Below are 144,179 nucleotides of genomic sequence, written 5' to 3'. Positions count from 1 at the left end.
TACTGTCCACCGCTGGTATTCATGCAGGATTTTGAACATCACTAAATGAGAGGTTCAAATTAAATTATCATCTACCTTACTGTCATATTCACAGGAACTACAACACCCACGCGTGGAACTACAACTACGACATGGACAACTCCCACATCCTGCCGTGTTTGTAAATGGTCAAATTGGATAAATAACCAATACCCTTCGACCGGCGACGACACTGAAAGCATAGAAGGTTGTACCGAACCTTTAGAAATCGAGTGTCAAGCTGAAAGTTTTCCAGGTGTTTCTTTGGACGAGTTAGGACAAAACGTTACGTGTGACCCAAGAGTTGGGCTGATTTGTAAAGGCCAGGACCAAGGCATACCGCCCAGATGCTTTGACTATAAAATACGAGTCAAATGTTGCTTTGATTGCGAGCGAGAAATACGAGTCAACACAACCACCACAGAAAGGACTACAAATCCTAGCACCACAGTGCAGACGACATCCACGACTCCAACTCCAAATACTCAAACTACTACAACTCCACCCCCAACCAGCACCCCAACAACAGCTGGTAAGCAACTTCAAATTGAGGTCTAATATATCAATATTAATAATTGTATTTATCAATGTTACTTTTCCAAAAATACATTGATGATTTATTCCCTTCATCTCAGCCTGTGTCGATCATTCATAATCTGATTGTTAAATCAAGGAATATGGATGCTGTGACAACCAGTATGGTGTAAAGTACCTCAAATGCTGTACTTAAGTAAAACGTTGAGGTATTTTTACTTAACTTGAGTATTTACAAATTTCAATACTTACTTCTACTCCACTACATCTCCGAGGCAAATATTGTACTTTCTACTCCACTATAATTATTTGTAAACTTTAGTTACTTAGTATACGTTTTATTATTATTACAAACATACATTAACCACTTCAGCCCTATATATAGGCTAGTTCGGCTATTTGAAAATAGCCGATCTATAAGCTCACAACACGTCGCAGACCTGCTATTTTCAAAAGATTTTAATACATTTTAGACAACTTGTGAAACGGGACATTCTGCATAATGAGTACTTTTGCACTTTACTTTTGCACTTTTACTCAAGTAAATTTTGATTACCGGACTTTTACTTGTACCACAGTGTTTCTACATTGCAGTATTGATACTTTTACGGCAAGCGTTGTGAGCTTGTAGATCTGCTATTTTCAAACATTTCAGTACTTTTACTTTTGGTACTTATTAGTGTTATTTTGATGCCAATACAGTTGTACTTTTACTCAAGTAACATTTTGAACACAGGCCTTTGTAACAGAGTACTTCTACATTGTGGTATTGATACTTTTACTTAAGTAAAAAATTCTGTACTTTTTCCACCACTGTTAAAACGTCTTTACTCTTTTTAATCTGCTCTGAGGAAGGCTGAGGCCGAAACGATAAAGTGATAAATTGTATCTGAGCCAGTCTTGCATTGTTTATTTTGGAGTGCCGCTTTTTCCTCTTCGGTGGTATTTGATTTAAGGCGGATCTCCAAGGTTTTAGATCTGCCATTTTCACTATAGTTGAAATAGTGGTTAATTCACAAATACTCAAGTAAAGTACAGAAAAAATGTACTCAAGTACAGTATTCAAGTAAACACATTGTACTTAGTTACTGTCCACCGCTGGTATTCATGCAGGATTTTGAACATCACCAAATGAGAGGTTCAAATTAAATTATCATCTACCTTACTGTCATATTCACAGGAACTACAACACCCACGCGTGGAACTACAACTACGACATGGACAACTCCCACATCCTGCCGTGTTTGTAAATGGTCAGATTGGATAAATAACCATTACCCTTCGACCGGCGACGACACTGAAAGCATAGAAGGTTGTACCGAACCTTTAGAAATCGAGTGTCAAGCTGAAAGTTTTCCAGGTGTTTCTTTGGACGAGTTAGGACAAAACGTTATGTGTGACCCAAGAGTTGGGCTGATTTGTAAAGGCCAGGACCAAGGCATACCGCCCAGATGCTTTGACTATAAAATACGAGTCAAATGTTGCTTTGATTGCGAGCCAATACCAGAAATACGAGACAACACAACCACCACAGAAAGGACTACAAATCCTAGCACCACAGTGCAAACGACATCCACGACTCCAACTCCAAATACTCAAACTACCACAACTCCCACAACTACTCAAACTACCACAACTACTCAAACTACCACAACTACCACAACTCCTCAAACTACCACGACTCCAACTACAACTCCACAAACTACCACGACTCCAACTCCAACTATTCAAACTACCACGACACCAACAACTACTCAAACTACCACAACTCCTAAATCTACCACAACTCTAACTCATCAAACTACCACAACTCCAATTACAACTACTCAAACTACCACAACTCCCACAACTCTTCAAACTACCACAACTCCCCAAACTCCAACAACTCCAACAACTACTCAAACTACCACAACTCCAATGACTACAACTATTCAAACTACCAAAACTCCCACAACTCCTCAAACTACCACGACTCCAATGACTACAACTACTCAAACTACCAAAACTCCCACAACTCCTCAAACTACCACGACTCCAATGACTACAACTACTCAAACTACAACTACTCCAACCACCAAGAGTACTATTACCCCTACTACTATGACAGTACCGACAACCACACCCTGCCGTGATTGTGAATGGTCAGACTGGACCAACAGCCATTACCCTGTAAATGGCGACGACATTGAAAGCATAGGAAACATAAAGCACATTGATCATTGTACCGTACAAGAAATCCAGTGTCAAGCTGAAAGTTTTCCAGGTGTTTCTTTGGACGAGTTAGGACAAAACGTTATGTGTGACCCAAGAGTTGGGCTGATTTGTAAAGGCCAGGACCAAGGCATACCGCCCAGATGCTTTGACTATAAAATACGAGTCAAATGTTGCTTTGATTGCGAGCCAATACCAGAAATACGAGACAACTCAACCACCACAGAAAGGACTACAAATCCTAGCACCACAGTGCAAACGACATCCACGACTCCAACTCCAAATACTCAAACTACCACAACTCCCACAACTACTCAAACTACCACAACTCCTCAAACTACCACAACTACCACAACTCCTCAAACTACCACAACTCCTAAATCTACCACAACTCTAACTCATCAAACTACCACAACTCCAATTACAACTACTCAAACTACCACAACTCCCACAACTACTCAAACTACCACAACTCCTCAAACTACCACGACTCCAACTACAACTCCACAAACTACCACGACTCCAACTCCAACTATTCAAACTACCACGACACCAACAACTACTCAAACTACCACAACTCCTCAAACTACCACAACTCTAACTACAACTCCTCAAACTACCACAACTCCCCAAACTCCAACAACTCCAACAACTACTCAAACTACCACAACTCCAATGACTACAACTATTCAAACTACCAAAACTCCCACAACTCCTCAAACTACCACGACTCCAATGACTACAACTACTCAAACTACCAAAACTCCCACAACTCCTCAAACTACCACGACTCCAATGACTACAACTACTCAAACTACAACTACTCCAACCACCAAGAGTACTATTACCCCTACTACTATGACAGTACCGACAACCACACCCTGCCGTGATTGTGAATGGTCAGACTGGACCAACAGCCATTACCCTGTAAATGGCGACGACACTGAAAGCATAGGAAACATAAAGCACATTGATCATTGTACCGTACAAGAAATCCAGTGTCGAGCTGCAGACCGCCCGCATACGCCTTTGGCTGATTTAGGACAAATAGTCACATGTGACCAGAGCGTTGGACTGGTTTGTAAAAGCCAGGACCAACTTAGTTCTTTTTGGACATTCAGACGCGTTTTGTGCTTCGATTATGAAATACGAGTCAAATGTTGCGTTGACCGTTGCGACCCCACAACTACTACTGGACGAAAAACCACAATAATGCCTACCACAACTCCAACTCCAACTCCACAAACTACCACGACTCCAACTACAACTCCTCAAACTACCACGACTCCAACTCCAACTACTCAAACTACCACAACTCCAACTACTCAAACCACCACAACTACAACTACAACTCCTCAAACTACCACGACTCCAACTCCAACTACTCAAACTACCACAACTCCAACTACCACAACTCCAACTACTCAAACCACCACAACTCCAACTACAACTCCTCAAACTACCATGACTCCAACTACAACTGCTCAAACAACCACAACTCCAACTACAACTCCTCAAACTACCACGACTCCAACCTCTACAACAACCATGGCTCCCACAACTACTCAAACTACCACAACTCCCCAAACTACAACAACTCCCACAACTACTCAAACTACCACGACTCCAACTACAACTGCTCAAACTACCACGACTCCAACTACAACTCCTCAAACTACCCCTCAAACTACCATGACTCCAACTTCAACTGCTCAAACAACCACAACTTCAACTACAACTCCTCAAACTACCACGACTCCAACCTCTACAACAACCATGGCTCCCACAACTACTCAAACTACCACGACTCCAATAACTACAACTACTCAAACTACCACAACTCCCCAAACTACAACAACTCCCACAACTACTCAAACTACCACGACTCCAATGACTACAACTACTCAAACTACCACAACTACCCAAACTACCACAGCTCCAATGACTACAACTATTCAAACTACAACTACTCCAACCACCAAGACTACTATTACCCCTACTACTATGACAGTACTGACAACCACACCCTGCCGTGATTGTGAATGGTCAGACTGGACCAACAGCCATTACCCTGTAAATGGCGACGACACTGAAAGCATAGGAAACATAAAGCACATTGACCATTGTACAGTACAAGAAATCGAGTGTCGAGCTGCAGACTACCCACACACGCCTGTGGCTGATTTAGGACAAATAGTCACATGTGACCAGAGCGTTGGACTGGTTTGTAAAAGCCAGGACCAACCTAGTTCTTTTTGGACATTCAGACGCGTTTTGTGCTTTGATTATGAAATACGAGTCAAATGTTGCGTCGACCGTTGCCCTACAACTACTACTGGACCACCGTCAACAACATCAGTAACAACAACAACACCGCCTTCAACAACATTATGTTACTGCAAGTACAAGGGTCTAACCTACCCTCCTGGTAAGTTGATCACAAATTGTTATTTTTCACTGAATGTTAACTCTATAACTGCCACGACGACATTTCTCGTCGAATTCTGCCAAGGCGCAGCCTGCCGTTGTCGAGAAAGACAAGATTTTGTTTTTTAAATGTCTTATAAAAGATTGCGCTGTCCTCTATCACCGAGTAATCAGTTTCGCTTTCTACTCACCCGGATCCGGAAACAACGTCATCCGAAGATTTCCGCCTCAGTCCTGTTTAGCTTTTTTCACCCGTCCTTGGTTCTGGTGGCTGATATTGTCCTTCTAATACATGAGGGAGCAGGGTTTTTTCAATTACTTTTTTCATGTATTTTTTTATCACGTTTTTGGATTTAATTTGTTTTTAAAAAAACATTTAAAAAGTAATTGAAAAATTGCGGTCCCATCACGTATAGGACAATATCAGTCACCAGAACCAAGGACGTGTGTTTTCCATGGCTGTAACATGTTTAAAAGTTTGAAGTTACAATGGGTTTGTAAAGGAGGGGGGGGCGTGTCGGATCAAATTAATATAAAAAAATCTAAATGCTGAACCAAGCAACTTAATCCATTTAGACCGGGAACGCAGCTGTGTGTCATTTTAAGATTTTTTGGGGCTATTCAAAAATAGCACATCTACAAGCTCATAGTGCGGCACTCGGTCCCGCACTAAAAATAATTGTGAAAATGTGTGCAAATCTTTGAATATATATATACATTTTTAACTCAAATCTTTGCTTCTGTGGGTCCCTGGGACAAAACATTTTCAGATGGGGGTCCGCGGCCAAATACATATCATTTTGGGGGTCCTTGACGTGAAAAAGTTTTAGAACCACTGATATATAGCAACATGTGTTTTCTCTGAAATTTAGAAGACATTTGTAGAATCCTCAGAAGCAAAGATTTTAGTTACAAATGTTCGCTTAAAAAAATATATATATTCAAAGGTTTGGAAACATTTTCACGATTTTTCTAAAATAGCAGATCTACAATCTCATAGCACTTGGTGCCGCGCTATGAGCTTGTATATATGCTATTTTTGAATAGCCAAATAAATCTAAAGAAATGACACACAGATGCGTTCCCGGTCTTAATGGGTTAAAAACAGTCTGGGGTCATGTTAGATTCTAACATGACTAATCACTTCTCTCAGTTACTGTCATTTTTAATACATCATGTTAGATTCTAACGTGACTAATCACTTCTCTCAGGTAGCCTACTATCATTTTTAGTTAATACATCATGTTAGATTATAACATGACTAATCACTTCTCTCAGGTACTATCATTTTTAATACATCATGTTAGATTCTAACGTGACTAATCACTTCTCTCAGGTACTGTCATTTTTAATACAACTGACGGAAAAGGCTGGTGCGTCACCACATATTGCAGCTCAACCTGTGACGTAGAGAGGGAGTTCAGACGCTGTCATCCGCCTGAGAACTGTTCTCACCTTGAGCCACCAAGACAGGTATTTCAATATAGTCGCATGCAGTGGTGGAAAGTAAGTAAGTACATGTACTTAACTACTGTACTTAAGTACAATGTTGAGTTACTTTTAATTTTACTAGAGTATTTCCAATTTGCAATACTTTTTTTTTTTTTTTTTTACTTTAGTTGTTCTTTCGTTTCTTCTTAAGAAACTTACTTATGGGATATCATCGCCCTCTGGCGATGGCACAGAGCACAACACATGAGCTCCCGGAAACAATCTTCGATTGGACAGGGTTCTGTGACGAAAACCGGAAACCGGTTGGGTTATAAAACCCCCAGCGTCACTAGGTTCGTCCTCTTCCTTCACTCTGCTAGCAGCGAATGCGCACGAGTCCTGAAGACAACACGACTAGCAACCGCGATAAACTTCGACGAATCCCAACAAAACCCATAGCGAGGGCACCCAGTGTCGCTCTACGGGCGTTTTCGTTAGTAACAGTTTATCGTTGTTAGATTAAAAACGCTCCCGCGTTACTTTTCCTGTCCTCTCAGTCTTTTCTACCACAAGCTAAAGTAAGCTAACGCTGTTAGCCAGGCTACAGGCCGCGTAGAGCTAACATGCTAGAAGCTAGGCTAACTTAGCCTAGCTGCGCTTACCTGCCTCGTGTCGACTGGAGGAAAAGAAGATGGAGGCGCCTCGAGTCTGCGGTCTGACGGGCTGCGGCCTACCAGTGGCAGCGGACGACCGCCATCGGCTGTGCATCCTGTGCCTGGGGCCCAACCATGCGTGGCTCGCCCTGAACCACACAGGCGACGAAGACGCATGCAAGCCCTGCGATGACTTCACGGTCTACCAGTTGGAGTGTCGCCTCAAGAGGGCCCAGGGCCTGGCGGCCTCCAGCAGCAGCGGCAGTGCTAACACCGACGCTGGCCTCGCCATGGGCCACACGGTGTTGGTGGGAAGCACAGGCCTCGGGCCAGGCCTACTGCAGGATGCGCCATGTTCCAGCGGAGCCAGGAGGAAAGTCCGGGGAGAGGCTCCTCCGTCGCCTACGCCGGACCACGCAGCTCCAACCGAGGCCAGTGGGCCACCGATAGAGGACTGCGTGCCTCCCTCCTCCCCCTCCTTCTCCGTCCTTGCCTGTGGCGACACTCCGACGCCAGAGGGGTGCTCGGATGGGGAAGACTTCGGGGTAATAGAGGCTTTCCAGGACGAGGTGGAGGCCGGACCCTCCCCCGGTCGGGCACGGGAGGCTTCGAGGTCCAGTCCGGAGCCTCCTGTGCCTACATCAGCGCGGGCGGAGGCCCCCGTGCCTACAGCAACGGCCTGGGTGGAGGCTCCCGCACCAGCAGCACCGTGGGTGATGGCTCCTAGCCTGGTGAGGGAGCCTCTCGAGCCCGTGTCGGCGGTGCTGAGACGGGCTATCTCCAGGTGTGGCCTGGAGCAGCCCATGGAGGCGGCGAGGGCTTCAGCCGGGGCCCCCATCCCAGGATTCCAGGGCCTGACACCCCTCGTTCCACGGCAGGTCGCGTCGAAACTCCTGCCCGAGGCGGTGGGAGTCCGTACAGCCCTGCACCACTCCTGGCGGCGAGGTAGAGGGGAACCGGAGAGGTTGGGTTTTGCGACCAAAATCCTCTCCGGGGCGGACCTGGGGGTCGTAGGCCTTCCCCCCATGGACCCTGCTCTGGCGACCAGGATCGAAAGGGCAAGGAGAGGCTTGGTGACGGTCGGCCCGGGACATCGGCCTATCTTCGCCGAGCACGCCAGGCGAGAGCGCACCGCGGCCCTCAACGCTCTCTACAAGGCCCCGGGCTCGGCTGCAGAGGTGCTCAACGTGCTGTCGTTGTTGCAGGGGTCGGCCGCCGTCAGACTGAAGGAGCTGGTGGCCAAACCCCTGGTGGACAGGATGCCTGCGGCAGCGGTCCACAGAGAGTGGGTGGAGGATGCAACGGAGCTGGGCAGGCTGGTGCAGATAACCATCCTCTGCACCTGCCAGAGCCTGATGTGGACAGGTCGAGCCATGGCCCTCACCGCGGACTTGGAGAGGGCCCAGTGGTTGGACCTGGCCGCAACAGCGGGGGCGGATGTGTCTACAGGACTTCTCGCCCTTCCCCTCCAGGCCCACAAGCTCTTCGACAGCAACACGGACCTGATCGGGAGGACACAGGCGGAGGAGCAGCAAAGGCGAGGGGCGACCGCAGGTCTCCTCGCCGCCCGCCGTCGCTGGACGCAGGCGAGGAGCGTTCAGGTCGTCCTCCGCCAGAACCAAATCCTGGGAACGTGGGGGACGTGAGGAAGCGCAATGACTCCGAAACCCCCCCTCCGATCAAACCCCCCCGAAAGGACCTCGGGGCTGGTCGCAAAGGGAGGAGTAAGTGACGGTTTTTGGCTGATCCCGTCACGGCCACTTGGCCGGTATTATGCGGGGTCAGCTCCCCAATTGGGGACCAGAACTGGCGCTCTTCTTGCCCCGACGGACAGGGCCACGGGCGGCTCCGCGGGAACACAGAGTCCTCGAAGTTATGCTATGAGCCCTCAGTGTTCGGTTTGCACCCTGGACGGCATTCCGAACACTGCAGGGACAACTCCTGTGCGTGCCATGAACATGATGAATCAATCGCAGGTAGTACCTCTTTCTGCTATGAATCAAATGTCTATAGAGTGTTGTTTTCACAATGTGAAACCTGGGCTTTCTGTGAATAAAACATTTCCAACTGCGACATTGCAGTTCCCTCTTCCGTCCGGCAGATGGCTGCAAAGTTCATCTGTAGGACGGTCGAGAGCCAAAATGGCGGCCTCCCTCAACTGCCCTAAGATGGCGGACGAGGAAAGGCGGAAATGCGTTTTCCAGACAGCCCCGGTGTTGCACCGTCAAAACTTCCCTGGTGGGACGAAAGTTTTGTTCCGTGTAGCAACAACGTCTCCGCACAAGAGGCCCGCCCCAGTTGACCTCCCTAAAATGGCAGTCGTCAAAAGGCGGAAGTTGACGGACCAATGGACCCTGGTGTTACCCCTTCAACTCTCCCCGTGAGGGACGGAAGTTTCGGGTAAAAACTCAGCCGAGTGAGGGTTTTGCTGTCTCGTCGAAAGGAGTGTCGACGCCTCCGGTTCCCATGGAAACGGGCTTGTCCTCCGAAGCGGTGAGTTCTTCACGTCCATTGAGACACGGACGGAGGCTGCCGCTGCTGCCCCCCGTGGACGCCCTCCCACTGGTTACACCAGTCGGGTCGGCCGTTTCACCGGTTACCTCGGTAACGAGGCAGCGCTCTTCGGCGCTGATGACGTCATTTACCCCCTCCGACCCCACGAACCCTCTGGCTCGTTGCCTGGCGCAATGGGAAGCTTGCAAACCAAATCCTTGGGTGCTTCGCACCATTACGAAAGGGTATAGGTTGCAATTTTCCTGTAGACCTCCCCTGACGGACGAGGTTATTTTCTCCCGAGCGTCAGGCCAGGCGGCTGTGACGCTACGGGAGGAAGTTGTGTCTCTGCTGAGCAAGGGTGCTATCAGAGAATTATCCCCGGATCAGAGCTGGCTAGGTTTCTATTCGGAATATTTCCTGGTGAAAAAGAAAGGGGGGGGCGTGAGACCTATTCTGAGCCATTGCTCAGCCATTGCGCACCTGACGTCGCTGGGGTTTACGATCAATACTCAGAAGAGTGTTCTGATCCCATCCCAGCAAACCACCTTTGTGGGGATTTCCTGGGACTCATCCACGATGGTGGCACGCCTGTCTCAAGACAGAATAGCCGGTTTCCTGGCATGTGTGCGCTCTTTTCGCGCGGGGCGCGGAGTCGCGTACAGGACGTGCATGAGACCTTTTCAAAGGTGTATGCGGAGTCTTAGGATACCGCACACCATGAAGTTTCGAAAAGTGGTGATATCTCCCTGGTGCGTGACGACGTTGCAACCGTGGTCACAAGCGTCCTTCCTGTCCGGTGGAGTCAGGATGGGCGAGGTGGTGTCACGAAAGGTGATTACCACGGACGCTAGCCTCTCAGGTTGGGGGGCTGTCCACGACGGCTACTCAGCCAGGGGGGTGTGGACTTCTGTTCAGAAGGTATACCACATCAACTATTTGGAGTTGTTGGCGGTCTTCCTCGCCCTCCGGCGGTTCGAGGACCGCATTGTTGGATGTCATGTTCTGGTTAGGACGGATAACACCACAACGATGTGCTATGTCAATAAACAAGGGGGCCTAGGCTGTTGTTTTGGACAATTTAGCACGCGTACTGACACTATGGAGCACGTTGCGCCTAGCCTCGCTACGTGCCTCCCATGTGCCGGGTCTCCTCAACAGCGGAGCGGATCTGCTGTCTAGGGGCGAACTTCGGTACGGGGAGTGGTCTCTCAACCCGCGGGTGGCGAACCTGATCTGGCTCCGGTTCGGTCGGACTCGGATTGACCTGTTTGCGTCCGGGGTAAACGCAAAGTGTCCACGATTATTTTCTTTGAATCACAAGGATTCCTCCTTGGGGGTGGACGCGTTGGCACACGTCTGGCCGGACGTTCTGCTGTATGCTTTCCCACCTTTGGAACTGATCCCGTCCATTTTGGAACGGGTCAGGGTCCAAGGCAGGACGATCCTGCTGGTGGCTCCAGCATGGGGAGTGTGGAGGTCGGAGATCGCTCCTCTCCTCTACGCTGAACCTTGGCCTCTCCCGCTTTTCAGAGATCTTCTGAGGCAAGGCGGGGATGAGGTGTTTCACGAATTCCCCGGGGTTTTAGACCTGTGGGTCTGGCCCGTGAGGGGTCGGTGAAAGACCGGTGGTGGTCGGACCGGTGATAAATGTCCCTTGGGGACACGGTTATGGCCGCTGGCCATCCGGTGTGGAACCTTTGACAGAGGTTTTGGCCTCTGTGGCCCTGGCTCGACCGTGATGGCACCGGGGGGGTCATGCGTGGTCTGGGTTAGGTGGGACTGTGGTCAGGGGGAGTCGGCACTGGCTTTGGCTGGTTTTCCTTCCCCTGACCGGTGGTCTCCTTTCTAGTTTCCTGGGGCCGGCTGGGCCGGGCCCAGGAAACTAGAAACGGTGGGAACAGGAGCCTGGCTCTCTTTCAGGGAGAGGTCAGGATCATCTGATGGGCTCCTGTTTCGTTTCCCTTCCTTTTGAACTTTTTGGGGTCATGCGTCTGGGGGTCGGGGTCTTGCCGGGGGGCATGACCTTTTGACCTTGGGACGTACAGGTTGGATAGGGTTGCTCCTGGGACTCCCCAGGGGGGTCTATGTGTCCCATAAGTAAGTTTCTTAAGAAGAAACGAAAGAACAACTAGGGGTAAGAAACTTTCGTAGTAAGAAACTTACCAGAAACCCCTTCTGTGCGCTTCGACTAGCGTGCAGAGTGAAGGGTATCAGAGGACGAACCTAGTCACGCTGGGGGTTTTATAACCCAACCGGTTTCCGGTTTGCGTCACAGAACCCTGTCCAATCGAAGATTGTTTCCGGGAGCTCATGTGTTGTGCTCTGTGCCATCGCCAGAGGGCGATGATATCCCATAAGTACGTTTCTTACTACGAAACTAAGAAAACTGGGGTTATCTACGTAACCCCTAGTTACTAGTTACTTTGAAGATATAAATTGCTGTAAATTGACATTAACCACTTTAGCCCTATTTTATACATCGGCTAATCGATAATAGCAGATCTACAAGCTCACAACGTGTCGCGATGTGACGCGCTGTGAGCTTGTAGATCTGCTATTTTCAAAAATTAGTACTTTTACTTTTGGTACTTTAAGTATATTTTTATGCCAATACTTTTGTACTTTTACTCAAGTAACATTTTGAACACAGGCCTTTTAGTTGTAGCAGAGTATTTTGGTATTGCTACTTTTACTTAAGTAAAATGTTTGAGTACTTCTTCCACCACTGGTCGCATGTAGGGTTATGGGACGATGTGAACATTACATGTCACGATTATTGTGCGGACAAATTATTGTGATAAACGATATAATCACGATAATCAAAATATGCTTCAAACTTAAAAATGCCACTTTTTGTTAAAACACTTTACCCCCCCAACATCCCTACTCTGGGGGTAGCGTTAGCCAAAAATAGCCGATCTAGAAGCTCACAGCACGTTGCAACGCGTTGTGAGCTTGTAGATCTGCTATTTTTGCCGAATGGATTTGTGTAAAGTGAAATGAGAGCGTACCGTATAGGTCTGTTTAAGTAGAGAGGGTTTAAGTGGTACTGAATTTGCAGCTCGACAAAAGGCAATTCATGCTAGTGTATGACAGAGGACGATTTCACGATAAATAAAAATCTCTGCGATACTATTATTGTTGAGTGTTTTGTTTTACAACGATAAAGAATAATAACGATCATCGTCCCATCCCTATAGTTGCATGTAAACAGAAGTTACATCAAATGTAGATTTAAATACCATTCAGTCACATACTTTAAACCGCAAAGGTTTTAGCCTCTTGAACCATACTGCCCTAAAAAGGCAAAGCACAGTAACTATGCATCTTTGGAGATATTAACTTATTTATTAGTAATAATATGTAATGTACTATTTTTTTCACATTAGTAATATGGTATAATGTTACTGTTTTGGCAGAGTAATACCTTACACTACTCATTACTGGGTAAAATAATAATATTACACTAATATATTAAAAGGAACTTGTTACTGCCTAACACCGGTGGGGGGTCCCTGCTTCACCTCTCTCTCAGCTAAAGGGTCCTTTGCCTGAAAAACGTTGAAGACCCCTGATCTAGACAGTATTCAACAAGCATCTCCGTGTAACGAAACAGGTTATAATCATGATTATACACGGGGATAAATTAATGCAATACTTGATTTAATCGCAGGAGGACGTCTGCAGGCCCCGTTTAGACGACAACGGTCTCCAGAGAAAACGGCGAAATAAAATATCAGATATGCCTTCCGTTTAGACGGCAATGGCATTTTCGGGGGTTTGAAAACGCAAAAGTTTCCGAAGTGGAAGTCTTTGAAAACACTCTGCCGCACCGCGTCTCCATGTAAAACGGGAATTACGGGGGGAAACCGCAAAACGTGCGACGTCATCATGGCTCGCGTCGGCTCACGCCATGTATGCCGTTACATTGATGTAAACAAAGGGTTGTGATGGGAAGTAGAACGGAAGTGGTTCTTTACACATGCGTCGTGACTGGTCTATGTGGCAGCGCCACCTAGACACCTGGCATGCACAATGCAGTGTTTTCAATCATTGTTGCGCCCTTCTCTTTCTTTCTAACAGGAAGGTGAAACCTGGAAGCCAGACGACTGTACCACTCAAACATGTGACGCTGGTGAAGTCATTACAGAGTATCATCCCTGTCCGCCAGTGATCGTACCTGTATGTGAAAATAACCTACAACCGGTTAAGGTTTACGATGAAACGGGATGCTGTTTCCAGTATGAATGCAAATGTAAGACTGAGTCTTACATTAAATTCAGACCTTCACACTTGTCATAATTTGTCAAAACGTAAGTTATCCCTGTGACAGTCTATTTTCGTTCCCCAACGTGTTTATTGACTCCATTACTTCATTGATTTTTCAGGCATCTGCTATGGCTGGGGTGATCCTCATTACGTCACATTTGACGGTCAATATTACAGTTTCCAGGGAAATTGCACTTATATCTTGGTTAAAGAGATTATTCCACAATACAATTTCACCATTCTTATTGATAACGAGAACTGTGGTAACGGTAGCGGTGTGCCGGTATCTTGTGTACACGCCTTGACGGTGCGTTACAAAACACATGAGGTTACCCTTCAGCAAGAGAGGACCCCGAAGACTGTGAACGTGGTAAGTATTCATGTCATTTAAATTTCATTATATATTATACATTATTAAAAATGTTAAATGATTGATTACAAACTAGAGGTCTCCGCCAGGTCAGGTATGTTATTGTGGCCTCCTGGTGGCGCTATAATAGGCCAATGTGAAAAGGGTGCCATTTCTTCTTAGGCCTCGTTGGACACTGCATTCATGGTTTGAGGCATTTTGTTCCAAAAATGTGTTTCGCTAAATTAGACCTGCTGGTGGCGCTATAAGAGGCAACAATGTGAAAATGCATTTCTTCCTCGGCATAGTGGGAAGGTGCACACAAAATTTCACGGAAATCGCATGCTGTTCAAAATGAACCAATCCTGCAAACTTTAGAAGCCAATCTTAGCCAATCAGGTAAGAATATGGAAAATAGGACAGATCCGTGTTGATCACATGACTATAGACATACTGTGTACTGATTTGCATGAGGTTTGGACAAAATCTGTAGGAGTGATATCAAAAAATGTGTTTTGCACAAATCGGCCTCCTGGCGGCGCTATAACAGGCCAATCTGAAACATTCAGGGCAGAGGTTCGGCTTTGGCATCGAGGGAGTGTGTGCGCACAGTTTCGCAGCAGCCGGGTTAACGGTGCCGGAGATTAGCTGTTCACAGACAGACACACGGACGGACGGACAGGGTGCAAAACATACTCTCGCAATGCCTTTCGGCCTGGCGGAGACAATAATGTATTGCATATGTAATGCGTCACCATTCCCACTGTAATGAGGCTTTAATAATGTTCTATAAATCATATTTTAAACGAAATTTTTAATTAATGTCATTCTTCTTGAGACAAAATTACGCTTTTAGTGAAAATATCTCATAGTTAAGCAGAGTTAGAGCGATGACTGCATGAACTCTAACTTACTTTGCAAATTCCAGGTGCTCGTCAATGGCAAGCGTGAAACCCCAACGTTTTCTAACGATGACTTTACAATAACAAGCAGTGGGATTGAGATGCTGTTGAAAATCCCGGCAATCAAGGCCACTGTGATATTCAAAGGGTTTCTCTTCAGTGTTGACCTGCCTTATAACCTCTTCCACAACAACACAGAGGGACAATGTGGTGAGATGATCATTTTAAGACCCTTGTGGCAATAACATTGATCAGGCGGAATGAACAGAAATTTGTACATAGATATTTATCATTTCATTTGGTGTGAAATGTAACATTATTAATAGATTGTGTTAATATTTTCCCCTCAAAAGGAGTATGCGACAACAACCAGTCGAATGAGTGCAGGCTGCCAAACGGGACGATCCATTCCGCTTGTTCTGAGATGGCACATGAGTGGCACGTAGAGGACCACAACAAGCCGTATTGTCAAGAGCCCCCGCCTTCACCACCACCCCCCCCAAACTGTACGGCTGAGATCTGTCAAATCATAATGAGCAGGTATGAAATAACAGTGACAAACAAATCATGATGAGCAGGTATGAAATAACAGAGTGACAAACAAATCATGATGAGCAGGTATGAAATAACAGAGTGACAAACAAATCATAATGAGCAGGTATGAAATAACAGAGTGACAAACAAATCATAATGAGCAAGTATGAAATAACAGAGTGACAAACAAATCATAATGAGCAGGTATGAAATAACAGAGTGACAAACGAATCATAATGAGCAGGTATGAAATAACAGAGTGACAAACAAATCATAATGAGCAGGTATGAAATAACAGAGTGACAAACGAATCATAATGAGCAGGTATGAAATAACAGTGTGACAAACAAACGAGGCAAAGTAATGCCAACGTCGACACATTCTCACTCCCAACTAACCCTAGTCTCATATGACTAGGGTTGCCAACTTTCAGAAATGGAAATACCGGACACATGCTTTTTTGGGCGGATTTTGCTACTTTTTTCCAGTTTTTTTGGTACTTTATTTCGGTGTTAGGGTTAGGTTAGGATTATGATATTTAATTATTTTGGGGGAGCCAGCCCCCCAAACTCCTGAAATGCATATCAATCTATGAAATCGAAATAAAATAATCTATGACATTTATATAAAAAAAGCCAGCCCCCCAAACCCCTAAAATACATAGAAATCTATGCATTTTGGAACAGTTACTATATATAGCTAATCTGCTGCTGTAGCCGCGGGGGGAGGAGGAGGAGGAGAGGAGACCGCTCATTCTTTCAGAATATCCACACAGTTTTGGGGCCAGGCACGTTAGCTGTTATGCTGTTGTAGCTCAGTCCGTGTCTAACTAACTATAAGCTAGTAGGATTATACCGTAACCTCACATGCAGCAACTTATTTTCGGTAGAGCAATGCCAATGTTAGATTCACATGTACCTTTATTTTGTTTCGCCCGCTTCAACCTGCGCACATTATTCCACAAACACAATGAGGAAAGTCTCACACAGGCACACGAGAGCACGAACACTGAGCCTGCCCTGTCAACAGAGCGGCACCCCTAGGGTCCTAGCGCCCTTCGGATACAGCACACAAACACAGAGGAAGGCAGACGCAACGTTTTTTTTAAAATTATATGCATCTTCCCTTTACCGGGACAAGTTAAGTCCCGTAAGGGACGCGCCGCTTTTGGTCAAAATACGGGGCGTCCCGGCTAATACGGGACTGTTGGCAACCCTACATATGACTCATATGATCGTCAGTTTATGTTAACGTGAGAGGGAGAATGCCAACATTACGTTGCATTTGGACATGACACTTGACACTTGACACCGTGCCTTTCTTCTCTCACGTCCAGTGTTTTTGACACCGTGCCTCTCTTCTCTCACGTCCAGTGTTTTTGAGGAGTGCCACGCTGCAGCGCCACCAGGACCGTTCTACCAGGCCTGTACATTTGACGAGTGTCACACTCACATGGGCTGCACCAGTCTGGAGACGTACGCAGAGGTCTGCGCCCAAGCGTTTGTATGTGTAGACTGGAGGACGGCCACCAACGGAACATGTGGTAATTTTAAACTTTCATTATTTTTATACTTACTTAAAACCCTATTTTATCATCACTTTAAATTGTATAAATAATTAAGTTTTCTATCTTTATGTCCCCTCTTATTGCAGAATATGAATGTCCAGAGGAGAAAGTTTACAAGCCTTGTGGTCCATCTGTTCCACCTACATGTAATGCAAGGTATCCGTCTGTCTGTCTGTCTGTCTGTCTGTCTGTCTATACATACATGTCATACACACTAGGGGTGCAGCGGTTTTCGGTTTAAAACGTATCCGTACGGTTCGCCCTGCACCGTTCAATACAACTTAACGAACCAAAGGTTTTTAGGTTAAAACATAAAAAAAATAAACATCACTCCCGGGATTCCCCTCGACCTGCGAGTGAATCCAGCTGGTGTTGCTCGCCAAAAACGGCCGATCCAGGAGCATCACGACACATTGGGAGTCTGTAGATCGTCTATATTCGGCAGGCGACATCATCGCCTCCCCCTATTCCCTAAACAGCACACTTGTGAGGCATGTGTACATAAATACACACACACAAACACACACACATACATATACATACATACATACTGTAGATTATATATTGATCTAATTTCTATCTTAATTCCTAATCCACGTACACATATGTTGTAGTTACTGTCTGTAATTCTGGACCGTAATGCATCTTCTTAACATTTAGATACGTTGAATCGTGCCAGGGACAACACAGCGAGCTGAACCCCCGATGCCAGTTTAAGGAGGGCTGTTTCTGTGCTGAGGGGACAACGTTGCTCAATTCAACCTCTGACTCCTGTGTTTCTACCTGTGAGAACATGGCATCATTGATCTACGTTCATTTATCGTCTTTCAAGAGAAAACTTGCTGGTGTTACTTACTGGCACCCTCCAGTGAAAACAATCACCCGTTTCTCCTTCTTTCTGTTTAAGGTTGCTTTGGACCTGATGGAGAACCTAAAGAGGTACGGCAGGGGTGATGCAACTTTGATGATGGAGAGGGCCACTATATTTCCACACGCACTCCAGAGGGACACATTACATATACTGTCGGGCAGACACCTCTTATCTCCGTATTTTAACTTTGTGTCGCGATGTGACGCGCTGTGAGCTTGTAGATCTGCTATTTTCAAAAAATAGTACATTTACTTTTGGTACTTTAAGTATATTTTTGTGCCAATACTTTTGTACTTTTACTCAAGTAACATTTTGAACAAAGGCCTTTTAGTTGTAGCAGAGTATTTTGGTATTGCTACTTTTACTTAAGTAAAATGTTTGAGTACTTCTTCCACCACTGGTCGCATGTAGGGTTATGGGACGATGTGAACATTACATGTCACGATTATTGTGCGGACAAATTATTGTGATAAACGATATAATCACGATAATCAAAATATGCTTCAAACTTAAAAATGCCACTTTTTGTTAAAACACTTGAACCCCCCAACATCCCTACTCTGGGGGTAGCGTTAGCCAAAAATAGCCGATCTAGAAGCTCACAGCACGTTGCAACACGTTGTGAGCTTGTAGATCTGCTATTTTTGCCGAATGGATTTGTGTAAAGTGAAATGAGAGCGTACCGTATAGGTCTGTTTAAGTAGAGAGGGTTTAAGTGGTACTGAATTTGCAGCTCGACAAAAGGCAATTCATGCTAGTGTATGACAGAGGACGATTTCACGATAAATAAAAATCTCTGCGACACGATTATTGTTGAGTGTTTTGTTTTACAACGATAAAGAATAATAACGATCATCGTCCCATCCCTATAGTTGCATGTAAACAGAAGTTACATCAAATGTAGATTTAAATACCATTCAGTCACACACTTTAAACCGCAAAGGTTTTAGCCTCTTGAACCATACTGCCCTAAAAAGGCAAAGCACAGTAACTATGCATCTTTGGAGATATTAACTTATTTATTAGTAATAATATGTAATGTACTATTTTTTTCACATTAGTAATATGGTATAATGTTACTGTTTTGGCAGAGTAATACCTTACACTACTCATTACTGGGTAAAATAATAATATTACACTAATATATTAAAAGGAACTTGTTACTGCCTAACACCGGTGGGGGGTCCCTGCTTCACCTCTCTCTCAGCTAAAGGGTCCTTTGCCTGAAAAACGTTGAAGACCCCTGATCTAGACAGTATTCAACAAGCATCTCCGTGTAACGAAACAGGTTATAATCATGATTATACACGGGGATAAATTAATGCAATACTTGATTTAATCGCAGGAGGACGTCTGCAGGCCCCGTTTAGACGACAACGGTCTCCAGAGAAAACGGTGAAATAAAATATCAGATATGCCTTCCGTTTAGACGGCAATGGCATTTTCGGGGGTTTGAAAACGCAAAAGTTTCCGAAGTGGAAGTCTTTGAAAACACTCTGCCGCACCGCGTCTCCATGTAAAACGGGAATTACGGGGGGAAACCGCAAAACGTGCGACGTCATCATGGCTCGTGTCGGCTCACGCCATGTATGCCGTTACATTGATGTAAACAAAGGGTTGTGATGGGAAGTAGAACGGAAGTGGTTCTTTACACATGCGTCGTGACTGGTCTATGTGGCAGCGCCACCTAGACACCTGGCATGCACAATGCAGTGTTTTCAATCATTGTTGCGCCCTTCTCTTTCTTTCTAACAGGAAGGTGAAACCTGGAAGCCAGACGACTGTACCACTCAAACATGTGACGCTGGTGAAGTCATTACAGAGTATCATCCCTGTCCGCCAGTGATCGTACCTGTATGTGAAAATAACCTACAACCGGTTAAGGTTTACGATGAAACGGGATGCTGTTTCCAGTATGAATGCAAATGTAAGACTGAGTCTTACATTAAATTCAGACCTTCACACTTGTCATAATTTGTCAAAACGTAAGTTATCCCTGTGACAGTCTATTTTTGTTCCCCAACGTGTTTATTGACTCCATTACTTCATTGATTTTTCAGGCATCTGCTATGGCTGGGGTGATCCTCATTACGTCACATTTGACGGTCAATATTACAGTTTCCAGGGAAATTGCACTTATATCTTGGTTAAAGAGATTATTCCACAATACAATTTCACCATTCTTATTGATAACGAGAACTGTGGTAACAGCGGTGTGCCGGTATCTTGTGTACACGCCTTGACGGTGCGTTACAAAACACATGAGGTTACCCTTCAGCAAGAGAGGACCCCGAAGACTGTGAACGTGGTAAGTATTCATGTCATTTAAATTTCATTATATATTATACATTATTACAATTTTTAAATGATTGATTACAAACTAGAAAAAGTGCTCCTCGGAGCACAGGTCTCCGCCAGGTCAGGTATGTTATTGTGGCCTCCTGGTGGCGCTATAATAGGCCAATGTGAAAAGGGTGCCATTTCTTCTTAGGCCTCGTTGGACACTGCATTCATGGTTTGAGGCATTTTGTTCCAAAAATGTGTTTCGCTAAATTAGACCTGCTGGTGGCGCTATAAGAGGCAACAATGTGAAAATGCATTTCTTCCTCGGCATAGTGGGAAGGTGCACACAAAATTTCACGGAAATCGCATGATGTTCAAAATGAACCAATCCTGCAAACTTTAGAAGCCAATCTTAGCCAATCAGGATAGAATATGGAAAATAGGACAGATCCGTGTTGATATAAGGATAAGGATAATTCCTTTTAACAGGTCGTTCATGAAAGTCCTTGCGGTCTTGTTTCCAATGAGAACCTGTGAGCAATTGGGGTTAAGAGTCTTGCTCAGGGACAAATTTCATATCATCGGCACATATGCTGGGATAGCCTGGAATCGAACCTGGGGCAACCAGGGCCAGCTGGTTCCCTAGGCGGGCTCACTAACCACTCAGCTATGGCCGCCCATGATCACATGACTATAGACATACTGTGTACTGATTTGCATGAGGTTTGGACAAAATCTGTAGGAGTGATATAAAAAAATGTGTTTTGCACAAATCGGCCTCCTGGCGGCGCTATAACAGGCCAATCTGAAACATTCAGGGCAGAGGTTCGGCTTTGGCATCGAGGGAGTGTGTGCGCACAGTTTCGCAGCAGCCGGGTTAACGGTGCCGGAGATTAGCTGTTCACAGACAGACACACGGACGGACGGACAGGGTGCAAAACATACTCTCGCAATGCCTTTCGGCCTGGCGGAGACAATAATGTATTGCATATGTAATGCGTCACCATTCCCACTGTAATGAGGCTTTAATAATGTTCTATAAATCATATTTTAAACGAAATTTTTAATTAATGTCATTCTTCTTGAGACAAAATTACGCTTTTAGTGAAAATATCTCATAGTTAAGCAGAGTTAGAGCGATGACTCCATGAACTCTAACTTACTTTGCAAATTCCAGGTGCTCGTCAATGGCAAGCGTGAAACCCCAACGTTTTCTAACGATGACTTTACAATAACAAGCAGTGGGATTGAGATGCTGTTGAAAATCCCGGCAATCAAGGCCACTGTGATATTCAAAGGGTTTCTCTTCAGTGTTGACCTGCCTTATAACCTCTTCCACAACAACACAGAGGGACAATGTGGTGAGATGATCATTTTAAGACCCTTGTGGCAATAACATTGATCAGGCGGAATGAACAGAAATTTGTACATAGATATTTATCATTTCATTTGGTGTGAAATGTAACATTATTAATAGATTGTGTTAATATTTTCCCCTCAAAAGGAGTATGCGACAACAACCAGTCGAATGAGTGCAGGCTGCCAAACGGGACGATCCATTCCGCTTGTTCTGAGATGGCACATGAGTGGCACGTAGAGGACCACAACAAGCCGTATTGTCAAGAGCCCCCGCCTTCACCACCACCCCCCCCAAACTGTACGGCTGAGATCTGTCAAATCATAATGAGCAGGTATGAAATAACAGTGACAAACAAATCATGATGAGCAGGTATGAAATAACAGAGTGACAAACAAATCATGATGAGCAGGTATGAAATAACAGAGTGACAAACAAATCATAATGAGCAGGTATGAAGTGACAAACAAATCATAATGAGCAGGTATGAAATAACAGAGTGACAAACAAATCATAATGAGCAGGTATGAAATAACAGAGTGACAAACGAATCATAATGAGCAGGTATGAAATAACAGAGTGACAAACAAATCATAATGAGCAGGTATGAAATAACAGAGTGACAAACGAATCATAATGAGCAGGTATGAAATAACAGTGTGACAAACAAACGAGGCAAAGTAATGCCAACGTCGACACATTCTCACTCCCAACTAACCCTAGTCTCATATGACTAGGGTTGCCAACTTTCAGAAATGGAAATACCGGACACATGCTTTTTTGGGCGGATTTTGCTACTTTTTTCCAGTTTTTTTGGTACTTTATTTCGGTGTTAGGGTTAGGTTAGGATTATGATATTTAATTATTTTGGGGGAGCCAGCCCCCCAAACTCCTGAAATGCATATCAATCTATGAAATCGAAATAAAATAATCTATGACATTTATATAAAAAAAGCCAGCCCCCCAAACCCCTAAAATACATAGAAATCTATGCATTTTGGAACAGTTACTATATATAGCTAATCTGCTGCTGTAGCCGCGGGGGGAGGAGGAGGAGGAGAGGAGACCGCTCATTCTTTCAGAATATCCACACAGTTTTGGGGCCAGGCACGTTAGCTGTTATGCTGTTGTAGCTCAGTCCGTGTCTAACTAACTATAAGCTAGTAGGATTATACCGTAACCTCACATGCAGCAACTTATTTTCGGTAGAGCAATGCCAATGTTAGATTCACATGTACCTTTATTTTGTTTCGCCCGCTTCAACCTGCGCACATTATTCCACAAACACAATGAGGAAAGTCTCACACAGGCACACGAGAGCACGAACACTGAGCCTGCCCTGTCAACAGAGCGGCACCCCTAGGGTCCTAGCGCCCTTCGGATACAGCACACAAACACAGAGGAAGGCAGACGCAACGTTTTTTTTTAAATTATATGCATCTTCCCTTTACCGGGACAAGTTAAGTCCCGTAAGGGACGCGCCGCTTTTGGTCAAAATACGGGGCGTCCCGGCTAATACGGGACTGTTGGCAACCCTACATATGACTCATATGATCGTCAGTTTATGTTAACGTGAGAGGGAGAATGCCAACATTACGTTGCATTTGGACATGACACTTGACACTTGACACCGTGCCTTTCTTCTCTCACGTCCAGTGTTTTTGACACCGTGCCTCTCTTCTCTCACGTCCAGTGTTTTTGAGGAGTGCCACGCTGCAGCGCCACCAGGACCGTTCTACCAGGCCTGTACATTTGACGAGTGTCACACTCACATGGGCTGCACCAGTCTGGAGACGTACGCAGAGGTCTGCGCCCAAGCGTTTGTATGTGTAGACTGGAGGACGGCCACCAACGGAACATGTGGTAATTTTAAACTTTCATTATTTTTATACTTACTTAAAACCCTATTTTATCATCACTTTAAATTGTATAAATAATTAAGTTTTCTATCTTTATGTCCCCTCTTATTGCAGAATATGAATGTCCAGAGGAGAAAGTTTACAAGCCTTGTGGTCCATCTGTTCCACCTACATGTAATGCAAGGTATCCGTCTGTCTGTCTGTCTGTCTGTCTGTCTGTCTGTCTATACATACATGTCATACACACTAGGGGTGCAGCGGTTTTCGGTTTAAAACGTATCCGTACGGTTCGCCCTGCACCGTTCAATACAACTTAACGAACCAAAGGTTTTTAGGTTAAAACATAAAAAAAATAAACATCACTCCCGGGATTCCCCTCGACCTGCGAGTGAATCCAGCTGGTGTTGCTCGCCAAAAACGGCCGATCCAGGAGCATCACGACACATTGGGAGTCTGTAGATCGTCTATATTCGGCAGGCGACATCATCGCCTCCCCCTATTCCCTAAACAGCACACTTGTGAGGCATGTGTACATAAATACACACACACAAACACACACACATACATATACATACATACATACTGTAGATTATATATTGATCTAATTTCTATCTTAATTCCTAATCCACGTACACATATGTTGTAGTTACTGTCTGTAATTCTGGACCGTAATGCATCTTCTTAACATTTAGATACGTTGAATCGTGCCAGGGACAACACAGCGAGCTGAACCCCCGATGCCAGTTTAAGGAGGGCTGTTTCTGTGCTGAGGGGACAACGTTGCTCAATTCAACCTCTGACTCCTGTGTTTCTACCTGTGAGAACATGGCATCATTGATCTACGTTCATTTATCGTCTTTCAAGAGAAAACTTGCTGGTGTTACTTACTGGCACCCTCCAGTGAAAACAATCACCCGTTTCTCCTTCTTTCTGTTTAAGGTTGCTTTGGACCTGATGGAGAACCTAAAGAGGTACGGCAGGGGTGATGCAACTTTGATGATGGAGAGGGCCACTATATTTCCACACGCACTCCAGAGGGACACATTACATATACTGTCGGGCAGACACCTCTTATCTCCGTATTTTAACTTTGTGTCGCGATGTGACGCGCTGTGAGCTTGTAGATCTGCTATTTTCAAAAAATAGTACATTTACTTTTGGTACTTTAAGTATATTTTTGTGCCAATACTTTTGTACTTTTACTCAAGTAACATTTTGAACAAAGGCCTTTTAGTTGTAGCAGAGTATTTTGGTATTGCTACTTTTACTTAAGTAAAATGTTTGAGTACTTCTTCCACCACTGGTCGCATGTAGGGTTATGGGACGATGTGAACATTACATGTCACGATTATTGTGCGGACAAATTATTGTGATAAACGATATAATCACGATAATCAAAATATGCTTCAAACTTAAAAATGCCACTTTTTGTTAAAACACTTGAACCCCCCAACATCCCTACTCTGGGGGTAGCGTTAGCCAAAAATAGCCGATCTAGAAGCTCACAGCACGTTGCAACACGTTGTGAGCTTGTAGATCTGCTATTTTTGCCGAATGGATTTGTGTAAAGTGAAATGAGAGCGTACCGTATAGGTCTGTTTAAGTAGAGAGGGTTTAAGTGGTACTGAATTTGCAGCTCGACAAAAGGCAATTCATGCTAGTGTATGACAGAGGACGATTTCACGATAAATAAAAATCTCTGCGACACGATTATTGTTGAGTGTTTTGTTTTACAACGATAAAGAATAATAACGATCATCGTCCCATCCCTATAGTTGCATGTAAACAGAAGTTACATCAAATGTAGATTTAAATACCATTCAGTCACACACTTTAAACCGCAAAGGTTTTAGCCTCTTGAACCATACTGCCCTAAAAAGGCAAAGCACAGTAACTATGCATCTTTGGAGATATTAACTTATTTATTAGTAATAATATGTAATGTACTATTTTTTTCACATTAGTAATATGGTATAATGTTACTGTTTTGGCAGAGTAATACCTTACACTACTCATTACTGGGTAAAATAATAATATTACACTAATATATTAAAAGGAACTTGTTACTGCCTAACACCGGTGGGGGGTCCCTGCTTCACCTCTCTCTCAGCTAAAGGGTCCTTTGCCTGAAAAACGTTGAAGACCCCTGATCTAGACAGTATTCAACAAGCATCTCCGTGTAACGAAACAGGTTATAATCATGATTATACACGGGGATAAATTAATGCAATACTTGATTTAATCGCAGGAGGACGTCTGCAGGCCCCGTTTAGACGACAACGGTCTCCAGAGAAAACGGCGAAATAAAATATCAGATATGCCTTCCGTTTAGACGGCAATGGCATTTTCGGGGGTTTGAAAACGCAAAAGTTTCCGAAGTGGAAGTCTTTGAAAACACTCTGCCGCACCGCGTCTCCATGTAAAACGGGAATTACGGGGGGAAACCGCAAAACGTGCGACGTCATCATGGCTCGTGTCGGCTCACGCCATGTATGCCGTTACATTGATGTAAACAAAGGGTTGTGATGGGAAGTAGAACGGAAGTGGTTCTTTACACATGCGTCGTGACTGGTCTATGTGGCAGCGCCACCTAGACACCTGGCATGCACAATGCAGTGTTTTCAATCATTGTTGCGCCCTTCTCTTTCTTTCTAACAGGAAGGTGAAACCTGGAAGCCAGACGACTGTACCACTCAAACATGTGACGCTGGTGAAGTCATTACAGAGTATCATCCCTGTCCGCCAGTGATCGTACCTGTATGTGAAAATAACCTACAACCGGTTAAGGTTTACGATGAAACGGGATGCTGTTTCCAGTATGAATGCAAATGTAAGACTGAGTCTTACATTAAATTCAGACCTTCACACTTGTCATAATTTGTCAAAACGTAAGTTATCCCTGTGACAGTCTATTTTTGTTCCCCAACGTGTTTATTGACTCCATTACTTCATTGATTTTTCAGGCATCTGCTATGGCTGGGGTGATCCTCATTACGTCACATTTGACGGTCAATATTACAGTTTCCAGGGAAATTGCACTTATATCTTGGTTAAAGAGATTATTCCACAATACAATTTCACCATTCTTATTGATAACGAGAACTGTGGTAACAGCGGTGTGCCGGTATCTTGTGTACACGCCTTGACGGTGCGTTACAAAACACATGAGGTTACCCTTCAGCAAGAGAGGACCCCGAAGACTGTGAACGTGGTAAGTATTCATGTCATTTAAATTTCATTATATATTATACATTATTACAATTTTTAAATGATTGATTACAAACTAGAAAAAGTGCTCCTCGGAGCACAGGTCTCCGCCAGGTCAGGTATGTTATTGTGGCCTCCTGGTGGCGCTATAATAGGCCAATGTGAAAAGGGTGCCATTTCTTCTTAGGCCTCGTTGGACACTGCATTCATGGTTTGAGGCATTTTGTTCCAAAAATGTGTTTCGCTAAATTAGACCTGCTGGTGGCGCTATAAGAGGCAACAATGTGAAAATGCATTTCTTCCTCGGCATAGTGGGAAGGTGCACACAAAATTTCACGGAAATCGCATGATGTTCAAAATGAACCAATCCTGCAAACTTTAGAAGCCAATCTTAGCCAATCAGGATAGAATATGGAAAATAGGACAGATCCGTGTTGATATAAGGATAAGGATAATTCCTTTTAACAGGTCGTTCATGAAAGTCCTTGCGGTCTTGTTTCCAATGAGAACCTGTGAGCAATTGGGGTTAAGAGTCTTGCTCAGGGACAAATTTCATATCATCGGCACATATGCTGGGATAGCCTGGAATCGAACCTGGGGCAACCAGGGCCAGCTGGTTCCCTAGGCGGGCTCACTAACCACTCAGCTATGGCCGCCCATGATCACATGACTATAGACATACTGTGTACTGATTTGCATGAGGTTTGGACAAAATCTGTAGGAGTGATATAAAAAAATGTGTTTTGCACAAATCGGCCTCCTGGCGGCGCTATAACAGGCCAATCTGAAACATTCAGGGCAGAGGTTCGGCTTTGGCATCGAGGGAGTGTGTGCGCACAGTTTCGCAGCAGCCGGGTTAACGGTGCCGGAGATTAGCTGTTCACAGACAGACACACGGACGGACGGACAGGGTGCAAAACATACTCTCGCAATGCCTTTCGGCCTGGCGGAGACAATAATGTATTGCATATGTAATGCGTCACCATTCCCACTGTAATGAGGCTTTAATAATGTTCTATAAATCATATTTTAAACGAAATTTTTAATTAATGTCATTCTTCTTGAGACAAAATTACGCTTTTAGTGAAAATATCTCATAGTTAAGCAGAGTTAGAGCGATGACTCCATGAACTCTAACTTACTTTGCAAATTCCAGGTGCTCGTCAATGGCAAGCGTGAAACCCCAACGTTTTCTAACGATGACTTTACAATAACAAGCAGTGGGATTGAGATGCTGTTGAAAATCCCGGCAATCAAGGCCACTGTGATATTCAAAGGGTTTCTCTTCAGTGTTGACCTGCCTTATAACCTCTTCCACAACAACACAGAGGGACAATGTGGTGAGATGATCATTTTAAGACCCTTGTGGCAATAACATTGATCAGGCGGAATGAACAGAAATTTGTACATAGATATTTATCATTTCATTTGGTGTGAAATGTAACATTATTAATAGATTGTGTTAATATTTTCCCCTCAAAAGGAGTATGCGACAACAACCAGTCGAATGAGTGCAGGCTGCCAAACGGGACGATCCATTCCGCTTGTTCTGAGATGGCACATGAGTGGCACGTAGAGGACCACAACAAGCCGTATTGTCAAGAGCCCCCGCCTTCACCACCACCCCCCCCAAACTGTACGGCTGAGATCTGTCAAATCATAATGAGCAGGTATGAAATAACAGTGACAAACAAATCATGATGAGCAGGTATGAAATAACAGAGTGACAAACAAATCATGATGAGCAGGTATGAAATAACAGAGTGACAAACAAATCATAATGAGCAGGTATGAAATAACAGAGTGACAAACAAATCATAATGAGCAGGTATGAAATAACAGAGTGACAAACAAATCATAATGAGCAGGTATGAAATAACAGAGTGACAAACGAATCATAATGAGCAGGTATGAAATAACAGAGTGACAAACAAATCATAATGAGCAGGTATGAAATAACAGAGTGACAAACGAATCATAATGAGCAGGTATGAAATAACAGTGTGACAAACAAACGAGGCAAAGTAATGCCAACGTCGACACATTCTCACTCCCAACTAACCCTAGTCTCATATGACTAGGGTTGCCAACTTTCAGAAATGGAAATACCGGACACATGCTTTTTTGGGCGGATTTTGCTACTTTTTTCCAGTTTTTTTGGTACTTTATTTCGGTGTTAGGGTTAGGTTAGGATTATGATATTTAATTATTTTGGGGGAGCCAGCCCCCCAAACTCCTGAAATGCATATCAATCTATGAAATCGAAATAAAATAATCTATGACATTTATATAAAAAAAGCCAGCCCCCCAAACCCCTAAAATACATAGAAATCTATGCATTTTGGAACAGTTACTATATATAGCTAATCTGCTGCTGTAGCCGCGGGGGGAGGAGGAGGAGGAGAGGAGACCGCTCATTCTTTCAGAATATCCACACAGTTTTGGGGCCAGGCACGTTAGCTGTTATGCTGTTGTAGCTCAGTCCGTGTCTAACTAACTATAAGCTAGTAGGATTATACCGTAACCTCACATGCAGCAACTTATTTTCGGTAGAGCAATGCCAATGTTAGATTCACATGTACCTTTATTTTGTTTCGCCCGCTTCAACCTGCGCACATTATTCCACAAACACAATGAGGAAAGTCTCACACAGGCACACGAGAGCACGAACACTGAGCCTGCCCTGTCAACAGAGCGGCACCCCTAGGGTCCTAGCGCCCTTCGGATACAGCACACAAACACAGAGGAAGGCAGACGCAACGTTTTTTTTTAAATTATATGCATCTTCCCTTTACCGGGACAAGTTAAGTCCCGTAAGGGACGCGCCGCTTTTGGTCAAAATACGGGGCGTCCCGGCTAATACGGGACTGTTGGCAACCCTACATATGACTCATATGATCGTCAGTTTATGTTAACGTGAGAGGGAGAATGCCAACATTACGTTGCATTTGGACATGACACTTGACACTTGACACCGTGCCTTTCTTCTCTCACGTCCAGTGTTTTTGACACCGTGCCTCTCTTCTCTCACGTCCAGTGTTTTTGAGGAGTGCCACGCTGCAGCGCCACCAGGACCGTTCTACCAGGCCTGTACATTTGACGAGTGTCACACTCACATGGGCTGCACCAGTCTGGAGACGTACGCAGAGGTCTGCGCCCAAGCGTTTGTATGTGTAGACTGGAGGACGGCCACCAACGGAACATGTGGTAATTTTAAACTTTCATTATTTTTATACTTACTTAAAACCCTATTTTATCATCACTTTAAATTGTATAAATAATTAAGTTTTCTATCTTTATGTCCCCTCTTATTGCAGAATATGAATGTCCAGAGGAGAAAGTTTACAAGCCTTGTGGTCCATCTGTTCCACCTACATGTAATGCAAGGTATCCGTCTGTCTGTCTGTCTGTCTGTCTGTCTGTCTATACATACATGTCATACACACTAGGGGTGCAGCGGTTTTCGGTTTAAAACGTATCCGTACGGTTCGCCCTGCACCGTTCAATACAACTTAACGAACCAAAGGTTTTTAGGTTAAAACATAAAAAAAATAAACATCACTCCCGGGATTCCCCTCGACCTGCGAGTGAATCCAGCTGGTGTTGCTCGCCAAAAACGGCCGATCCAGGAGCATCACGACACATTGGGAGTCTGTAGATCGTCTATATTCGGCAGGCGACATCATCGCCTCCCCCTATTCCCTAAACAGCACACTTGTGAGGCATGTGTACATAAATACACACACACAAACACACACACATACATATACATACATACATACTGTAGATTATATATTGATCTAATTTCTATCTTAATTCCTAATCCACGTACACATATGTTGTAGTTACTGTCTGTAATTCTGGACCGTAATGCATCTTCTTAACATTTAGATACGTTGAATCGTGCCAGGGACAACACAGCGAGCTGAACCCCCGATGCCAGTTTAAGGAGGGCTGTTTCTGTGCTGAGGGGACAACGTTGCTCAATTCAACCTCTGACTCCTGTGTTTCTACCTGTGAGAACATGGCATCATTGATCTACGTTCATTTATCGTCTTTCAAGAGAAAACTTGCTGGTGTTACTTACTGGCACCCTCCAGTGAAAACAATCACCCGTTTCTCCTTCTTTCTGTTTAAGGTTGCTTTGGACCTGATGGAGAACCTAAAGAGGTACGGCAGGGGTGATGCAACTTTGATGATGGAGAGGGCCACTATATTTCCACACGCACTCCAGAGGGACACATTACATATACTGTCGGGCAGACACCTCTTATCTCCGTATTTTAACTTTGTGTCGCGATGTGACGCGCTGTGAGCTTGTAGATCTGCTATTTTCAAAAAATAGTACATTTACTTTTGGTACTTTAAGTATATTTTTGTGCCAATACTTTTGTACTTTTACTCAAGTAACATTTTGAACAAAGGCCTTTTAGTTGTAGCAGAGTATTTTGGTATTGCTACTTTTACTTAAGTAAAATGTTTGAGTACTTCTTCCACCACTGGTCGCATGTAGGGTTATGGGACGATGTGAACATTACATGTCACGATTATTGTGCGGACAAATTATTGTGATAAACGATATAATCACGATAATCAAAATATGCTTCAAACTTAAAAATGCCACTTTTTGTTAAAACACTTGAACCCCCCAACATCCCTACTCTGGGGGTAGCGTTAGCCAAAAATAGCCGATCTAGAAGCTCACAGCACGTTGCAACACGTTGTGAGCTTGTAGATCTGCTATTTTTGCCGAATGGATTTGTGTAAAGTGAAATGAGAGCGTACCGTATAGGTCTGTTTAAGTAGAGAGGGTTTAAGTGGTACTGAATTTGCAGCTCGACAAAAGGCAATTCATGCTAGTGTATGACAGAGGACGATTTCACGATAAATAAAAATCTCTGCGACACGATTATTGTTGAGTGTTTTGTTTTACAACGATAAAGAATAATAACGATCATCGTCCCATCCCTATAGTTGCATGTAAACAGAAGTTACATCAAATGTAGATTTAAATACCATTCAGTCACACACTTTAAACCGCAAAGGTTTTAGCCTCTTGAACCATACTGCCCTAAAAAGGCAAAGCACAGTAACTATGCATCTTTGGAGATATTAACTTATTTATTAGTAATAATATGTAATGTACTATTTTTTTCACATTAGTAATATGGTACAATGTTACTGTTTTGGCAGAGTAATACCTTACACTACTCATTACTGGGTAAAATAATAATATTACACTAATATATTAAAAGGAACTTGTTACTGCCTAACACCGGTGGGGGGTCCCTGCTTCACCTCTCTCTCAGCTAAAGGGTCCTTTGCCTGAAAAACGTTGAAGACCCCTGATCTAGACAGTATTCAACAAGCATCTCCGTGTAACGAAACAGGTTATAATCATGATTATACACGGGGATAAATTAATGCAATACTTGATTTAATCGCAGGAGGACGTCTGCAGGCCCCGTTTAGACGACAACGGTCTCCAGAGAAAACGGTGAAATAAAATATCAGATATGCCTTCCGTTTAGACGGCAATGGCATTTTCGGGGGTTTGAAAACGCAAAAGTTTCCGAAGTGGAAGTCTTTGAAAACACTCTGCCGCACCGCGTCTCCATGTAAAACGGGAATTACGGGGGGAAACCGCAAAACGTGCGACGTCATCATGGCTCGTGTCGGCTCACGCCATGTATGCCGTTACATTGATGTAAACAAAGGGTTGTGATGGGAAGTAGAACGGAAGTGGTTCTTTACACATGCGTCGTGACTGGTCTATGTGGCAGCGCCACCTAGACACCTGGCATGCACAATGCAGTGTTTTCAATCATTGTTGCGCCCTTCTCTTTCTTTCTAACAGGAAGGTGAAACCTGGAAGCCAGACGACTGTACCACTCAAACATGTGACGCTGGTGAAGTCATTACAGAGTATCATCCCTGTCCGCCAGTGATCGTACCTGTATGTGAAAATAACCTACAACCGGTTAAGGTTTACGATGAAACGGGATGCTGTTTCCAGTATGAATGCAAATGTAAGACTGAGTCTTACATTAAATTCAGACCTTCACACTTGTCATAATTTGTCAAAACGTAAGTTATCCCTGTGACAGTCTATTTTTGTTCCCCAACGTGTTTATTGACTCCATTACTTCATTGATTTTTCAGGCATCTGCTATGGCTGGGGTGATCCTCATTACGTCACATTTGACGGTCAATATTACAGTTTCCAGGGAAATTGCACTTATATCTTGGTTAAAGAGATTATTCCACAATACAATTTCACCATTCTTATTGATAACGAGAACTGTGGTAACAGCGGTGTGCCGGTATCTTGTGTACACGCCTTGACGGTGCGTTACAAAACACATGAGGTTACCCTTCAGCAAGAGAGGACCCCGAAGACTGTGAACGTGGTAAGTATTCATGTCATTTAAATTTCATTATATATTATACATTATTAAAATGTTTAAATGATTGATTACAAACTAGAAAAAGTGCTCCTCGGAGCACAGGTCTCCGCCAGGTCAGGTATGTTATTGTGGCCTCCTGGTGGCGCTATAATAGGCCAATGTGAAAAGGGTGCCATTTCTTCTTAGGCCTCGTTGGACACTGCATTCATGGTTTGAGGCATTTTGTTCCAAAAATGTGTTTCGCTAAATTAGACCTGCTGGTGGCGCTATATCAACAATGTGAAAATGCATTTCTTCCTCGGCATAGTGGGAAGGTGCACACAAAATTTCACGGAAATCGCATGCTGTTCAAGATGAACCAATCCTGCAAACTTTAGAAGCCAATCTTAGCCAATCAGGATAGAATATGGAAAATAGGACAGATCCGTGTTGATATAAGGATAAGGATAATTCCTTTTAACAGGTCGTTCATGAAAGTCCTTGCGGTCTTGTTTCCAATGAGAACCTGTGAGCAATTGGGGTTAAGAGTCTTGCTCAGGGACAAATTTCATATCATCGGCACATATGCTGGGATAGCCTGGAATCGAACCTGGGGCAACCAGGGCCAGCTGGTTCCCTAGGCGGGCTCACTAACCACTCAGCTATGGCCGCCCATGATCACATGACTATAGACATACTGTGTACTGATTTGCATGAGGTTTGGACAAAATCTGTAGGAGTGATATCAAAAAATGTGTTTTGCACAAATCGGCCTCCTGGCGGCGCTATAACAGGCCAATCTGAAACATTCAGGGCAGAGGTTCGGCTTTGGCATCGAGGGAGTGTGTGCGCACAGTTTCGCAGCAGCCGGGTTAACGGTGCCGGAGATTAGCTGTTCACAGACAGACACACGGACGGACGGACAGGGTGCAAAACATACTCTCGCAATGCCTTTCGGCCTGGCGGAGACAATAATGTATTGCATATGTAATGCGTCACCATTCCCACTGTAATGAGGCTTTAATAATGTTCTATAAATCATATTTTAAACGAAATTTTTAATTAATGTCATTCTTCTTGAGACAAAATTACGCTTTTAGTGAAAATATCTCATAGTTAAGCAGAGTTAGAGCGATGACTCCATGAACTCTAACTTACTTTGCAAATTCCAGGTGCTCGTCAATGGCAAGCGTGAAACCCCAACGTTTTCTAACGATGACTTTACAATAACAAGCAGTGGGATTGAGATGCTGTTGAAAATCCCGGCAATCAAGGCCACTGTGATATTCAAAGGGTTTCTCTTCAGTGTTGACCTGCCTTATAACCTCTTCCACAACAACACAGAGGGACAATGTGGTGAGATGATCATTTTAAGACCCTTGTGGCAATAACATTGATCAGGCGGAATGAACAGAAATTTGTAAATAGATATTTATCATTTCATTTGGTGTGAAATGTAACATTATTAATAGATTGTGTTAATATTTTCCCCTCAAAAGGAGTATGCGACAACAACCAGTCGAATGAGTGCAGGCTGCCAAACGGGACGATCCATTCCGCTTGTTCTGAGATGGCACATGAGTGGCACGTAGAGGACCACAACAAGCCGTATTGTCAAGAGCCCCCGCCTTCACCACCACCCCCCCCAAACTGTACGGCTGAGATCTGTCAAATCATAATGAGCAGGTATGAAATAACAGTGACAAACAAATCATGATGAGCAGGTATGAAATAACAGAGTGACAAACAAATCATGATGAGCAGGTATGAAATAACAGAGTGACAAACAAATCATAATGAGCAGGTATTAAATAACAGAGTGACAAACAAATCATAATGAGCAGGTATGAAATAACAGAGTGACAAACGAATCATAATGAGCAGGTATGAAATAACAGAGTGACAAACAAATCATAATGAGCAGGTATGAAATAACAGAGTGACAAACGAATCATAATGAGCAGGTATGAAATAACAGTGTGACAAACAAACGAGGCAAAGTAATGCCAACGTCGACACATTCTCACTTCCAACTAACCCTAGTCTCATATGACTAGGGTTGCCAACTTTCAGAAATGGAAATACCGGACACATGCTTTTTTGGGCGGATTTTGCTACTTTTTTCCAGTTTTTTTGGTACTTTATTTCGGTGTTAGGGTTAGGTTAGGATTATGATATTTAATTATTTTGGGGGAGCCAGCCCCCCAAACTCCTGAAATGCATATCAATCTATGAAATCGAAATAAAATAATCTATGACATTTATATAAAAAAAGCCAGCCCCCCAAACCCCTAAAATACATAGAAATCTATGCATTTTGGAACAGTTACTATATATAGCTAATCTGCTGCTGTAGCCGCGGGGGGAGGAGGAGGAGGAGAGGAGACCGCTCATTCTTTCAGAATATCCACACAGTTTTGGGGCCAGGCACGTTAGCTGTAATGCTGTTGTAGCTCAGTCCGTGTCTAACTAACTATAAGCTAGTAGGATTATACCGTAACCTCACATGCAGCAACTTATTTTCGGTAGAGCAATGCCAATGTTAGATTCACATGTACCTTTATTTTGTTTCGCCCGCTTCAACCTGCGCACATTTTTCCACAAACACAATGAGGAAAGTCTCACACAGGCACACGAGAGCACGAACACTGAGCCTGCCCTGTCAACAGAGCGGCACCCCCAGGGTCCTAGCGCCCTTCGGATACAGCACACAAACACAGAGGAAGGCAGACGCAACGTTTTTTTAAAAATTATATGCTTCTTCCCTTTACCGGGACAAGTTAAGTCCCGTAAGGGACGCGCCGCTTTTTGTCAAAATACGGGGCGTCCCGGCTAATACGGGACTGTTGGCAACCCTACATATGACTCATATGATCGTCAGTTTATGTTAACGTGAGAGGGAGAATGCCAACATTACGTTGCATTTGGACTTCACACTTGACACTGTGCCTCTCTTCTCTCACGTCCAGTGTTTTTGACACCGTGCCTCTCTTCTCTCACGTCCAGTGTTTTTGACACCGTGCCTCTCTTCTCTCACGTCCAGTGTTTTTGAGGAGTGCCACACTGCGGCGCCACCAGGATCGTTCTACCAGGCCTGTACATTTGACGAGTGTCACACTCACATGGGCTGCACCAGTCTGGAGACGTACGCAGAGGTCTGCGCCCAAGCGTTTGTATGTGTAGACTGGAGGACGGCCACCAACGGAACATGTGGTAATTTAACCTTTCATTTTATACTTACTTAAAACCCTATTTTAGACTGTTTGCTTACTGGATCATCACTTTAAATTGTATAAATAATTTAGTTTTTTCTTTTTATGTCCCCTCTTATTGCAGAATATAAATGTCCAGAGGACAAAGTTTACAAGCCTTGTGGTCCATCTGATCCACCAACATGTAATGCAAGGTATCCGTCTGTCTGTCTGTCTGTCAGTCAATACATACATGTCATACACACTAGGGGTGCAGCGTTTTTCAGTTTAAAACCTATCCGTACGGTTCGCCCTGCACCGTTCAATACAACTTAACGAACCAAAGGTTTTAGGTAAAAAAAAAAAAAAAAAAACATCACTCCCGGGATTCCCCTCGACCTGCGAGTGAATCCAGCTGGTGTTGCTCGCCAAAAACGGCCGATCCAGGAGCATCACGACACATTGGGAGTCTGTAGATGGTCTATATTCGGCAGGCGACATCATCGCATTGATAAATGAGCATAATGACTAGCCTAACTGAAGTTATTGCTGTCCTCTCCACTCGTAGCAGGAGCTCATTCAAAGTTGTTATGACTGTAGAAAGGAACTCTTCTTGTAAGCATTATAAGCTTTCTAAAAATCCTAAAGCTGGGGCCGATGTCACGTCCGTCTATTGCTTCTCTGAGTGACGAGGGATCATTCCTAAGCTGTGTTAGAGCACCCTCTTGTGGAATAAAAAAAAAACGAATTTTAAAATAGTACGCATATCTGTGTCCTTGGCGGGTAATGTGTTAAAATCCGATTTATTCCGTTTAATTGCCGTAGACTAAACTCTGAAGTGATGTTTTTTTTGGCGACGTACCTCCTATTCCCTACACAGCACACACACACACACACACACACACACACACACACACACACACACACACACTAGATTATATATTGATCTAATTTCTATCTTAATTCCTAATCCACGTACACATATGTTGTAGTTACTGTCTGTAATTCTGGACCGTAATGCATCTTCTTAACATTTAGATACGTTGAATCGTGCCAGGGACAACACAGCGAGCTGAACCCCCGATGCCAGTTTAAGGAGGGCTGTTTCTGTGCTGAGGGGACAACGTTGCTCAATTCAACCTCTGACTCCTGTGTTTCTACCTGTGAGAACATGGCATCATTGATCTACGTTCATTTATCGTCTTTCTAAGAGAAAACTTGCATTAAATGATCCAGTGAAAACAATCACCCGTTTCTCCTTTCTGTTTAAGGTTGCTTTGGACCTGATGGAGAACCTAAAGAGGTACGGCAGGGGTGATGCAACTTTGATGATGGAGAGGGCCACTATATTTCCACACTCACTCCAGAGGGACACATTACATATACTGTCGGGCAGACACCTCTTATCTCCGTATTTTAACTTCTTTCATAAATTAATGCTGTACTTGGCATACAGTATGGTGATGGTTTTATCTATATTTCTGTACAGTTTGGTGATTGGTGGAGCACTAACTGTACAAACTGCACGTGTGACGAGGAAACCAATGACGTCCAGTGTGGTCCGGTACAGTGTCCCACCGTCTGGGAGGATGAACGGTGTGATGATGATTACACAGATGGTTGGGTAAAGGTCCCGTACATAGAGGACTGCTGTGAGAAAGTACGATGTGGTGAGTGATGTGAGGTTACGCGTCCACTAGCGTTGTTCCTGTTGGTATCGGTATCAGCGTTATTATGTATTATGTTTTAGTTTATTTTTTTCGTTTTTTTTGCTAACACCAGAGAAAAAAAAAACGTATTAAATGATGACATGAATCATTTTTAGCAACTATATTCCTCTTTCATTAAGACAGTTCTGACCTCTCCTTTACCAACAGAATGTAATACAAGTCTGTGTTCACCATCACCAATGTGTGATCTGGGATTTGAACCAAAGATGCATCTCTCAGAGGACAGCTGCTGTGAATACACCTGTGGTAAGACCCTCCTCTTCATCAGTGGTGTAAAGTAACTAAGTACATTTACAAAGTACTGTACTCGAGTACAATTTTGAGGTATTTTTACTGGAGTATTTCCAATTTTCTGTACTTTTACTTCTATTCCATTACATCTCAGAGACAAATATTATACTTTTATGCCACTATAATTATTTGAAAACTGTAGTTACTAGTTACTTAGTAGATTTAGATTATTATTAAAAAAACATACATTAACCGCTTCAGCCCTATATACATTTGAAAATAGCAGATCTACAAGATCACAATGTGTTGCGATGCGACGCATTGTGATCTTGTAGATCTGCTATTTTCAAAAGATTTTTACACATTTTATACATTTGAAAACTTTAAAATGGGACAATTCTGCATAATGAGTATTTATTGCAGTATTGATACTTTTACTTAAGTAAAAAATTAGAGTACTTTTTCCACCACTGCTCTTCATCACTCTTACCCCTGTGGTCAGATCTGCCTCACTTAAAGCAGCACTCTGCACCTTTTGTTTAATGAATACAATGATCATTTTGTCCAATCTGTATGGTAGAGTATGTTAATATAATATAACTTATATAATCTGTTTGGTAGAGTATGTTAATATAATATAACTTATATAATCTGTTTGGTAGAGTATGTTAATATAATATAATTTATATAATCTGTATGGTAGAGTATGTTAATATAATATAACTTATATAATCTGTATGGTAGAGTATGTTAATACAATTCTTTACAGGGCTTGGTTGAATGCTCGATTCTGATTGGTCAGTCATTGGTCATTAGTGAGAAATAGACGATGCAATAACCGAAAAGTGATTCTATTTGATCCACTGCACTTCCTTGTTTATCGTGGCACAACAACGGGGGAATACCAAAACGCTCGCCCCAAAACACAGTCGCCCCGGGGCAAATCCGGCGGTATTACAGGCAAATCGGCGGTATATAGAATGGGGGGCGAGTGTGTTTTGGGGCGAGTTTTCCGGTTACCTTGTGGAATACTGCCATTTGTTTTCCGAGGCGAACTTATCCGCCCAGCCCAATACTTATGGAATACTTTCATTGCTGTAAGCAAGGAAATACTTTGTTTTGTTGTTACTTTTGGGTAAATGTATTTATGTATTTATTAAGTAGCCGTGTAATAAGCGGGATAATGCATGGGGAGGTGGTCATTATTGAAATTTAAAGCCCTTCAGGGTGGTTATCACCCGTCGGGCTTCAAATTTCAATAATGACCACCTCCCCATGCATTATCCCTGGCATAACTTATATTGGTTGTATTTAGCAAGACATTGGTGAGACATTTAGATCCGGTGAGACATGACCTTTGACCTGAAGGTCAAGATTCAATGGCAGATTCCCTGAGCAAGCGGACAGGCTCTATTAGCTCAATGATTTAAAAAAAAAGAGAAAAAAATAAACGTCAGCACATGACATGGGTTCAAATCCGGGCTAGAAGAGGAAAGTAGTACATATATTGCATCTGTAATTATGTGACAACCACTAGTAATAATGGATTCTATTTGTTGTATTATAAATTTTTTAGTGTCGAAAGGTGTCTGTGTCTTCAACGATACCGAATACATGGTAAGCAAGCCTGGATATGAGTAAAACATGCACAAGACATTAGAACTGTACATTGCATTTGGCATATTATGTCACTGAACTGTGATGTGTGTAGGTCTGCACTGCACTGCAGGTGGCGCCTTGTAAGACACAAATAGAATGATTATTTTCCAGCCTGGTGTGGAGGTTCCCAACGACCGATGTGAAACCTGCCACTGTGGTTGGATCGCGAACCCCTTCGGCTGGCTGCATGAAATGGACTGTGTCCCCATAACGTGTGACACTAACTGCTCTCTGGTCAGTGAGTTAACTGTAACAAAAAAAAAATTGTTAATTTTGACAGCACATTTTGATTATTTTTCAATCATAGTCTTTTGAATCATATTCCATTTAGGGTTGGTCATATTTTAGTCATCTGAAATGATTTACTGTTTTTAATTTTAGATTTAGTCGACTAAATATACAGTTGATTTAGTCGACTAAAAGTATTTTGGCGGTGCCTTGATGGCGTCGTAATGGCTGATTTTACCAACGTGTCGCGCTGCCACGCGTTGGGAGCTTGTAGATCGGCTATTTTCAGAGCGCAACACCCGAGCGCAAACAAACATAAAATGACTTGTCTTGTAGTTCTACTGGATCTCTTCTCCACTAGTCCCTAACTAACATTTTAGTCATTTTAGTTGTTTTTATTTGTTGACGAAATTGTCAATACATTTAGTCTTAGTTCTAGTCATCATAGCTTAGTTTTTATTTAGTTTTCGTCAGTGAAAAAAGGTAGTCGACGAACATTTTTCGTCATAGTTTTAGTCGACGAAATCAACACTGCTGTAACATGACATGGAGTGTGTCCCCATAACGTGTGACACAAACTGCTGGTGACTAAAACTAGGACTAAATATATTGACAATTTTGTCTACAAATAAAAACTAGATTAAAATGTTAGTGAGGGACTAGTGGAGAAGAGATCCAATAGAACTAAAAGTGTAATTGTGTAATTGTGTTTGAAAATATGACTAGAAAGAATCACCCTACTTTGGAACCACATTACTCTGGCATACTGTTACATAGAAACATGATTTAAAACGTGAAACATCACACAAGAACAGGGACTTTATCGTGGTTCAAACGGTATTCGAAACCGTCACACGGTTCTCACGCAATTACAGTTCAAAGTTTGGGTGGTTAAGCCAACGCTGGAATCTAGAGTGCCTCAGACGAGCAAGCAGAGGGGAGCCAGAGCTGAAATTGGCCAGGAAATCTTCCAAACAAATCGTCCTCACCGTCAAACTGTTCACTTCATACGCATGTTTTTTGGCCAAGATGTAGCCATATTCGTCTTCTTTCACACAATGTGACTACCAAATAACAGAGACATACAGAATGTGAACTACAGCCCTCTGAGTTCACAATGGAGTCACAATGTTCTAATATTGGCAAAAAGATGATTAGAAACACAATTCTTAACTCGCTCTTATAACCACGCTTTGGATCGTACCAACACCAAAATCGCACACGTTGTACATCAATATCTCAGGCCATTCACAGCGAGAATAAGAGAAGAAAATCGCATTTGACTTGTACTTGTTTCGCTATAGTAATTTGTTCGGACATACGGTAGCTTGCACTGCGAGGTGTTGTGAGCTTGTAGATCAGCTATACAGAGAATTTTGCAAGTCATTATGTTAGCTAGCAGGGGTGCTTGCTTGATATATCGATATCATCAATCAATACTGATGACTGTATTTCTTCATAAAGGGCTACATGTATTAAAATGAATGAATACATACTGATGATGGTATTCCTTCATAAAGGGCTACATGTATTAAAATGAATGAATACATACTGATGATTGTATTCCTTCATAAAGGGCTACATGTATTAAAATGAATGAATACATACTGATGATTGTATTCCTTCATAAAGGGCTACATGTATTAAAATGAATGAATACATACTGATGATTGTATTCCTTCATAAAGGGCTACATGTATTCAAATGAATGAATACATACTGATGATTGTATTCCTTCATAAAGGGCTATGAACTCAACGTGACTGGAAGCTGCTGTGGGGAGTGTGTACAGAGTGAGCACAGACCAGGCAATCGCCCTCCTTTTCCAGGTATACTTTTTGTGTAAAAAGCCCATTGAGATTGGGACGTTTTTAGCCCAAGGAGTGGTTTTGGTGCAAAACAAATGCTTGCAATGGATTCTGAATCATAAAAACACCCTAGTTTGACCCCTCACATGCTATTTAAAACAGAATTAAATTTAGATTTTTTTCCCCCCCCGCATAAGGTTATGGTGGGTACCCCAACTTTCAGCAGCTGTCAAAAATTCCCCCAGGGAAACTGCATTTCAGTCTTTGTGAGATGTGTTACTAGACACTTTTACAAACACATTGGTGAAGATCTTTTTTGGTAAGAAATGTATTCCAAGATTGGAAATGTTTCTGCTAATATCCCCTGACTAGTAGGAGACACAAAGAGTCTCCTTTGTATCTCCTACTGGAACCGCTGCCTACCGGTCCGCTGGTAATCAAATAATTGGCTTAGGAATGCGACAAACACAAAAAAATATCCACAAATTCAAGTCTCCATGGGGTGACTAATCCATAGAAAACTAGAAAAAGTGCTCCTCGGAGCACAGGTCTAGGAAACATACTCTCTTGCCATGCCTTTCGGCCTTGCCGGAGACAAAAAGTCATTTTGGGGGTGAACTATCCCTTTAATGTGTTATGTTACAATGTGACTGAAGTGCCTTTCTCGTCCCCCAGGTACTCCAGGTCCTGAGGTTAGCTGTGAACTCCAGAAGAACAGCACCTTCCTCGAGGTGAACGGCTGCAATTCCACGGTGCCGGTGGAGCTCACAGCCTGTCGTGGATCATGTGAAACATCCTCATGGTGAGAACCAGTGGTTCTCAATCTTTTCAGGAGGGGACCCCCCAAAATAATCATATTTGTACTGGGCACCCCCACCCTGACAAGCTCTTGTAATTGTAGGAATGAAGTCATTACATTTAGTTTGACTCGGTTCCACGGATAAATATTGTGAACATTTTGTACAGCTTGTAGATCTGCTAATTTCAAGCGATTTTTTTCATACATTTTGAACTTGTGAAACGGGACATTCTGCATAAATTAGTACTTTCACTTTTGTACTTTTTACTCAAGTGCATTATGAATACAGGACTTCTACTTGTAATAGAGTAGTTCTATATTGCAGTATTGATATTTTCACTTAAGTAAAACATGCAAGTACTTCTTCATCCATCACTGATGGTTCCTTGTCTCTATATGTTAAGGTACTCTGTGGAACACAACGCCATAATGCTGTTGTTCCTTGTCTCTACATGTTAAGGTACTCTGTGGAACACAACGCCATAATGCTGTTGTTCCTTGTCTCTATATGTTAAGGTACTCTGTGGAACACAACGCCATAATGCACTCCTGTTCCTGCTGCCAAGAACTGTCCACCAGTCAGAAGGAAGTGGAGATGATCTGCCCAGGAGACCAGAAGAAGACTCACTCCTACGTTTACATCGACCAGTGTGCCTGCCGTCCCTGTTCCAATTAACCCATTACAACCCCATATGGGTAACCAACGGAGTCCCTCAGGGCTCAATACTGGTGTCTTTTCTGTTTTCCGTTATTGTGGCGAAAGCTTTCGCTGAAAATAGCAGATCTGACAAGCTCACAACCAGTGGTGGAAAGTAATTAAGTACATACATTCAAGTACTGTACTTAAGTACAATTTTGAGTTATTTGTACTTTACTTGAGTATTTCCAATACTTTTGCTTCTACTCCATTACATCTCAGAGGCAAATATTGTACTTTTACTTCACTACAATTATTTGAAAACTTTACTTACTAGTTACTTTGTAGATTTTGATTATTATTACAAAACATACATTAACCACTTCAGCCCTATATACATTTCGGCCATTTGAAAATAGCAGATCTACAAGCTCACAATGAGACGCATTGTGAGCTTGTAGATCGGCTATTTTCAAAAGATTTGTATACAATAGAAAACTTGGAATGGGACATTCTGTATAATGAGTACTTTTACTTTTGCTACTTTGAGTATATTTTGATGCCAATATTTTTGCACTCAAGTAAAATTTGAATTCCGGACTTTTACTTGTAACAGAGTATTTCTACATTGCAGTATTGATACTTTTACTTTAAGTACAAAATGTGAGTACTTTTCCCACCACTGTTCACAACACTTGTGAGCTTGTCGATCTGCTATTTTCAGCGAAAGCTTTCCCCACAATACCGATGCTGGGGTTTGTGGTTAACGTATTCAAACCCTTAGTTTAGAATAGTGGATCTCAAAAAATAGCAGATATAGCTCTCAGCTCTCAGCGCGTCACGCTGTGCCCCGCTGAGAGCTTTTGTACTGCTACTGCTATTTTTTTAACACAAATCCTCCCTTCTGGGGGTCCCCCTTGGCACAAAGAAAATTCAGATGGGGGTCTGCAAATACATATCATTTAGGGGGTCCTTGGCACAAAAAAGATGTGACAACTACTGATTTAGAAGGTATCTGTAGAATCGGCCTCAGGTCTTAATGTGTTAATATTATCAAGGGGTCCTTGATGGGGTTCCAGGGGGTCCCCAGCTAAATTATAGTCAATACAGCATCACAAACATTTCAACCACTTCGACGCGAGATATAGCAGCCATTTGAAAATAGCCGATCTACAAGCTTTCACGAGTGAGCTTGAAAATGTGTTTCAAAATTGGAATATTTTTCTGAAACATTTCAACAACACAAATATCTTATTAGGGGGTCCCTGGGCAAAAACTAATCAGAATGGGGGGGGGGGTCGTGGCCAAATAAACTATTACTTTGGGGGTCTCCAGTTCTAATATGAATATTGTGGGGGGGTCGCGGCCTGAAAAGGTTGAGAACCACTGGATTAGATTACAGACACCTCAGCTGTTATGTAACATTTCCTCGCATATTGTAAATGATTTGTTTTTCATGAATATATGAACATCATTGTAGCTGTTGTTGCACTTATGGGGAGACTCTTATGGGGAGACTCTTATGGGGAGACTCTTATGGGGAGACTTGTTGTAATTGTGTTGATGTCGTCTGCACTCATCATGATCATAGAAGCACTTTGGTTCATTCTGTCTGAATGGGTTTAGATTTAGTGGAAAACCATCTGGGACATTCTTAATAAGTTGTACTTTCTTATTGCTGTGTTTTTGTTCAAGAAGAACAACTAGCTGAACATTTAAATCAACAAAACAGAACATCTGTTAAACTTAACAAAAAATATTTTAATAAAAATTCTCCAGTAGATCTAAGATTATATGTGTTTGTTTTGTATTATTCTTATTCTAGAACTAACTGAAGGTGAATTTACATATTTACAATAATTTACAAGAATATGCACATAATGGCAATTCAAGAAGCATGTGTTAACTAAATGTTATATAGTGTTCCTGTCAGGTGGATAACCAAAAAAAAACACACTTTTCAGGATTCCGTTTTGTTGCAAAAATAGCAGATCTACAAGCTCAGAACACTTCGCACCGCGATGCGTTTGTAGATCTGCTATTTTTGCCACTGTAGTTTGATGTAGGGCATTAATTTACGAATATGTTATTCATATCATATAATATATATAATATTCATTCATTCTAAGACAGTTCCATATGTTTTTTTTTGTGAAAATGAATAACTTTTTGCAAGCTGGCCAGTGGGCCGTGTTCATGTGAGCCAGCGGTGATGCAACATTGATGATGTAGAGGGCCACTATTTCCACACTCACTCCAGAGGGCCACAGTGCATATACTGTAGGGCCATTCTGTGTTAGCCTGGTAAACCCTCCCTCCAGAAATCTCATTTGTATTTTATTTCAGGAGTGAAATCAAATGGAAATGAGAATTCCGGAGGGAGGGGCTTTACCAGGCTAATTCTATGTCACACAAAAGTAGCAAAAATAGCCGATCTACAAGCTCAAAACGCGTCGCACGAACGGCTATTTTTCCTATTTTTTAATTGCAATTTCAAATGCACTTAGTTATACTTATGTTAACTTTATGAACTTAAGTACAAATACATTGGACATAAAAAAAAGACAATAGAATTCTAAGGCCACATCCACACAGAGACGTTTAAAAAAATGTCACAGCGTCGTTTTCAAAAAGTTTACCGTACACACGGAATCGTCTCAAGAAATGTGTGTGTCCACACGAAACCACTGGGGCGCGGCGCATGCGGGTTAAGCGAGAGGTGGAGCTGTAGCGTCATCGGTTCAGGAAAGATGCGTATTTGGTTGTACACACGGAGACGCAAGGGTGGCGTTTTCAGATTTATTCACTCTGGGACTAGGTTTCAAAAATGTGCGTTTTCGGGCACCCAAAACGCCGGCTCCGTGTGGACGAAACGTGTAAACGATTAAAAACGTATGCGGTTTCACCTAAAATCATCTCCGTGTGGATGTGGCCTAATACTAGTCATTAATCTACTAATATAGACTGAAGTAATTAAAGCGGGTCATGTTTGCATGTTTGGAATTGTAACAGCTGAAATCAATAATATATCACTATTCTGATATTAACCTGTGGGCCGCATTAAGTGAACGGGCCGCCAGTTGCCCATGCATGATGTGGGCTGTGCTGTTCAGCTCAATCCCTGTCAGCACATGGAAGATCAATAAGAACGTTGGATGTTTGATCTCTGAAATTAAAATAATTTCAATGAACTCTCATGGCTTCTAGGAAATCAGCCTCTCAGGTTTGACAATGTGCCTCACCAGTTGAACGTAACCCGTTTGTTATTACACGCTTTTCTTTTCAACTGAATTACATTTGCAACCAAATTATTAGTTTCTCTCCATGTGCAACGTGTGGCCTGATAAACGTGTGGCCTGATAAACAACATGTGGCCTGATAAACAACGTGTGGCCTGATAAACAACATGTGGCCTGATAAACAGCGTGTGGCCTGATAAACAACATGTGGCCTGATAAACAACGTGTGGCCTGATAAACAACGTGTGGCCTGATAAACAACGTGTGGCCTGATAAACAACGTGTGGCCTGATAAACAACATGTGGCCTGATAAACAACATGTGGCCTGATAAACAACATGTGGCCTGATAAACAACGTGTGGCCTGATAAACAACGTGTGGCCTGATAAACAACGTGTGGCCTGATAAACAACATGTGGCCTGATAAACAGCGTGTGGCCTGATAAACAACATGTGGCCTGATAAACAACGTGTGGCCTGATAAACAACGTGTGGCCTGATAAACAACGTGTGGCCTGATAAACAACGTGTGGCCTGATAAACAACGTGTGGCCTGATAAACAACGTGTGGCCTGATAAACAACATGTGGCCTGATAAACAACATGTGGCCTGATAAACAACGTGTGGCCTGATAAACAACGTGTGGCCTGATAAACAACGTGTGGCCTGATAAACAACATGTGGCCTGATAAACAACATGTGACAGAGAGAAAGCGCGCCATGAGGTACACTACAGGCCTGTATACAACAAAGAGGTGTTGCCACCAAGCCAGTCGTATGAACCAATATACAGCCCCTACTGACAACCTTCACCAGTAGCCACAACACAACATCCTGTACATCCACATCAGACTTCAATTCCAAAAGAACATTTTAAATTGAAAAGGAAATAACAAACTCACTCATAGGCTGATTGAAGTGACCAAGAGCCCTAGGGCCTATATATACTTATACTGTTCTCTGTCACAACTCACCACCTTCAACAACACGACACGACACGACACGACACGACACGACACGACACACACTGCAGATTCACAACAGCCTTCATTTCCAGAGCCAGAAACAGTCAGTGAAAATGTTTCATTGCCTCCCATTGGGTCCCAATATGACAGCAGTAGAACATGAATCACATTAGTACAAAACATACAAAACAAGCAGCAGCAAATACATATAAAACAAGGTTTCTACCTTGAGCCGTCTTCTTATTGACTTCATGTTGTTGTGTAGGTGATGATCTGGGACACCCTGTGGAGGCCATGGGCCCCTGCCCTGGGCCCCTGGACTGTATGAAAGAAAGACACACTTTAGAGGCCCTGGGCCCCTGGACTGTATGAAAGAAAGACACACTTTAGAGGCCCTGGGCCCCTGGACTGTATGAAAGAAAGACAGAAACAACGAAAGAAAGAAAGAAAGACAGAAGCTGAGTTCTTGCTGCTCTCCAAAATGGTTAATGTGAGATTGGTCAGTTGATCCCCTCCGTTTACACTAGGTGGAAGCAGAGCCTTGTTTATGACTAGTAGTATCAGTCAGCTGATCAGATGATCACTGAGTCACTTTGCTTGTTGAGATGATGCTCTTATTCAGAGGCTTTAATTATTAAAGCCTTAAAGTGTAATATGAGTACAAGCACAGTTTGGTGCTGTGACAAACCAGCACCTCCAGGTGTTGTGAGCTTGTAGATCTGCTATTTTCACAATATGTATCTGTAGAACTGAGTCAAACTTAATGTGATGCCTCAACTCCTACATTGCCAAGTGCTTGTCTGTGTGTGTGTGTGTGTGTGTGCGGGGGGGGGGGGTAATTATTTTGGGGGGTCCCCAGTTCAACTATTATTATTTTGGGGGGTCCCCAGTTCAACTATGATTATTTTGGGGGTCCCCAGTTCAAGTTCAATAACAGCAACATATTCAGGTCATGTCACACCAAAGTGTTTCATCTTTGCTTCATCATATTTCTCAAAGTTCAAATAATAGAATTGAAACCCAATTCAGTTCATGTATGTATTAATGCTAATGCTAAGCAGCTAACTCACCTGTACAGAGAATCCAGTTGATTAGAGAGAAAACCACCAAATGAAAGCAGTTTATCATGATGACCAGAACTATTACATTCTCTTTCAAACACTTTTCACTGACAATACAACTCTCCTCTCCTTCCATCATGTGTGGAAAATCATTACAAGGTGTTTATTTCACTCTTTTACGTCCAATTTACAAAATATAAAGAGCTTGTCTCAAACTGCTGTGTGGGGGGCAGTGTTGCCAGAGTTTGTGAGAGAAATAAGCAACCAGGTCTAGGAAAACAAGCCCAAAAGAAGCGACTATCATAGGCCACGTAAGTACTTTAAACCTATATAGCCTACTGTTATACATAGGCTATTTAAAAATAGCCAATCTACAAGTTCACAACGCGTTGTGAGCTTGTAGATCGGCTATATAATAAAATGTGGAATATTTGTAAGATGTTTTAAACATTCTTCTAACCAACAATACAAATCTGGTACTGGGGGCTCCCCTGGGACAGATACATATTAATATGGGGGGGGGGGGTTTAAATAATAATTTACAGAAAGACAAGCCCAAAGTCGCTTATAATAAGCAGACATGGCAACGCTGGCCTGAAGCCTGCTGTTTCTTACCTGCTGACACTGGTGTCTGCTTCAGGCTGATAGAGTAGAGAGGACCCTCACTGAGGCTAAACCTCCATGATGACCCTCAGTGGGGTTAAACCTCCACCATGATGACCCTCATGGAACTATTAGAACCACACCGACTGTCTGAACTGCTCCTATCCGCCTGTGAGCTCTCATCCTGGGCAGGACAGCCCAGACCACAGTCTGCCTGGATGTCAGCCCAGACTAAAGTCTTAAACTGCACAATGTTGCAGTTAGACCACACAATAAAAACCCTATAAAAACACAGTTTTAGTTTATAAATGATAACAAAATACAAGTCTAACAATCAAACATACTTCTGTTCTCGTACACATTCTATACTTTTCATATGCATGTGCATAATATCCCCAAACATGTTAAAAAGTAATATTTATTTTTAGCATTGTGTGGCACTGTGTCCATCATGGCTTTGTTCCCTGGAAGGACTGTGTCTAAACACATTGAATATAATGTTGCCATGGAGATTAACAAAGGGTACAAAAGTTGCACAATTTGATATAATAATAAGTTACTGTAATAGTTCCCTTCATAGTAGACTATAGTGTCAACTACATACTGCAGGGATATCTGACACATGAATTATTGAATTTGGGGTTTTAATTAATAAATAGAACTGTAATAAACGTATATTATTTCATATTATGTTGAATGTGATGTCTGAAAACAACTCACAATAAGGAATCACTTTTTTGACCTTTAGTCTGCAGTTAACTAGTGTTTACTAAATGTATTCGAATAACACCTGATGTGTAGAAGAATATAAAGGCATTTCTCTCTTTGTAAATACATCATTTGTGGAAAACAAGGTGTACCTTGTCAGGACAGTAGGGGGAGCCACAACATAGACCTGAACAAACTGTGAATCCAGTCAGCCCAAATTTATGTCAAATAAAGTATTCAATCAATCAACATGACAACCAAATAATGCCTTATCATTTAATATCATATTTGTTATTTATTTAGTATAATGCTGTATCATTTATTTGTCGAGGAATTCATGTTCAATTATTGCAGTAGTGGTGCAACAGCTAATTGAGCTCAACATATTCTTGATAAAAAGATGATGAAACACAAATCTTTGTTGTTTTTGTTGAACAAAAACATAAACGATAGAGATCATAGCAGATCTCCAAGCCCATAGTGCCTCATGATGCAGTGTAGATCTCCTATTTCCAGGACGAGGACACCACAATGTTCATGTCACGTTCTGACAACTTTTTTCCCTTTGGGATGTTGACCCCAGCTGTTAAAGCTGCAATAGCTGCAAAGCTGTAATAACTTTACTCTTATAACTCAGATTTTTAACCCGGTTTCCTGTGCAAGTGCAGAATGTTTTACCATTGAGCTAATAGAGCCTGCCTGCTTGCTCAGGGGATAAATGAAGTACTTGAACATCAGGTGAAAAGTCGTGTCAGATCCTGTGTCTAGGTGAGACAAAATACAACCACCACAATTATATAACTTATATTGTATCAACATACTCAACCATACTGATTGGACAACATTGTATTTAATTCATTTAATTTAAAAAAAAGTGAAATAGTGCCGCTTTAAGGACAAAAGGTATTAATTTTCACAAATACGTTGTCTCTGCTAGGCCTTATGAATAACATAATCCTTAATGGCCAAACGTCCTTACTGTAAATATGTAAATTCACCTTCAGTTAGTTCTATAATAAAAGGACGACACTGAAAACTAAAATGCAGATCTGCTTGAGCATTTTAATGAAAACTGACGAATCATAGATAGTTGGGAAAAAAAACATCCGTAGTGAAAGATAGAATGGACACCCTTTATAAGTTGCATCTTATTTTATTTATCTTATAATATTTGTTCAAGAACACCCAGCTCTTAAATCAACAAAACAGAACATGTAGTTTAACCTCTCCCAAACAGAACAAACACACATGTCTCCATGATCATGATGAGTGCGGTCGACAGTCATCACAATTAGAACAATTAGTCTCCCTATAAGTGCAACAGCTATACGATAATGTTCATGTACGCATGAAAAAGCATGACTTCATAATCTCATCACAATATTTTATTTTAATATTAATATGCGCGGACGTTTTGGGCCACGCCCCTTCTTCATAATGCTTGTCAGACAATGTAGATAGAACCTCTGAGCTGAGGTACAGTAGCTGTAATCTAATTCATACACATTAGAGATGATGACACTAACGCAACATGTGCCTGGGTGGCAGTGGTGGAAAAAGTACTCAGAATGTTTCACTTAAGTGACAGTATCAATACTGCAATGTAGAAATACTCTGTTACAAATGAAAGTCCAGAATTAAAAATATACTTGAGTAAAAGTACAAAGGTATCAAAATGTACTTAAAGTACCAAAAGTAAAAGTGCTCTTTATGCAGAACGTCCCATTTCATCAAGTTTTCAAATGCATGAAATGTAAAAAAAAAATCCATTCAGTAGGCTCATCACTGTGAGACCTGTTTTGGGAGTTTATATTATCATTTTATAGTTTAATTGTGGTCTCTGACCACAGCAGATACCTCAAGTATGGAATTATTGTCTCAGGAATGCGACACAAACAAAAAACATTCATTGGGTGAGTAATTAATAGAAAAATATGTCATTTTGGGGTGAACACTTCCTTTAATCCATTCAATCCAGGAACGCATCTGTGTGTACATTTTTTGATTTATTGGGCTATTCAAAAATAGCAGATCTACAAGCTCATAGAGGCTAGCGGCACCGAGTGCCGCTCTATGAGCTTGTAGATCTGCTATTTCCAAAAATAGCCAAATAAATCTTAAAATGACACAGATGTGTTCCCGGTATTAATGGATTAAGTTCTAGGACCTGATGGGGGGTGTTGTTGTAAGTATACTGGGAGCTGATGGTAGGTGTTTCCCAGGGGTATTATTATGATCATAGTACAGTCCAGAACATCACATCAAGTTCACTGTAAACCTGTGTTGATGTTTGGTTCATTCTGCGTTCTTCATTATAATTATTAACCGATGCTGAGTGTCTGGGCAGCTCCCCCTCCTGGGCTGTTTTATCCTCTATTCCACACCTTTTCAAAGTAGGGGCCACCATGGGGGCCAATTGGAAAGGAGAGGAAAATGTAAAAGAAATGTATCATAACAAAAAATATATAAAAAGAATTTGAATTTGAAATTAAATGTATACGATTATTTAGCCAGTTTTACCACTTTCAAAATTCCATCCCTAATATTGTTTCAAAAAATGGCAATTATGTTTTATTTCTTTATTGAAATAGTAAAAATAGCAGATCTACAAAACGCCTATGGATTACCACCGCCTGGACATGGTTCCACATTGTCTGACAAGCAGAAGAAGAAGAAGAAAAAGAAGAAGAAGGGCTTGGCCTGAATCTTCCGTACATAGGCTATTCTAAATATTGTGCAGACCTTTTCATGTATACCGTACTTACTAGCTTAAGGTTCTAGCTCACCAATACTAAAAGATACATGATATGTCTATGAAGCGATTTAACGTTGACATTTCAAACAGGTTCCAGTTAGTCCACACACTTAGTGGGATTACAGCCACACGTGTCAATGTAAACGTAGGAGTGAGTCTTCTTCTGACCGCCTGGGCAGATCATCTCCACGTCCTTCTGACTGGTGGACACTTCTCTGCAGCAGGAACAGGAGTGCATGATGGCGTTGTGTTTAGTAGAGAACCTTAAGATAGAGACAGAGGAACAGGAGTGCATTATGGCGTTGTGTTTAGTAGAGAACCTTAAGATAGAGACAGAGGAACAGGAGTGCATTATGGCGTTGTGTTTAGTAGAGAACCTTAAGATAGAGACAGAGGAACAGGAGTGCATTATGGCGTTGTGTTTAGTAGAGAACCTTAAGATAGAGACAGAGGAACAGGAGTGCATTATGGTGTTGTGTTTGGTAGAGAACCTTAAGATAGAGACAGGGAATGATGTTCAATAAACAAACAACCAACACCTTCCGTTCACTGATAACAACCTCAGCTATGGATACTGACAGATCATGACTAACCGTCTTCTGTCAACATTATATGATATTGTTGTTGTTGGGCAGAAAAAAATATATTGTTGTTGTTGGGCAGAAAAAAACTTTGTCCAAAATATTAACTTTTCAGGAAATGAAAAATAAAACCATGTTTTTAAAACAACACAATCCTGCCTTATCAAAGTTGGTGACTTTATACATTGTCAGATACTTGAATGTGTCCTTAAATTATCATCACTTTACCCACATACATTATATTATCATCACTTTACCCACATACAGCTCAGGTGGAGTTAGGAGTTTTTTGAACATTAATGTCATTCTAATTGATCTAATCTTCTAATCTTTTTCACATTTTCCGTCTGACTTGGTCATTCTAATCAATGATGGTCAAAACAAATCTCCACAAGTTGGAGCTAGGAGGTTTGAACAACGATCCAATGGAGTTAGGAGGTTTAGTCAGAAGTGCTTTTTAATACTTTCCATTGGTTCAATATCTGTAAAACCCACACACAGATGTAAAGGATGTTCAATAGCACTGAAGAAGATGAAAAATGGAGATAGCTGCTTTCTGCCCGACAGAGACGATACGAAATATCAGTGGACTGACCACTCTTCTTTAACCCATTAAGACTTGAGGCCGATTCTAAAAACGTTCTCTAAATCCTATGTTGCTATAATATCGTTGCTGTCGGGCAGAAACCTCTCGTCTTCATATGTTTCATGTGTTTTTTCGTAAATTAATGCCTTACTCGATCATACTACAGTGTCAGACAAAAGCAGCAAAAGTAGCAGATCTGCAAGTGCCGGTGTTTCGAGCTTGTAGATCTGCTACTTTTGCTACTTTTTAATTTGAATCCTGAAAAGTAACAATTGTGGAACATAAGAGGTTTCCACCTGACAGAGACGATATGAAATATCAGCGGTCTGACCACTCGTCTTTAAAAGCAAACTCCACTTTAGCCAAAGGTACATAAACATTTAATAGTTAACCCATTTAGACCAGAAAATAATCTGTGTCGTTTTTAGATTTCTTTGGCTATTCAAAAATAGCAGATATACAAGCTCATAGCGTGGCATCGAGTGCCACGCTATGAGCTTGTAGATCTGCTATTTTTGAAAAATCGTGAAAATGTGTGCAAACCTTTGTAACTCAAATCTTTGCTTCTGGGCGATTCTACAAAATGTCTTCTAAATCCAACAGTTTTTCTGAAAAATGTATATTTCTATGTCAGTGGTGCTCAAACTTTTTCATGTCAAGGACCCCCAAAATGTATTTGTCCATGGACCCCCATCTCAAAATGTTTTGTTCCAGGGACCCCCCCAGAAGCAAATATTTGAGTTACAAATGTTTGCTTTAAATATATATATATATTCAAATCATGATTTTTCAAAAATAGCAGATCTACAAGCTCATAGCGCAGCACTCGGTGTCGTGCTATGAGCTTGTAGATCTGCTAATTTTGAATAGCCAAAGTATAAAATAATGGATGAAGTGGTTACACGGGTGCGTTCCCGGTCTTAAAGGGTTAATGTGAAGTCTCCCCCGCCCCAACAACATCAGCCCTCAGAATGTGCGTTCAAAGGATAGCTGTAAATAGATATTACATCATATCATTATAAAACTCACATTGAGGATGTTTCACATGATCCATGACAGGCTGAGAGCTCCACCGGCACCGTGGACCTGCAGCCGTTCACCTGGAGGAAGGTGCTGTTCTTCTGGATCTCACAGCCGTACCGACGAGTACCTGGGAACCATGACACACAGCTTTCAGAACATGGGAACCATGACACAGCTTTCGCAACATGGGACATATTGCTTATTTTACCTTAAAAAAAAAAGGAACTGTAAATATAATTAGAACCAGCTCAGTGGCCTTGTTGTGGTTAGAGTGTCCGCCCTGTCGTGGTTCAATTCCCAGGCCGAGTCATACCAAAGACGGTACCCAATGCCTCTCTGCTTGGCACTCATCATCAAGGGTTGGATTGGGGGACAGTCCCTGTGACATTCTCGCGTCATGTCCAGTGGATATATCCACTGGACATGACGCGAGCATGTCACATCATGATGTACAAAGTCCGGACATGTGACGTGCTAGAGTCATGTCCAGTGGATGGACTGACTTTTGACTTTGATTGTGTTTTTTCTAAGCACCTTAACTAATGTCCATAAGTATGTCATGCACAGTATACATCTGCTGCTATGCTCACGCACCTTATATCTTATCTCAGGTACCAGTGTAAATATGTACAGTAGATATCTGCTTTGTTTCTTTTTGTTCTCTTGTTTTATCTCCTTTCCCACTCCCCCCCCTCTTCTTCTTCCCCCTCTTCTTTCTATGGAAAAAACGCCACGATTGGAACTATGCACGAAAACTAATTTCACCCACTTTTTAACTTCTGTAAACCTGTGATGTGACAATAAAGCTGATTCTGATTCTGATTCTGATGGACTTGTAGGCCTACATCATGATGTGACATGCTAGCATCTGGACTTGAGGGTGTACTCTTTTACTCTTACATAAAGCTGACTCATGCTACTCATGCTACATGCTAGCATCATGTCCAGAGGGTGTGCTCTCTTACATGAAGCTGACTCATGCTACAGAAACAGGAGTTAGGATCCTGGCCTGTGGTGGGCCTCATGGCTCAGGAACCGTTGGATCCCGAGGCTGTTTACTCACAACTACTTAGTGAGGGAGAGAAACCTGTGTAGCCCTGTGGGGGCAATTCAGTTTCACCCAGCTGCTGGCTGCTCAGATTTGCAGTGGTGGAAAGTAACTTAAGTACATGTACTCAAGTGCTGTACTTAAGTAACATTTTGAGGATGTGTTTACTTTACTGGAGTATTTCCATTTTTCTATACTTTTACTTCTACTCCACTACATCTCAGAGACAAATATTATACCTTTACTCCACTACAATTATTTGAAAACTTTAGTTACTAGTTACTTTGTAGATTTTGATTATTATTCCAAAACATACATTAACCACTTCAGTCTTTATATAAACTTTGGCTATTTGAAAAATAGCAGATCTACAAGCTCACAACTTGACGCGTTGTGAGCTTGTAAATCTGCTATTTTCAAAAGCCTTTTACACATTTTAGATGGTATTAGTATTGATGCCAATACTTTTGTACTTTTACTCGAGCAAATGTTGAATTCCGGACTTTTACTTGTAACAGAGTATTTCTACATTGCAGTATTGATACTTTTACTTAAGTAAACAATTTGAGTACTTTTTCCACCAATGCAGATTTGTATGATGAGCTTCTCTTTTCAAATTTTTGGATAACAATAATAAAATGAGATAGAAAGGTCAAATAAGTAACATTGTTACATAGAGGGCATTTTTATGTCCTTCCAACAACTAAAACAGAAGTATAGGCTGTACCCGACATATACATTTTAAAATACTTACAATTAAGACATTTCATAAGAGTTATTTTGTCACGGCCAGTGAAATCTACCCGGCAACATGATGTCACCCTTTGAAGTTCTCTGTCATGGTGGCCAATCAATGATTAGGACTATTTCTAAGATCTATGATTGGTTGTTGTTACCTCCTCTGTCAATCCGTGGATAGGAAAGACCTAGAGAGTTATAGGTGTTAGAGAATTATTTAGATATAGAGATCCATCCAGAACTGTGGGGGGACACTACATTCATCATAATACTGTAGATTGATTCAGTTTAATGTTCTGCATCAGATCTATCTCACCCCCTTCCTAACTACGTGTGTGTTATATACAGCAGAACACACTGTGTTTTATGTGTGGTAGCAAAGTCAACATTCTGAAGCTCAGTAGGAAGGAGAAAAAAAAGAAATGCAATGGAAAATGTAATAGAACTGGAAATATTACTCACAAGTTTTACAACAGCCACCTGCATCCATTCTCTCGGTCCCCTGTAACGTGGACATTAATTTATACATCATAAAGACACTCCACTATAGAGCACCGGAGTCTGACGTCATTTATGCATCCTACCTGCAGGGTGCTGTGCTATGAAACTGCAGATCTGCTATTTTTGATAAATCTTGAAAATGTGTGCAAATCTTTGAATATAATATATTTAAAGCGAACATTTGTAACTCAAATCTTTGCTTCTGGGGGGTCCCTGGAACAACACATTTTGAGATGGGGGTCAGCGGCCAAATACATATCTAAAAATGTTTTCTAAATCCTAACGGTACGTTGCTATATCAGTGGTGCTCCAACTTTTCCATGTGAAGGACCCCCAAAATGGGGCCAATGTATTTGGCCGCGGACCCCCATCTCAAAATATATTGCTCCAGGGACCCCCATGAAGTAAAGATTTGAGTTACAAATGTTCGCTTTAAAAAACATATATTCAAAGATTTGCACAAAATGTTCACATAAATAGCAGATCTATAAGCTCGTAGCGCGGCACTCGGGTTAATATGCATACTTATCATTGCAGAAACAGTCAGCCTCATATGAACCAACAGGGATTATATTTTAGTTATATATATTATATTATTATCAGTTTTCGAGAAGGATGTACTGTAGGTAGAATTAAAAGAATCCAGAGCCAAATGTATAAGTGGCTTCTATAGCCACAATAATCCATCAAACCAATAACACAGAGTCATGCTGTTAAAGACGTATATATACTCACAGGAATGCAGTGGTTTGGATCGTATTCAGGACACTGCACTTGCTTTTTGACGACCATAAAGTTATCAACGGTGCATTCATACTTCACACAATTATCGTCTGGTGGAGCCCAGGTGTGTGAAGGCTGTCAGAGAAACACCAACAGTTTGATCGGTTAAACATGAAAAGGATTCAAATAATATGACTGAAACTCATTGAAATGTGTAACATTGAATGTGTATTCACTGTGTCTTAAAGGGATAGTTCACACACAAAAAAAATTATCTATGAATTAGTCACCCCATGGAGACTTGAATTCATGGATATTCTTTTGTTTTTGTCGCATTCCTAAGACAATAATTTGATGACCGGCACAAAGGAGACTCTTTGTGTCTCCTACCGGAACCGCTGCTGGTCATCAAATTATTGTCTTAGGAATGTGACAAAAACAAAAAAAAATATCCATGAATTCAAGTCTCCATGGGGTGACTAATCGACAGAAAAAACTAAAAAGGTCATTTTGGGGGTGAACTATCCCTTTAATGATGCATTTAAACCCACCTCAATAATGTGAGCGTTTCCGTCTGGCAGCACCACAATACAGCTGGTCAGTTTACACTCCCCACAGCAGCTTCCAGTCACGTTTTCATACGCGTATCCCTTTATGAAGGAATATGATCATCAGTGTGTATTCATCCAAACTGTTACATGTTCACATTAACATCCTGATATTCCAGTGTTGATTTCGTCGACTAAAACAATGACGAAAAATGTTCGTCAACCACCTTTTTTTCACTGACGAAAACGAAATAAAAACGAAATAAAAACTAAGTTATGATGACTAAAACTAAGACTAAATATATTGACAATTTCGTCAACACATAAAATTAGACTAAAATGTTAGTGAGGGATCTAGTGGAGAAGAGATCCAGTAGAACTAAAAGACAAAAGATTTTATGTTTGGTTGCGCTCGGGTGTTGCGCTCTGAAAATAGCAGATCTACAAGCTCACAACGCGTTGCGTTGCGACGCGTTGTGAGCTTGTAGATCAGCTATTTTCAGCATGCCACCAAGTGTAAAATCATCCATTACGACGCCATCAAGGCACCGCCAACATACATTATAGTCGACTAAATCAACTGTAGATTTAGTCGACTATAATCTTATGATACTTAGTCGACCGAAACTAGACAAAAACTAAAACATTTCAGATGTCTAAAATATGACTAAAACCAAATCTAAATTTGCTGTCAAAATCAACACTGCTCCTTTACCCTGGTTGTGTTTTATATATCTATTCCGCTAGCAGCGACAAAGTGACAGACAGCCTACAAGACATGTTCAATGGAAGGCAGCGACATGAAGGTACAAATGATGAGACCTGATGAAGGCCAATCAAAAGGTTAAGAACCATTGATTTAAGGCACAGACCTGAGGACAGTGTGTGACACATGGTTTATAGCATACATGGGCAACTGGCAGCCCGGGGGCCACATGCGGCCCCCACCTTCACTTAATGCGGCCCGCAGGTTAATATCAGAATACTGATATATAATTGATTTCAGCTGCTACAATTCCAAACATGCGAACATGACCCGCTTTAATTACTTCAGTCTATATTAGTAGCTTCATGACTAGTGTTAGAATTCTATTGTCTTTTTGATGTCCAATGTATTTGTATTTAAGTTCATAAAGTTAACATAAGTATAACTAAATGCATTTGAAATTAAATAAAAATCTTACTTTTCAGGATTCCAAATAAAAAAAAGCTAAAAAAAAACTGTTCCAATTAAAAAATAGCGAAAAATAGTAGATCTACAAGCTCAAAATGCGTCGCACTGCGTTTTGAGCTTTCTGATCGGCTACTTTTGCTACTTTTGTGCGACATAGAATGGCGATACGGAGATAAGAGGTTTCTGCCCGACAGTATATGCAATGTGTCCCTCTGGAGTGAGTGTGGAAATATAGTGGCCCTCTACATCATCAGAGTTGCATCACCCCTGGTTCATAGAGACTGACCTGAGGACAGTGAGTGTCACATGGTGTGGGGACACACTGGACGATGTTCAGGTTGTCGTTGGGATCCTGAGTCTGACCACAGTGACAGTGTTCACACTGGTCGTTAGGAACCTGCACACCAGGCTGGAAAACAACGTACAGAATGTCATTATATCTGTGTCTGACAGCTTTCTGATGAAAAGGTTCATCTTGGTATATTATATATATATATATTATATTATTAATATATATATTATATATTATATATTATATATTATATATTATATATTATATATTATATATTATATATATATTATATATATTCAGGCTTGCTTACCTTGTATTCAGTGTCGTTAAAGACACAGAAACCTTTGGATACTGATGAAAAAAAGTAGAATCACGATTACAGTAATAATAATGATAATAATAATAATAATATCTAAAATGTATACAGTGCTTTTCTAAGTATCCAAAGACGCTTTACATGGTGGGGGGGGGGGGGGGGGGGAACAAAGAAAAACAGCTTTATTAGGAAAACAAACACTTGGGTTCAGATCTCCAGAGGAGGCGTGTCCTGGACAGGAGTCTCCAGACGTAAAAATGGATGATTAGGAACAAAAACACTAAGAAAAGGCTAATACTGAGAATAAAATAAAACAAACTGTGGAATGATGAGAAAAGGGGTCTGTGGAGTTAGCTGGGGAAAGCCATATTGAAGAGGTGGGTTTTGAGAGCGTTTTTTGAAGGTTTGGAGGGTGGTGGGGGGGGGGGGGGTAGCCTGGTAAACCCCTCCCTCCGGAAATCTCATTTGTATTTGATTTCAGTAGTGAGTTTGGCATGCCTGTTTGCTTTTTTTTCTGTGGCCGGGAGCTGGGCGGGATTAGTACCGTTGACTGACAACCCCTTCAGCCAATCAGCAGTTTGTTCCCCTTCAGCCAATCAGCAGTTCGTTCCTCCCCCACCAGAGCTTTCAAAAGTTCCCTTTTGAAAGGGCCATGCCGAAAATAGGTTGCTTTATTCAGATACATGAGTATCACTGCCCGCCCCTGCCGGTTCTCTGAATTTTTATTTTTAAATAGGATCTGTCATGATTAATTGACCACATATATGAAGTTAAACAACTAAATGCTATCCGAAAAATATCTTTAAAGTAAATTCCGTGAGTTTTAATGCCCTAACATTTAATGGCGTAACATTTTGGTCGGCTGCACTCGGCTCCATTCGGGTTCACTCGGGTTCCACCTGATTGGCCAACGTAAGCTGTCAATCACAGAACAATGAGCGAGGATGCTGATAGGCGAGTCCATTTTGTGGACGAGCAAGAAACGCCCAGATAAGCTCTCAGGCCAGACCCAACTCCTGAAATCAAATGCAAATGAGATTTTCGGAAGGGGGGGGGGTTACCAGGCTAGGTGGGGGGCATCTTCTCTGAGAGTATTGGGGAGTGCATTCCACCGGGTTGGGGCAGAAAAAGCAAATGTTCTATCGCCCCAGGTACGGTACTTGGTCCTGTAACGTCGTATTATACAATATATTATTACTAGTGGTCATCAGCTTATTGAGAGATGAAGCTCTTACCACATGGTGTAAGAGTGATGAAGAGGATAACGATGAAGCTCTTACCACATGGTGTAAGAGTGATGAAGAGGATAAAGAGGAAGCTCTTACCACATGGTGTAAGAGTGATGAAGAGGATAACGAGGAAGATCTTACCACAGGTATATATGGGGCAGCAGTTGCCGTTAGTCGGTTGGTCCACCATTATTTCAAATCCCAGGTCACACTTCTTGATGGGCGGACAAGTCGTTATGTCACATTCTGTGGGCAAAGGGACGGTCAGTACTTACAGTATTAAAGTATTACATCTAGTCAGTACTGCCTTACATTAACCCATTCAGACCGGGAACGCATATGTGTCCTTTTTTTTGTATTTCTTTGTGCTATTAAAAAAATAGTGCCGAGTGCCGCGCATTATTTATTTTTTTAAATCTTGAACATTTTGTGCACATTTTTGAATACGTATATTTTTTTAAGCGAACATTTTTAACTCCAATCTTTGCTTCTGGGCGATTCTACAAAAATCGTCTAAATCCTAAAATCGTATGTTGCTATAATATCAGTGGTTCTCAAACTTTTTCATGTCAAGGACCCTCAAAATGATATGTATTTGGCCGTTGACCCCCACCTGAAAATATGATGTTCCAGGGACCCCCCCAGAAGCAAAGATTTGAGCTAAAGATGTTTGCTTGAAAAAAAAAGACATCTATATATTTTCAAAGATTTGCAATTAAAAAAAAATTGCAAATTGCAAATAGCGCCGAGTGCCGCGCTATGAGCTTGTAGATCTGCTATTTTTGAATAGTCACAGACATCTAAAACGACACAGATGCGTTCCCGGATTAAAACAAATAAAAAAAAATCATCCATTATTGCCACATAATAGCGTTTTTGAAGTGTGTGATTACTTGTTAATATCAGTTGCAGCTGGACATTTCTGTCTGTAAGTTACATTATAATTACATTTCGGAGGCAGACTTTTCCAAAAGTAACTGAAAACAGACCAGCTGCTACTGGGGTTACTGGGGTATGACCGGAAGGGTCGAAACGTCATATATCTGCTGTTTGTCACAAATAAATGAAAAACCTAGTTCAACAAGTGAGTTACTACTGAGCCCCGCGTTGTTCTTATATTTCTGTTCTTAAAGTTTGGCTCAGCACCAAGGAACGGAGGATGTGCATTATGAGTTTTTTTGACTGCTATGTGGACCTACCTTATGTCTAACCTCATATATGTACATACTGTACCTGATGCAATGTGGACCTACAAGTGCACCTCATGTACATACTAATTATGCTGTGTATGTAGATGTGTATTGATTTTCTTATCTTTGACATGCACCTTTTTAATTTTTTTGTCCTTGCTCTCCCTCTCTCCCTCACATCACTCACCACACGTATAATCCATGGTTACCTCACATCACTCACCACATGTATAATCCATGGTTACCTCACATCACTCACCACATGTATAATCCATGGTTACCTCACATCACTCACCACACGTATAATCCATGGTTACCTCACATCACTCAACACACGTATAATCCATGGTTACCTCACATCACTCACCACACGTATAATCCATGGTTACCTCACATCACTCAACACACGTATAATCCATGGTTACCTCACATCACTCAACACACGTATAATCCATGGTTACCTCACATCACTCACCACACGTATAATCCATGGTTACCTCACATCACTCACCACACGTATAATCCATGGTTACCTCACACCACTCACTACATGTATAATCCATGGTTACCTCACATCACTCAACACATGTATAATCCATGGTTACCTCACATCACTCAACACACGTATAATCCATGGTTACCTCACATCACTCACCACACGTATAATCCATGGTTACCTCACACCACTCACTACATGTATAATCCATGGTTACCTCACATCACTCAACACATGTATAATCCATGGTTACCTCACACCACTCACTACATGTATAATCCATGGTTACCTCACATCACTCAACACATGTATAATCCATGGTTACCTCACACCACTCACTACATGTATAATCCATGGTTACCTCACATCACTCACCACACGTATAATCCATGGTTACCTCACATCACTCACCACATGTATAATCCGTACAGCAGTCCTTGGTGACCTTGACCAACACATGGCCTTCCTTCACACAGCTAACAGGGTTTGGTGTAGAACACTTCACCGGCTCACACTGAACACCCATGGTCTCCAGATCACATGTGCACCGCTTACAGTCTGTGGTCCACTTATCACCGTACTGTCAACACACAATGAATAACACACTTATCACCGTACGTTCAACACAATGAATAACACACTTATCACCATACTGTGTCAACACACACAAACATAAACCATGAATAACACGTTCTTCATGACTTCATCGTCATTCGTTATGACATGGGAATGGAACATTAACGAGTAGATTGTCATGTGGGCTTGAAGTTTACGCTCAACTGGACTGAATTGGTTTTAGGAGTCTAAGCATGATTATTAGAAGGTTGAGGTTGAAGCAGAAGGTCGTATATTGTGATAGAACCAAAGCAGACACCATGAGGTGAAGTAGGCTTGTTTAGTATACTGTGATAGAATCATGGTAGAGACACCATGAGGTGAAGTAGGCTTGTTTAGTATACTGTGATAGAATCATGGTAGAGACACCATGAGGTGAAGTAGGCTTGTTTAGTATACTGTGATAGAATCATGGTAGAGACACCATGAGGTGAAGTAGGCTTGTTTAGTATACTGTGATAGAATCATGGTAGAGACACCATGAGGTGAAGTAGGCTTGTTTAGTATACTGTGATAGAATCATGGTAGAGACACCATGAGGTGAAGTAGGCTTGTTTAGTATACTGTGATAGAATCATGGTAGAGACACCATGAGGTGAAGTAGGCTTGTTTAGTATACTGTGATAGAATCATGGCAGACACCATGAGGTGAAGTAGGCTTGGTAAGCTGAATACTGTACCTCTTTAGGTTTCCCATCAGGTCCAGTGCAACCTTAAACAGAGACAAAGATGAAGGAGAAACAAATGATTCGCTTGAGTTTTTACTTGAACTTCATTTGGCATTACTTTTCTCTTAGAAAGATGATGGTGCAACAAAGTTTCACAGAATGTACATAAATGATGCCATATTCTCACAGGTAGAAACACAGGAGTCAGTGTTTGAACTGAACAGCGTTTTCCCCTCAGGACAGAAACAGCCCTCCACAAAACCATCACAACCGTCCCGCTCCTGTTGTCCCTCACACGCTTTCAGAAACTTCTCATTGTACCTATAAGTATTAAGAAAATACATTACAGTCCAAGAAATGCAGACTGTAGTAACAAAATACATTGGGAACTAATTAAAAAATAATATTTATATTACTTTATAGTGTACTGCTGTACAAAATAATGGGTGCTAATAATATCATAATCCAGTCAAATAACTGAATTTCTTTGACTCCTTAAATGAGTAACAAGTTGATCATTACCTTGCATTACATGTTGGTGAAACAGCGGGGCCACAAGCCTTGTAAACCTGGTCCTTTGGACATTTATATTCTGCAATAAGAGGGGACATTAAAACAATCTGAATTGAGATCCGGTAAGCCAACACAATGTAATGACCCGCATGAAATCAAATAACCAAGACTTCATACCACAATGTCCATTGGTCGACACTCTCCAGTCTATGCAGATGAGTGCTTCAGCGCACCTGCGTGCGTACGTCTCCAGACTGGAGCAGCCCATCCTCTTGTTGGTGTTGCACACGTCATACTTGCAGGCGTCGTAGAATGGCTTTGGTGGGATTACTTTGTGGCATTTCTCAAACACACTTTAAAGCGTGGAAAGAAGAGCACGGTGTCATCCATCCAGGTGGATTTTGGTGGGAAAAGTACTCACATGTTTTACTTAAGTAAAAGTATCAATACTGCAATGTAGAAGTACTCTGTTACAAGTAAAAGTCCGGAGGTAATTGAAAATAGCAGATCTACAAGCTCACAAGGCGTCGCACCGCAACGCGTTGTGAGCTTGTAGATCGGCTATTTTCAAATAGCCTATGTATACAATAGGGCTAAAGTGGTTAACGTATGTTTCATAATGTCATAATTTATATCTAAAAAGTAACTAGTAACTAAAGTTGTCAAATAATTGTAGTGGAGCAAAAGTGCAATATTTGTCTCAGAGATGTAGTGGAGTAGAAGTAAAAGTATACACAATTGGAAATACTCCAGCAAAGTTAAAAGTACCTCAAAATTGTACTTAAGTACAGTACTTAAGTAAATGCACTTAGTTACTTTACACCACGTTTACATGACCTTGTTTGTTACACTGTTGTCTCTTACCTGCTAGTAATGACTTCACACACATCAGCTTTACAGGTCGGTGATGGTGTAGGTGGTTCTGGGGGATGTCGACAATATGTCTTCTTTGCATCCTCTACGTGCCACTCATGTGCCATCTCACGACAAGCGGGATGGATCTTTCCGTTTGGTAACCTGCAGTCATTTTTCTTGTTGTTGTCACAGAATCCTTTTAAAGGGGAAATATTTAACAACATGTGTTAACACATTGGGTGCCAGAGGTTTATTAAAATATTATACGTTGAGTGCCAGCATTTCTTCCATCCACTTGCGTTATACATTTCGTGCTGTGAGAAGCCCCGACGAGGAAGTGCATGTAAACAAAGCGTGCGTGCGAGACGGCGGAGGGTCCCGACTAACGCCTGGAACAATAATATTTCCAACGCGACCCTCCATTGCAGCGTGATCGCCGATCGAAAACGGCTCGTTTCCACCACATTAAAAAGAAATGGAGATATTAAGCTTTTAATCAAGGAGATAACATTGAAAACGCCGACCGGAAGGATTTTTGACATGGAGCCAGATCCAGCCTCTTCTTCTCAGAAACTCCTTGGGTGATGTCAAAGTTTCGTTTTAGCGCCCCACGTGGCCCACATGTATAAAAATAGAATTGGGTCAAAAACGGTCCGGACCGTTTTCGGCACTTCTCGTTTGGACCCTCAAAAACGGTCCGGACCGTTTTTGGCATTCAATGTGTTAATAATATTACTATTATTAAAATGACATTTTACACTTTCACACTTCAAAATTGAAATATCGGGCCCTATTTTGCGTGTCTTAAGTACCAGGTCTGATCATTCAACTTAAGACCTGGAAGGCGTGGCCAATGCTGTTTGGCCACTCAAAACAGTTAAACAGCATTGGCCACGCCTCCAAGTCTTCAGTTAAGCCATAAGACCTGGTCCAGACACGCAACATAGGGCCCATAACATCTAACGTCATGACAGCCTTTCCAATTCCTATCAAACTAGACCATACCCGTCGGGGGATATGAGCACCCAAAGTGCGTCATGGTCCGCTTGTTTCACGGACGGTCCGCTTGTTTCACGGATATGTGGCAACACCGGCGCACATGATTTGGCAACCCGGGAGCCGGGAAACACAAAAAAACGCTAATAAACAGCTGACATTTGGGGAAAGAAAGAAAACCGGGCTTCGGTTGTTCCGTGCACATGGTAACGGTCAATGGCTGTGTGCAAATGCAGATCAATTTGCACACAGCCACTGAGGAGAACCCGGCGGAAGAGATTTTGGCCTCACCACACTACAGACACACTAACAGACAAACAGAGGTTTCTCAAATTATATAGACCCTCCAGAAAAATGCGTTTATGCGATCGCAGAATTTACCGCATAATCAGCTAAATGGCGCATAATTATGAGGGGGTAACGTTTTTTCAAAAAGGCATAATATGCGCATCGCATTGCATAATACTACGCACATCGCATCGCATAATATGCAATTCGCATCGCATATTTCCGCATATTTCGCAACTTTTAACATATTTCGCATTTTTCGCAACTTTTCGCATATCGCATATTTCCGCATATTTCACAACTTTCCGCATATTTCGCAATTTCACAGCATAAAATTGTAAAAAAAACGCATATTTCGTCGCAAAATCAAGGATTTTAGCCCGCATTATCAAGAGTTTTAGCCCGCATAATCAAGAGTTTTAGCCCGCATAATCAAGAGTTTTAGCCCGCATAATCAAGAGTTTTAGCACGCATAATCAAGAGTTTTAGCACGCATAATCAAGAGTTTTAGCACGCATAATCAAGAGTTTTAGCACGCATAATCAAGAGTTTTAGCACGCATAATCAAGAGTTTTAGCACGCATAATCAAGAGTTTTAGCACGCATAATCAAGAGTTTTAGCACGCATAATCAAGAGTTTTAGCCCGCATAATCAAGAGTTTTAGCCCGCATAATCAAGAGTTTTAGCCCGCATAATCAAGTGTTTTAGCCCGCATAATAAAGAGTTTTAGCCCGCATAATCAAGAGTTTTAGCCCGCATAATCAAGGATTTTTGCCCGCGTTTTTCTGGAGGGTCTAATTATAGGATGATGAATGATGGATCATCTCACCACATTGTCCCTCTGTGTTGTGGTGGAAGAGGCTATAAGGCAGGTCCACGCTGAACACCCACCCTCCGAACATCACGGTGGCCTTGATCGCCGGGATTTTCAACAGCATCTCGATCCCACTGCTCGTTATCGTGAAGTCGTCGTTGGAAAAGGTTGGAGTTTTACGCTTGCCATTGACCAGCACCTGGAAATTTGCAAATAAATAATCAATGTCAGATATCGGTAAAAGATTAATTTGGGCTTGTTCTCCTTAACCCATTCAATCCGGGAACGCATCAGTGTGTCATTTTAAGATTTATTTGGGCTATTCAAAAATAGCAGATCCACAAGCTCATAGCGCGGCACCGAGTGCCGCGCTATGAGCTTGTGGATCTGCTATAAAAAAAAAAAAACGTGAACATTTGTGCAAATCTTTGAAGATATATATCAAATCTTTGCTTCTGGGGGTCCCTGGAACAAAATATGTTTAGATGAGGGGGGTTCCACGGACAAATACGTATCATTTTGGGGGTCGTTGACATAAAAAATGTTTGAGAACCACTGATATTATAGCCACATGAGTAAAAAAAAGAAAAAAAAAAAAAAAAACTGACATTTGTAGAATCCCCCAGAAGAAGATTGATTGAAAAATATATATATTCAAATATTTCCACGATAAAAAAATATCTACAAGCTCATAACTCGGTGCCGCGCTATGAGCTTGTATATCTGCTATTTTTGAATCATCTAAAAATGACCCACAGATGCGTTCCCAGTCTTAATGGCCTCATTATATTGGGAATGGCGACACATTACACACAGCTGTCACCAGAATTGAAATTGAAATGACATAAATATATAGTTACCATGTTCACGGTGGGGTTCCTCTCTTGCTGAAGGGTAATCTCGTGTGTTTTGTAACGCACCGTCATGCCGCGTACGCACGATATGAATCCACCGTCATCACAGTTCTCGTTGTCGATAAGAATGGTGAAATTGTATTGTGGACGAATCTCTTTAACCAAGACATAGGTGCAATTTCCCTGGAAACTGTAGTATTGACCGTCAAATGTGACATAATGAGGATCGCCCCAGCCATAGCACGTACCTGAAAAATGAAATAATGGCATCAAGGATCATGTTACAAACAAATATAGCCTGTCACTAACTAAGTGAGAAAATGTCTTGAATTTAGATTTAGTTTGAATGAAGTTTAGTGGCGATTTCAACTTACATTTACACTCATATTGGAAACAGCAGCCATTCTGATCATAAACCTTAACCGGTCGGAAATTATTTCCACACACAGGTTTGATCAGCGCCGGACAGGGAAGATATTCTGTAATGACTTTACCACTCTCGCATGTTTGAGTGGTACATTTGCCGGACTTCCAGGCATCACCATGCTATTAGGAATACAGAGACAGACATGTTGAGCACTTGGGAGCATACCTGAATACAACCCAACTCTCCAACCCTAACCTGTATCATGTAGTGAACACTGGGGGCGTGTCTGAAAATAACCCAACTCCCTAACCCTAACCTGTATCATGTAATGAACATTGGGGGCGGACCTGAATATAACCCAGCTCTCCAACCCTAACCTGTATCATGTAGTGAACACTGGGGGCGTGTCTGAATATAACCCAGCTCTCCAACCCTAACCTGTATCATGTACAACACGCTGATATTCTTCTTGCAACTTAAAGGTGTAGTTCACCCTAAAAATTACTTATTTTCTATCAATTACAAACCGCATAAAGCCTTGAATTCATAGATATTCTTTTGTTTTCTTGTCGCATTCCTAAGCCAATAATAATCAATAATTTGATGACGGGTCTCCTACTAAGCAGCCACCCAGTCAGAAGAAAGTAAGAGTAAGCAGCATAACATTATAATAACTGAATTCATTATTTTGGAGAAGTAAACGTTGTGTCTACTAACCTCTGACCTACAGTATAGATCTCTGAACTAGGCTGGTTCAGAGATCTATAGTTTGCTACCATGTGTTGTTGTCGTCGGTACAATAGATATCAGAGCAGATTCATAGATTGATGGTTCATGAATAGAATGAGAATGAGAGTCTCATGGGTGTTTTACATAATATAAAGGGCTGGTTGTGTTCAGCAGTTTTGAGACAAACCGTTTGTACCAGTGTCACGTCTTCATCGCTGCGACAATTAATATAATCCTTAAAGCTGTATGTCTTATGTGTATTGGTTTCTGACTCTTTATTTCTGAGGTTATGCCAACAAAGTAAACAATAAAAGAATCCATGCATTTTAAGTTTATCATGTAGATGGTTATAGTGCTCCCAGCTGATGCTGTTTCTGCTGAAGCGTCTCTAAATGAATTGTGTTAAATCTACACTTTGTGTAACGTTGTCACAATTTGTGGAAAGCTTTGCTGTTTGCATGCGACCACGTTGAATTCGAAAAAAATAATATAATAAATACATTTTCCTTAAGAAAACCCATACACCCAATCAATATTTTATTAGGTATTATTCCATTAGAAATAAACAGGCAGGGAGATAAATATCTGTATACAATACTACGTATCGCTGCCTTAAAACAAATCACACGGAAATGGTTGGATGTCCACCATCTATTAATTAATTAATAATTGGAAAATAACAGTTGAAAATATTAAAGAGATGGAAAGAATTACTTACAAAATGAGAAACCGTGAAGATGAATTTGAAAGAAACTGGAGTAAATGGGATTCAGAAATACATGAAGTGTAAAAGTAGATTTGGGAGTACTGCAGGAAAGCTATCCCTAACCCCCCCCCCTCCCCCTCTCCTTTCTTTTTGTTTTCCTCTTCCTTTTCTCTCCTTTATTTTAGCTTCTTGTATTAATTTCTGTTTGTATGTGTTTAAAAAATAAATACAAAATGATGCGGGATGAATTAAACAAGTAAAGAGAACTTGTAAGATAATGAAATCAATAACATGAAATGTAATGTACGAACCTGCAATAAAGTATAAAAAAAGAAGAAGAAAAAAAAGAATTGTACCTTTCGTGGTGGCTCGAGATGGATGCAGTCTCCAACAAGAACTGTGGATGGTAGGGGTGTGGTGGTGCTGATGATTACAGGAACAGTGGTGGTGTGCTGGCACGGCCTGGCCTGCTTCTCCACCTTACAGGAGGAGCTGCAGAATGCAGTGAAGCACCAGCCTGCTCCGTCGGTCTGGTTATACATGAAAGTACCTGAGAGTGGTGAAAAGGTCACCTTAGATCATCGTCACACGCACCGTATGGGTCACACTTTATTTGAGCTTGATGAGAATCCATGAATATAATTAGTGTTTAATTGGTCTTAAGGCTTAATTAAATGGTCGGGCTCTGGTGGTCGTTCAGAGACTGACCGCCCTCGCTACTCCTACCCGCCTGTGAGCACTCATCCTGGGCATATAACAGTGGAACAACGTCGTTAACTTATGATATACTTGATAACACTTGATTAAGTCATAGTGACCTCACCGTTAGTTAGTAAATAATGATTAGTTCATGATAAATTCACGATGAACTAATGTATGAGTATGAGCATGAGTCATCATTAATTAATCAGTAATTAAGTGTTAATTACGTGTATGAATTTGCAATCTAAGTAAAATGTGACCATTGTATGCACTGGAAAATACTTAAGAGCAGGATATGAATAACATTTAATGAAGAAATAACAATTGTGTTTAACTTACCAGGGGAGAAATACTGATCTTTGTATTTGCAGGAACATACTGTTGTTAAGGGCTGTGTTGGTGTTTGTGATGGTGTTGTAGTAGGCTTTTCCGTGGTTGTTATTGTAGGCTTTTCTGTTGTTGCTTTTGTAGTGGTCGTAGACTTTTCTGTGGTTGTTATTGTAGGCTTTTCTGTGGTTGTCGTAGGCTTTTTTGTCGTTGCCTTTGGAGTGGTTGTAGGCTTTTCTGTGGTTGTGGTTGGCTTTTCTGTAGTTTTTATTGTAGGCTTTTCTGTCGTTGAAAATTTATGCTTTTCTGTTGTTGCCTTTGGAGTGGTCGTAGGCTTTTCTGTGACTGTTGTAGGCTTTTCTGTGGTTGTCATAGGCTTTTCTGTTGTTGATTTTGTAGTGATCGTAGGCTTTTCTGTGGTCGTTATTGCAGGCTTCAGTCCTCCTGTTGGTATAACGGTTGTTGAAGCCTCTGTTCTTGTGACAATAGGTTGACTAGTTGTTGTTGTGATAGTGGTAGGCTTTTCTGTGGTTTTTATTGTGGGTTTTACCGTGGTTGTCGTAGGCTCTTTTGTCGTTGCCTTTGTGGTGCTTGCAGGCTTTTCTGTGGTTGCTTTTGTAGTGGTCGTAGGCTTTTCTGTGGTTGTCGTCTGCTTTTTTGTCGTTGCCTTTGGAGTGGTTTTCGGCTTTTCTGTGGTCGTTATTGTAGGCTTTTCTGTGGTTGTTGTAGTCTTTTCTGTCGTTGCCTTTGGAGTGGTTGTAGGCTTTTCTGTGGTTGTTATTGTAGGCTTTTCTGTGGTTGTTATTATAGGCTTTTCTGTGGTTGTGGTAGGCTTTTCTGTGGTTGTGGTAGGCTTTTCTGTGGTCGTTATTGTAAGATTTTCAGTAGTTTTTATTGTAGGCTTTTCTGTTGTTGCTTTTGTAGTGGTCGTAGACTTTTCTGTGGTTGTTATTGTAGGCTTTTCTGTGGTTGTTATTGTAGGCTTTTCTGTGGTTGTGGTAGATTTTTCCGTGGTTGTGGTAGGCTTTTCTGTGGTCGTTATTGCAGGCTTTTCTGTGGTTGTTTTTACGACAGTAGTTGCAGCTGTGGTAGAGACGGGTGGCTTGCATGTGTCAATGCAACATTTGACTCGTATTTCGTAGTCAAGGCAAACAGGTGGAAAACCTTGGTCCTGGCCTTTACAAATCAATCCAACTGTTGGGTCACATTTAACTTTTTGTCCTACCTGAGCCAAAGACTTATCTTTGTATTGTTTGGCACGGCACTCAATTTCTAAAGATTTGGTACAAACGCTCAAGTCAAGATTCTTTATATCTTTTATGCTTTCAGTTTCATCACCACCACTTGAAGGGTAATGGTTATTTGTCCAATCTGACCATTCACACACGTGGCAGGATGTGGTTGGCTGCACTGTTGTAGAAGTAGAGGTAATGGTAGTAGTGGTCGTAGGCTTTACTGTGGCTGTTGTAGGCTTTTCTGTGACTGTTGTAGGCTTTTCTGTGGTTGTTGTAGTCTTTTCTGTCGTTGCCTTTGGAATGGTTGTAGGCTTTTCTGTGGTTGTGGTAGGCTTTTCTGTGGTTGTGGTAGACTTTTCTGTGGTCGTTATTGTAGGCTTTTCTGTTGTTGCTTTTGTAGTGGTCGTAGGCTTTTCTGTGGTTGTGGTAGGCTTTTCTGTGGTTGTGGTAGGCTTTTCTGTGGTCGTTATTGTAAGCTTTTCTGTTGTTGCTTTTGTAGTGGTCGTAGGCTTTTCTGTGGTTGTTATTGTAGGCTTTTCTGTGGTTGTTATTGGAGGCTTTTCTGTGGTTGTGGTAGGCTTTTCTGTGGTCGTTATTGCAGGCTTTTCTGTGGTTGTTTTTACGACAGTAGTTGCAGCTGTGGTAGAGACGGGTGGCTTGCATGTGTCAATGCAACATTTGACTCGTATTTCGTAGTCAAGGCAAACAGGTGGAAAACCTTGGTCCTTGCCTTCACAAATCAATCCAACTGTTGGGTCACATTTAACTTTTTGTCCTACCTGAGCCAAAGACTTATCTTTGTATTGTTTGGCACGGCACTCAATTTCTAAAGATTTGGTACAAACGCTCAAGTCAAGATTCTTTATATCTTTTATGCTTTCAGTTTCATCACCACCACTTGAAGGGTAATGGTTATTTGTCCAATCTGACCATTCACACACGTGGCAGGATGTGGTTGGCTGCACTGTTGTAGAAGTAGAGGTAATGGTAGTAGTGGTCGTAGGCTTTACTGTGGCTGTGGTAGGCTTTTCTGTGACTGTTGTAGGCTTTACTGTTGTTGTTGTAGTCTTTTCTGTCGTTGCCTTTGGAGTGGTTGTAGGCTTTTCTGTGGTTGTGGTAGGCTTTTCTGTGGTCGTTATTGTAGGCTTTTCTGTTGTTGCTTTTGTAGTGGTCGTAGGCTTTTCTGTGGTTGTGGTAGGCTTTTCTGTGGTTGTGGTAGGCTTTTCTGTGGTCGTTATTGTAAGCTTTTCTGTTGTTGCTTTTGTAGTGGTCGTAGGCTTTTTTGTGGTTGTTATTGAAGGCTTTTCTGTGGTTGTTATTGTAGGCTTTTCTGTGGTTGTTATTATAGGCTTTTCTGTGGTTGTGGTAGACTTTTCTGTGGTTGTGGTAGGCTTTTCTGTGGTCGTTATTGTAAGCTTTTCTGTGGTTTTTATTGTAGACTTTTCTGTTGTTGCTTTTGTAGTGGTCGTAGGCTTTTCTGTGGTTGTTATTGTAGGCTTTTCTGTGGTTGTTATTGTAGGCTTTTCTGTGGTTGTTATTGTAGGCTTTTCTGTGGTTTTTGTAGATTTTTCCGTGGTTGTGGTAGGCCTTTCTGTGGTCGCTATTGCAGGCTTTTCTGTTGTTGTTTTTACGACAGTAGTTGCAGCTGTGGTAGAGACGGGTGGCTTGCATGTGTCAATGCAACATTTGACTCGTATTTCGTAGTCAAGGCAAACAGGTGGAAAACCTTGGTCCTGGCCTTTACAAATCAATCCAACTGTTGGGTCACATTTAACTTTTTGTCCTACCTGAGCCAAAGACTTATCTTTGTATTGTTTGGCACGGCACTCAATTTCTAAAGATTTGGTACAAACGCTCAAGTCAAGATTCTTTATATCTTTTATGCTTTCAGTTTCATCACCACCACTTGAAGGGTAATGGTTATTTGTCCAATCTGACCATTCACACACGTGGCAGGATGTGGTTGGCTGCACTGTTGTAGAAGTAGAGGTAATGGTAGTAGTGGTCGTAGGCTTTACTGTGGCTGTTGTAGGCTTTTCTGTGACTGTTGTAGGCTTTTCTGTTGTTGTTGTAGTCTTTTCTGTCGTTGCCTTTGGAGTGGTTGAAGGCTTTTCTGTGGTTGTGGTAGGCTTTTCTGTGGTTGGGGTAGGCTTTTCTGTGGTCGTTATTGTAGGCTTTTCTGTTGTTCCTTTTGTAGTGGTCGTAGGCTTTTCTGTGGTTGTAGTAGGCTTTTCTGTGGTTGTGGTAGGCTTTTCTGTGGTCGTTATTGTAAGCTTTTCTGTTGTTGCTTTTGTAGTGGTCGTAGGCTTTTTTGTGGTTGTTATTGTAGGCTTTTCTGTGGTTGTTATTGTAGGCTTTTCTGTGGTTGTTATTATAGGCTTTTCTGTGGTTGTGGTAGGCTTTTCTGTGGTCGTGATTGTAAGCTTTTCTGTGGTTTTTATTGTAGGCTTTTCTGTTGTTGCTTTTGTAGTGGTCGTAGGCTTTTCTGTGGTTGTTATTGTAGGCTTTTCTGTGGTTGTTATTGTAGGCTTTTCTGTGGTTTTTGTAGATTTTTCCGTGGTTGTGATAGGCTTTTCTGTGGTCGTTATTTCAGGCTTTTCTGTGGTTGTTTTTACGACAGTAGTTGCAGCTGTGGTAGAGACGGGTGGCTTGCATGTGTCAATGCAACATTTGACTCGTATTTCGTAGTCAAGGCAAACAGGTGGAAAACCTTGGTCCTGGCCTTTACAAATCAATCCAACTGTTGGGTCACATTTAACTTTTTGTCCTATCTGAGCCAAAGACTTATCTTTGTATTGTTTGGCACGACACTCAATTTCTAAAGATTTGGTACAAACGCTCAAGTCAAGATTCTTTATATCTTTTATGCTTTCAGTTTCATCACCACCACTTGAAGGGTAATGGTTATTTGTCCAATCTGACCATTCACACACGTGGCAGGATGTGGTTGGCTGCACTGTTGTAGAAGTAGAGGTAATGGTAGTAGTGGTCGTAGGCTTTACTGTGGCTGTTGTAGGCTTTTCTGTGACTGTTGTAGGCTTTTCTGTGGTTGTTGTAGTCTTTTCTGTCGTTGCCTTTGGAGTGGCTGTAGGCTTTTCTGTGGTTGTGGTAGGCTTTTCTGTGGTTGTGGTAGGCTTTTCTGTGGTCGTTATTGTAGGCTTTTCTGTTGTTGCTTTTGTAGTGGTCGTAGGCTTTTCTGTGGTTGTGGTAGGCTTTTCTGTGGTTGTGGTAGGCTTTTCTGTGGTCGTTATTGTAAGCTTTTCTGTTGTTGCTTTTGTAGTGGTTGTAGGCTTTTTTGTGGTTGTTATTGTAGGCTTTTCTGTGGTTGTTATTGTAGGCTTTTCTGTGGTTGTGGTAGGCTTTTCTGTGGTTGTGGTAGGCTTTTCTGTGGTCGTTATTGTAAGCTTTTCTGTGGTTTTTATTGTAGGCTTTTCTGTTGTTGCTTTTGTAGTGGCCGTAGGCTTTTCTGTGGTTGTTATTGTAGACTTTTCTGTGGTTGTTATTGTAGGCTTTTCTGTGGTTGTGGTAGATTTTTCCGTGGTTGTGGTAGGCTTTTCTGTGGTCGTTATTTCAGGCTTTTCTGTGGTTGTTTTTACGACAGTAGTTGCAGCTGTGGTAGAGACGGGTGGCTTGCATGTGTCAATGCAACATTTGACTCGTATTTCGTAGTCAAGGCAAACAGGTGGAAAACCTTGGTCCTGGCCTTTACAAATCAATCCAACTGTTGGGTCACATTTAACTTTTTGTCCTATCTGAGCCAAAGACTTATCTTTGTATTGTTTGGCACGACACTCAATTTCTAAAGATTTGGTACAAACGCTCAAGTCAAGATTCTTTATATCTTTTATGCTTTCAGTTTCATCACCACCACTTGAAGGGTAATGGTTATTTGTCCAATCTGACCATTCACACACGTGGCAGGATGTGGTTGGCTGCACTGTTGTAGAAGTAGAGGTAATGGTAGTAGTGGTCGTAGGCTTTACTGTGGCTGTTGTAGGCTTTTCTGTGACTGTTGTAGGCTTTTCTGTGGTTGTTGTAGTCTTTTCTGTCGTTGCCTTTGGAGTGGCTGTAGGCTTTTCTGTGGTTGTGGTAGGCTTTTCTGTGGTTGTGGTAGGCTTTTCTGTGGTCGTTATTGTAGGCTTTTCTGTTGTTGCTTTTGTAGTGGTCGTAGGCTTTTCTGTGGTTGTGGTAGGCTTTTCTGTGGTTGTGGTAGGCTTTTCTGTGGTCGTTATTGTAAGCTTTTCTGTTGTTGCTTTTGTAGTGGTCGTAGGCTTTTTTGTGGTTGTTATTGTAGGCTTTTCTGTGGTTGTTATTGTAGGCTTTTCTGTGGTTGTGGTAGGCTTTTCTGTGGTTGTGGTAGGCTTTTCTGTGGTCGTTATTGTAAGCTTTTCTGTGGTTTTTATTGTAGGCTTTTCTGTTGTTGCTTTTGTAGTGGCCGTAGGCTTTTCTGTGGTTGTTATTGTAGACTTTTCTGTGGTTGTTATTGTAGGCTTTTCTGTGGTTGTGGTAGATTTTTCCGTGGTTGTGGTAGGCTTTTCTGTGGTCGTTATTGAAGGCTTTTCTGTGGTTGTTTTTACGACAGTAGTTGCAGCTGTGGTAGAGACGGGTGGCTTGCATGTGTCAATGCAACATTTGACTCGTATTTCGTAGTCAAGGCAAACAGGTGGAAAACCTTGGTCCTGGCCTTTACAAATCAATCCAACTGTTGGGTCACATTTAACTTTTTGTCCTACCTGAGCCAAAGACTTATCTTTGTATTGTTTGGCACGGCACTCAATTTCTAAAGATTTGGTACAAACGCTCAAGTCAAGATTCTTTATATCTTTTATGCTTTCAGTTTCATCACCACCACTTGAAGGGTAATGGTTATTTGTCCAATCTGACCATTCACACACGTGGCAGGATGTGGTTGGCTGCACTGTTGTAGAAGTAGAGGTAATGGTAGTAGTGGTCGTAGGCTTTACTGTGGCTGTTGTAGACTTTTCTGTGGCTGTTGTAGGCTTTTCTGTGGTTGTTGTAGTCTTTTCTGTCGTTGCCTTTGGAGTGGTTGTAGGCTTTTCTGTGGTTGTGGTAGGCTTTTCTGTGGTTGTGGTAGGATTTTCTGTGGTCGTTATTGTAGGCTTTTCTGTTGTTGCTTTTGTAGTGGTCGTAGGCTTTTCTGTGGTTGTGGTAGGCTTTTCTGTGGTCGTTATTGTAAGCTTTTCTGTTGTTGCTTTTGTAGTGGTCGTAGGCTTTTCTGTGGTTGTTATTGTAGGCTTTTCTGTGGTTGTTATTGTAGGCTTTTCTGTGGTTGTTATTATAGGCTTTTCTGTGGTTGTGGTAGGCTTTTCTGTGATTGTGGTAGGCTTTTCTGTGGTCGTTATTGTAAGCTTTTCTGTGGTTTTCATTGTAGGCTTTTCTGTTGTTGCTTTTGTAGTGGTCGTAGGCTTTTCTGTGGTTGTTATAGTAGGCTTTTCTGTGGTTGTGGTAGATTTTTCTGTGGCTGTTGTAGGCTTTTCTGTGGTTGTTGTAGTCTTTGCTGTCGTTGCCTTTGGAGTGGTTGTAGGCTTTTCTGTGGTTGTGGTAGGCTTTTCTGTGGTTGTGGTAGGCTTTTCTGTGGTCGTTATTGTAGGCTTTTCTGTTGTTGCTTTTGTAGTGGTCGTAGGCTTTTCTGTGGTTGTGGTAGGCTTTTCTGTGGTTGTGGTAGGCTTTTCTGTGGTCGTTATTGCAGGCTTTTCTGTGGTTGTTTTTACGACAGTAGTTGCAGCTGTGGTAGAGACGGGTGGCTTGCATGTGTCAATGCAACATTTGACTCGTATTTCGTAGTCAAGGCAAACGGGTGGAAAACCTTGGTCCTGGCCTTTACAAATCAATCCAACTGTTGGGTCACATTTAACTTTTTGTCCTACCTGAGCCAAAGACTTATCTTTGTATTGTTTGGCACGGCACTCAATTTCTAAAGATTTGGTACAAACGCTCAAGTCAAGATTCTTTATATCTTTTATGCTTTCAGCTTCATCACCACCACTTGAAGGGTAATGGTTATTTGTCCAATCTGACCATTCACACACGTGGCATGATGTGGTTGGCTGCACTGTTGTAGAAGTAGAGGTAATGGTAGTAGTGGTCGTAGGCTTTACTGTGGCTGTTGTAGGCTTTTCTGTGACTGTTGTAGGCTTTTCTATGGTTGTTGTAGTCTTTTCTGTCGTTGCCTTTGGAGTGGTTGTAGGCTTTTCTGTGGTTGTTATTGTAGGCTTTTCTGTGGTTGTTATTGTAGGCTTTTCTGTCTTTGTGGTAGGCTTTTCTGTGGTCGTTATTGTAGGCTTTTCTGTGGTTGCCTTTGGAGTGGTTCTAGGCTTTTCTGTGGTTGTGGTAGGCGTTTCTGTGGTTGTTATTGTAGGCTTTTCTGTGGTTGCTTTTGTAGTGGTTGTAGGCTTTTCTGTGGTTGTGGTAGGCTTTTCTGTGGTCGTTATTGTAGGCTTTTCTGTGGTTTTTATTGTAGGCTTTTCTGTTGCTGCTTTTGTAGTGGTCGTAGGCTTTTCTGTGGTTGTTATTGTAGGCTTTTCTGTGGTTGTTATTGTAGGCTTTTCTGTGGTTGTGGTAGGCTTTTCTGTGGTTGTGGTAGGCTTTTCTGTGGTCGTTATTGTAGGCTTTTCTGTGGTTTTTATCGTAGACTTTTCTGTGGTTGCTTTTGTAGCGGTCGTAGACTTTTCTGTGGTCGTTATTGCAGGCTTTTCTGTGGTCGTTATTGCAGGCTTTTCTGTGGTTGTTTTTACGACAGTAGTTGCAGCTGTGGTAGAGACGGTTGGCTTGCATTTGTCAATGCAACATTTGACTCGTATTTCGTAGTCAGCGCAAACAGGCGGAAAACCTTGGTCCTGGCCTTTACAAATCAGTCCAACTGTCGGGTCACATGTAACTTTTTGTCCTACCTGAGCCAAAGACTTATCCCTGTAGTCTTTGGCACGGCACTCAATTTCTAAAGGTTTTGTACAAACGCTCAAGTCAAGATTCTTTATATCTTTTATGCTTTCGTCATCATCACCACTTGAAGGGTAATGGTTATTTGTCCAATCTGACCATTTACACACATGGCATGATGTGGTTGGCTGCACTGTTGTAGAAGTAGAGGTAATGGTAGTAGTGGTCGTAAGCTTTTCTGTAGTAGGCTTTTCCGTAGTTGAGGTGGGTTTTAGTGTCGTTGGAATGGTTGTAGGTTTTTCTGTGGATTACAAAAGGCGCAAGAGGGTGATAAGCTCGTCTTCATTTGGTCAGCTGTCATATCAGCCCTATGGGCTATAAGGCAGCTGACCAATCAACAGCAGCTAAAGCCATATCAGCCAGTAGCACTGTGTTAATTATTCAACATTGGTTCGTCACGGCAACCACATTCATTGTATGAATGTCAGATGTGACAATCAGATTCTGAATGACACAGGCTGAGATCAAGAGAATAAATCATCAAAGTATTTGAAAAGGAACATTGAGAAATGAAAATCAATTGATATAACAGACATCAATTTTAAGTTACTCACCAGTTGTGGAAAATACAAAGGGTGTTGTAGTTTGGGGGGTTGTAGTTGTAGTCGGGCCTGTAGTTGTGGCACAAGGCTCGATGACCCTGGAAATGGTTCCATTTGTTTTGCAAACAGCCTTTATGCAGCTTCCGTCTCCGTCGTGGGTGTGGTAGATCGTTTCTCCATAATCGTATAGTTTTCCTTGGTAGGTGCAATCGCAAGCTAGAACAGAGACACATATACAGTTATGACTGTGGTGTGACTCGGACAGACGGGCCCTAAATGAAAGTGCGTTATAAGTTTGCAGCGTCTGTGTTCGTCTGTTCTCTCTGTGTGGCGTGAGCTAGAGATGACCACGTCGTCAAAGTAGCACTGCACTGCCCTCTAGTGGGTAGACAGGGTAACCTGTTTTCTTTCGTTTTTTTAAGACAGGGTAACCATTCTAGGTTCCCATTATTACAGAACCAATCATCACAAAGCACACGCTCACACTCTGCAGAGAATGCCTTTCTTTGGGCCTTTTTTAAAGCCACGCCCCTTTTCCCCGGCAAGTATTCATATGAAATGAAGGGCACGCCCTCTTTTTGGAAGGAAACGCCCACATTCCTTAGAGTGATTATAGGACTGCGGTAACGTTAAACACAGAGTGAAAAAGTGTACGTTATAGTAATACATGTGTGTAACGCTGCCCTCAGCATAATGTACATTATGATTATGTGTCAATAAAATGAATGACCTACTTAGATTAATGATCTACTGGCTGCCCCCTAAAGATTTAAGTTTAAGGATTTACTGGCTGCCCCCCAAAGACAAGATTTAAGTTTAATGATCTACTGTTTGCCCCCCAAAGAGATGATTTAAGTTTAATGATTTACTGGCTGCCCCTCAAAGACATGATTTAAGTTTAATGATCTACTGGCTGCCCCCCAAAGACATGATTTAAGTTTAATGATCTACTGGCTGCCCCCCCAAAGAGATGATTTAAGTTTAATGATCTACTGGCTGCCCCCCAAAGAGATGATTTAAGTTTAATGATCTGCTGGCTGTCCCTCAAAGACATGATTTAAGTTGAATCCTTCCATTGTGTTAGGGTAATTTTTTACCCGTTTTCAAGTTTAAATGGTAAGGTAAGGTAAAATGTACCGTTTACATTTCTTTATTGGAACGAGGCTTCATGATATCCTAAGAAATAGCCATTTTAATGCAACAAATGTTTTTATCATCATTTTAATTAATTCTGATGGTCTCTATAAAAAAGTGACACTTGTGGTGTTAGGGTCCGAAATGACCCGGAAGAGAAGTGTGGCTCAATTCCCCCCAAATTGTCAATATTCAATGTTTACATGTTTGAGAGTGAGAGAGACTTGTTATCAGGAGTAAAATAAAGTTTGAGTTTATGAAAAATAAATGACTTTTTACCTTCTATGGTATACGGGTAAAAAATGACCCTAACACCACTAGTGTCACTATTTTTTTTATAATAACATTTTTTAAAGTTAAAAAACGAAAACAAGTATTTTTGTAATACATTTTTTTGGAAGTGTGTTCTAATTATTATTCCTAATTATTCTATTATAGCTAGATAACATCATTATCCATTGCCTTCATTATAGGAAATTTAATGAGTGAATTTTAACATTTTTACAATAGAAAACAAGATATATTGAAAGATGAAACCCTAGCCCTAACCCAACATAATATTTTAAAAATGTTTACATGGATATGAATGCATTACAAGTCAGCTATGAGGTGGGAGAAAAACAATTATGAAAAAGAATATTTTTGGAGTATTTTTGGGCTGATTTAAATCACGGGTCAAATTTGACCCGCTAACACCACAAGTGGATGCAGTTTTCTAACACAATGCAAGGTTTAATGATCTACTGGCTGCCCCTCAAAGACATGATTTAAGTTTAATGATCGACTTGGCTGCCCCTCAAAGACATGATTTAAGTTTTGGGTCAAAAAAGGACAAAGGTCAAGGTCACAATGAGGGTCAAGGTCAAAATTACCTCATCAGTCATATCTCGGGTAAACAGATGGAACAAGACGTGTGGGTGTAGACATATTTGACACATGTGCAAATATGCAGGGACAAAAACACCCCCAAAGCAATGGGGACGAAATTATTATTATTATTATTATTATTATTATTATACTCACCCTTGATATTGTAGTAGCAATTGCGCTTTGCTGATGAGCAACGACTAAAACAAACAAAGCAGAAACATTTGTGTTGTTTGGCATCAAATATCAAAAGTGGTTTTGTAATTTTTATGATAACAGTTTTTCTTTTAGAACAGTTGAAGAGATAGTTCACTGCCAAAATGACCTTTTTTTCTATGGATTAGTCACCCCATGAAGACTTTTTATTTTTTATTTTTTGTCTCATTCCTAAACCAATAATTTGATGACCGGTAGCGGTTCCGGTAGGAGACACAAAGAGTCTCCTTTGTGTCTCCTATGGGAACCGCTGCCTACCATCATCAAATTATTGTCTTAGAAATGTGACAAAAAACAAAAAGATACCCATGAATTCAAGTCTCCATGGGGTGACTAATCCATAGAAAAAAGTATTTTTGGGGGGGTGAACTATCCCTTTAAGTCAATTTTTTAAGTACCATGTGTAACAGTTCATCTCTGAGGGCATGGATTCTCCTTCCTTGTAATGCTGTCCTTCCCCGTCGTAACATCCACAGCCCTTCTCTGCAACACACTGCATGCTGCTCTCTTCCAGATAAGCTCGTTGAGGAGGACATGTGGGATAGCAGCCTTTAGAACAAACACGGTTCATTCCAGTCAGACCACAGAACAGATAGAGGCTCAGAAGTACAATACACATATATATTAGGGGTGGGACGATATGGGTACCTCACGATACGATATATATCACGATATTAGGCCCACGATAACAATATATATCACGATATTCGACGATATTCGATATATTGCGATACCACGATATTCAATATATATTGCAAGAAATTTCACCAACGATATATCACGATATCTGAAAATATCGATATATTGCGATATCACAATATATTGCATGAAATGTCACCAACGATATATCACGATAGTCCTTGTATTCAATTCATAAACACATAAAATAGCACCAAATAGTAAATTTGGTTTTATATCGATATTTTTCGGCAGTATATCGATTAGTTATCACGGGAGAAAGTATCGCGATATCGATATATCGTCCGACCCCTAATATATATCAGTATTGATTTTGACAGCAAATTTTGATTTAGTTTTTGTCTTTTGAATAAAATTCCATTTGTTTTAGTCATATTTTAGAACATCTGAAATGTTTTATTTTTTGTCTAGTTTTAGTCAACTAAATCTACAGTTGATTATTTTGGCGGTGCCTTAACTCTCTCAGTGCCAGACCCCGAGTTATCCCGAGTTTTAGGGTTATACCCTCAGTGCCAGAACGAGAAATCCCGAGTTTTAAAAAAAATAATAAAAAAAACGTTTTAAAAAAAAAAAAAGTGTTCAGAACCCAAGATATCATTATCTGAAGATTTGCAGCTCCATCCACTCTTTGTTTAGACTGCCCCAACGCTCCTGATTTCGTGTATAGAGGGGCGGGTGTATAGAGCCGGCGAGAGACTGCGCCTGATCCCATTGGTTCACCGATCTGTCCGTCAACCCCCGCCCCGTTAACACAACATTACGAGCGACGCCCACTGCACTCTGGTTGGTTGGGAAATGAAACACTTCCTCATACCGAGTACACCGACTCGTTGGGCCAGGCTTTTATTTTTTAGCAAAACTAAGCAATAAAAGCCTGGAGATCGAGGCTACTCTTTGTTTAACCTATAACTGAAAAAGGCTGTATCTCGCTTCCTAAGCACTTTTTTTTTACTTTGAAAAAAAAATAGAAAAAAGTTGGCATGGTTCGCAATAAAACATTTTTTTTCATTGGCACTGAGAGAGTTAATGGCGTCGTAATGGCTGATTTTACACCTCGTTGCATGTTGAAAATAGCAGATCTACAAGCTCACAACGCGCCGTTGTGAGCTTGTAGATCTGCTATTTTCAGAGCGCAAAACACCCGAGTGCAACCAAACATTAAACGACTTGTCTTAGTTCTACTGGATCTCTTCTCCACTAGTCCCTCACTAAAATATTAGTCTAGTGTTCATCTGTTGACAAAATTGTCAATATATTTATATTCAGTCTTAGTTTTTATTTAGTTTTTGTCAGTGAAAAAAGGTATCGGACCAACAGTTTTTTGTCATAGTTTTGGTCGACGAAATCAACACTGATATGTATACACTACAGTGTATGGATGTGTTGTGTATACCCTCTAGAGCTGGGATCAGATTGGAGCATACTCCTGAAGGGTTCCTGCATGTCTTCATGCATGGTTTTCCACAAGGCTGGTAATGCCATTCACATCCTCCAGTTGGGTTGTAATAGTCACAGAACAGAGCTACATAGAAAAGGGAAAAAAACAAGAGAATGAGATGATGAACGATCAACCAGCCAGCCGTTCACACCAACAATACTAACTATGAAGATAAGTTATAACTATACTGCCCTACAAAGCTAGAGTCCAGTAACTACGAAGAAAAACCCTGATAAATTGGTTTAAAAGTGTTTCAACTGGTCAGTCAAATGAGATATCAGCATATAAGTGATATTACACTAAATGTACATCTGTTCTTGAGGTAATTGTTTATCCCCCCAAAATCACAAACGCTAATTTGACCTTTGGGATACACAAATAAGTCGGTGTGTCCAAAAATGTAGTTACTGCGATTTGGCTTTGTAGGGCAGCATAATGATAAAAATCTACACTGATGAATGATAATCATGTGAGCAATCTACACACAAAGAATACTAACTATGAAGATAACTATAATGATAATGATGGGAGCATCTAAGTGATGAATGTAGTATAACTACAAAAAGAGCACAGGTTTCCGCCAGGTCAGGTAGGTTAGTGTGGGCCAGCAGTGTTCGGAATTCGCCAATCAGGCTGGAGTATGAAAAATGTTTGCGTGATGTTTGGACAACATTAGGTAAACGAGTATTATTATTATAATTGTTTGCAAAAATGGGCCTCCTGGTGGCGCTATAATAGGGCGATGTTGAAAGGGTGGCATTTGTTCTCAATGTGGTGCAAAGTGTCCCCGCAATCGGACGCTGTGTTCATGATTTGCAGCATTTGTTCAAAACGGGCCACTCCTGCAAACTTTAGATGTCAATCTTAGCCAATCAGGATGGAATATGAAAAATCTAGCCAATCCGTCTTGATCACATGACTATAGAGATCATGTGTACTGATTTGGGTGAAATTTTGATACAATCTGAAGGAGTAATATCCAAAAATGAGTTTTACATAAGTCGGCCTACTGGTGGCGCTATAAAAGGCATGTGAAAAATGCAGGGCAAAGGTTTTTCCTTGGCCTCTAGGGAGTGCGCATACAAAGTTTTACACAGATCGGTGCAGTTATAGGTAAAAACACGAATCGGCCTGTTATAGCGCCACTTGATTTGAAAAGTGGAATTTCTTCCTCGGTATAGTGGGAATTTCACGGTAATTGCACGCTGTGTTCATGATTTGAGGCATTTTGTTCAAAACGGAGCACTCCTGCAAACGTTGGAAGCCATTTTTAGGATGGAATATGAAAAATCTGAAAGACCAGTTTTGTTTAATGACTATAGGGATACTGTGTACCGATGTGCGTGATTGTTTGGACAAAATCGGTAGGAGTACTGTCAAAAAAGTTGTTTTGCAAAAATCGGCCTCCTGGTGGCACTATAAAAGGCCCAAGTGAAACATTTGGGGCAGACGTTCTGAATTGGCATCCAGGGAGTGTGGTGCCGGAGATTAGCTGTCCACAGACAGAATGACACACACACACACACACGGACGGACGGACGGACGGACGGATGGACGGACGGATGGACGGACGGACGGACGGACGGACGGACAGACGGACAGACAGACAGACAGACAGTTAGTAAGCCATACTCTCGCCATGCCTTTCGGCCCGGCGGAGACACTAATGTGAGCATCTACGCTGAACATGCCATTTCCAAAATCCTCCAGTCGTGCTAATTCATTATGGTGTGCGTCGTCAGCCTCCCTATAAGCTAAAGCTAAATCAGAGACTCACGGCATATCTTGGGCGTCCTCCATCTCACACAGGCTCCAGCCTCGTTACAGGCCGCTGCGTAAGCCGCTACGGCCGTGCAGAAGCACTCACAATCCCCCCCGCTGTTACAGGCACACGAGTCTCTCACACAGGCGTCATGGAACTTCCTGGGATCCACCTGCAGACACAGGAAAATGTATTACAATCAGTGAGGGAAAAATTACTCAAATTATTGAAGTAAAAGTACCAATATTGTATATAGAAATACTCTGTTACAAGTAAAAGTCCAGAATAAAAAATGTACTAAAAGTACAAAAGTATTGGCATCAAAATGTACTTAAAGTACCAAAAGTAAAAGTACTAAAATATTAGAAAATAGCAGATCTACAAGATAGCTTGTAATTCGGCTATTTTCAAATAGCCTATGTATAAAATAGGGCTGAAGTGGTTAATGTATGTTTCATAATATAATAATTGATATCTGCAAAGTAACTAGTAACTTAAGTGTTCAAATAATTGTAGTGGAGTAAAAGTACAATATTTGCCTCTGAGATGTAGTGGAGTAGAAGTAAAAGCATAGACAATTGCAAAAACTAAAAGTACCTCAAAATTGTACTTAAGTACAGTACTTGAGTAAATGTGCTTAGTTACTTTACACCACTGATGACGATGATATTATTTTTGAAAAGTACAAGAGGCAGTTTGACAATTGACTGAATTGTTAGTAACTCATTCACTGCAAGGACGATTTTGATGACTTTTTTTTCCAAAAGGCCCAGGCTGCCAAGGACGACTTTATGACCTTTTGTGTTTTTTTGGTGTTTCCACTAGATGGCGCTCTTTGCTAACACATGAGGGACCATTTCATCCCCAGATGCACACATATTTTCAACAGCCTATAACAAGCGAACGGGGAGGTTGTGTTGACATTTTTTATTTTTTTTTCACGGAAGCACAGTGAAACTAGCCTGGTAAACCCTCCCGCCGGAAATCTCATTTGTAATTTATTTCAGGAGTGAGTCTGGCATGATCGCCCATTCGGAAATGTGGCTGTGGGCTGGAGTTGGGCAGGAGTAATACCGTTGACTGACAACCCCTTCAGCCAATCAGCAGTGTTCCCCTTCAGCCAGTGCATTTTTACCACCTCCAGACTAATGTGACGCAACGGGACTTTTGAGACGGCCATGCACAAAATAGGTTGCCTTATTCGGATACATGCGTGTCACTGCCCGCCCCTGCCGGTTCTCTGAATTTGTATTTTTAAATAGGCTCTGTCATGATTAATTGACCACATATATGAAGTTAAACAACTCAATTCTATCCAAACGATATCTTATAAGTAAATTCCGTGGCTCAAAATAGAAGTTTGAGAGCGTTTTGAAGTTTAAAAGAGAGTAGAAAACACTGCGGTCAAAAAAGATGGCTGCCGTTCTTTTGGTCGGCTGCACTCAGGCTGCACTCGGTTCCATTCGGGCTCACTCGAACTCGCCACCTGATTGGCCAACTTTCGCTGTCAATCACAGAACGATGAGCGACGACGCTGATAGGCTCGTCCATTTGGTGAACGGGCTAGAAACGCCCAGACATGCCTTCAGGCCAGACTCCTTCCTGAAATCAAATGCAAATGAGATTTCCGGAGGGAGGGGGGTTTACCAGGCTACAGTGAAACCCCCCGTGATTAGAAACCATCAGGGGATCGATCATACCGGAGATAAATATTCTGTGACTACTTGAAAAGGAGAGAAAATCCAAAAAAAAAATCGCTGGCAGTTGATGATTTATCTATGTATTTATTCTGGCAGTGAATGAGTTAACTAAATTGGCTTGACAACACATGCTTTATAACAGTGGTTTTCAGCCAGTGGTCCGGGGACCACCAGTGGTCCTTGAGGGAGTACCAGGGGGTCCCCAGCGAAATTAGTTAACATAGCGTCACAATACTTTTTAACCACTTAGCTTTGGCCATTCAAAAATAGCAGATCTACAAGCTCATAGCGCGGCATCGAGTGCCGCGCTATGAGCTTGTAGATCTGCTATTTTTTTAAATGTTCGAAATTAGTTAACATAGCGTCAAAATACTTTTTAACCACTTAGCTTTGGCTATTCAAAAATAGCAGATCTACAAGCTCATAGCGTGGCACCGAGTGCCGCGCTATGAGCTTGTAGATCTGCTATTTTTGAAAAATCTTGAAAATGTGTGCATATCTTTGAATATATTTATTATAAGAGAACGTTTTTAACTCAAATCTTTGCTTCTGGGGGGGTCCCTTAGCACAAAACATTTTCAGATGGGGGTTCGCGGCCAAATGTATATCAATTTAGGGGTCCTTGACATGAAAACGGTTGAAAACCACTGCTTTATAAAGTTTGTTCATGACATTTTGACACAGTGTCTTATTGTGGGCGGTTCTTTCTCCGTACCTTAGGATGACACGCGGCGAACACACGGCTGTTGATGACGCTGCAGTGCTTGACAGCCCAGGCCTGTCTGTGGGAGTACGCCGAGCAGGGGCTCTTCCCGAGCTTGGCGTCGGGGCAGCCGCCGGGCGACACTTTCCAGCTGTTTCCGAACTCCAGAGCGTCGACCACGACTTCTTTGCTCCTGGTGGTGAAATCGTTCCTGGCGTTTCCATCGTAGTTCCCGCACAGGCCACACAGTTTTCCCTACAGGCGCATTATATCGTCAGGTGGAATCGTGGGAACATTATGACAAACAAATGATTGTGACTAACCAACATTATGCCACATCAAGGTTAGATTATTCTTAGAGACGATAGACTAGAGTCTCCTGTGCAGCTGTGAACGCTGGACCCTGAAGCCTGCCCTACAGACGACCCTGGGTGGGTGCTACACCAGAATGGGACTCCCTCTTACTTTGGTGTTTCGCCCAGGTGGGTGTGGTTTTGAGGTTAGGTCAAGGCAGTGGTTCAGGACCCATTTTTATGGGTCGCGACTCGCAAGTATATATCCCTTTTCTTACTTCTTATTTAAAAACAAAAATATTAAGATAGATTTTTTTTTAGCCAACACATGGGGATCGATCACAGTCCCACATCTGCCTAATGTACAATGTATTAAAGAAAGATGCAGGGGTGGGAAGTAGTGGTGAGCTAGACAGATGTATGGAGAATGGAGATGCCACCGGAAGAATTGTCAAAGCAAGACCTAAATAGAAAGGCTCACTCACTCACCTTGAACTTGGAGCTGAGTTTGATCTCTAGTCTTGTCTTCTTGTCCCAGATGAGAATCAGTCCAATCTTGGTCTCAACCACCAGATACAAACCAATGCTGTAGACCCGATAGGGGACGACTTCTCCTTTGCTTGGTTTGGTGACTTGGACTTTTTCGTCACGCAGATGAAGTTCGTAGTCCTTAAAAAGAAACAAAGCTCGTCAACCTTGTGCTCTAAGTTAGTTGAAATGTCAGTGTTTTGTCTTTAGTATCATGTTGAAATGTCAGTGTGTTGTCTTTAGTATCATCATGTTGTTGAAATGTCAGTGTGTTGTCTTTAGTATCATCATGTTGAAATGTCAGTGTGTTGTCTTTAGTATCATGTTGTTGAAATGTCAGTGTGTTGTCTTTAGTATCATGTTGAAATGTCAGTGTGTTGTCTTCAGTATCATGTTGTTGAAATGTCAGTGTGTTGTCTTTAGTATCATGTTGAAATGTCAGTGTGTTGTCTTTAGTATCATGTTGTTGAAATGTCAGTGTGTTGTCTTTAGTATCATGTTGAAATGTCAGTGTGTTGTCTTTAGTATCATGTTGTTGAAATGTCAGTGTGTTGTCTTTAGTATCATGTTGTTGAAATGTCAGTGTGTTGTCTTTAGTATCATGTTGAAATGTCAGTGTGTTGTCTTTAGTATCATGTTGTTGAAATGTCAGTGTGTTGTCTTTAGTATCATATTGAAATGTCAGTGTGTTGTCTTTAGTATCATGTTGTTGAAATGTCAGTGTGTTGTCTTCAGTATCATGTTGTTGAAATGTCAGTGTGTTGTCTTTAGTATCATGTTGTTGAAATGTCAGTGTGTTGTCTTTAGTATCATGTTGTTGAAATGTCAGTGTGTTGTCTTTAGTATCATGTTGAAATGTCAGTGTGTTGTCTTTAGTATCATGTTGTTGAAATGTCAGTGTGTTGTCTTCAGTATCATGTTGTTGAAATGTCAGTGTGTTGTCTTTAGTATCATGTTGTTGTACCTCTAAGACGAGCTTGATCACAGTAGAGCAGACTGATGCAGAAGATCCACATGGAACCTTCTCAGCCATGACCTTGAAGGAACCCTGGGAGTTGCTCCCGCAGTAGTCCTGTAAGACGTTGATGTTTGTTTAAATTACTGTTATACTATTATATATAAAACTACTAATATATATCAAATTACTATTTTATGAAATGGCCGATCTACAAGCTCACAACGCGTTGCGATGCGACGCGTTGTGAGCTTGTAGATCTGCTATTTTCAAATATTTTAGTATCGGTAGTTTGGAATTCGAGTACTTTTTCCACCACTGACCATACCTGAGCGACAAGGTATCCACAGTCACCGTTAAAAGTGAACCTCTTGTCGTCGAAAGAGATGAAATGTCCCCTCCCGTACACAGTACAGGTTCCATCACACTGGTTGTTTGTACATTTCCACTTCCTTCCGGTGCAGGTGCTGTGACAAAGAAACATTGAACATCTTAGGTCATACATTCAATTAGTCATCGTTTTAATTATATCATCTATTTACGTACAATAATCTACTTTTCTGTTCATCTCTGCCGATCATGCGTTCGATACAATCACATTTAGAAGTAATCATGAGGTGTTTTAGCCTGGTAAACCGCCCCCTTCCGGAAATCTCATTTGCATTTGATTTCAGGATTTGGGTCTGGCCTGAGGCTTATCTGGGCGTTTCTTGCTTGTCCACAAAATGGACTCGCCTATCAGCGCCCTCGCTCATTGTTCAGTGACAGCAGAGGTTGGCCAATCAGGTGGAACCCGAGTGAACCCGAATGGAGCCGAGTGCAGCCGACCAAAATGGAATGGCGGCCATTGAAATTTCGTCAGCTGTTTTTGGTTTCGGTTTTAAAACTTCAAAACGCTCTCAAACTTCTTTTTTGTGGCATGGAATTTAATTTTAAGATATCGTTCGGATAGCATATAGTTGTTTAACTTCATATATGTGGTCAATTAATCATGACAGAGCCTATTTAAAAATAACATTTCAGAGAACCGGCAGAGGCGGGCAGTGACACGCATGTATCCGAATAAAGCAACCTATTTTCAGCATGGCCTTTTCAAAAGTCCCCTATGCTCTGGGAGTGTCGGAATGAACTGCTAATTGGCCGAAGGATAACAAACTGCTAATTGGCTGAAGGGGTTGTCAGTCAACGGTATTACTCCCGCCCAGCTCCAGCCCATAGTCAAAAAGCCAAACAGGCCCCCATGCCAGACTCACTCCTGAAAACAAATACAAATGAGATTTCCGGAGGGAGGGTTTACCAGGCTAGAGGTGCTTTATCAGGTGTTACAGTCATATTTAGAGGTATAATCATGAGGTGTCTTACCAGATGTTACAGTCATATTTAGAGGTATAATCAGGTGTTTTATCAGGTATAACAATCATATTTAGAGGTATAATCATGAGGTGTTTTACCAGATGTTCCAATCATATTTAGAGGTATAATCATGAGGTGTTTTATCAGGTGTTACAGTCATATTTAGAGGTATAATCAGGTGTTTTATCAGGTGTTACAATCGTATTTAGAGGTATAATCATGAGGTGTTTTACCAGATGTTCCAATCATATTTAGAGTTATAATCATGAGGTGTCTTACCAGATGTTCCAATCATATTTAGAGGTATAATCATGAGGTGTTTTACCAGATGTTACAGTCATATTTAGAGGTATAATCAGGTGTTTTACCAGATGTTACAGTCATATTTAGAGGTATAAACAGGTGTTTTACCAGATGTTACAGTCATATTTAGAGGTATACTCAGGTGTTTTACCAGATGTTACAGTCATATTTAGACGTATAATCATGAGGTGTTTTACCAGATGTTCCAATCATATTTAGAGTTATAATCATGAGGTGTCTTACCAGATGTTCCAATCATATTTAGAGGTATAATCATGAGGTGTCTTACCAGATGTTCCAGTCATATTTAGAGGTATAATCATGAGGTGTTTTACCAGATGTTACAGTCATATTTAGAGGTATAATCAGGTGTTTTACCAGATGTTACAGTCATATTTAGAGGTATAATCATGAGGTGTTTTACCAGGTGTTACAGTCATATTTAGAGGTATAATCCGGTGTTTTACCAGGTGTTACAGTCATATTTAGAGGTATAATCAGGTGTTTTACCAGGTGTTACAGTCCACCTTGACGGTCTGCCCTGGCTGGTAGGAAGCTCCACTGTGAGAACAGGGACATTGCTGCTCCTTGATACATCCTCCATGACCGTCTGACAGCAGGCCATCAGGACACACACAGCCTGACACACACTGCTCACTCACCTAAGAACACAACAACAATGTACTTAACATGTGATTGGACTATTAGGTAAGTTGGTTGCCATGTTATATAAATCAAACATCTACTCACACATTCTGTGTCTGGGCCCTGGCAGCTTTGTTGGCACTCTGATCCCTTGGTGCCAGGCAGTGCACTGGAGCAGTTGAAGAAAGCCATGGGTGCTGTGCATGCTGTAAGTATAGAGCATTTATGTGCATGTTGAAAAATATACTTTCAACTACAAACATGTGCTCCTCGGACTGTCTCCGCCAGGGCAGGTACAGTAGCTTATTGAGGGCCAGCAATGTTTCACGCCAATCGGACGCTGCGTTCATGATTTGAGGCATTTTGTTCAAAACGCGTCACTCCTGCAAACATTGGAAACCGATCTTAGCCAATCAAAACGGAATATGAAAAATCGGACAGATCCGTCTTAATCACTTGATCTTGACTATAGAGGTTAATGTGTACCGATTGGCGTGATGTTTGGACAAAATCTGTAGGAGTAATTGCACGGTTTCACGCTTATTGGGCCAACGGTGCCGTAGATTAGCTGCACACACACACACACACACACACACACACACACACACACACACACACACACACACACACACACACACACACACACACACACACACACACACACACACACACACACACACACACAATCTCAGTAACTTCTGTGTTACGCTCCTTCTGTGACACACGTGGAACAGCTTCGCCCCTAAAGTCATGCTTCACATTCCAGGAGGACAGCACTGCACTGGCCGGCTTTACTCGACACTGGCATTGCTGGGGGGGGGGATAATTTACGATTCTGTCCCTATCGGTACATAACCCGAACGGCGCTAGTCGGCTCTGGCGGACTTCGCAACGCTCGGCACGGCGAGTCGCTCGTCTAACAGCTCGCTCGGCGGGGGCCTCTCGTTCCTCAAGTCCGCCAGAGACGGCGGCGCGCCTCCGACTGTTTTTTGGGCCTTAATATCAGGGGCTGTAGTTTTCACCAAACGAGCCGTCGCCGGGGGCGACAACATTTTTGCCTAAACCTAACCTTAATCCTAATAAAATAGTTTGCCACACGTACTATACGACACATTATCAGTGCAATGAGAAGGATTCGATCTCGATGTTAATGTTTAATGCTTTGATGCTTTGATGCTAATGTTTAACGTTGACGCCACGGTGCCATCTGGTATTGCAGGGGCTTTGGGAGTTATTTTAAAGCGGTCCGTGAAGGGAGCATCGCCAATTGTTACTGAGATCAGGTGGGAAATACTCACTCAGATGTTTTGGCTTTCCAGCGCAGATTATCTTTCCCTGTTTGCAGACACTAGAGTGCAGAGACAGAAGGGAGAGAGGCAATGAAAGAAAAGACACACATTAATTTTTCTCCATATTTCTTTCTACTGAGAACAAAGAATTGAAGCACAACTAAAGAACTAAACTAGTTTGACTGCTTATTGTTGAGCTTCATTTTGTATAGTTAACAGCCTTGAGGTTTCCCTTTTGGTTCAATTCTAGGACCGGTCCTCTTCACACACATCAATGATATTGTCTGGCTTTTAAATACCATAATAATGTAAATCTGTATGCATATTACGCAATTTTATACTGTTCTGTTGACTCCATAGAACTGGCGGTTGACAATTTGTAAATCTATTTTAACTACATTTTCAAGCTGCGATCAGGGGTGGACTGGCCATTTGGCGTACCGGGCAAATGCCCGGTGGGCCGCGGGCCAGTGGGCCGCTGGGCCACCCAAAAAAAAAAAAAAAAAAAAAAATATATATATATATATATTTTTTTAATCAAATATTTTTGCTCCCGTTTTAGGATTATTACGGTCATTTCAGGGTCGTGTGGCCCAATTATTAGTTACGTTAATGTTTGGGCTGGGATGCTTTCCAGCAGGGGCCTCAGTGCGGCTGCAGAGTTCATGTGCAGGGCTGGGCTGAAACAGTGAAACGCCCCCCCCCCCCCCCCCCCCCCCCCCCCGTTGACAAAACGGTCCGGGGGGCGGTGGGCCGGTCCGGACCAAAATGCCAGGGCTGAATTTTGGTCTCAGTCCGGCCCTGGCTGCGATACACTGTCTTCAAATCTAGTCCTAAATGTATTACAATGTACTTTAAATATCATGTCCTTGATGAACTTTAAATATCATGTCCTTGATGATATCGTCAAGTCATTTTAGAAATATGCTTAAAAATGTCCAGCCCCTCAATGTGTTCCCAAAAAAATAAATGTAGGTTGGAAATGAATTGAATGGATATCAACATTGAAACAGTGTCAATTTTGCTGCCGAAAGATATTCGTCGACTACCTTTTTTCACTGACAAAAACGAAATAAAAACGAAGCTATGGTGATTAAAATTAAGACTAAATATATAGACAATTTCGTCAGTAGAAATAAAAGACAAAAAAATAAAAGTCATTTTATGTTTGGTCGCGCTGCGACACGTTGAGCTTGTAGATCTGCTATTTTCAGCATGCAACAAAGTGTAAAATCAGCCATTACGACGCCATCAAGGCACCACCAAAATCACATTTTGTTGACAAAATCAACTGTAGATTCAGTAGACTAAAATCTTATGATGTTTATTCGACTAAAACTAGACTAAAACTTTTCATATGACTAAAACTAAATAAAATTCTACTCAAAAGACTAATGACTGAAACTAAATAAAATGAAGACTGCATTGGGCTGGGCCGCTGGTGTTGCGGTCCAGGTACCTAGGCTCAATGTAGCCTGGCAGCACGCCGCGGGTTCGACTCCCGATCCCGACGCACTTTGCTGCATGTCACTCCCCATCTCTCTCCCCATTTCCTGTCAGTCTATACTGTCCTTAGCCTGGTAACCCCCCCCCCCCTTCCGGAAATCTCATTTGCATTTCATTTCAGGAGTTGGGTCTGGCCTGCGAGCTTATCTGGGCGTTTCTGCGTCGTCCACAAAATGGACTCGCCTATCAGCGTCCTCGCTCATTGTTCTGTGATTGACAGCGAACGTTGGCCAATCAGGTGGAACCCGAGTGAACCCGAATGGAGCCGAGTGCAGCCGAGCGAAAACAAACGGCGACCATTAAAACTCTCTCCGCTGTTTTAAAACTTTAAAACGCTCTCAAACCTCTTTTTTGTGGCACGGAATTTACTTTTAAGATATTTTTCGGATAGCATTTAGTTGTTTAACTTCACATATGTGGTCAATTAATCATGACAGAGCCTACTTAAAAATACAAATTCAGAGAACCGGCAGGGGCGGGCAGTGATACTTTGTATCCATATAAAGCAACCTATTTTCGGCATGGCCCTTTCAAAAGTCCCCTTGTGTCACGTTGCTCTGTGGTGGTGATGGAACAAACTGCTGATTGGCTGAAGGGGTTGTCAGTGAACGGTACAACTCCCGCCCAGCTCCTGCCCACAGCAAAAATCAAATCAAATCAAAACAGGCCCTCATACCAGACTCACTACTGAAATCAGATACAAATGAGATTTCCGGAGGGAGGGGTTTACCAGGCTATACTGCCCTATCCATAAAGGCATAAAAAAACCCAAAATAAATCTTCACTGCGTTGAAATCCTCACCAGTGATTTCCGCGGAGCCTCAGGAAGTGGCCGGCGGCCACCACGTGTTCCCCCTCGTAGCAGGGGCAGAGCGAGGCCCCCACACACTGGCCCTTCTCGTTGAGGTGCGTCCCTTCGGCACAGCCACAGCCGTCCACCAGGGGGCTCTTGATCAGGCAGGTGGGGTCTGTCTGGCTGAGAGCCCGGCAGGAACGGCCACAGCTGCTGGTGGAGTAGCTGTAGACCATGCCGGCAGGGCAGTCCACAGAGTACCTATCTGTTCAAAACAAACATGCAGGGGATTAAAGTGCATACACAAGTGCATTAAAGTGTGGGTTAAAGGTGCTACATTAAAGCCACCATTTTACTAGGAGGGGTCCACGCGTGACTGCTTTTTTTTTTTTTTCTAGTTTGGATTTTTAACATCCAGGATTCTGATGGTCCCAAGAAAAAAAGTGGTCCAAAGTGTGCTTTTTCCAATGTTTTATTACCCCTATGAGACCTGGAACGCCGCCAACACTGTCTTTCAGAGACTGTGTACACATAGTGTTCTATAGATAGAGTACAGTGATCAATGTGTGTGGTCTATAGATGCAGTACAATGGTCTATATATGCAGTACAGTGGTTTATAGATGCAGCACATGCAGTGGTCTAGATGCAATACAGTGGTCTCATACAGCTATAGATACAGTAAAGTGGTCTCCTTTTTACAATAGGCGGAAATTACATATTTGTACTGCATGCAAAAAAACTGCATGGTTCTTGCCCAAAACTGCACGAGATTGGCATACATTTGGCATGTCTGTACAGGGGAGGCTTGTAGGTATCCATGTAACCCATTTCCATTCACTTATATCGAGGTGACAGCTCAAGGGACCATTTGGAAAATGGTGATGGCCGTTTTTCCCCAACACCAAAATGTTGTCTTAACTTTGAATCATTAGGTATTTAGCCCCCTTCCCGACAAGGTAGCAGGGCAAGGTTGGTCTCATTGGAAACCTGAGGTTGTCTCAAATGGTATCTCTATTTTTGGGGCTACTTCTAAATTTGAGCGTGCCACAGTCTCCGAAAGACAGTCTTGCCGGCGTTCCAGCCAACAATCCCGCAGGTCTCATAGGGGTAATAAAACATTGGAGAAAAAAAAACACTTTGGACCACTTGTTTTCTTGGGATCATCAAAATCCCTATATTAGAGGTCCTATGCCCTATATTAGAGGACCTATGCCCTATATTAGAGGACCTATGCCCTATATTAGAGGTCCTATGTATGGATGCCAAAAATCCAAACTAGAAAAAAAAAAGCAGTCGCGCGTGGACCCCTCCTAGGGCCTCTACTAAATGTATTCTCTGTCTTGAGAGTTCTCTCTTTCTACGCTTTAAAATATCCATAGCCTACGTACAACGTTTTAAAACATTTTGGCGAATGCTTTAAGTAGACCGGCAAAATCGGTGGAAGTTGTCCTTTTCTGTCTGAAACCCCTGTTTGGACTTACTGCACATAACGTCTCTCCATCCGTCTAATGCGATGCCTGCTGCGGCACAGGCGTGCACATAGGAGGAGACTACAGCACACATGCAGGCTTCACTCTTCTTACAGGCACAGGCGTCTGAGATGCAGTTCTGTGGAGAGGAACACACACACACACACACACACACACACACACACACACACACACACACACACACACACACACACACACACACACACACACACACACACACACACACACACACACACACACACACACACACACACACGCATTTGTTTGTCTTTTTTTTCTTTCTGTGTCTCTCTTCATATCCTGTCTTAATAGGCAATGGGAAACCGAGACTAGACTGAAGCCATCTTCAATTAAAGGAATAGTTTACAAAAAAAAAAATATTTTTTAATGTATTAGTCACCCCATGGAGACTTGAATTCATGGATATTTTTTAGTTTTTGTCTCATTCCTAAGACAATAATTTGATGACCAGCGGACCGGTAGGTAGCGGTTCCGGTAGGAGACACAAAAGAGACTTTTTGTGTCTCCTACTGGAACCGCTGCCGATCAAATTATTGTCTTAGGAATGAGAAAAAAATCCATGAATTCAAGTCTCCATGGGGTGACTAATCCATAGAGAAAAAGTCATTTTGGGGGTGAACTATCCCTTTAATGTCCTGTATCTTTGTGATGTTGGCGCTTTAAGAGACCAGAAGCACCCAATGGGGTGAGGAGATGAGGGGATAGGGGGCGGGGAGAGGCAACCCTGCCCACCTATAGGAGACCATTTGTGCGCCAATTTCGTACCTAGTGGCGAGGGGTGTAGTAGTTGCCTATCTGGGTAAATTAAGGGTAAATCAACAGCAGGTTCGAACCAGAAGCACATACAACACCTTCACATGTGTTTCCGGATTCAAATCTGCTGCTGAGCCAATCAAATGAAAGTATGGGAAACCTACCGTTGTGCACAGAGCCTGTTCACCTGTGTGTCCCTGTGAGCCCTGGTTTGAATCCTGTGCTAGAGCCCTGTTTCCCCCTGTTCCTTTGTCAGTTCATAAAGCAATATGTTACTGTGACTATACCCTTCAGGGTTACAGTTTTGCTGTACTCTGAGTAAAGGCTGCAATATAAACCAAACACGATTCTGTCTTTTGTAAAGCCCCGGGATTCAAAACCGGATCCCCTGCATTGGGCAGGGAGGCTAAAGCCAAACATCTTGACCGCTAGCCTAAGAGGGAACAGGGGGTTGGGCATGGGGAGGTATTAGGCTTTTTGGTCTTCAGGCAGAGGCTCTGGGCTTTTTTGGATGTTGGGCCTGTTTGCCCCTTTTATGCTTCTTCACTGTGTGTTTGTATGGCATTGTCCCTCATTCAGGTATTAAACTAAATGTACACAAACGTTCTCAGCCTCCGGTGGTCCTGCATGTAGGAAGGTCCTCTACTGTCCTGACTCAACACGTATCACTTACACAGTACATGATGATGATAACTTAAATCTTACATCAACATAGACTTCAGGGTTTATCGTAGAATGGCAATTTGCAAACTTCCCCGTCGGGTCTGACAGCATGATGCACCAATGCTTGGCATATTTCTCTGTTCAAACAAACAAACAAACAAACAAACAAACAAACAAACAAACAAACAAACAAACAAACAAGTGTTATATTTGAATAGATTAAATAGATAGAGTACATCGTCCAATGGTAATATTTGCACTTGGAACAAGGTCGTCATGTCATCTACCTTTTTCAACGTTTGCACTACAGGGGGTCCCGAACGAGATGGCCACGTCTTCGCAGCTGGACTTGGACCTCCATGAATTGCCGAACGCGACGGCCTGGCCCTCCGTCAGCCCACAGCTGGTCTTATAATCATCAGCCTCCACGTCGTTGTAATCTCCACAAAGGCCTTATGGGAGTACAACACAAATAATGAAATAATCAAACATTTCAACGCTTGTCAGAAAACCCCCTTTTTGGACTAATAATCATACGATCTGGTACCACCCACCCATAAAACAAACATGGGTAAATAGTCCTTCTACAGCACTGCCACCCAAGTGTGGAATTCCCTGACCCCTTCCCTTAAAAGATATGTAGATCACTGGCTTCCTTTAAAACAGCCCTGAAAATTCACCTTTCAGGAGGCCAAAGGAGTGGGGGGGGGGACGTGTTTTAATACATTGTGTGCCATAAACGGTCCGGACCGTTTTTGAGCCATTTTTTGTGGCCCCACGTGGGGCGCTCTAACGAAACTTTGGGATCATCCAAGGAGTCTCTGAGAAGGAGAGGCCGGGTGTGGGTGTGTCCAAAAATCCTTCCGGTCGGCCTTTCCAATATGTTAACTCCTTGACTAAAAGCTTAATATCTCTATTTCTTTTTAACGTGGTGGAAGTGAGACGTTTTCGATCGGCGATCACTCTGCAATGGAGGATCGCGTTAGAAATATTATTGTTCCAGGCGTTAGTCGGGACCCTCCGCCGTCTCGCACGCACGCTTTGTTTACATGCACTACGGCGTCGGGGCTTCTACACTACGAAACGTGTCAACGTAAGTGGATGGAAGATATGCAGGCACTGAACGTACAATATTTTAATAAACCTCTGGCACCCGATGTGTTAACTGTAGGCCTACTCATGATGTTTTTACATTTCTGTCTAATAAAATATTCAATCAATCAATCAAAGAGCTCTATTGAATGGATTCATACCGCGGAGGTTGCCTTTCAGTGACGTAGCAGCGGTGATGTAGATCTGCATGACGGGTGTTAGCTGTATGGTAACTTGTAGTCCGTAGGCGGTGTGTATGACCAGGTAGAACGATGATGGTCTGAAGATGGTTATGTCCTCTGTAAAAACAATAACCAACACATCTACTGTAAATACACACCAATACATCTACAATCACTTCATCTGCTTTAACCCAATAAGACCAGGAAAGCATCTGACATTTAAATGTTTAACCACTTTAAAGACTATTTTAAACTTTGGGCTATTCAAAAATAGCCGCTATACAAGCTCATATGAGCCTGTAGATCTGCACTTTAAAAAAAAAAAATCAAGATTGTTTTTGCAAATCTTTTAATCATTTATTTATTTTTAAAGCTAAAATGTTTAACTCAAATCTTTGCTTCTGGGGGATTCTACAAATGTCTTTTAAATCCTAACAGTTTTTTGAAAAATCGTATGTTGTTTCTATATCAATGGTTCTCAAACTTTTTCATGTCAAGGACCACCCAAAATTATATGTATTTGGCCAAGGACCCCCATCTCAAAATATTTTGTTTGTTCCAGGGACCCCCCAGAAGCAAAGATTTGAGTTAAAAATGTTTGCTCTAAAAATATGTATACATTCAAAGATTTGCACACATCAAATGTTCACGATTTCACGAAAATAGCAGATCTACAAGCTCATAGCGCAAAGTTTGAAATAATGGTTAAAGTGGTTACACAGATGCGTTCCGGGTTTTAATGAGTTAACGAGCAACTGCAAAGCAATCAAACCAAAAACAGAAGGTGACATTATTTTTGAAGAGAAGGTAAAGAAATGGATGCTCACTCAGTGACAGTGGAACTTGAGAACTCAGTTTGTTATAAAAGACGTTTCCAGAGTCTTCAACTCGAATTGTCTGCAAGTTGAACAACATTTATCACTCACTGTACTCATATGTAACCATTCACATAACTTATAAAAAGGAGATAACTGTTATGGGGTCTTACCGTTGATCCTGGTAATATGACAGTAACTGCTTCCAGACAGGTTTCAAATTGGGTTTTTCCACACCTGTACATGTCACCATGAACCGATAAAGTCCCGTTCAACTCCTGGAAACACAGTTAAGACATGGAAATGAAAATGCTAATGTTCTTAAACCACAAAACTGCATAAAACGAAGTTCATACACAAAGTTTTATCAGTTGATGCTTAGACAACTCGACATAAAATGTTAGCTAAGTTAGGAGAAGTCCATTACAGGTAGGTTTTGAGAGTGCAACATTGTAAAGGTGGATTAATTACCAAGTTATAGCTTACAGTATTTGCTCTGACTTGAAGGCTCTTGGGGTGCAAACAAAGATTTATTAACATCCACTCCCTTTTTCAGCACTGATGACGGTCTGAGAACCTCAGCATGTTTTGCCAATGTCAGTGTTGATTTCGTCGACTATAACTGGGACGAAAAATGTTGGTCGACCACGTTTTAACACTGACGAAAACTAAATAAAAACTAAGCTATGATGACTAAAACTAAGACTAAATATATTGACAATTTCGTCAACAAATAAAAACTAGACTAAAATGTTAGTGAGGGAAGGAAAGAGATCCAGTAGAACTAAAAGACAAGTTATTTATTGTTTGGTTGTGCTCTGAAAATGCGATCTGAAAATAGCAAATGTACAAGCTCACAACGCGTCGCGCTACGATGTGTTGTGAGCTTGTATATCGGCTATTTTCAGCATGCAACCAAGTGTAAAATCTGCCATTACGACGCCATCAAGGCACCGCTAAAATACATTTTAGTCGACTAAATCAACTGTAGATTTAGTCGACTATAATCTTATGATATTTATTCGCCTAAAACTAGACAAAAACTAAAACATTTCAGACGACTAAAATATGACTGAAACTAAATACAAATTTGCTGTCAAAATCAACGCTGGTCAATGTAGGAGCATTTTCTGTTGATTATGGACTGTAATGCTGGCCTCTCACATCTGGCTCTATGGCCAGCCTTGAGTCAAAAGGGAGCAAACTATTCTTCTTCAATGTCCTTGTACTAGAAATGAGCCTTTCTCTTAGTTATTGTTATTGTTGTCATGTGGTGTCTTTGTAAGAGCAATTAGTCTTATTTCCTGTTGTTGTCATGTGTCGTGCTGGTCATTTGAACTCCTCACCTTGGACAGAATGTAGGAGCAGTCCCCATGGAATGTGTACTGGTTGTCGTCGTAGGTGGTGATGTGAGAACCTCCAACCAGGGAACAGGTAGAAGGACAGTCCATGTCCACACACTGCCAGGCACCTTGCTGACAGGTACTGACAGCAACACAGTTCAATCAAAACCTCCCTTCACTCACACACATCATGACAGAATGCACATCATTTGGACAAAATCATGAAATGGTTACCATTTCCTGCACGACTTTGTGTAGGATTCCCCAGGCTGGTATGGCTTGCCACCGTGTAAGCAGGAGCACTTATCAACGGGGACGCACCCAGACTGCCTGATGTCATCGAAGACAGTTCCTTTGAGAGATTAGAAGAGGTTAGTCTGACATCATGAAGAGGTTAATGTGATGTCATGTTCATTTGACCACAGCTAGGTGTGATGTCATGTTCATTTGACCACAGCTAGGTGTGATGTCATGTTCATTTGACCACGGCTGGAGAGCCTAATTAAACCAATCAGATGGCTTGGTTGGAACTAGCCTGTATAATCGGAGTCATGTGATTTGTGTACCTTTTGGACAGAAGCATCCATCGGTGCAGTGATCGTCACAGAGCTGTGTTCTCTCATGGTTGCTGCAGGTGTCGGTACAGGGACTGGCACACTCCTGGTACTCCATGTTGAAAGGACATGTCTTGGCTATTTAACAAAACCAAAACGAAAGTTAACAATTTATTTGTTTAACCCATTGTGACCGGGAACGCATCTGTGTCACAGCCAATTTCTTTGGCTATTCAAAAATAGCAGATCTACAAGCCACGAGCGTGTAGATCAGCAATAAAAAAAATAAAAAAAAAATTGTGAAAATGTGTGCACGTCTTTGAATACTGTATATATATACATTTTTAACTCAAATCTTTGCTTCTGGGGGGTCCCTGGAACAAAATATTTTGAGATGGGGGGGTCTGCGGAAAAATGCATATTATTTTGGGGGGTCCTTGACATGAATAAAGTTTGAGAACAACTGATATTATAGCAACATACGTCGGGATTTAGTAGACATTTGTAGAATCCTCAGAAGCAAAGATTTGAGTAAAACAATTTCGCTTTAAAAAACATATTCAAAGATTTGCACAAACTTTCATTTAAAAAAAAATAAAAATAAATAATCAGATCTACAAGCTCGTAGCGCGGCACTCGGTGCCGCGCTACGAGCTTGTAGATCTGATATTTTTTAATAACCCAAGTATAAGATTTAAGTTAAAATCTAAAATGACAGATGCTTTTCCGGTCCTAAAGCTTTAGAGTAACTATTATACAACGTGCCTGTAGCACTTGACCTAGCCTTGACGACCATGCAGTCTAATACAAAGGTTAAAATGACATTTAGATAGCATGTTATTTTAGACAGATGCTGATCTATAGGATCACAGGTAAACCAAGAACTTCAGCTTCAGTCTAAATAGTATAATATGAAAATATACAAACTATCAGCATGCCAGGTCAACAAACAAACCTGGCATCTGTCTAAATGACATACTATCTAAATTATATTTTAACGTTTTGCATAAGACTACATTGTCTCTCTGTATCTCTGCGTTTGATGTAAGCGTTTACCTGTCAAGTTGCTCTGGATAAAGAGCGTCCGATTACATGCCTATAAAACCGTATACATTGTACGTTGTATAGTTGAAGCGGTTCGTACCACACAGTTGCTGCGTCTTCCAGCGTTGTGGCGTTCCCCCGGCGTGAGCACACTGGCGAGAGTACTCGGACATGGTGGGACACAGGCAGGTCCTGCTGCTGTTACACTGACACAGGTCCTGCTTACAGGCTGTGATGAACGCCTCGCTGTCCAGAAGGTCCTTACAGCTGAGGAAGGCTGGTCCCGACAGGAGATGTTCACACAGGTCTGCCTGCAGAGGTGGGAAAATTACAGTAAAAGCATCAATACTGCAATGTAGAAATACTCTGTTGCAAGTAAACGTCCGGAGTTCAACATTTTTTGGGTAACTTTTGGGTAAAAGTACAAAAGTATTGGCATCAAAATGTACTTAAAGTACCAAAAGTAATAATACCCATTATGCAGAAATGTCCCATTTCAAGTTTTCAAATGTATAAATACTAGAGGTCAGGGCGCCCTACGGGCGCCCTGCCCCCTAGCCCCCTAGCCAACAAAATCGTGGGATACAAATGAAAACATGGCGAACCCCTTTCAAAGAGCCGTTGTAAAGACTGGCTCATTTATGGCTCATGTGTCTATTATATATATAAAAAAAATATATAAAATATATTTAAATATGTATGTATTCATATGTCATAATAGTATGTATATTTGTATTGTAGATATAATGTATATGTTAAATATGTGTTATGTACTGTAATACAGCATATAACATTTTGATATAATAATGTATTATATGTAATAATATATAATAATATAATATATAACATCAGTAATATAATATTTATTATAGCATAAGTTATAATATACATAATAATACATATTATTGTAATGTCTAATATGATGATATCTAACAGTTTATTGAAATAATAATTGTAATATGTTAATTTATTTATATATAATAAAATATATGGAATATATATAAATAGTCATATAATAGCCATATTCATATGCATCTTATTTATATAGATCCACCGTCTTTCTCTTGTGTAATACTAAATAACATGTATATGTACAATATATATAAATATCCATTTAATATCCATATGTATATTATTTATATAGATCCACCGTCTCTCTCCCTCTCTCTCTGTTTGTGCTTGAGAACTGGGTGGTACACATGTGCACAAGGGGGGGGGGGGGGCAGAGTGCGTGTGAGGTGATGTGTGTGAAGTATGTTGGTGTAAATGTGTTGTGTAAATACATTCTGCAATGCGTGGTGATCAAACTGTACATGCAGGCAACGTCGAGTGTGAAACCGAGCAGCCAGACCCTATTGGAGAGTTAGCAACAACGGAGAAAAGCTGAGTCGGTGACATGTCCAAGGATTCGTCAGTGATGTCACATCATCGACGAATCCTTGGGGTCTTTCTGCCGTGCTACTTCCGTGTCGCATAGTAGTGACATCACTGTCGAGTCCTTGGTGTCTTGATCCTAGCCTTGCAACGTGTTTACCATCAGCGTCACACTACACGCTGTATTTTGATTTTTGCTGGCCAGCGCTAATGAAAGACTAAACTGGATTATCATTTGTGTGAACATTGAAGTGCAACTGGCGGAAGATGTAACTCAGGTGAAGTAATGCGTGACGTTGCAATTATGTAGTGATTTCCTAACATATAAATAGCAGGCACCAGCCAGTCAATGAGTGTTGGTGGGTAGCGCCTACATGATGGGGCGATGCGGGGGCCGACTTGGGACTGACCTGAGTGGAGCGGGGATGCGAAAGACGTGGAGCTGGTACTGGAGTAACGTGTTGATAACGGAGCAACTCCTACCGTAAGTACCCTACTTAATGCGCAGCAACATTCCAACAGGGGGGTGTGCGACGTGGAGTAGTGTTGCCACGTCCGGGTATTGTAAGCGTTGAAGTTATTAGAAGTGACGTTGGATTAGCAAGAGGTTAGCCTTTGTTAATAATATATAACATGTATAGAATATATTGAAAGGTCCATAGGCATAGGTATGTTATTTACATAGATCCAGCGTGTCTGTCCCCATCTGTGGTGTTTTTGGCATCAACCTGGTGGCTTGTTGCTGGCCTTTAGTCGTCCGGAGGAAAATTCACGGAGCGGATTGCGTATTACTCTTGCGCAACCTGGCAACGTCTTTGAGGCTCCTAAAAGGTCTCACCTTCCGGTGTGTCGGTAATGTGTGGGGAATTTTGTGTTGGACGGATTTAATTATGGTGTGAGGGGGCAAATGTGTGTTGAGCAATGAAAAGTGGACGAATAACTGCGAGAATGAATTGCGCACGTTGTGACTGGTGTTGTAGTGACATGTGAGATGTTATTGTCGTTATTTCGCCGAAACAAACGAAGTGGCTTCAGTCGCACCACCGGAAGAGAGACGATCTCTCAATTGTATATTAGATAATTTGAAAATATCAGATCTGCAAGCTCACATAGCGTTGCATTGCGACGCATTGTGAGCTTGTAGATCTGATATTTTCAAATGGCCGAAATGCATAAAGGGCTGAAGTGGGTAATGTATGGTTTGTAATGATAATAAAAATCTACAAAGTAACTAGTAACTAAAGTTTTCAAATAATTGTTGTAGAGTAAAAGTATAATATTTGCAGTAAAGTAAAAATACCTCAAAATAGTACTTATGTACAGTACTTGAGTACATGTACTTAGTTACTTTACACCACTGGTCAGTGGACAGCAGTGTTAATTTTGACAGAAAACTTTAATTTAGATTATAAATAGATACTTATAAATAGATATCACAATATTTTCAGTTGATTTAGTTTAGATTTAGTTGATTTAGTTGACTAACGGAAATAGTCGATCTACAAGCTCACAACGTGTCTGCGATGCACTGTGAGCTTATAGATCTGCTATTTTCGGAGGGCAACACCCACACACAACCAGGCATGAAATGACATGGTTGACTTGACATAGTTCTACTGGATCTCTTCTCCACTAGTCTTAGTTCTACTGGATCTCTTCTCCACTAGTCTTAGTTCTACTGGATCTCTTCTCCACTAGTCTTAGTTCTACTGGATCTCTTCTCCACTAGTCTTAGTCTTAGTTCTACTGGATCTCTTCTCCTCTAGTTTTAGTTCTACTGCATTTCGTCTCCACTAGTCTTAGTTCTACTGGATCTCTTCTCCACTAGTCTTAGTTCTACTGGATCTCTTCTCCACTAGTCTTAGTTCTACTGGATCTCTTCTCCACTAGTCTTAGTTCTACTGGATCTCTTCTCCACTAGTCTTAGTTCTACTCGATCTCTTCTCCACTAGTCTTAGTTCTACTGGATCTCTTATCCACTAGTCTTATCTCGACTGGATCTCTTCTCCACTAGTCTTAGCTCTACTGGATCTCTTCTCCACTAGTCTTAGTTCTACTGGATCTCTTCTCCACTAGTCTTAGTTCTACTGGATCTCTTCTCCTCTAGTTTTAGTTCTACTGGATCTCTTCTCCACTAGTCTTAGTTCTACTGGATCTCTTCTCCTCTAGTTTTAGTTCTACTGCATTTCGTCTCCACTAGTCTTAGCTCTACTGGATCTCTTCTCCTCTAGTTTTAGTTCTACTGCATTTCGTCTCCACTAGTCTTAGCTCTACTGGATCTCTTCTCCACTAGTCTTAGTTCTACTGGATCTCTTCTCCACTAGTCTTAGTTCTACTGGATTTCCTCTCCACTACTAGTCTCAGTTCTACTGGATCTCTTCTCCACTAGTCTTAGTTCTACTGGTTCTCCTCTCCACTAGTCTTAGTTCTACTGGATCGCCTCTCCACTAGTCTTAGTTCTACTGGATCGCCTCTCCACTAGTCCTTCCCTAACATTTTAGTCTAGTTTGTATTTGTTGATGAAATTGTCAGTATATCTCAGTGAAAAAATGTAGTCGACCAACATTTCTCGTCAAACACTGGTGGACCATTCACTGCTTCTAACGTTTTGTAGAGTGTTCTCTTTGAGGCGTCTTTCTGTGAGCTAAGTTACATCAACCATGGGTTCCTTTTTCATTGGGTTTTGGATAAATTAAAAGGGGCCTAATTTACAATATTATATTGTTATTCTGGACTCCACACAACAGGGGCAAAGACATAATCTGTGCATCCCTGCCTCTAAACCTGGCGGAGATGATAATTAGTTTTATTTGTTAAATAATTAAAGGGATTTACTGTACCTTATCACTACATGTTGTTTCAGCCTGAGGAGAGACCTGCTCACAGGACTCAGTCGGACCGTTTACTTTCCAACTCTCCCCGTAGTCGATAACATTCACAGTTTGTCCTGATGGGAAAGAAAAAGAACGTGATATTAACAACTAACAGTTTATTGTTCATACAGTGTTTCATGTATAGTTAACTTGAGTATTTACCTTCTTCAATGAACTCATCATAGATCTGAACTCCGTTGAAGTCGCCACACAGTCCACATGTCTGGTTCTTGAATTTGTCGTCCATTTCAACCTTTAAACCAAACATATTGTTTTGAATACAACACAGATTGAATACCTGACCCTTCTCCCCAGTTCATAACTTATCATAATGAAACAGTGTTGTTACAACGTAACGGCGCACCATGTGCCGTTACAACGTAACGGCGCACCATGTGCCGTTACAACGTAGCGGCACACAACGCACCATGTATCGTGTAACAACACAGTAACAACAGCATGATGGTAAAACGTACCCAGAGTGTGTCGTCTTCATTCCAGAAGACAACCAGACCCAGGTTAGCTCTGATCTTCACATAGGAGCCTATCCTCTCAATAGAAACACCATTTTCACTGAATGGTATGGTGACCCTGCAGGAGAAATGTACCATGTCCTCGTTGATAACATTGAATGATAATATCAACATAATATAATTCGGGACGTTCGATATTTACTTTTCTACCAATATCCGATATACCAACATTGTCCAACTCCTAATTTCCGATACCGATACCGACATATGTGGGCTTTTTCACCAATAGTCAACTAATTGTCAGGTAACAACATAACATATCTAATAAAATAAAATAGCTATAATACCAACATAATATCTAACACATCTAATATAATAGAGTGATATTGTTCAATAAAGTGACTCCCTGGACTCACTGGTGGTCATTTGAATGAGTCCCACTAATCTTAGATTAGATGTTGGCCTTATTTGACAGAGCAGAAGCATAATTGCTTTCATGCCTATAACATTAACGAGCGTCAACGAGCGTCAGCTGGACACAGACAAACACACCTGCCCTCTGCAGTGCTCTAATTTGAAAGTGACTGGAGTCTCATTTCTCTGCAAAATCCCTTGAATATGATGGAATATGATTAAGGATTACTGTGATTATGTCTTTTTCTTTTTCAAAAACTATACCGATATTTTCCGATACTAGACCATACTCGTTGGGGGATATGAGCATGGTCCGCTTATTTCACGGATGTGGCAACACCTGCGCTTGTTTCACGCACATGTTTTGGCAACCCGGGAGCCAGCGAACACAAAAACGCTAATAAACAGCAGACATTTGGGGAAAGCGAGAAACATGGTAATGGTCAATGGCTGTGTGCAAATGCAGATCAATTGCTCCAGCCACTGAGGAGAACCGGGCAGAAGAGATTTTGGGCACAGACAGACGCACAGACAGAGCTTTGTAGAATTAAGGTCGTGACAGACGGTAAGCAATCCACGCGCGCGTTACCGCTTGGATCAGCGGTGATCACGCTGCGATCATTGTTGTTTTTTTCCTCCTGCGCGGTGCGGGGGAAAACAAAAGCTCACCACAATCCAGCTCTTGCCGCCCCGCGCACGTGTGCACAAACGAGCACGCGCGCGAAAGTTTCACGGGGCCACGCCCGCTCGCCTCACCCCTCCTCAACTTCTCCGCGCGTCCCAAATAATCGCCCGCCTCTCATTGAAAATGAATTATATAGGCGCGTCGGCCGCTTGCCGTCTGAAACGACCCTTATAGGATGATTACATGTTTATGCTAATATCGGCCGATAATACATTATCTATAAACTATATCAGCCACAATAGTTTCTATATACACTGCATATTCCCCAACAGAACGTGGCATAACTATGAACTTACTGCTTGCTGTTTATGAGAGTTGACGCCTTGGACAACTGGACCACGGTCCCGTCCAGCTTCATAGAGACCGTCTGGATGCTGGGCAGGCCTGTGTTCCCCTGCTGCCGTTGGAGCTGAATGTTGAAGCTCTCGTAGGAGGCCTGACAGTGAGCGGTCAGGAGGTAGCTGCAGGTGAACGGCAGCTGGAAGAAGTCTCCGTCGAAGGTCTTGAAGTGGTAGTTCCCCCATGTGCTGCAGAACTGTCCGTTACTGGAGGGCCGCACGACCTCTGAGCGGAGAAGGAGACGTTAATTTAAACCCATTAAGACCCGGGAAAGCATCTGTGTCATTTTAGATCTGAACCACTTTTAACCATTATCTTATATACTTTGGGCTATTAAAAAAATAGCAGATATACAAGCTCATAGCGCGGCACCGAGTGCCGCGCTATGAGCTTGTAGATCAGCATTTTTTTTTTAAAATCACGATAATGTGTTTTAAAAAACATATTTTTTAAAGCAAACATTTGTAACTCAAATCTTTGCTTCTGGGGGATTCTACAAATGTCAAGGAACCCCCCCCCCCCCCCCCAAAAAATAGTTCAAATATATTCGGCCATGGACCCCACCCCCCCATCTCAAAATATGTTGTTCCAGGGACCCCCCCAGAAGCAAAGATTTGAGTTAAAACGATTGCTTTAAACAATATATATATATATATATATATTCAAAGATTTGCACCAATTTTCAAGATTTTTCAAAAATAGCAGATCTACAAGCTCGTAGCGCCTGCTATTTTTGAATAGCCAAATGACACAGATGCGTTCCCGGCTTTAATGGGTTAACCCATTAAGACCTGAAACGCATCTGTGTCATTTTAGATTTATTTGGCTATTCAAAAATAGTAGATATACAAGCTCGAGCTTATAGATCTGCTATTTATTTATTTTCATCGTGAAAATGTGTGCAAATCTTTGAATATAATATATTCAAAGATTATGTTTTAAAGCGAAGCATTTTTAACTCCGATCTGTGCTTCTGGGGTGGGGGGCGGGGTGCCTGGAACAACATATTTTGAGATGGGGGTCCGCGGTCAAACACATATCATTTTGGGGGTCCTTGACATGGAAAAGTTGGAGCACCACTGATATAGCAACATAAGTTTTTTTTTAAAACAGTTTGTAGAATATATATTCAAAGATTTGCACACATTTTTAGCTACAAGCTCGAGTTTGTATATCTGCTATTTTTGAATAGCCAAAGAAATATGAAAATGACACAGATAAATTCTACCCGAACCCGACCCGGCCCGACGTTTTCGGGCCGAGCCGGGCCTCAAAAGTATGCTAATTGGTCGGGCCGAGCCGAGCCTCGGGCTCCATAAAAAAATAAATAATAATAATAATGAATTTTTATTTATTTTTATAATATATTTTTGAATTCTGTTCTGTCTGAATGTGTATTTATCTATTATGAAGATGGCGCTGACGGCGCTGACTTACTGGCGTTAACTTGCACTGTCCTGCTCACGCTCACTGAGCCAGCAGCAGAGTGAGAGAGAGAAAAAAAAAAGCGATTCTGGGCGAGCGTTCCGGTGGTAAACAGAACACTCGCCCCTAAACACACTCACCCCCATTCATTTCGCGGGCAGAGGCCGCCAGATTAGACCCGGGCGAGTGTGTTTGGGGACGAGGGTTCTTGTAATCCATTGCCGCATATGTAGCCATGGTTCACATTCATGTTTCAGGGCTACCGCATGATGCATCCTTATCAAGGGCCCTTTTAATACAAAAACCCACGGCAATTTCGGTCTACAGTACACCAGCCTTCAACAATAGTGTACATTCAGTGGTCAGGTTCGTTCAGAAATTAATTGAAGAACGCAGGAGCGAGCTTTCCACGCGCGAGAACGTGCATACACGCAGTACACTACACATGTGTCGTTGTTGACGTTGCTGGATGGTTTTAATTTGAAGGTTTAACACAGGATGTGCAATGTGTTTTTGTGAGTTAGGATAACTGACCGGCGTGCTCTATGCCGGCGTGCTGTGTTAAGTTACACAAGTGGCAGAAACGGTGCTTTCTGATTTTCACAATACAATGTAATCCAACCGCGTTTAGTTCAGTATTATAATATTTTTCACCCAACGCGTGTAAACTTAAAGTTGTACAATGCAGAATCCCAAATAACGATTTTTAGCAACCTCTGCTGGTCACTACCGTCACTGCATACAATTTCCGTAATCCTCGATTACCCAGAATTCCATTCGTTTTCACCGGAAGCCGGAAGCGTTTCAAAAAGCGATCTTTTAATTGTTTTATACTATCTACGGATCGTTTCTCTTAGCCAGTGGAGCATTAGTTACCATGAGCTGTGCTTTCTTTTTCTGTTCTTTTTCGATCTTCCAATCCTACATTCTCTTAACATCAGCGTGAGGTTCCTTTTTGCTATTACCGCGGTAGTTCCTGGCCAAACAGGAAACCGTTGCGGTAGTTCCTGGGGACGTCGGCCACGACGTCATGACGTTGGCCAGGAACGTCATTTTCCCGGGAAAGTCCCCCCCTTCACCGTTCAATAGAAAATATATAAATAAAAGGCTTCCGGGGGTGAAATTCATGGAGTGGGTGTTGTGAAACTTTTGCCACTGACAAAAGATATACAATTTAACTTTAGTTTTGTTGAAAACGTTACCTAGTATTACTTTAAGCTAATAGTTTAACAACAGTCTCGAGTCCGTCTCAGACAGTCAGGGGGGGGGGGGGGGAGACAAAGACTCGGTCGAGAGAGGCAGAGAAATGCAGACGATGCATTGCATTGCACAGAGGTGCGTGAGCAAGACAAGGATTTAACTTCATTTAAATCAGCACAGTGTAAGTTAATGTCAGTCAGCGCCGTCAGCGCCATCTTCATAATAGATAAATACACATTCAGAACAGAATAATAATATTGGGAAAAGAAGAAAAAAAGCTTTTTTTTTTGTTTTGTTTTTTTCCTCGTTTTTTTTTCGGGTTTCGGGCCTAACATGATGGAAATAGTCGGGTTCGGGCCGAGCCTCGGGCCGGCCCAATCGGGCCCAGTTAGGGCCGAGCCTTAATTTTCAGGCCCGTTGAGAACTCTAAGATGCGTTCCCGGCTTTAATGGGTTAAAACAAGCTTTATTTCCTTTGCTGTTACGCATATTAGTCCATGAGCCAGACAAGATTTCATTATCGAAAGAGTGGGCAAAACCATACCTATATTAAATTGTTTATAGGGTCAATACGAGTAAATAAATATATGATAACCTTTCCACAGGAGCAGCTTTTTCATGGTTATCACACATTTTGTTATTTTCCCCATACGTACATAACAGGTGAAGAAATTACAAAATTTTAAAAAGAGTTATCATAATGAAACTTCCTGAGTTGATTACTTACATGAAGACAATGATTTATCGTATTACAAGTTTTCTGACATTGTATATTTAATATGCAAATTAGGCATTACGAAAATATGCCGGCATTTGCATAACTTTCCAGAATCAACGTTGGAACATTGGACAAAGCCAGAGTCAACATTCTTATTGCATTTTGTTAAGATGTTGGAGTCAAAGGTTTTTAACGAGGGAATATTCAATATCTGGCTCAATTTTGGGGCTCTGGCTCATGGACTAAATGTCTAATTTGCGTATTTAAATATACAATTTCAGAAAACTTGTAATACGATAAATCATTGTCTTCATGCAAGTAATCAACTCAGGAAGTTTCATTATGATAACTCTTTTTAAAATGTTGTCATTTTTTCACCTGTCATGTACGTATGGGGAAAATAACAAAATGTGTGATAACTATGAAAAAGCTGCTCCTGTGGAAAGGTTATCATATATTTATTTACTCGTATTGACCCTATGAACAATTTAATATAGGTTTGGTTTTGCCCACTCTTTCGATAATCATTGCTCAATTTTGGGGCTCTGGCTCATGGACTTATATGGCCAGGAAGATGATTCCAGTGTGAAGTGCTCACATTGCATTGTCAAGAGATTCAATGTGTTGCGTGTCTGAAGAAAAGGGGGGAAAAAACACTTTACCTGTTAATGTGGGTTTGGCCACAGACTGAAGGGTAACTGTGGGGAGAAGACACAAGAAGACATACTGTATTTACTCTCATGTAGGCTACAGTTGGTGTGCATATTTGCTCTAAATACATAAGCACTGAACTGTGAAGAAGCAGTTTTTTAAAAATTATTTGCACATTGATTCTGTGGAAGGGCGTGTTAGATGTTTGATTATAGCCTACAAACATTGCCAGTGGGTTCACTAACTAACTAACCTACTAGTAGTTTCTCATATATAATCAATGAATAATTTCCCCATCAATCAATCATGTCAGTTGTGACAGGTGTGTGTGTTTGTCCAGACAACCAAGTAATAGTAGTAGTAGTGGTGGTAAAAGTAGCAATACCACAATAAAGAATACTCTGTTACAAGTTCAAAATGTTACTTGAGTAAAAGTACAAAGGTATAAGCATCAACATATATTTAAAGTACCAAAAGTAAAAGTACTAACATGCTTGAAAATAGCAGATCTACAAGCTCACAACGTGCAGCGATGTTACGCGTTGTGAGCTTGTAGATCTGCTATTTTCAAGCATGTTAGTACAAAAGTGGTGGCTAAAGTGGTTAATGTATGGTTTATAATATAGTCATTTATATCTGCAAAGTAACTAGTAGCTAAAGTTTTCAAATAATTGTAGTGGAGTAAAAGTACAATATTTCCCTCTGAGATGTAGTAGAGTAGAAGTAAAAGTATTGCACATTGGAAATACTCTAGTAAAGTAAAAACGAAAAATTGTACTCAAGTACAATGCTTAAGTACATATACTTAGTTACTTTCCACCACTGAGTAGTAGTGTCATCAGCCATATGGCTTTTCTAGAACTGTGGCACGTTCTAGAAGACGCGTTGTGTCGTGTTGTGAGCTTGCAGATCTGCTGTTTCCACTATTTATTTAATGTTTGAAAATATACAATATTTTTTCAACATGGAAACGATTATGCAAAAATAATTGCGATTATCTCAAATAATTGCAATTAGGCGATTGTGACAGGCTTAGTCAATACTCCAAGCATCCTAGATCCAGGGGTGTCAAACCCATTTCGGAGTGAGGGGCCACATTGGGGGGAAAGGTGACTTGACGAGGGCCGCCACCCAGTTGTGGACATGCGTGCACGCTTGTGCAACTTACACACAGCTTGTCACTGGCTTTGTTTTCTAACCTGTTGTGACCTTTCCTGGTATCTTAGTTACTCTGTAGCACTAAACACTTTTTCTTTGCACTCCGTTCACATGACCATTTAACCATTAAATGACCGTTTAACCATGTGGTTTGTTGACTATAGGGTTGATGTTGGCAGGTATTCATTCCACAGCACTCTGACATGCTGCATTGTCCTCAAATGAAAATAGCCGATCTACATCGACACGTTGTGAGCTTGTACTTGTAGATCAGCTTTTTGAACTATTTTAAAGTAGTAAGATAGTGCTTATAAACATCGATAGGGCCCCTAGTGTCTATACACATTGTAAACATTGTGTAGGCTCTACACTCAGAAGAGTGTGTTTACTTAGTTTAATGATTCATCTTTCCACAAAACATCTCCAGCCGTCCGGTCTTCAGCGCTTTGTGCGCAAAATGATGGCTTTTGTTCCATATTTAAAGAAGACGGAGAGGTTATCCCATTAAGACCGGGAACGCGTCCGTGTCATTTTAAGATTTCTTTGGCTTCAAAAATAGCAGTTCTGATCTTGTAGATCTGCTATCTTTTGAAAAATCGAGGAATATTTGTGCAAATCTTTGAATATATATTTTTAAAGCAAACATTTGTAACTCAAATCTTTGCTTCTGAAGATTCTACAAATGTCTTCTAAGGGCACGTACACACTGTAGGATATTTGGACCGATTATGCTGTCGGGGACCTTTTTTGGGGCTCGCCGACAAAACCGGCCATCTGACGCAGATCGGGCTGTGATCGGCGAGGTTTTGGTCGCTGTGTGTGAAAGGCTCTGCGAGACGATCCGGCCACGATAATTACGCTTGGCGACGGCCTTCCCGACCGTTTCAAATATCTAGCAGGTTTGATATTCAGCTCTGTCGCCGACTGGACATCAAACAATATCATTCAGTATGAACGGGGTCTGCGAGGAGATCCACGCTACAGCCAATGAGAGCACATTACAGAAGCCACCGTGGCTAGGGGAGGGTCGCCAGACCTGACCACAACAAACAGTCCCTACCGCAATATTACCGTCCAGTCCTGTATTAAGTTAAACATTATAAAACAAAATGAGAGAGTGAGCGAGCGTGCTCGAGTAGGGGCTGTTATTTGAGAGGAATTGCAGAGAAAGAGAGAGAGAGAGAGAGAGAGAGAGAGAGAGAGAGAGAGAGAGTGAGACGAGAGCGGGCTCTGTGTGTCACGGTGTCTTTGAGTGGCTGAGTGCAGCGTGTAAACAGAGTTGCCAGATTTTGCGAGAGAAATAAGCAACCAGTTCTATGAAACCAAGCCCAACAAAAGGCCACATGAGCACTTTAAACCTATATACAAATACATCTACAAGCTCACGTTGTAGATCGGCTAAACGTATCACTACTGCAATGTAGAAATAGACTGTTATAAGTAAAAGTCCAGAATTTTAAATTCACTTGGGTAAAAGTATTGGCATCAAAATGTACTTAGAGTACCAAAAGTAAAAGTACTCATTATACAGAATGTCCCATTTCACAAGTTTTCAAAAACATGTTTTGAAAATAGCCGATCTACAATGCGTCGCATCGCGACGCATTGTGAGCTTGTAGATCGGCTATTTTCAAATGACCGAAATTTATTTAGGGCTGAAGTGGTTAATGTATGTTTTGTAATGATAATCAAAATCTACAAAGTAACCAGTAACTAAAGTTTTCAAATAATTGTAGTGGAGTAAAAAGTACAATATTTGGCTCTGAGATGTAGTGGAGTAGAAGTAAAAGTACTGAAAATTGGAAACACTCAAGTAGATTACAAATACCTAAAAGTTGTACTTAAGTACAGTACTTGAGTAAATGTACTTAGTTACTTTCCACCACTGTAATAGGGAATGACGTACTTTAAATAAGCCGTACATCCTAAAAGCTTTAATGATGACATAATGATTCATTCACCACATGAACCAGAGGGGAACGAGTACAGAGCCCTGCCCTACTATAAGTGATTAACCACTTAAACCCCACATGGTTGAGCATACAGTCCCTCAGGGCTCCGTGCTAGTCTTTTCTGTTTTCGCTGTTACATTAAATATCTTCGCTGAAAATAGCCGATCTACAAGCTCTCCTCAAAGCGTCACAACGTGTCAAGAACTTGTAGATCAGCTATTTTTCTGCGAAGGTTTTTCACCCCGAATACGGATGCTGGTGGTTTAAAGTGATAGTTCACCCAATAATCTTTTTGTCTATCTTTTAGTCACCCCATGGATAATATCATGGATATTTATTAGTTTTTGTCTCATTCCTATAAGCCAATAATGCTGTGACCATGCGGACCGGTAGGCAGCGGTTCCGGTAGGAGACACAAAGATTGTCATCACATCTGCCTTGTGCAACTTTTGCTCACAAGGCCTAAAAAATAACAAATAAATTGATAATCGCAATAATTTTTATTATTAATCGTCAAGTAAAATGTCATAATCGTCACAGCCCTACATTATGGCCGATACTTGGCCTATTGGCAGCCTGGACATGAAATGTGTCACCAGTGGTGTAAAGTAACTAAGTACATTTACTCAAGTTCTGTAGGCCTACTTCAGTACAATTTTGAGGCATTTTTTACTTTACTGAAGTATTTCCAAATTTTGGTACTTTTACTTCTACTCCACTACATCTCGGATCCACATAATTGTACTTTTGCTCCACAACAATTATTAGAAAACTTTAGTTACTAGTTACTTTGTAGATTTAGATAATTATTACAAAACATTAGGCCTACATTACCCACTTCAGCCCTATATATAAATATATATACACATTTCGGCCATTTGAAAATAGCTGATCTACAAGCTCACAATGCGTCACATTGTGAGCTTGTAGATCTGCTATTTTCAAAAATATTTGTTGTACATTTTGACATTCTGCACAATGAGTACTTTCTACTTTTGGTATTTTAAGCACATTTTGTTACCAATAATTTTGTACTTTTTCTTAAGTCAATTTTTAATTACGGACTTTTACTCGTAGCAGAGCATTTCTACATTACAGTATTGATAATTTTACTCTCAAGTAAATTATGTGAGTACTTTTCCCATCACTGGTAGAAACACACTGTACATACTGTAAGACTAAAGCTAATAAGCGTTATCCATGTGCAAACATGGATCAAATTAGTATGTTCAGTAGATTTGCATCGACAGAATAATGTGACAGCTCAGGTCTTGGAAGCATTTACACGTGACTAACGTGTTAAGAATGTGAATTTAGAACTTCTTCTTTTATTTTATGTTTTAATTTAGAGCTTCTTAGAACATACATGTGCTACTTACTTATATTTTATTCAAGTAAAAGTAGCAATACCACCTACTGTGTTACAAGTAAAAGGCCTATGTGTTCAAAATGTTACTTGAGTAAAAGTACAAGACTATTCGCATCAAAATATACTTTAAGTACCAAAAGTAAAAGAACTAAAATGTTTGAAAATAGCAGATCTACAAGCACACAACGCGTCGCAATGCGACGCGTTTTCAGCTTGTAGATCTGCTATTTTCAAATAACCTAGGTATAAAATAGGGCTAAAGTGGTTAATGTATGTTTTGTTAATGTAATAATTTATATCTGCAAAGTAACTAGTAACTAAAGTTTTCAAATAAATGTTCTGGAGTAAAAGTATATAATATTTTGGATCCGAGTGGAGTAGAAGTAAATGTATCGGAAAGTGGAAATACTCAAGTAAAGTACAAATACCTCAAAATTGTACTTAAGTACAGATACTTAAGTAATTGTTCTTATTTACTTTCCACCACTGCTCGTGACTAACGTGTTAAGAATGTGAATTTGCGAGTGAATATGTATTTAAGCAACAATATGTATATGTACAATATGCATATGTGAATATGTAAGGAGCCTGAAGCTACATCTTGAAGGAAGTTCATTTAGGTCAAGGTGCTGCTCAAATACGTCAAAATGTCGCTTAATTACATTCAGGCTTTGGGTGTCTTTTTCCTCTTGAAGACTTTTTTTAAGCCCTATTATAAACATTACATTATAAGATTTCCATTAAATTAAAATTTGTGAGCAGTTTTGTAACAGCTCCAATTCAGTATGGTTATAAGCTGTTGTGCTGAAAAAAAAACTATGGTAGAGATCACCATAAAATGTGACTGTCAGGTAAAAAACTAAAAGCAATATTGACATATAGCTTAAAGCTATGAATCCTCTTTAAAACATGTTTTCTTACCTGCAGGAAAGCTGACATAAATACTGTGTATACATAGTGTGACTATAGGCCACATAGTTGATAACCTTGATAACCTTACAAGATCATACTTTATTTTATTTGCATTTTTACTACAGCTTTTCTACTGTAAATTTTGATTCTACCATAGTGGATATTACTAATATAATGAAAATAATAGTGAACCAGTGATGATAATTATGACCTCTGGGACAATTCTGCCTCCAACTAAATGTTTGCTTAAGCAAAACTCTGATAGTTATGTTCGTGGAAAGCTCATTTGTTTTACCACAAACACACCATGTCTTCAGGACATGTGTTTAGAGGTTTATCCTTCATTTATAATCTACTTTAAAACCACAAAGGAGCGCGTTCTGACGTCACCTTGACGAGACACGTGACATGGTTCTCAAAGTGCGGTCCAGGGACCCTAGACAGGGTTATTATTATTCTTATCACCGATGCTGCTCCATTCTCTGAAGGAAGCCGAACAAAAATAAGTTTTACTCTTATGTACCTGTACTGAAGATGCAACCAGTGGTGTGCAGTAACTAAGCACATTTACTCAAGTACTGTACTCCCCTACAAAGCCAAAGTGCAGTAAATATGGGGGGGGGGGGGAAGTTATTCAACTGGTCAGCCAAATGAGATATCAGCATATAAGTGATATTACACTAATTGTACATGTTCTTGAGGTAATTGTTTATCACCCAAAATCACGAAGGCTAATTTGACCTTTGACATACACAAATAAGTCGGTGTGTCCAAAAACGTAGTTACAGCACTTTGGCTTAGGGCAGTGCACTCAAGCAGGTATTTTTTACTTTACTGGAGTATTTGCAATTTTCAGTATTTTTACTTCTACTCCACTACATCTCAGAGGCAAATGTTATACTTTTTACTCCACTACAATTATTTGAAATCTTTAGTTACTAGTTACTTTGTAGATTTAGATTATTATTACAAAACATACATTAACCACTTCAGCCCCTATATACATTTCGGCCATTTGAAAATAGCAAATCTAACAAGCTCACAATGCGTCATACATTTGAACTTGTGAAATGGTACATTCTGCATAATGCGTACTTTCTACTTTTGGTACTTTAAGTACATTTCGATACCAATACTTTTGTACTTTTACTCAAGTAAAATTTGAATTGCTGACTTTTACTTGTAACAGAGTGTTTCTACATTGCAGTATTGATACTTTTACTTAAGTAAAAAATTTGAGTACTTTTTTCCACCACTGGTGGAGGCAGATGGCCGCCCACCCTATAGAGCCTGGGTCTGCCTGAGAGACATTTCTTTCTTCCAGTTAAAGGACAACTTTGTTTTTTTTACAATCAAGGTTTATGTTTTAGATTGTAATTAAAGTAAATAAAAGATGTGTTAAAATTTTAAAATGTACTGCTTTCTATAGTTTTAGCAATTTTCGCGATCTTTTTTACAGTGGGCGGGGGCATTCTGTCCGGTGGCTAAATATGTCTTTTTTTACACAATAACCCAGCGTTTTCTTTATTATTATTTACAGTAGCTCTTCTAGCCCCCAATAACTCACATCTGGCCATCAAAGACCACAGGACCTTTTTTATTGTGTAAAAAAGGCATATTTAGCCACCGGACAGAATGCCCCCGCCCACTGTAAAAAATATCGCAAAAAAATACTAAAACTATAGAAAGCAGTAAATGAAAAAAAGATAACACTCATCTTTGATTTACTTTAATTACAAGCTAAAATATAAACCTTGGTTGTAATAAAAACAAAGTCGTCCTTTAAGGAGAAGTTTTTTGTTGCCACTGTCACATTACAATATGCTTGCTCAGGGTGAGACAATGTCAGGTCTCTGCTCTGTAAAGACAACCTGTGATTTTTGGCACAAGAATACAATAACATTAAAATGTAATGTAGATGTAACAGACCAGTGTAATAAGACATCAATGTAGATGTAACAGACCAGTGTAATAAGACATTAATGTAGATGTAACAGACCAGTGTAATAAGACATCAATGTAGATGCAACAGACCAGTGTAATAACACATTAACGTAGCTGTAACAGACCAGTGTAATAAGACATTAATAGATGTAACAGACCAGTAGCAGCAGGTAATCCCAGGCTCAGCATCATCCATGCCAGCATCCATCTGTGTGTCATCCTGCTCCGCTCCATGTCTTACACCTGATGCTGCTGCTGCTCTGACTGCTCCTTTATAAGACTTTACCTGATCCCTCCTCTGTCTGTCTGTCTGTCTGTCTGTCTGTCTGTGAGTGTACCTGCTCCCTCCTCTGTCTGTCTGTCTGTCTGTCTAAGAGCGTACCTGAGCCCTCCTCTGTCTGTCTGTCTGTCTGTCTGTCTGTCTGTCTGTCTGTCTGTCTGTCTGTCTGTGAGTGTACCTGAGCCTTCCTCTGCTCCCTGTCTGTCACACCTGTCCACACCCCCTCTAATGGGATGGACTCAGTGGTGTAAAGTAACTAAGTATATGTACTCAAGTACTGTACTTAAGCACAATTTTGAGGTATTTTGACTTTACTTGAGTATTTCCAATTTTCTGTACTTTTACTTCTACTCCACTACATCTCAGAGGCAAATATTGTACTTTTACTCCACTACAATTACTTCACAGCTTTAGTCACTTACTTTGTAGATTTAGATTATTATTACAAAACACACATTAACCACTTCAGCCCTATATACATTTCGGCCATTTGAAAATAGCAGATCTACAAGTTCACAAAGCGTTGCGATGCAATGCATTGTGAGCTTGTAGATCTTCTATTTTCATAAGATTTTAATACAAAACTTGAAATGGGACATTCTGCATAATGAGTACTGACTTGGACCCACAGGAGAATCACCAAGGATACACATGTCACTGTTTACTGCAGGAACAGGATTTTTTTTCTCACACACAACCAAACAAATATCTAGTCATACTGAGTCACAGCGCACGCACGCACGCACGCACGCACGCACGCACGCACGCACGCACGCACACACGCACACACACACACACACACACACACACACACACACACACACACACACACACACACACACACACACACACACACACACACACACACACACACACACACACACACACACACACACACACACCTCCCTTCCCATAAAACAATCAAAGATCTGGCCTGAAGCTGTTTGATAAGTGGATGTGGCAGCTTTTTGCAGCAAGACAATCGCTCACACGCCATAATACACCTTTACGTTACATTAGGATGTCACAACAGTATGATATATTACATGAACTCTACTAACTCCACTGCCCCTCCAGCACGGTGACCATGACTTTGTTTTGTTTTCCAGAGCAGTGTCACATGACCTGGGGCTTGTGTTTTCAGCACGTCCCAATTTTCTGCCTTTCAGTCTGAAGACTCCCCCCCATCCTAGCATTCACCTCTTCAGACTCCACCTCACCCCCTAGCACTCATCTCTTCAGACTCCACCTTCACCCCCTAGCACTCACCTCTTCAGACTCTACCTCACCCCCTAGCACTCACCTCTTCAGACTCTACCTCACTCCCTAGCACTCACCTCTTCAGACTCCACCTCACTCCCTAGCACTCACCTCTTCAGACTCCACCCCACTCCCTAGCACTCACCTCTTCAGACTCCACCTCACCCCCTAGCACTCACCTCTTCAGACTCTACCTCACCCCCTAGCACTCACCTCTTCAGACTCTACCTCACCCCCTAGCACTCACCTCTTCAGACTCTACCTCACCCCCTAGCACTTACCTCTTCAGACTCTACCTCACCCCCTAGCACTCACCTCTTCAGACTCTACCTCACCCCCTAGCACTCACCTCTTCAGACTCTACCTCACCCCCTAGCACTCACCTCTTCAGACTCCACCTCACCCCCTAGCACTCACCTCTTCAGACTCTACCTTCACCCCCTAGCACTCACCTCTTCAGACTCTACCTTCACCCCCTAGCACTCACCTCTTCAGACTCTACCTTCACCCCCTAGCACTCACCTCTTCAGACTCTACCTTCACCCCCTAGCACTCACCTCTTCAGACTCCACCTCACTCCCTAGCACTCACCTCTTCAGACTCTACCTCACCCCCTAGCACTCACCTCTTCAGACTCCACCTCACCCCCTAGCACTCACCTCTTCAGACTCTACCTCACCCCCTAGCACTCACCTCTTCAGACTCTACCTTCACCCCCTAGCACTCACCTCTTCAGACTCTACCTTCACCCCCTAGCACTCACCTCTTCAGACTCTACCTCACTCCCTAGCACTCACCTCTTCAGACTCCACCTCACCCCCTAGCACTCACCTCTTCAGACTCCACCTCACCCCGTAGCACTCACCTCTTCAGACTCCACCTCACCCCCTAGCACTCACCTCTTCAGACTCTACCTCACTCCCTAGCACTCACCTCTTCAGACTCTACCTTCACCCTCTAGCACTCACCTCTTCAGACCCCACCTCACCCCCTAGCACTCACCTCTTCAGACTCCACCTCACCCCCTAGCACTCACCTCTTCAGACTCCACCTTACCCCCTAGCACTCACCTCTTCAGACTCCACCTCACCCCCTATAGCACTCACCTCTTCAGACTCTACCTCACCCCCTAGCACTCACCTCTTCAGACTCCCCCGGATCCCCCCAGAAGCACAGATCGGAGTTAAAAATGTTCATTTTAAAACATATTGAAGGAGACATTCTGCCCATGTGCCTTTAAGTCTGGCGTGGGTGGGTTCACCTTGAGGGGGTTGCCGTGGCAACCAGCAGATTCATATATAGGCACAGGTGCAACAAGCCACGTAATGATGGCATGGTTTGGGTACACAGGAGATCACACGGTTTTTACCGTTCTTAAATGCATTAACAAAACCTTGCTGTCATTTCCCTGTTATAATGAATAAATGGGAACCTCACCCAACAGCAGTCTTTGGGTTGGACATTCTATTGATTTGAAACGTGTCAAAAACGGATATTCCTGTACCCAGCCGAGTGGCTAAATGTTTGTTTGAAATCGCCACTACACATATGTATCCACAAGTGTCCTAGGGCATGGTGGTGGGCTTCACTTCCTGTCGATTTGATCCCTGATACCTAATAAAATCGACAGGAAGTGACGCCCACCATGCCCTAGGAAACTTGTGGATAGTTTCAGAGATTTGCACACATTTTCCACGATTAAAGAAAAATAAATAGCAGATCTGCAAGCTCATAGTGCTCATGAAAGTTAAAATGACACAGATGCGTTCCCGGCCTTAATGGATTGAGGCCAGTACATATATACACTGTGGATAAAGAGTGTCTGTTGGCTAATGTCTACATGGTCATAGTAACTGCCTCTTCATGCTCTGGAATGTAAGACACATTCTTTGCTCTCTCACAGGCAGTGATGGAAAAAGTACTGACATTTTTTACATAAGTAAAAGTTGCAATACTGCAACTGTTACAAGTCCGGAATTCTAAATTTACTTGAGTAAAAGTACAAGTATTGGCATCAAAATTAAAGTACCAAAAGTAGAAAGTACTCTACTTGTACTGTAATTATGCAGGATTTCACAAGTCTTCAAATGTATACAATATATCAATCTTTTGAAAAAAGCAGATCTACAAGCTCACAATGCGTCGCATCGCGATGCATCGTGAGCTTGTAGATCTGCTATTTTCAAATGACCAAAATGTATATGGGGCTTTAGTGGGTAATGTATGTTTTGTAATAGTAATCAGAATCTACAAAGTAACTAGTAACTAAAGTGTTCAAATAAATGTAGTGGAGTAAAAAGTACAATATTTGCCTCTGAGATGTAGTGGAGTAGAAGTAAAATTACCGAAAATTGGAAATACTCCAGTAAAGTAAGAATACCTCAAAATTGTACTCAAGTACAGTACTTGAGTAAATGTACTTAAGTTACTTTACACCACTGCTTGATTACATTATGTTCCTTCTTAAAGTTAGTCCTTCTATGTTGTAAATGTTCTGAGGAAGGCTCATAGATGCACCGGCACAAAGAATTCTGTTCTTTATTGCCAATTCTTGGGAGTTTCTGTATCCATCCATGACACAGGTTTTGGGAGGATCTGTACACAAACGCATGAGTGCACTTGTTATCTATACTGGGCAAACATGAGTAACTTCCCCCCCAGTTACTAGCTATATCCTTTATCAGTGGTGGTGAAAAAGTACTGATATTTTTTACTTGAGTAAAAGTATCAATTCTGCAATGTAGAAATACTCTGTTACAAGTAATGAAAATGTACTTGAGTAAAAGTACAAAAGTATTGGCATCAAGAATGTACTTAAAGTACCAAAAGTAAAAGTACTTATTATAAAGAATGTCTCATTTTGCAAGTTTTGTGTAAAACAAATATTTTGAAAATAGCAGATCTACTGAACAATGCGTCGCGATTGTGAGCTTGTAGATCTGCTATTTTCAAATGGCCAAAATGTATGTAGGGCTGAAGTAATGTATGTTTTGTAATAATAATCAAAATCTACAAAGTAACTAGTAACTAAAGTTTGCAAATAATTGTTGTGGAGTAAAAATACAATATTTGCCTCTGAGATGTTAGTGGAGTAAGTAAAAGTACTGACAATTGGAAATACTCCAGTAAAGTAAAAATACCTCAAAATTGTACAGTACTTAACTTGAGTACATGTACTTACTGTAGTTACCTTACACCACTGTTTATCTTACATACTGTAGGCCCTCCCTATCTCATAATGTATTACTTGGCTCTAAGCTAAATGTCCCAGCCCTGCCAATACAAATGTTTGATAATTAATATTGAGTTTCAGGACCACGGACAGATCAATGACAATATTTGACAGCGTTATGGCCCTCTAGGCTATAACATAGCAGATCTACAATAGCGCGGCACTCAGTGCCACACTATGAGCTTGTAGATCTGCTATTCTTTGAAAAATCGTGGAAGATTTGTGCACATTTTTTAATATATATTTTTTACTCTGATCTGTGCTTCTATTGACTTTTAATTAAGTAAAACATTTGAGTATTTTTTCCACCACTGGGCCCAGGTGGAAGAAGAGAAAGAACAGTGGAAGGGCAGGTGGTTTATACTCTGTGGGAGACTAGCCTGGGATCAATACCATTTCCGGTTTCTGATCCAGTCGGAGTGGTTATAACTTTACGTCAACGACCGTAACCACAGGCGCCGTGCGTCTCCAAAACGATTCCCCTAGTTTAAAACTTGTTTAGTTTGGCATAATCGTTTGGTTTCTTTTGCTATAATAATGGTTTGGTATGTCCATTTTCTATTCTAACTCGTAGCGCGACTAGCAAGACTAAACTAATTGATTGGCATTATATGGGGAACAAAAACAATGTGACGCCAACTGGAACCCACCACCGGAACCACGATACTTTTTTCCCGGATCACACGGCTAGTTTTAGCAGAGAGAGAGAAATAGAATATGAAGCTGCAAACCCTTCATCACGTTCAAATGCTTTTATAATATGGTTATTCCTATAATATGCAGGCGTGGCACCACATGCGCCTCAAAAGATGTGATCTGAACGCACAATTGTTTTGTTTATTTTAGTTTATTTGGCTAATTGTTATAAAAAAAATAGAAACAATATATATCATAGAAAACAAGAAAGGAAGAAGCCGGCAGGCTTATTTGGAATCCTTTCCTAAGTGGAAGACGTCTTTCAATAACATAGATTAAAAATTCAATAAGAACAAAATAATACAAGTTTACAAGGAGAGCAGCGGTGCAATTAAGAAATAAACTAGAAAAATCCAGGTCAAGTAGGTTAGTGTGGGCCAGCAATGTTCGGAATGCACCAATCAGGCTGGAATGTGAAAAATCGGACGGATCCGTCTTGATCACTTGACTAAATATATACAGATTTATGTGATGTTTGGACAACATTTGTAGGAGTAATATAAAATAATGTTTTGCAAAAAGCGGCCTCCTGGTGGCGCTAAAACAGGGACAGAGGTTCTGAATTGGCATCCAAGTGTGTGTGCACAGTTTCGCTGCGATCAAGCCAGCGGTGCCGGAGATTAGCTGTTCACGCGTACGGACGGACAGACGGACGGACGGACGGACGGACGGACAGGGTGCATAACATAGTCTCGGCCATGCCTTTCAGGCCTGGCGAAAACTGCACAAAAGAAGAAAAAGACAAAAAATAAAAATAAACTACAGTGAGGAAGAAATTAGATATTGTTTTAGATGTTCCTTAAATATTGGGAAGGATAGTGATGCATCTAGAGAGCTCCACAACTGAGGGCCTCTAACTTTGATGAAATATTGATGTTTAGAAGTAAGTACATTAAAATCATCTCTTTGCCTTGTGGGATAGTGGGGTAATGGTGAAGTTGTATAAAGATTTCTCGATTATTTGGCCCATAGTTTAAGGATATAAACTGACCCGGTTTTTACACTTTCACGAGTGCAGAGCCTTCAGAAGGGAGAACACCCGAGTGTGTTTGCTGATATTATTTTTCATATATTTCCAACCTCTCCCTCTCTAAGGCGGCTGTGGTCCCTGCTTCATCTCTCTGTCAGTAAAGGGTCCTTTCCTGAAAAATATTGAAGACCTTTCTGCCCTTGTATTGTAGGCCACTGAGAGATATGAGATCTGATCCATAACCCTACAACCCCTCCTGCTCCACGCGTCCCAGACTCTTCTCCCTCCTGGCTCCCAAACTGGGGAACGAACTCCCCATTGCAGTTAGAACGACAGTCAAATCTGTGTAAAACTTTGTGTGTGCACTCGAGACTAGGGACCAAGGACAAACCTCACATCCGCCTTTTATAGCGCCACCAGGAGGCCGACTTATGTAAAAAAATGAAAATGCTTGATTTTATCCAAATTTCACGCAAATCGGTACACAGGATCTCTAGTCATGTGATCAACATGAATGTGTTTGATTTTTCATAATTCATCCTGATTGGCTAAGATTAACATCTAAAGTTTGCAAGAGTGGCCCGTTTTCAACAAAATGCTGCAAATCGTGAAGGCAGCGCCCGATTGCGGTGAAACTTTGCACGCACATTCACACTACGTTTAGGAACAAACTTTTAACATTGCCCTATTATAGTGCCACCAGGAGGCCGATTTTTGCAAAACAACTTTTCTTTTAATATTACTCCTACAAATGTTGTCCAAACATCACGCAAATCGGTACACATTATCTTTATAGTTAAGTGATCAAGACGGATCCGTCCGATTTTCCATATCCCATGCTGATTGGCGCATTCCCAATATTGTTGGCCCACAATAACCTACCTGACCTGGCGGAGACCTGTGCTCTGAGGAGCACTTTTTCTAGTTTCTATAGTTTCAATGTAGGCCTACACAATCATATTATTTATTTTTTGATATTATATTGTTTAGACTGATGATAGGTTATTGGTTTACCTGTGATCCTATATTACTGAGGCACTACATTGTGTCTCTGCATTTGATGTATTACCTGGTGTTTACCTCGCTTACTGTAAATCACTCTGGATTAAGAGTAAAGTATAAATTGTAAATATGCTCCACCAGAGGGATTTGGGCTGGAGTCATTTGCTCCATAGCACGTTGGCATTTGGTACAGTATAGGCTGGTAATGCATCTAGAACACTGGTTCACAACGTGGGGTTCCGGGGACCCCTAGGGGGTCCTTGGGGGCGGTTCCAGGGGGTCCCCAGCTAAATGATTGACAGCTAGGGACCAAATGGACCCTTATGAGTATGTAACTCTGAGAGTGTACAAATGGAACCAAATGGACCCTTACGGGTCTGTAACTCTGAGAGTGTACAAATGGAAAAAAATTTACCCTTTTGGGTCCATTTGGTTACATTTGTACACTCTCAGAGTTACATTTACACAACTGAAATTACAGTGTATGGGGTCCCAGGGAATAGGGATTAAAAAAAATCTTATCAAATGGGGTCCGTGGTTAATGTAATGTATATCAAACTAGATGCGGTACAGCTTTCAATTCTGATCCGATTCAATATATTAATTTAGATATTTCCCAACACTTTCCCGATAACTGATAATTACATAGCAAAGAAATAAAGATACAAAATACAAAAAAATGCATTACCTTAAAATGTAAAGCCATTCATTATGTTTTAATTGTAGGATATAGGCTTCAAATAACAAAGTGCAGTCATATTATTATTATTATTATTATTATTATTATTAATAGTGTTATGTAATGTTACACAAGGCTGTAATACATATAACACTTCTTAAATATAAAAATTAAATAGCAAAAATAATGTACAGAAAATTCATTACATTTAAATTCAAAGTAGGGATGATCATGGTTAACTGTTTAACCGGTTACCATTAAGAAAATAGTAACCGGTTAACACTAACAATTAAATGGTTAATTTATAATATTATTATTATTTAATATTATCATTATTTTGTGCAAAGGTATTTTTTTAACCCCTAAAGTGACATTACAAAAGGTACAACAGCTTTATGATTGCTGGCGATGCCTTACCAACAGATATACTGGGAAAAATACACAACCTTACGCCCTTTAGGAAGTTACATTTCAAAAACATATTTTTGTTTTGGTTCGTTTTTTTTTTTTTTTTACAACCAATCAATCAATCAACCAACATTATTGTCACAACGCAGTTACTAGGTAAAAGTGAGGTGAAACTCATTTATCCACACTTCACGTTTGCAGTTAAAGAAGTAAAAATAAAAAAGGCACAAAAGGCCTGAAAAATAGCAGCATGTTAAAAAAAATCAGTATCATGTAAATCAGTGGTTTTCAATCAGTGGTCCCGGGACCACCAGTGGTCCTTGGGTGTGTGTGGGGGGGGGGGGGGGTACCAGGGGGTCCCCAGCTAAATGAGTTAACATAGCGTCACAATCATTTTAACTTTTTAACTACTTAGCTTTGGCTATTCAAAAATAGCAGATACACAAGCTTGTAGATCTGCTATTTTTGAAAAATCGTGAAAATGTGTGCATATCTTTGAATATATATATATTTTTAAAAGCAAAATTATTTTACTCAAAATCTTTGCTTCTGGGGGTTCCCTGGCACAAAACATTTTCAAATGTATATTCATTTAGGGGTCCTTGGCATGAAAAAGGTTGAGAACCACTGAGGTAAATAAAAGAAGTATAGTGCATTTAGTCAGCATAGTGCATATCAGAATCATGTAGCTTAGAAAGTCCCACATGAAGATCTATCATATTGTATGTGCATCAGTATATAGTGCAAACTGATTAAGACAACATGCTTTAGGTCTTATTCAACAGCCTGACGGTTCCTAAATGAAAACTCTGCCTCTCAGTTTAGTGTTGATTTTGACAGCACATTTTGAATCACTTTTGAATCAAATTCCATTTAGTTTTAGTCATATTTTAGTCATCTGAAATGTTTTACAGTTAGTCTAGTTTTAGTAGACTAAATATCATAAGACAAGTCGACAAGTCGTCTAAATCTACAGTTGATTTAGTCGACTAAAATGTGTTTTTGGCGGTGCCTTGATGGCGTCGTGGCTGATTTCACACTTGGTTTAGTCTTAGTTTTAGTCATCATAGCTTAGTTTTTATTTAGTTTTCGTCAGAGAAAAAAGGTGGTCGACCAACATTTTTCGTCATAGTTTTAGTCAACTAAATCAACACGGCCTCAGTCTATTGTTATTGCTCTTGATACTCCGTTATCGCTTGCCAGGTCGAGGTTATAAATTATTATCTGAATGAATATTTGAGCTTTTCTTCAATTTAAAAATAAATCACATGGTTTGATGACTGAGGCAATTTATGCAATATACGTACAAGCCACCGCGATGACCGCAGCAAACCTCACATCAACGGATAAAAGTCATAAAGGACTTTGATTTAAGCGCATAGCAGCGAGCAGCACAACACTGTTGTTGTTAATATGCTTGTGTGTAGTTAATAAAGTGCAGAAGCTTTACAGCCTTATGATTGGTCCCTGACCGATCAGGCTCCTCCCCCCTTTCCTTGTTTGCAAGAAAAATATTCAGTTTTTGTATGAAAACGCGTTATGCCCAGGCACTATACTGCACCTGAGATGATCCATTTTTACTAAGACCAAGTTTAAAGTAAGAATTGAAAACATGAAATATCAATATCAATACGAGGCAGCTAAAAAAAATAGTTGTTTCCAATGGAAGTGGATGGAGAGAGGATTTCTGTCCAAACGAGCAACAACAAACAATGGGTGCAAAGAGGGGCGGGAACAGGGGCGGGACTTGTACAAAGGGTCAGTGGTCAGCTGTGTATCGTTAGTAGCAGCACTCAGCTGATACGCAAGGGTTAATTGTTGAGAAATAAACACCGACAGGGTGATTAAGTCTTTACACGGCTACGTAATAAAGAAATTAATACATTGACCCAAAAGTAACAACAAAACAAAGGATTTCATTGCTTACGGTAATGAAAGCAGTGCATTAATTTATGCCAGGTGTGTCCAGTGCAACGTGTCGCCTCGGAAAACAATGGGAAGTGTTGATAAAATAGAATCAATATTCGGTTACTGCATTGTCTATCTATTGCTTGAAATGTTTTCAAAAACATTCTTGCTGCGCTGGGTGGACTACAACGTTGAAAGACTTTTTTTGGTGGGGGGGGGGGATCAGAACGTGGATCAATGATGCGATAGTCGCTGAGCGATATGAAAATGACATCATGTCGGAACTAGGGATGGGACGATAAGAACATTTCATGTGACGATTAATCAATTGTGACCAAAATAATTGCGATTTACGATATTATCGCAACATTATCGCGATAGAAGCTTAAAACCCTTAAAATGACACTTTTGTTGACCACTTGAACCCCAGCATAGTCTGGGGGGTGGAACATTTGCCAAAAATAGCCGATCTACACGCTCACAACGCGACGCGTTGTGAGCGTGTAGATCGGCTATTTTTGGCAAAGATATTTAGAGAGTGAAAATAAGACAGGTGCGTTTTACCAATTCTAGAGGGTTTAAGTGGTAGCGGATATGCAGCTCGGCAAAGATGAATTGATCCCCGTGTATGACGGAGAACAATTTCACCATAAATTAAAATCTCTGCGATCTCCATTTCAAACTGGGGTTTGATCAGAGTCACTGATCCGGAAGATGCACCTCCGCACCTCTTCCTCGTCGGGGTTCATCCTGCAGAAGAGCCTCTGCAGGACCTTGACGTCCTCCAGGGCGTTGTGAGGGTTCCTGTAGGAGCGGCGCAGGCCGAACAGGCCCACCAGGTCCCCCAGGGAGTAGCGGCTCAGACCCGGGTACAGCTTCACACTGAGCAGCAGCGTGTCCACGAACCCGCCGGTCACCACCTCCTGGAACTCCTTCAGGAGGAGGCAGCTCCGCAGAGCCCTGCTCAGCACCACGCTGTCGAAGCCCTCGGCGTTGTGGGCCGCCAGGAGGAGCGGCGAACGACGAGGAGGCGGCGAGGAGGAGGAGGGCGCCCCCCGGAGGAGGAGGGAGCGCAGGAAACCCAGGAAGTCGACGAGGGCGTGTCTGAGGGGGACGGCGTCGACGGGCCGTCCGCGGAGCAGGAGCGAGCGCCGGCGCTCGTCGTCGTGTCCGCCGCCGTCGTTCCCCTCCTGGCGGAAGGTGAGGCCGTTGATGCGGGAGGCGCTGCGGTCGATGGCGCGGCCTGACGGCCAGACGTAGCGGTCAAACTGCCTGTCGCCGCTGACCGCGGACAGCTGCAGGATGTGGCACCGCGCCGTGTCCAGGTCCGTGGTCTCCAGGTCCACGAACACCACGGTGTGGTCACCCGACACTGTGTGGTCCCATGGTACGCTGTGGTCAGCTGATACGATGTGGTCACATGATGCGGTTTGGTCACCTGATACGGTTTGGTCACACGGCACGCTGTGGTCAGCTGATACACTGTGGTCACCTGGTACGCTGTGGTCAGCTGGTACGCTGTGGTCAGCTGACATCATGCCCCTCTTGACCGCTCAGCTGAATCCAACAGAAGTTTAGACGTCGATGCGTCACTCATTTATATACCTTGAGGCCAGTCCTGTGACATCAGCGTGATGTCAGTACTACGACGTCACTATTACTGTGACATCGACCCTACACTGTATGATGTCAGTACTATGACATCATAGAAAAATAAAAGAAAACAGCGTGACCTGAAGTATCTCCATATTTGGGCATGTCGAGAGAAAGACACACGCTTATTTGGAGGCCACTCTCAACTATGACATCATTCATGTACAGTAAGATGTCAAGAAGGCTTTATTTGTCCACCACTGTACACTGTCTGTCTGTCTGTCTGTCTGATATAATGTAGGGTTGTTACCCTCACAAAAAACATGCAGTAATCCTGGTCTCTATACTGCCTCCCCCTGGTCAGCCGGGGCGCCTGATGGAGGGGAAAGGAACAGGTTGGAATAACGTGTTCCTTCCACGCGCTACGTCCTACCGGGGAAACTCCCCCGTCAGGTGATAAGAAGCTACGTCCTACCGGGGAAATAAGCTCACTCCTCATGCGTTGAAGGAAGCATGAGCTCAGTTCGGGGCTCTCGCCAGGCTGGCAGAGGGAGAGTAGCGCCCAGGATTACAGCTTAGGCAATTGGCAAAGGGTGGAAAAAAATGTGTTACAAAAATCGTGGGATAAAAATGTAAAATAAAAAGTGATATAATGTGCGTGGTGTGTGCTGCTGTTGCTGGAAAGAAGGGAGCCGGACCACAAGTAGCTGTAGGTTGTTCTCTCTTTACTGGCAGAATGGTGGCGCTGTTCAGTCATACAAACATGCAAACAACATTGGGTTGAGTAAAAAGATGCAGTTCCTCCATAACATCACTGTCAGCTAGAAACCTTGTAAGGGCGCACTCCCACCGCACTTTTATTTTACCTCTATGGTGGAATCTGCCAATGCTTTGTCAATGCAAATGCGTGCATTCTTGGAAAGAATCCTCAAGACCATGAATCCACGCATTTGCAATGACAAAGCATTGGCAGATTCCGCCCTAGAGGTAAAATAAAAGTGCGGTGGGAGCGCGCCCTAACTGTTACTTTTCACAAAATGAAAAAAATAAAAAGAAAGAAAGAAACTGTGTTACAATGGTTCAAGCACTGTAGTTATTATTTACAAGTTCTTGTAAATACTTTTCACTGGTTCAATATCCTTAAAACGCAAAGACACACTGTCACCCATGTATATAATTTTTAAAGCGAACATTTGTAACTTGAATCTTTGCTTCTGGGGGATTCTACAAATGTCTTCTAAATCAGAAAAAAAACTTATGTTGTTATAATATCAGTGGTTCTCAAACTTTTTCATGTCAAGGACTCCCAAAATGATATGTATTTGGCCGCGAACCCCCAACTCAAAATATGTTGTTCCAGGGACCCCCCAGAAGCAAGGATTTGAGTTAAAAATCTTCGCTTTTAAAAATATATATATATTCAAAGATTTGCCCAAATTTACACGATTTTTCAAAAATAGCAGATATACAAGCTATGAGCTTGTATATCTGCTATTTTTGAATGGCCCAAAGTATAAAACAATGGTTCAAGTGGTTACACAGATGCGTTCCTAGTTTGAATGGGTTGACATGCTCTGAGAATGCATGCAGCCCACCCACCTGACCACTAAACCATTCAGGTGGTCAGATAGATATAGGTGGGCCGGCCGCGGACATTTTCAAGCTTTTCAAGTGGGCCCTTTATCCAGGAAAGGTTGAGAACCATGCAGTAAACGTAACTCATATTATTACTAAGAGCAAACAGTGCATTTCAGTGTGATATGAAACCACATGAAACATGCACCGTACACATATGATACAATTAACCAGTGGTGGAAAAAGGTACTCAAATGTTTTACTTAAAGTAAAAGTATCAATACTGCAACATAGAAATAGCGACGCGTTGTGAGCTTGTAGATCTGCTATTTTCAAATAGGCATAAAACAGAGCTAAAGTGGTTCATGTATGTTGTATAATATAGTAATTTATATCTGCAAAGTAACTAAAGGTTTCAAATAATAGCAGTGGAGTAAAGGTACAATATTTGCCTCTGAGATGTAGTGGAGTAGAGGTAAAAGTATATTAGACAATTGGAAATACTCCAGTAAAGTAAAACAAAAGTACCTACACATTCTACTTAAGTATAGTACTTGAGTACATGTACTTAGTTACTTTACACCACTGCAATTAACGATCAATATAACATGTAAATAAAGCACAGAAACCCAAATGAACATACATACCTGTTCAGTCATCATGTAAACAGCATCTGTGAGGATTCAGTCCTCCACACAGGGAACCCTCCTGTATTAAACATGAAAACACATGTTTACTATAGACCCAATCAGCATGACCAGCACCCCAACCAGATCATGGAGATCATTGGTTCTCAAAGTGGGGTCCGGGGACCCCCAGGGGTCCTTGAGGGAGTTCCAGGGGGTCCACAGCTAAATGATGGATGGATGGGAACCATATGGACCCTTACACAGGTCTGTAACTCTGAGAGTGTGCACATGGAACCAAATGGACCCTTACAGGTCTGTAACTCTGAGAGTGTACACATGGAACCAAATGGACCCTTACAGGTCTGTAACTCTGAGAGTGTGCACATGGAACCAACTGGACCCTTACACAGGTCTGTAACTCTGAGAGTGTACAAATGGAACCAAATGGACCCTTACAGGTCTGTAACTCAGAGAGTGTACAAATGGAACCAAATGGACCCGTTAGAGTACATTTGGTTCCATTTGTACACTCTCTGAGTTACATCAACATTGATTTTACAATATAAATCGGGGTCCGTAGCCTAATGCAACTGGGGGTCCTTGAAATTAAAATGGTTGAAAATCACTGCTAGAGCCGTACAAATCTTCTCTTATGCGGGGGGGGGGTAACCTGACACCGCCCCTAGCAGCCGCTGATTGGTTCGAACACGCAGTGTTCGGGCATGCTTACTCCCTGCGCAATCCCAGACCTCCCTGAAATCAAATGCAAATGAGATTTCCGGAGGGAGGGGGTTTACCAGGCTAGGGGGGGGGGGGGTCCGCGAGTTAATAAGTGTCAATTTGGGGGTCCTTGACATGAGGACGTTTGAGAACCACTGACGTGGATAACGTAGATAACGCCCGCAGTAATGTCGCATTGCCCTACTCAGCTGTGACATTTTATTTGGTCATTAAAGTAGGGTAAGTGATGATTTTTGGTCAAATAATTATGAAATATCTCTATATTCTGATAGATTCTGACAGTAATAATAATCATTGCCATAGAGTGTTTGTTCAGTGACAGGAGTCTCCATATATTTCCATTTCTTTAGTAAATAGAAAAAGCATTTTCAGGTTTGGGGTACCAACTTGACAAACACTCTATAATAATAATAATAATAATGTTTATTGTCCACAAGGGGAAAATTGTCTTCACAAGGTCTGTTCGTTACAACAAAAACAACAAAACAACAAAAACAACATATCACAAAGACAAAGACATGAGGTCCCCACTGTACACAGAAAACCCTCCTATGGACGGGGCAGTTGGTTTAATGCCGCGATGGCTGAGGGGACAAAACTCCTGCTAAAAATAACCTTTTTCCACTTTAAGGTTCTATATCTCCGACCAGATGGCATGAGGTCAAAGTAGCGATACAGGGGATGATCACTGTCATTTGTTATTGAAAGTTAAGCATGTGATGGCCTATAGCATTGATTACTATCACAACATATAGAGCTTTAATCTTTTAACAGAAAAACGTTTTGTTTTAACTAAAATATATCACTTACCTTGCATTTAATTACAAATAATTGTGATGAACAATTTTATTGTGTTTTCGGCATTGAAAATTTAAACAAATAAAAAAACTAGAAAGGTTAAGTTTCTAGGCAGGTTATTGTGTGCCAGCAATGTTCAGAATTCACCAATCAGGATGGAATATGAAGAATCAGATGGATCTGTCGTGACCACATGACTATAGAGATAATATGTAGCCTACCGATGTGCGTGATGTTTGGACAATATTTGTAGGAGTAATATAAAAAAAATATTTTTTTTTAAATCGGCCTCCTGGTGGTGCTATAATAGGGCAATGTTAAATGGTAGCATTTGTTCCTCAACGTAGTGCAAATATGCGTGCAAAGTTTCACCGCAATTGGACGCTGTGTTCATGATTTGCAGCATTTTGTTCAAAACCGGCCACTCCTGCAAACTTTAGATGTAAATCTTAGCCAATAAGGATGTAGTATGAAAAATCTAACAGATCCGTCTTGATCACATGACTATAGAGATCATGTGTACCGATTTGCGTGAAATTTTGATAAAATGAAGGAATAATATTAAAACAATTGTTTTACTAAGTCGGCCTCCCGGTGGCACTATAAAAGGCAGATGAGCTGAGGTTTTTCCTTGGCCTCTAGGGAGTGCACATATAAAGTTTTACACAGATCGGTGCAGTTAGAGGTAAAAACACAAATCGGCCTGTTATAGCGCTGATTTGAAAGTTTTAAAGTACCATTTCTTCCTCGGCTTAGTGGGAATGTACGTGCAAAATGTCACGGAAATTGCATACTGTGTTCATAATTTGAGGCATTTTGTGCAAAACGGAGCACTCCTGCAAACTTTGGAAGCCATTCTTAGCCAATCAGGATGGAATATGAAAAATCTGAAAGACCCGTCTCGTTTAATGACTATAGAGATACTGTGTACCGATTTGTGTGATGTTTGGATACAATCTGAGTACTGTCAAAAAATGTGTTTTGCAAAAAGCGGCCTCCTGGTGGCGCTATAACAGGCCCATGTGACAGTGTCAGTCATTTATCATTTTACACTCAACCTAACCAAAAGGTATTAGTGGAAATAGCAGATCTACAAGCTCACAATGCCTCGCATTGTGACGCATGTGAGCTTGTAGATCTGCTATTTCCACAATTTTTGAAACGTGGAAACGATTATGCAAAAACTATTGTAACTAGACGCGTCGCAATTCAGGGCAATTGCAAAGTGTGGTTGCGCCGACGCCGGACGCGGCCGCCGGGACTCGAGGGATACGCCAGGAGGAATACTGTGGGAGGACGCGCGACGTGCGATTCGAATCAGGTGTCAATTGCATCCTGCGTTCGTGACACGTGCCGTTTTGATTTTAAGAAATAGGCCCCTCCCACTAAAGAAATATGCCCCTACCACAAATGTATCGGCACAATATATAGTGACGTCACTCCTGAGATCACTTGTGTTTCATTTTGAAAGGATTGATCCCCCCAAAATCATGATTTTGCATCGAACGGTTATGTTTTTTGATTTTGTGGCGCCCCCTATGGATCAAAGTGGAAACGCTTTTAGAGATTCGTTGAGTAAACCACCCTTGACATGTGATTAAAATTTGGGATGGAATGGACGTTTCCTTTGTGATTTTTTTACCTTTTTTGTAAAACAGTCCCCTCCCGCTAACTTTGGAAGCCATTTACGGACGAACGGTATGGACTATCAAAATTCCGCCTGGAAATCTTCATTGCATGGGTCCAGAGATCATGTGTACCGATTTTTGTGAGATTTGGACAAAATATGTGGGAAAAGGAGCTAAACGTGTGTTTTGAAGAAAATTCAAAATGGCGGAAAATCTATCCAGACGCAAATGGGCGTGGCCTATATGGGGAGCTCCGTCATGACCCAAGGAATCTAGTTGGAAAAATATTTTTATTCTACGACCTACGGTTCAAGAGTTAAAGGCCAAAACGTAAAGTGGGCTTTTATAGCGCCACCGTGTGGCCGAATGATATAATTATTGTTTTAATAATTTCGCACTAAATTATGAACCTCCCCTCTAAGTCTTGTAACTCTAGCCCTTACGGTTTCTGAGAAAAAAATACTTGAATTTGAGTTTTTTCATTTTCCCATTAAAGTGGATGGGGAAATTTAATGCACTAATAAATCAATATCAATTAAACTGTACAACGTATCTCTTAGCAAAGTACACGCCTGGTATTCCCGATGAAGCCGGTCAATTTGACATATGGCATGAAATTGGGAAAAAAAAACTGTGGGAGGAGTAGCACGGCAAAATAAAGTTTATCTAGGAAAAAGTCAGTAGAGTACTATAGTCTGGTTGCCCATTCGGGCACCAATTGTAATATTTGTGACATTGGAGCAGTATAAATTATTAGCCTTATTTCTGGAAGAACAGGGCAATTATGAAACGTTATTGACTATTATAGATATATTATTTTGTTCTAAATATCCACATGTTGACAAACTGTAAAACTGTAAACACACAGACATTGTACCAGGAAATACCCAGGGTTTGTTTACAAACATAAAAGTTGCATAATGTGCCTTTAACAAGGTAATATTTGAACATGAGACACATCCACACGTTCACAAGCTCACTGCTATCATTTATAATTACACACTATGATGTAACATTGTTTACAAAACCAGATAAAAGTGTAAACTCTGAGGAAGAAAATAAAGCATACCTCCCCCTTCACTGAAGACACAGCTGTGACGTCATACACAGTCGACTGACTGTAGTCTTAAAGTGACAGTACTGTTAGAATACTGTATAAAAATGTATATATATATATATATATATATATATATATATATATATAGATATATATATATATATATACACTATTTCAACCCAAGTGGCCTCTCAATTGTGGAACCCAGTGGTGAAAAATAACTAAGTACATTTACTCAAGTACTGTACTTAGGTAAACTTTTTAGGCATTTGTATTTTAATTGAGTAAAGTATTTCTAATACTTTTACTTTTACTTCACTACATCTCAGAGGCTCATTTTGTACTTTTACTCCACTACAATTATTTGAACTCTTTAGTTACTGTACTAGTTCTTAAATTTTTATCCCACGATTTTTGTAACCCATTTTTTTTTCACCCGGTGCCAATTTCCTAAGTGATCCTGGGTGCTACACCAGCCCTACACCAGCGCTACACCAGTCCCCCACAGCTTGGGGAGGCCAGGGCCGAGCTCATGCTTCCTTCAGTGCATGAGAGCCAACTGACCTTCTTGTCACCTGACAGGGGAGAGTTTCCCTGGTAGGACGTAGCGCGTGGAAGGAACACGTTATTCCAACCAGTTCCCTTCCCCTCCATCAGGCGCCCCGGCTGTCATGGGGGAGGCAGTATAGTGACCAGGATTACTACATGTTTTTGTGAGGGTATTAACTACCCTGGGAGACACGGGGAGAACATGCAAACTCCACACAGAGTGGCCTTTCGCCAACCCCACCTAGGGTATGGGCGCTGATGACGCGGAGGAGAAGACACGCCCCCAGCGCCCACAGCGTCCCCGGCGGGAATCGAACCCAGGACCTTCTTGCTGTGAGGCTAAGCGCTACCGACTGTGCCACCGTGCCCCCTTAGTTACTGTACTAGTTACTGTACTAGTTACTTTGAATCAGAATCAGAATCAGAATCAGTTTTATTGTCACATCACAGGTTTACAAGGTAAAGAAGTGGGTGAAATTCGTTTTTGTACATCGTTCCCATCGCAAGGTTAATTTCCATAGAAAGAAGAGGGGGGGGGGGGAGAAGAAGAGGGGTGGGGGGCAAGTGGGAAGGAGATCAAAAACAAGAGAGCAACAGAAGGCCAGACAAGTTATCTACATATTTACAAAGTACCTGAGATAATAAAAAACTAAGGTGCCTGAGCATAGCAGCAATGTATGTATACTGTGCATGTTATACTTATACTTTGCATGATATACATATGGACGTTAAGGTGCTTAGAGAAAAAAAAGCACAATAAAAAAGACAAAAAAGTCAGTGCGTTATACATGGGATTAAGGTGCAAAAGGTCAGTGCGTGTCCACCTAGGGTGGACTGACCCTAGTATAATCCGCAAGTAGCTCCATGAGGGAGTGCAGCAAAAAAGTCATTTGTACCTGGTGTAGTCCACAGGTGTGTCCGAGGGGGAGCTAAGTCCAAGTCATTGTCCCTTGTATAATCAATAAGGTGTGTTCAGGAAGAGCCAGAGAGGTTTTGCACTGCCTGCTGTCAGGCTGCTGAGCAAGGCTTATGCCTCATTCAGCATCCTGACAGCAGCCGGGTTAAAACTACACCAGTACCTGGTGGTGGAACTCTTGATACTGCGATAGAGCCCCTTGCCCGGTCGCGGTCGTTGTAGGGGTTTGAACAGTCTGTGACTTGGGTGGTGCTTGTCCTTGATGATGCGCTTGGCTTTGACCACGCACCGCTTTTTGTACAGTTCCTGGAGCGCTGGGAGCTCGATTCCCATTATCCGCTCTGCCGATCGCACTACTCGCTGTAGGCTGATCTTTTCTCGGGCAGTGCAGTTCCCGTACCAGGCCGTGACACAGCCTGTTAGGATGCCTTCAACCGAACTGTTGTAATACAGCCTGAGGATGCGACGTCCTACTCCGAGCTTCTTCAGGCGGCGGAGCCAGTACAGTCGCTGCTGAGCCTTTTTCCTCACGTGTGTGGTGTGCGTCTCCCATTTGAGGTCCTCCTCGATGTGTACTCCGAGGAACTTGAACTCGCTGACCCTTTCCACTGCAGCACCGTCGATGAGGATGGGCGCATGGTCTCTCTGCGGCCTCCTGAAGTCCACGATCAGTTGGTCTTGTCGACGTTAAGAGAGAGGTTGTTCTCCCTGCACCAGCGTGCCAGTGAGTTGATCTCCTCTCTATAGTCAGACTCGTCGTTGTTGACGATTCGGCCTATCACTGTCGTGTCGTCCGCGTACTTTATGATGGTGTTGGAGACATGTGTGGCTGTGCAGTCATACGTGTACAGGGAGTAGAGGAGAGGGCTCAGCACGCATCCCTGGGGTGCTCCGGTGTTGAGGGTCAGGGGGTCGGATGTGATGCTGCCCATTCTCACCACCTGATGTCGGTTGGACAAGAAGTCCTGTATCCAGTCGCACATGCTTGGGTGTAGCCCTAGGTCTCTGAGCTTTTTGTCAAGTATTGCTGGGACAATGGTGTTGAATGCTGAGCTGTAGTCCACGAACAGCATACGTACATATTTGTCCTTCAGCAGCTTGTTGTCCATGTGCGAGAGGACGGTGTGGAGAGCCATGGCAATAGCGTCGTCGGTGGATCTGTTTTTGCGGTATGCATACTGCCACGGATCCAGCGAGGCAGGTAGCGTGGAGCTGATGTATTCCCTCACCAGTTTCTCGAAGCACTTGCTGACGATCGGGGTGAGAGCGACAGGTCTCCAGTCGTTCAGTCGTTTTGTAGATTTTTATTATTATTACAAAACATACATTAACCACTTCAGCCCATACATTTCAGTCATTTGAAAATAGACGATCTACAGCCGAGCTCACAATGCGTCGCGATGCGACACATTTGTTTATACACACATGTTTATACATTTGAAAACATGAAATGGGACATTCTGCATCATGAGTACTTTCTACTTTTGGTACTTTAAGTACATTTGCATGCCAATGCTTTAGTACATTTTGAATTCCGGACTATTTGTAACCGTTACCCTAACCCTAACCCTAAGTAAAACAAATTAGTACTTTTTCCACCACTGCAGTTACCTTCCAGTATAAAATGAAATCTTTAAAAAGTGACAATCTGACATCTCTAGTACAGTATGGGCTACATATAGATACATATAGATACATCTCTAGTACTGTATAGGGTACATACAGTATAGATACAGTTTCATTAGGTTGTGAGCTCTAGCCAATCAGAGGCACAAGCAGAGGTGTTTTTGGGGGTCTCAGGATATGGTAATTTCCACCCCCTAGTGTTCACATTAAACATTTTTTTTGCAGATTAATCTGATTTCTGATCAACGTCCATCCATGTGATCATCATGTGACACACGTGTTATAGACACGTGTTTTCTCCTCTGCAACCATGCATTCAACCGGTGGTGGAAAAAGTACTCACATGTTTTACTTAAGTAAAAGTATCAATACTGCAATGTAGAAATACTAAAAAGTGTCAATTGGGGGGGACTAAAA

The 144,179-nt window shown here is 41.6% G+C and overlaps 2 protein-coding genes across 3 annotated transcripts; both read right to left on the bottom strand.

The window, feature by feature from the left end:
• Window positions 1–51,257: 51,257 nt before the first annotated feature.
• On the bottom strand, window positions 51,258–122,472 carry LOC308091660 (uncharacterized protein). The gene is made up of 50 exons (XM_080437321.1): window positions 122,374–122,472; window positions 114,892–114,927; window positions 110,845–111,112; window positions 109,453–109,567; window positions 109,139–109,229; window positions 108,944–109,050; window positions 104,830–105,040; window positions 103,698–103,823; window positions 103,366–103,483; window positions 103,135–103,273; window positions 101,962–102,066; window positions 101,801–101,870; window positions 100,953–101,090; window positions 99,987–100,151; window positions 99,742–99,836; window positions 98,254–98,380; window positions 96,781–97,036; window positions 94,482–94,531; window positions 93,289–93,389; window positions 93,049–93,200; window positions 91,211–91,349; window positions 90,892–90,999; window positions 89,889–90,068; window positions 89,119–89,361; window positions 86,719–86,875; window positions 84,897–85,025; window positions 83,203–83,353; window positions 82,745–82,788; window positions 80,600–80,803; window positions 76,377–80,286; window positions 74,027–74,268; window positions 71,863–73,443; window positions 71,178–71,371; window positions 69,394–69,565; window positions 69,026–69,267; window positions 68,181–68,364; window positions 66,076–66,262; window positions 65,389–65,564; window positions 65,221–65,290; window positions 64,886–65,019; window positions 64,711–64,742; window positions 63,827–63,995; window positions 61,871–61,975; window positions 60,495–60,535; window positions 60,179–60,301; window positions 58,722–58,820; window positions 58,183–58,305; window positions 57,409–57,448; window positions 55,167–55,287; window positions 51,258–53,233 (listed from the first exon to the last, which is right to left on the bottom strand). The coding sequence occupies exons 1-50, from the start codon at window positions 122,447–122,449 to the stop codon at window positions 53,068–53,070; spliced, it is 12,012 nt and encodes a 4,003-aa protein (XP_080293447.1). The 5' UTR covers window positions 122,450–122,472; the 3' UTR covers window positions 51,258–53,067.
• Window positions 122,473–132,861: 10,389 nt separating this feature from the next.
• Window positions 132,862–140,700, bottom strand: LOC308091458 (uncharacterized protein). 2 transcript variants are annotated; one of them, XM_080437085.1, is made up of 4 exons: window positions 140,684–140,700; window positions 136,466–136,526; window positions 134,143–134,988; window positions 132,862–134,088 (listed from the first exon to the last, which is right to left on the bottom strand). In XM_080437085.1, the coding sequence occupies exons 3-4, from the start codon at window positions 134,186–134,188 to the stop codon at window positions 133,328–133,330; spliced, it is 807 nt and encodes a 268-aa protein (XP_080293211.1). In that variant the 5' UTR covers window positions 134,189–134,988; window positions 136,466–136,526; window positions 140,684–140,700; the 3' UTR covers window positions 132,862–133,327. The 2 variants fall into 2 exon arrangements, with proteins under 2 accessions (XP_080293211.1, XP_080293210.1); XM_080437084.1 differs by having other exon boundaries at window positions 132,862–134,988.
• Window positions 140,701–144,179: the final 3,479 nt, after the last annotated feature.

The sequence above is a fragment of the Gymnoscopelus braueri genome (genome assembly GCF_963280865.1).
Source record: "Gymnoscopelus braueri genome assembly, chromosome: 9".
Taxonomy (NCBI): Eukaryota; Metazoa; Chordata; class Actinopteri; order Myctophiformes; family Myctophidae; genus Gymnoscopelus; species Gymnoscopelus braueri.
This window is presented reverse-complemented; position numbering and strand designations above follow the sequence as displayed.

Coding starts and splice junctions, on each gene's coding strand:
- LOC308091458 (XM_080437084.1), bottom strand. CDS start 134,188: ATGATGTCAGCTGACCACAGCGTACCAGCTGACCACAGCGTACCAGGT.
- LOC308091660 (XM_080437321.1), bottom strand. CDS start 122,449: ATGGAGCGGAGCAGGATGACACACAGATGGATGCTGGCATGGATGATG. Junction 94,532..96,780: donor AGGCTCCGCGGAAATCACTG/GTGAGGATTTCA, acceptor TCTGCACTCTAG/TGTCTGCAAACAGGGAAAGA. Junction 69,566..71,177: donor ATCTCGAGCCACCACGAAAG/GTACAATTCTTT, acceptor TATTCCTAATAG/CATGGTGATGCCTGGAAGTC.